Raw genomic sequence first — 138585 nt, forward strand, 5'->3', positions numbered from 1 at the left:
GTGTTCACTGCAGACCTTGCTCCGCTCCCCTCCTCTCTTTGTAACATTATCAGTAGTCTCCGCATGTGCCTCGCCGCTATATATGTGTGATGATGATTCAGCAAGATGATTCGTACACTTCGTAATACATTCCACCATCCTTTTGCAGCAGTAGGCGGAACCAAACCTATCCATAGTGTTGAGGAAAAACCATGGGGTTGGGCATGGGAGGCATGTGGGAAAAGCGGCAGCCTGTTACCATGCACTCTTGTCCAGAACCAAGCAGGATACAGACGCTAAGGAAACTGTATTGTGCGAAGACTCATCAGCTCCCATTTTGTGTTTTTCCATCTTTTCGCCTCGCTGTTCTGAAGCGAGTATGAAGTATCACGGTTGTGGCGGAGCTCCCCATGCAGCTGCCCCACCTACCGCCGGAGTCGCACCACTAGGACCCCATCTTTCTACCTTCCGGTGAGGTGATGAGCAATGGAGAGGTGACGATTGTGCCCCACCTAAAATTTTATTCGAGCTCCGCCACTGGCGATTGCACTTGAAGGATAAAAGAGTTATCTTTTTACACTGTCAAGGATGCAACGCTATCAAATGCGGCTTTGAGATGGCAATAATAATATTACGAATTTTACTTCACGGCAGAACCAATTCTCACAAACTTGACTACTTGAGTACAGTATAACAAATATATACAAGAAGTAAACACAGATAAACGGACGAAGGTGACGTGTCAATGGCTAGCAGTTCCTCAATCCTCATTCATAATAAAATTACGAATGCATAGAGCATTTGAAAAGAAGACATGGTATTGGCCAGGATAAACTTGTACTCCTTCAAGTACGTTCACCATTTCCTTGTGAGATTTTTATGCAGATGCCCCTTCCTTTCTCTTTCTGATCAAATTCTACAACACAACACAGAGGATACATCTCTAATTTTGAACCTGAATATTGTCCTGCTACGCGATAATAACTGCAGCGGTACCGAAAGTCTAGTAAGCATGCAGTGAATTGCCTTCAATGCAGTTTTCATTGGAACACTAGTGGTCTCACAAAGTACTGACGCAGTCAAATCTCAGTAACTTTATGTTAAGCTCAATACACATGACTGTACACCTCCCTGACCCTGAACATCACCTTTTTTCCTTTTTTTTTTCTATACCCAGAACCCAGTGGTCATGAATGAATGCTAAACCAACCCCTTGATACATGATACACACGTCTCACTAAATCGCTATATATAATAAGGTTGCGCGCGGGGGTTGTCCATACTGATATTAAACAGATAGCATAGGAGAAAGTCAGCGACGGAGCGGACGTGGCGCCGCGCTCACTCGCCACCCGGTATCCTGCTCGGGACCTGACTGCTTCCATAGCTGCTAGGTCTCCTACTCACGAACCTGCACGCTACGGTCACCATTTGATTGCCTGATCCGACAGTCGCTGCTTTTTCAAGTGACGTGGTACGATGACATTTCGGAGAATCGTCCGTCCCCGGACGTGCTTTCGTGTTATGAAATGAGATGAGATGCATACGTCGAGTGAGAGATTTGTTGTGTATGTTCAGATATTCTACATTTTGTCTTCTTCTTTCTTTATTTCTTTTCAAACGCTGGAGTAAGCTCTACTAATTTTACAACTTATTAAAGCGAATACCTTAATTTTGAAGAGATGTTCAAAAAATTGCTACTGCCTCAGTAGTGAGTAGTACTCAAAATCTAGATGCCGTCCAAGAATTTTGTTAACCATAACAAAAAAGGAAAAAAATCGATTTACTAGCTTAAAGTATAGCCAAAGTCTAAATAATCTCCATACACAAGTTAATCTTTAATTTAAACTTTACAGGGTGGTAGTGGACATTACAATGCATACTAAAAAAATGTTATAATTTTTAACTATTATTTTCATATAATTTTGAGCTCCAATGATTAATTTACTATATCCTAACTAATAAAAATTATGATAAAAAATTATGATATATTTTTTTCTAACACGTGCTATGATGTGTACTATCATATTGTATAGTTTCAACTGAAAACCCCACCAATGTTTGGAAAAATAAAAAAGACAAATTGTATAGTTTGGGGGTAAAATGAACCAGATGATAGTTTTAGGGGGTTATCTGGACTTTGGCTATAGTTGAGTTGAGTGAAGTAATTTAGATTTTTTCCTAACAAAAGATGTAGCATTACCAATAAATATTCCCATCAGTGTCAAATCCAAGCCTAAGGTTGCTAGCCCAAACGGCGACAGCAGCCGAACGGCACCCCGTAGGTCTCGAGTTCGAACCCTGATATTTCGCAAATGGGTAATAAAAACCCCTTGCTATGCTTGCCGCGAGGCATGGGCCTAAGTTCGGGGGGTTTTCTGCATGTTTCTTCCTCTTAATGAAAAACGGTGGGACTGTTCAACCCCCAACCCTTGGCCGCATTTTTTATCAGTGTCAAATCCAAATATCAGTTTGCATGTTAAGGTACGAGGTGCAAAGGTTTTTTTAAAAAAAATACTCATACTACCGAGTTATTAGTACGATCATAAATGCACCAGCAACTTTTCACGTACGTCTGCCTACTCATACGGGGTATATATTGGAGTTTTGGATTGAGCAACACGATCCGTCGTTGTAATATGTCTTGGTCTAGGGCAGGAAAAAAAAAGCTAGAAGGCTGACAATAATGAGAAAAATTGGATGATATTGGCACATCGACAAGTTGTGGGCCGCTAGGAATGGGAGGCTCCCGGGAAGATCACGAAACGTGCTCCCTATGTCTAGCTGGAAGCAGCCTCAGGCCATTGATTTGGCTTCGTCACGCCATGCCAATCCTAGCGCCCGCGACTGGCGAGAACATATGCCCAAGCGCGCTGATTTCGTCCTTAATTAACAAAGTTACCGCAAGCACCTCGCATACATGCAACTCTATCTCTATAAGCATCTCTTGCCCACCATTGAAAAAAATAGTGCTAGTTGAAATAAATTCAGAAAAATACGAGCACCGCGCCGAGTTGAGGATTCAAACCTAACCACAAGGAACCTTATTACCAGCTAAACTACGCAGTTCGCAGATATACTCATACTTCTGTCTTTTCTATATACTATTTCTAAAGTAAAGAATGGTTCCACGGTCCGTCAATTGGAATCCTAATAGGAACCTGAATAAATTAATCGGAATTTTAATGGGAACCCGAACAAAGCAATCAGAATCCCAATCGGAACCTAGATAATCAATATTTCGCGTAGGAGTGAAAGAGCATAAAATTGTAGTCTCATATAAATTTGGGTAAAATTTATATTACCCCTAGCAATGTACATGCACTATACTAGTAAAGAGTAAAAAGAACAAAACATGAGCTTTGGATAATACAGTTGTTGATGTGGCACAGTAAGAATCTGATGACACGTGGGGCAGACTGCAACCCCATGAGTGCAAATTGCAGTAACCACTGCTCCGTTGCAGTTGCATGTTAGTCTTCACTGCAGATGATCTTGCTCCGCTCCCCTCCTCTCTTTGTAACAGTACCAGTAGTCTCCGCATGTGCCTCGCCGCTATATGTGTGGTGATGATTCAGCAAGATGATTCGTACACTTCGTAATACATTCCACCATACTTTTGCAGCCGTACGTATAACGACCCAAATGTAATTATCATGTTAAGCATTGCATCATGAGCATCCTTGTTTAGCTTTGAGAAAAATTTTGTGCTAGATTTGACTGCATTTGAATCTAATTTTGAATTGTTGATACATTTGAAACTCATGCTTTGTGAAGCAATTTGCATTGTTATTATATAATTTATATTGGGAGCTATTTTTATAAAATACTATTATGAAAATCTAGAATTAAGGTGATTTTTCTCGGATTTTAGGAATCCATCTAAAAGACAAACAGTTCAGCCGAAAAACCCAAAAATAGCATTCCGGGAAGAATTTTCATTTCAAATCTACAATAGCTTTTCTACTAATTCCTAGTAAAATGGGTTGCTCTTGATTTCTAGTATCAACATAAAAATTGGCGTGATTTTTGAAAGCTTAGAAGATTAGTTTTGAAGATTGGAGCAAAGAGAGAAGTTCCTGTACAGAACGAGGATGTTAAGTGATTTTCTTCTTTGGACTGTTCGCTTCTCCTTCGCGGATGGTCCATGAGAACCACCTGTGTGTGTCGCCTCTGCATAGAAGTTGAGCCACGTACACCCAGACGCGTCCACGCTCCATCCTACCCCCACCCCACCCAGCGCCTCCTCCCTTTCCTGCTGCTCTCCTCACAACAGAACACTCCTCTCCTTTCCCTTGATGTCTTCCCTAACCAAGCCATGGAGGAAGAACTCATTTCTCCTCACCAAATCCACCACATCTTCACCGGAGTTCGATGGAGGACCAGCGAAGAATGACGCCGGTGAGCTCCTCCACCACCTAGGCCATCCCTTCATCGCCGGAGACCTAGGAGGAGGCCATCCCCAAACTTCTTCTTCATCTTCCCTAAGCCCACAAGGATGAACTCGACCCGATCTACACCGACGGCGCTCTACTCCAACAAGTGGCCCTTTGCTTGTGCTCCACACATCACCGGTGAGCTCCTCTCACTGTTCCCCTTTCTTCTTGTGCCATCATTCAAGCTCTCTATCCCATCCATGGCCTTTCAACACTTTTCACTATTGATGACCTAGATCTTCGTAGACTCCATGCATATCAAATCTACTAGCCAAAACAAGTTTCCCATGTCCTTAGGAACCCATAGGAACAAACCGCACTCGAAACCGTTGCCGGAGCCTCCACTGGCGACCTCGCCGGTGAGTCTCGGCCGACAAGCGAACGGTCAGCGACCTATGGTCGGACGGTCCGCGAGTCGTGGCCTCAAAGACCGAGCTTCTGCACGAAACATGTCCCCAGAATTTTGTAGGGCGGGCAGTCCGTGATTCACCTCCAAATGATCCGCAGTTCACTTTCAAATTCCACTCAGAACCGAGTCATTTCTGGAACTCATCTCGAGCTTGTACCGCGGACGGTCCGCCCCTCGAACCGGACGGTTCGCGGGTACTGTAGGAGCACAGTAGTAGACTTGTTTCTTTACGTGCATAATCATGCATCATCTTGCATAATTTATATAAAATTGAATATAGCTCCGATTGATGTGAAACAAATTTTGTTTGTTTTGTCTTGATATTCCCTACCTATTAAAAGTATGTTTGCACCCAAAATAATTATGTTATTTTCTTAGTTTATTTAATAAATGTTTATTATATTAATTACATAATTAATTCTCTGTTTGTCAAAAAATTATGAAACCAATTTTGCTAGCTTCCTTATGATGTATACTATCCATTACACATGTTGTTTTGTATGAATTGTTTGTAGATTAGTAAAGTTTAATCTATATTTGTTTAGACCTACTTAACTAGTAAATTGATAATAAATACATATGTGCTTCTAAAATTGTGAATCCAATTTTGTTTACTTTTCTCAACCTTTATCTACTGTCTAAAACCAATAGCACATCATAACTAGTTATATAATCATATAGTTTCTAATTTGTTAATTAAGAGCTTGCTACCTAGTTGAATGCATGCATGGTTAATTATTTTCTGATACTCCTAAAATCATGAAATGAATCTTGTTAGTTAGCTATGGTCATGATATGTTGTTGATAAATATTAGCTTTCATTAGATGTTTATAGAAGGATGTTAACGTATATATGCTTATTCTAAAACTAGTTTACTTGTAATAAAATACCTAGTGAATCTATTGTGCTCATGTGAGCTATCAACGTTCCTTTGTTAAACAAATATATATGATATGCTTGATGATTGTAAATTTCCATAATATAACTTACAATTGTGATGCTTTTCTTAACTAAGTATAACATGATTTGCTAGCTTTTCTTTTATATAATGATGATTGTATCTTAACTAAGATGTAATATTGCTAGACATCCTTTAATTCTTGAGTTATCTAAAATTGGGTATGCTAGTGTATCAACTTGAATGAGCATGCTCCAATTCTTTATGTTGATAACAATCAGGAACTAACTCACATGGTTGATGCTTGATGTTGTGATGAGTTACTTATTCTTAATTTATATGACAACTAATAATACCACAACTAGTTTCGATGGCATCCTTTTGTTACAACTTATGTTGTTGAGTGTGTGCAAACATGTTATTATTGTTTTGCATCTCCCTTTGTAATTTTGGTGTGCCTTATTTTAGTTGCTTGGTTTATGACCTTGAATCATGTTAGCCTTTACTTCTCATGAGTCATTGCATCTCATATGCATAAGCATTCATGGCATCTTTTCTAATTCATGCATTTATCTCCTTTCCTAGAGGACGACGTTCTGGAGTGTCGCGGTTGCGGAGTACCAAGGCAGGCAACTATGTATCTCAAACTCTACTTTTGAATCTTAATTTGCTATTATAAAGTATTGCTTGTGCATGGGCTTAACCCTATCTAGATCATTTTATATGTGTAGAATCTACTTGGCATGTTTTCCTTCTAGCTCTAGAATAACTTATACTAGGTAAAGTATGAATGCTTAGACTTCTCGAATTAACTTGCTTAGTCATGCTTAGCTTCGGTAGAAGTCGAGAGATGGCAAGGTTACCATCACTCGCGAGCTATAGGATGTTTGATTAATTTACATGGCTACTCGATGATGGATAAAAGTGGAGCAATTAAGAATGATGAATCGGACTTGAGTAAGAATGGTAGAGCCATGTTGGAAGTGGAATCCAAGTGGCTTAGACTTGCTTGAGTTGGTTAAGGACCGTCTCTTTGGTCGCCGGTCTCTTCAGCACTTTTCCGTACAAACCACATGCTTAATAATGGGACGGTAAGCCAAATAGCATGAGTCACACCTTGTCTTGATCGGATTCGGTGCGAGTTGTGATGGAGTGTGATCGGCGGATCCGGTGCACTTGTCCTTCCCGACCGTTCGCTCATAGCCGGTTGTGTTTGTGTGAAAGGTTGAGGCATGAATCAACACTTATCCTTGGCTGTGGGTATGGTTGTTGGTCTTGTTCTCGTGTGGAAAAAGTTGTACACCCCTGCAGGGTTATTAATCTATTGCAATAGCCGCGCTCTCGGTCATTGAGCATGCTCTCTGAGGTTCGCTCCAATGTAGAGTCTCATGATGGAGTTCATGGAAGATTGAGCTCATGGATATTTACTTAATCACTTTAATTATGCAATTGTATTGGTGCTTGATCTAGGAATAATAGATGTCATGTCTTTTTCTTATTAACTTGATAAATTATGCTTGCATTTTTATATATAAATGTTAGAAATTGACAAGCCTCTTGCATCCACCAAATGTATAGTATTGTGGATAAGCCCTGCAAGTACAAAATGTCCTTACGGTGTTGCCGTTAAGTTGTTTTGCAGGTTTTCTTTTAAGGAGTGATGGCCACATTCATTCTGCCGGAGCCGGCAATGTGGATGAATGGTGGAAGTTGCTCAAAATATATGCAAGTGGTGTCTGGGACAAGGACATCATTATTGCTACTTAATGCTTTCAAAATTTTCCGCTGTGTTTTAGCTCTGAAACTAAGGAAAAATATGATAGGATATCCACGTAGACCTAGGATACATCTTAGCTTGTAAAGAAAGTTTAATTGCTGAAAACACTTATGTATAGTTGCTCTTGTTGTAGTTAAATTCATGACTTTGTAAAATAATTAAGACTTGTAATCAAAACTTTAAATTTCTGCTCTCATATATTCTTGTGATGGTTGCTATGATGTGAACAAACGGTGTGCGAGTTGTTCCTGGGCGATGCTTGAGGCGCATAACAGGGACTACCGGGATTATTTCGCTTAAGCTGGGTTGATCAATGGATGATAACCCGGTTTAGTCGATATAATTTGGACGGTTCTTCACAGTACGGGGAACCAAACCTATCCATAGTGTTGAGGAAAAACCATGGGTTTGGAGATGGGAGGCATGTGGGAAAAGTGGCAGCCTGTCAGCATGCATTCTTGTCCAGAACCAAGCAGGATACAGACGCCAAGGAAACTGTATTGTGCGAAGATCTTCATCAGCTCCCATTTTGTGCTCGTCCATCTCTTTGCCTCGCTGTTCTGATTCGAGTATGAAGTGTCGCGGTTGCAATTGAAAGATAAAAGAGTCATCTTTTTACACTGTCAAGGAAGTAACTGTCAAGGATGCAGTGCTATCAAATGCGGCTTTGAGAGGGCAATAATATTCCGAAATTACTTCACGGCAGAACCAATTCTCACAAACTTGAGTGCAGTATAACAAATATATACAAGAAGTAAACACAGATAAATGGAACACAAAGGTGACGTGTCAATGGCTAGCAGTTCCTCAATCCTCATTCACAATAAAATTACGAATGCATAGAGCATTTGAAAAGAAGACATATGGTATTGGCCTGGATAAACTTGTACTCCTTCATGTACGTTCACCATTTCCTTGTGAGATTTTTATGCAGATGCCCCTTCCTTTCTCTTTCTGATCAAGTTCTACACACGCAACACATAGGATACTACTGGTGCAGAACTAGGGCCAACACACTAAAGTGCTCGAACGCGCAGCGAGCGATGGCACAACGCAGCGCCGATGCTCAGACCGGTCGGACCGGTCAGGTATACCGGTCAGATCGGTTGTCGCCGGGCAGGCCGGCGGCGAAACCAACGAACGTCGCCGGGGAAGGACCCATCGGGGCAGGCGCACGCAGGGTTGCTCTACGGTCGGCAGGCCACCTAGAACGCCCTCAACCAACGTAGAGACGAATGAGGAACAGCAAATAGTAGATGGGAAAAGCTAGGGCAAAGAAAAAAGATAAAAATATAAAAGTGTTGTACATTTTATCGATTGGATACCCTCAATCGGCTGTGGCCCTTTATATTTATAGAGTGGGGTGGACTAATCCCGCAAGAAATCCTATTACAAGATCTAAATCTATTAAAAACCCTAGTTGTATTCGGATTCCACTTGGACCGGTAAGACCGATCGGCTGCTGCCGGTTCAACTACAGCGTCTGACCGGTCAGACCACTAGGGCACACCGGTCAGACCGGTCGGTACTGTCTATTGCCAATTTTGGTCATCAACATATGCCCCCCTGTTCTTTGGCAAAGGTTGTGTGCCAAAGAACACTCTTCTGGACCAAAATTGTCTAAGGGCGATGAATACATCGGCCATTTTTTGTGCTAAGGGCGATAATAATTTATGGGACATATCTTGCTTCTTCTTCAAGCTGATGATCAAACAACTTGCTTAGGCCTCCATACCTGCTTCATGGTCGCTGACTTTGCCGGTACAACCTCCGCTTGCTATTCCATGGACTCCTTCTGGCGCATCCGTTGCAGCCTCTTCTTTTGGGTGTGAGACAAGCCTGAAGGACACCACCTCGGCTGTAGATACTTTAAATCTTGTTTTATGCTCTTTTTTTGACCAGATTATCGCTAATCGGTCTTTGTGAAGCAAAACTTGGATATATATATATAGGAGGATAATGAATATAATACGACTGCATGTGCATCCTACTATAATCCAAAGGCATATAATAAGGATACCAGCAATACCATGGAGCAATCGGTTCATTAAATGAATTGCCGTGGCTCGAACTCGATTGCTCTTGACACGATGATTGCTTTGTATCCTTAACTTTATCTGGCCGTCCCCTCTGCTTCTGGACGACTCCTTTCTTCTCATATTTGGCCAAGAATTCTTTAAAACTTGGCCTTTCTTTTTCTCTCTTGTTTCTGGAATTCTTCCCAGAATTCCCAGACCAGTTTCCTGACCGGTCAGACCGGTCTGAGCAGACCTGGCGTCTTTGTTCTTTTCTTACCCCCCGAGCGTTGAATTCTTCAATGAATCTTCAGGGACCTTCTTTGCTGGAGCTTTCTGGTGAGATTTTGAGAGCTCAGATCTCTCTTCACCAACAATTATATTTTTTCATTTTTCTGATTCGGCTTGATTTGGCCGAATTAACACTTTGGGATTATTCAATTCAAGCATATGTGTATGAGCAGGGAAAGGATTCTGACCCACCTTCATTTGTGGAACAATTATTCGACCTTCATTAACAGCCGATTGAATTTGTCTCCGAAGCACATTGCAATCATTAGTCGCATGAGAGAAAGTATTATGAAATTTGCAATAAGCTCGCCGCTTTAATTCTTCAAGCAGCGGTATGACATGCGACATCTTGATATATCCATTCTTATATAATTCATCAAATATTCTCTTACATTTGGATATATCAAAAGTAAATCTTTCTTGCCGATCTTTATGAATCGGCTTAAGAGAACCACAAACTCAAGGTTTATCGTTGGAGGGCCAAACAAATTCAGCGGTATAAACAACTTTATCTTCATCGTCCGAACAATTGGAATCACACCCAAGCACATAAACATGACGATTAGGTTTTTCATTGGACTTTTGAGAATCTCTAGCTTCTTTAGCTCGACTTTCATTAGCCGGAGCTTTTTGTAGGACTTGACTAACATATAGAAATTATTATTCCTCTAGCTTTGCTTTATGAAAATCAAGTAAACCAGCAAAAACGAGATCAGCCAAATCTTTATCAGAAATTGTCAAACTGTAGCATCGGTTTCTAGTATCTCTAAATCTTCTAATATACTCAAAAACACTTTCATGTATTTTTTGTTCAACCGATGAAAGATGTGACAATCTCAATTCAGTTTCACCAGCAAAGAAATAATCATGAAATTTCTGCTCTAAATCAGCAAAAGTGAAAACTGAATTGGGTGGCAATGAAATAAACCAAGTAAATGCAGCACCCGATAGAAATAAAGGAAATAACCTCAATTTGTAAATGTCATTAGTGCTAGCTTCACCACATTGTATAATAAATTGACCAATATGCTCCAATGTAGTTCTACTATCATCACCGGTGAATATAACAAATTCAGGAATTTTAAACCCTTGAGGATATGCAACATAATCGTAATTCTCAGGATATGGTCTTTGATAAGTTCGGTATTTGGCTTTAGCTTCTATACCAAAGGTTTGCCGAAATATCTTTAATACTACCTGATCCAACATCATCGGCATTAGATCGATTTGTGATCGGTGTATTATTAGGTTGAGCAAAGTTCAGCGGTGTAGAATGTCGCAACGAACTCGCTGCCCCATATGATACATTGGCATTAGGTGGTGCATTATAATTAATTCGGCTACACTGATTAGCCGAATTAATAGCATTATTAGTTGGAATAGCCGAACCACCCGTTGTCTTATCGGTATTAGACGTAGACACATCATTACCGACAGGCTTCATACCGAGATGCATCTCAATTCGGCTAAAATGATTATCAAACATATCATGCATATTTTGACCAACAAATTCTAACTTATTATTCACATGAGAAGAAACAGCATCATCTATATAGCATTAGCTATTTCAGAATTAAGGAAAGGCTGTTTGTTTTCATCGAAGTTTACCTCAAACTATGAAGCATCAAAGACAGCATCCGTCGTGACCTTCCCTTGACGGTCGATGGAGAAGTACGAGATGTACTGGTTCATGGCTTCTTCTTCCGGCCTCTGGATCTCCTTCTCCTTCTCTTCTCTGATCTTCTTTTGGATGCAATCAAGAACCTTCTGATGTTCAGCCGAAAATTGCTGAAGAGTCGGCCTCTTGATGTTGGCAGCATCAACTTCGCTAGGTTTAGGAATACCGGTCATGGCAGCCGATTTATTTTTCGTCCCCAGCGGAGTCGCCAAAAAGTATGTTGGCGCAGAACTAGGCCAAACACACTAAAGCGCTCGAACGCGCAGCGAGCGACGGCACAACGCAGCACCGATGCTCAGACCGGTCGGGTATACCGGTCAGACCGGTTGTCGCCGGGCAGGCCGGCGGCGAAAGGCGCACGCAAAGTTGTTCTAGGGTCGGCAGGCCACCTAGAACGCCCTCAACCGACGTAGAGACGAAGGAGGAACATCAAATAGTAGACGGGAAAAGTTAGGGCAAAGAAAAAAGATAAAAAGATAAAAGTGTTGTATATTTGATCGATTGGATACCCGCAATGACCGTGACCCTTTATATTTATAGGGTAGGGTGGACTTATCTCGCAAGAAATCCTATTACAAGATCTAAATCTATTAAAAACTCTAGTTGTACTCGGATTCCACTTGGACCGGTCAGACCGGTCGACCCTACCGGTCAAACCGGTCGGCTGCTGCCGTATCAACGTCTGACCAATCAGACCGCTAGGGCACACCGGTCAGGCTGGTCGGTACTACCTATTGCCAATTTTGATCGTCAACTGATACATCTCTAATTTTGAACCTGAATATTGTCCTGCTACGCGATAATAACTGCAGCTGTACCTAAAGTCTAGTAAGCATGCAGTGAATTGCCTTCAATGCAGTTTTCATTGGAACACCAGTAGTATCACAAATTACTGATGCAGTCAAATCTCAGTAACTTTACGTTAAGCTCAATCAAAACACATGACTGTACACCTCCCTGACCCTGAACATCACCTTTTTTTTCCTTTTTTTTTATACCCAGAACCCAGTGGTCATGAATGAACGCTAAACCAACCTCTTGATACAGATACACACGTCTCACTAAATCGCTATATATACTAAGGTTGCGCGCGCGGGTTGTCCATACTGATATTAAACAGATAGCAATGGAAAAGAAATAAATACATGATGGTATTAGAGAAACACATAGGTTTAGGCTTGGGAGGCAACAGGAGAAGATCACAGGGGAAGAAGAGACCACAACGCTGGACACAATGGGTGATCTGTGTTCTTCATCTCATAAGCTGCCGGTCAGATGTTTATGAACAATTGCTCTTCGTCTCTCTGGAGCAGCAGACACCACGTTCTGATCAAACCGGTGCTGCATGCTTTGCATCTCTCTATCCGAGTGCCCCATCATACATGTATTGATCTGTCAGTTCGAGCTGTCATGTGGTTGGGCCGTATTGGAGCGAGAGGTACTGAGGATGTTAAAGCAAACTAAAATGTTTTCTTATCAGCTAAGGAAGGTCATTAGAGCTATATATAAGAGCTGAGGTCAAATATTTTGACTTGTAGATCCAAATTGGAGCTGAAGTATCTCGTGGAAGCTTGAGTAAAGGAGGATCTTTGATTACAAACAATTTATATCTCTATCTCTATCTCTACTCTCTATCTCTACTACATATAATCCACCAAGAAAACTTTCCTAAGTACACCCACCAACTTGTTTACCACAGTCATTATCTCTGCTCACCTCTCCTAAGTACATCCACAAATGTACACCAAAAACTCTGCTAATCATTCAAATCAACAGCCCAGATTACTTCATAGATCTATAGATCTATTTTCTCTTACTCACTCACATCCAATGGACCATATTGCCTGGACCAAACTTCCTCAGTCATCCCTCCTCCCCTCCCACACGCGCGCCGAGCCACGAGCAGACGCCTCAACTCCTCGCGTCGAAGAAAAAAAAAGCGGACGGCGGCGGCGCGAGGACTCGAGGAGTCCAGGACCGGCGGCGGCGGCGGCGCAAGGATTCCAGGACCGGTGGCGGCGGCGCGAGGAATCGAGAACCGGTGGCGCCAGCGGACGACGACCGGCGGCGGCGGTCGCGGAGCGGCGAGGGATCCGCAAGGGCTCGACCGCCGGCGGCGCGAGCGGACGACGAACGCCGCCGGAGAGCGGACTCGGACAGGCTGCGGTCGCGAAAGCAGACCCGCCCTGCGCCGGCGGTCGGAGTGCCGCGCGCCTCCCATCCAGCGGCCTGCAGGCTCGGACGCCGCCGCTGGGAGACGCCGCCTGTGGGCTCGGCCGCCGCGTCCGGGACGCCTGCCGCCTGCGGGCTCCAGATCCTCCCTCTCCCTCGCCGGATTCAGGGAGGAGGAAGAACATGGCAATAAGTTTCTTTCCCGAGAGCTGAGGCGAAAAGTTGGCTCTGTTTCGGAAAGTGGGCAGGCTGAGGCTCCATGTAGATTGATTCCAAATCTTTTGAGTTTTTTTTAACTCTAGAATACTTTATAGCAAACATTGTAGCATATTATGATTTTCTTGAGAAGTAATTCATTCCTAATCACTATTTTGGTGTTGCGTGCAGATTAGAGAACTCTGGAGAGAACTATTAATTTTAGTGACGACGGATATAAGTCTACTGTTTCTACTTGTCTGCCCAGAAAATAATACTGATATAATCTTTCCATTGGCCGGTGAAACTGGAAGATAAGATCTTTGTAATCTCTATGTAGTGCTGTTTAATCTTTAGCTTTCAGAGTTTTACACACATATCTAACTGATCTTTGTAATCTCTATGTAGTGCTGTTTAATTTTTAGCTTTCAAAGTTTTACACACATATCTAACTTTAGTGGCTTACAAAGCACTATTTTTTTGTTGCCTTGTCTTTCACGTAGTGGAGCTCCTCCCCAACTGGGAGTTGTGATTTTGGGTCCATGTGATATTGGGTGCACCACTGGTGTGAGTATGAGCACCAGATCGAGTACCTTGGCGCCTTGATGTGGAGCTTGGTTCTGTGGCGCAGCGATAGGCTGGCACAATGGCTCAGATGTGGACTGCTTTGCGGCGCAGCGGTAGGCTGGCACAATAGCTCAGATGTGGACTGTTCTGCAGTGGCAGGCCGCAATGATGGTCACAACGCGGTGAGTTTGATGGTCAATAATCATTTGCTGATTTTTGCTGCATTGTGTTATCTTCAAGTTAATTGGAGTTCTATTCATAAAAAATTCCTTTTACTGAATTTCTGGAACTTGTCAGGTTAAAAAAACAGAGGGAGTAGTGGTTCAGAGTTCCATTTACATTGTTACTTCATTCTGCTTCAAAACTGTATCCCTGTATATTCATGACACTAACCTAGGCCGTGTTTGGTTACAAAGTTCAAAATTCCAAAAAAAAATTCTGGCACCTGCATGGAGACTTAAATCTAGACGAAATAAAAAACACATTGCGACTTCTGTCTGTAAATGGCGAGACGAATCTAATGAACCTAATTAGGTTGTAATTAGATGCTAAATTGCTACAGTAATGCTACAGTAAATAACCTCTAATGACGGATTACTTAGGCTCATTAGATTCGTCTCGCGATTTACAGACGAGTTCTGTAATTATTTTTGTGATTAATTTATGTTTAGTACTTCAAATGTAGAAAGATGTCTTTTAAAAAAAATTTACGGGAGGCAACCAAACACGGCCCTACATGTTGCTGACAATATAAACCAATGCACTCTTTGTTGCAGTTTGTCGATTAACAAGAGCAGTTTGTCGAGCAACTTACGCTTATTTGTGCTTAAAATAGATGACTTGGAATATGATGAAATAATTGATGAAACTGTGGCTGAGGATAAAAATATTGCCAACAAAGCTTATCAAATTTGTTCTTTAGTTTTCAAAAAAAATGTAGGTGAATTTTTTTTCCTATATTGTATTTAAGCTTTTTATGTACAGATGTTTAGAACAAGAGTATATGAACTGACGACTTGTCTTTCTCCCTTAGCGTTAGCACAGGCCACCTTACTAGTAAACATAAATTGAACGGTTCACCCACTTGTTTGGTTTCCAGCGTATGAGATGATAAGAGCTGGTGTCCCGGGGCGACAACCTGCCCCCGCGTCGCCCTCCTTGGGCGGCTCCGGTGGCGACGAACCCGTCGCCGCCAGGCCCTCCCCCACCGTCTCCCAAACCTGCCACCGCCTGAGCTCAATGCTGGAATTCCAGCGGAGGGCAAGGAAGGCGGCGGCAGGGAGTTTTTCTCCTCCCGGCTGTTGGTGAAGGTCGGAGCGCGTGCGGCAAGGGCGCTCGAGCTGGTGGCCGGAACTGAAGATCCAGCTTGACTGGGGGCGGATCCAGCTTGACTGGGGGCGGATCCGGCGTCCCCCTGCCCGGATCTACAACCCCCGCTCCTAGTTTTGGCAGCCGGACATGGAGCCGCTTGCTGCTGGTGCGGCCAGGGAGGCGTGAGGCACTTGGGTGGGGCCCGGCTCGGCGCCAGCGGTGGAAAGCCGCGCGGCGGAGGCGCCGCCCTTGCGGCCTGTGTGCGCGCGGGCTCGGCGAGGCGGCATGGGGCGCCAGTGCGGCGTTCTGAGGTGCAGGGCGGCACCCGGCGGCCGGTGCAGGCGGGCGCGGGCTCGTGGAGGCGGGAGCGGCGCGTGCTCGTGCGGCGACCAGCGTGAGCGCACGCAGGCCCGCGGAGGCGTGGGTGAGGCGGTGCTACCAGGCCCGCGGGGCGGCTGCGGCGCGTGCGGCGGGCTTGCTCAGGCTGCGGTTGCGGCTGGCCGTGGGCAGCGGTGTGCGGCAATGAGCTGCGGTGTGGCAGCTCGTGCGGCCGCGCAACCGAGGGCGGCGCGGCGTGGGAAGGTGCAAGTTGGCCGTGGCGCGTGGTGGCACGGTGGTGCCGCTGGCCCCGGGAAGACTTCCGTGGTTTGCCGGGATGTGGGCATGCAGCTAGGGACGGGATTCTCCTAGCGAAAGTCTCGTCGGCTTCCTGCTGGAAGTGATGACAACGGCGTCCGAGGGCGGCGTTCTCCCTGCTGGGGGCGTCATCTTGGAGCCCATCCCTTCTGCGCGGGTTTCTCCAGGTGAAAACCATGTCCATTTGTTGGACGAGCGATGGCGGCGCCATTGGCGTCGTTACCTTCTTGGAGGCGTCTGGAGACCCATCTCGACTAGACGGTGGAAGGCTTGCCGGTTGCTTGGCGGGGCGGCTCGGTGTAGGTGGTGAGCTTGAAGGGGGTTGCCGAGCTCATGCGGTGGCGGCTGGGGGTTGTCACTTGGATGTTGGTTTTGGCCGCTTGCAACGGGCTGCGACGGCTGGCGTTGCTTCGCAACTGTCAGTGTGGTGTGGGACTACGTCAGTGGGCGGCGCTTGCAGCACCAATATCAAGGGACTGCTTGGCTTGCAACGGACTGCGGCGGGTTGCTCAACCTTGTTCGACGACTCCGGTGTGGTACATCGTCGAAAGACTGCGCAAGCGACAACTTGGCTTGCTAGTGTGGTGGTGGCGGCTATTGCGTGGGTGGCGCAACGTGATGTGGTCGTCCGGCGGGCACGATTTGGCTGTTTGACGGGGATCTTGCAGCACGGGGCAATACTATTCATCATCTTGACGGTGATATAAGAAACGGATCTGCGACATTGAGTACTGTGGCGAATATGGCAAGGCCCCTGCATGCGGTGTCTTCTGCGTGGCGACAAGAGCGAGGAGGAGGTCCAACGGCGGGTGTGGCGAGGTCCCCGCGCGTTGTGTCATCGTTGTGGTGATGACGAGGCAGCCTGCGAGAGGTCCGGATTCGGTGGTTTCACTCTGTCAGATGTTGTATGGTGGAGCAGCGGTACTACAGCGACGGGTCCTGCATGGCGGTGGCCTGCTCAGTGTGGTGCGGTCTGTTTTTCTCGATTTCTTATTGATGTAGCATCGTGTTTCGACGGCGACTTCCTGGTTAGGAGAAGGTTGGTAGCCGCGGCAACTCGGCCTTTCGTGGCTCTGTAGCTTTGTGGAGTTACCCATGTTGATGTTTCAATCCAATCGGGAGAGTTGAGTTGTGGTGTTCCCCGCGTTGGCGTTCCATTCCAATCGGGTGACTTTTCTTTTTTTTTCATTTCTTTTGTTTTTTCTGCAATCTTGCATTTTTCTGCTATATCAATAGAAACTCGTACTATCTTGTGCGGTTCGTTCAGAAAAGCATACGAGATGATCAAAATTTGCTGGCTCGCCCTTGAACAAGAATGACACGAACTGCTTGTGATTATTGCAGTGCACATGTAGACATCATTCGTCCTTTTAGTATCAACGAGGTTTATGCGTATGCATGTTCGCACGTTCTAGATTTCTCCTTTCTCTTTTTTTTTCCTTTCTCAAAACGCTGGAACAACGAGCTCTGCTCTTGCCACTCGGAGAGAAGCTCTAATCTTGAAGTTATGTTTTATGTCTTGCTACTACCTGGATATAGCAAAATAATAGTTGAAATCCTATAATCATGCAGCAATAATTACCTTTCATGCGCATGTTGTTACTTTTTTTTAGAAACTTCAAATATAATAAAAAAAATATAGCATCAGACAAAAACGCTGCAAGTATCAAATTTATCCCAGAATCGTTATGCACGTTCAAGAAAACATTTAGAGTTAGACATATATATGGGTTGACAAAGTTTCAAAAAATTAAACCATGCACACCAGTCATTCTCTTCTATAACAGCACCTAACAACTTATAGGAACATAAATTTCACAACTAACATCTACATATTTCTCCCTACTTATACATGGTATTTAACAACACATCCATCATGTGTTTCTCCACATTCGGCAGTTCAGGTCAATACTAAGGTACTCATGATAACAATGACAAAAGGCTAATGTTGGGAATGGGAGGCTCCTAGGAAGGTCAGAGCTGAACGCACTTCTTCTCCGGCCGCCTTGTGCCAAAGGGGATGGGATGCTAATGGCGGACGCCCAAAAAAGATTCAAGCCAATTGGGTTAATCCTCCAGTCCAGGTCAATCCTCCAGCCGGTCGCTCGATGCCTTAATCGCTGCGCGGCCTTTGGGATTTGCTGATTTGGGGGCTGGGGATTCGATTTCGCGAGTTGGGAAAGGTGCCGAGTGGATGAGGCCTAGTGGATGATTGTCTGCACCTTCTGCTTCATTGGCGATGAGCTTGAGATGGCGGGGAAGATAAAAACAACTCTACTTTTTACCATGTGTGTCCCAAACACGAGGTTTTCTCAAAGCTGGAGTTAGCAAAGCAACGAAGTAAAACAGATTTTTCCACAAATCCTCTGAAAACTTGTATAAATAAAAACAAATCTATTTTTGAAGATCTAAACAACCACAATCAATCGCTTCTGAATGACAATGAGAACTGAATATAACTCATTTCCATAATACTCAAAGATTTCTTCTAACCCATCTTACTACACTGCACAACCAAACCTTACAAACTTGAGTACAACATCTAAATTAAACAGAGCTGCTCGACAATCTGGAAACGGACTTGGAAGTGTGAAATGGGGGGAAATGCAGACAAGAAACAAACCCCGATAAGGAGATGTCAATGGCTAACAGTTCCTCACTCACAAGAAGGTTACAGGTGCATAGAGCATTTGCAGAGAGAAGATGTATCATGAAGGACCAATGTTCTGGTAGCGACTCTATCCCATACACCACTCTGAACAACACGGTAACACCAAACTCACAAGCTGAGATAGCCCGTTCAAGAAAATTCATTATCTCAGGACCTCATGAATGATTCTTCACATGATGGTGCAACGACTCCTTTCTTCAGCCTGAGGCGCACCATTCTGCTGATACCTGCTTGGGTCTGAAGGGTTGTAGGTGAATTGGCTCGTGTCAAGACCGTACTGCATTAGGAACAAATACAATGTTCGTGAGAATTGACTAAGAATGGCACATATTGACCAATGATACTGAAAACGATCCAACAAGCGATGTACCTTCTCTCGCATCCTTTGGCTCCATGCATCGTTTCTGCTTGCACGTTGATCAAGTGTTGGGACAGGAACACCAGTGGCAGGAACATTTTGTGCATGAATCAATGGCTGCCGCATGGTCGGGCTTCGGCCAATTGCAATGATTTCGTCATCACTGTCATACTCAGCAGGTTTGTTCATAGCCCTGACAACCAGAGCTAACAGGAAAAGCACTGCCTGTTGCATATCAGTCAGCATCAGTTTAAGTTACTGTTTTAGTTACTGTGGCTACATACAACCCGTACTTGAAAAACTTAAAACAAAAAGAAAAGATAAGGAAAACACAACGGCAGTGTAAATAATCAGCTGATTACAACAAACACAACGGCAGAACAGATCAGCATTGGACAAACATCTAAGCATCTTAAATTCTTAACACAGAAAGAAATCCTACTTTATTACCAGATTGAGCAAAACGTATAGATTGGGATGATGAGAAATTGGAAAGGGAGGACAGGGTTTAGAGGTGGAAAGCATTTACATGAATATTAGGACGATAACCTATGGATTCAAAGTTAAAGAAACAAATACCTAGTGGCAGTGGAAGAAAAATAAAGGAAAGACGAGCATCTTTCAATTTACTTAAGATCAAAAGCTGCGGATAAGTCTCATCACCCACCTCAAAAACAACAACGCCGAGAGCAACCCATCTTGCAATCTCCCAGTTGTCCTTCAGAAAGCCATACATAACATCGAAGTTATGTGTCTTATCCTTTGGGATTACCTGTAAAAGAAGTTTATGGATAACTACAGCAACTCTAAGAAATGATAAAACAGTTACGTTGTATTAGTATAGTTCCCAAACTAATACCCAATCAAAATACTCACATCTTTCCAGCTATGGTCAAAGAAGATGAACGCGGCGGCTCCAGCCTCAGCAAGGATCAACAATAAGACCAAGAAAGCATACTTTTTTGAAGTCAAAGGAAGCAAGCATATTGAAGTATTGATTCCTATGACCCTATCAGTATAAATGGGCAAGTTACTGTTTTGGATGAAACATCACGGACTGCAGAACTAATTAAAAACTTAATACCTACTGCTACAACAGTTTTATAAGATTGGTGTTCAGAGTAGTACAGAAATATTTTTTGTTGGTTTAGCATGTTCAGTGACTAATAGCTCGTGCGGAATTTGACACTGAACATAATTCCAAGTACTTTACTTTTTAGCATCTTGTGCATAGCAAATGGCATCTTCTTCAGAAAGGAGAACAGAGCGATGTCTAAGAGGCACACTAAAGAGGATACGAAACACAAGCAGCAGGTGTTTCTTGTCCCTGCTCCGATGCAGCCAAACAGAGACACGAGGAAGACGACCGCACCAACACCGATGAACAAATAAATAAACCTGCAGGGAACAGAGACGATTCCATGTCAAACACACTCGTACTAGCAGTAAAAATAAACAAAGAACAAACCCATGGCTGCCAAGCTAGCTACAGAGTCAACAGAGGGTGCAAGGACTCTAATCCAGACAGAATTACCCCCTGCCTCTCGGGCTCGTCAATCTAAAGGCATGCAACATATACTTCATGAAACTGCAGTTTGTAACTGCGAATTTTGGCCATCATGGCTTGCAGTTTTTCACATTCGTGTCTCAGGCCATCCATGAAACAGAAAAATCAGAGTAACCCTTGTCCCATTTGCCGCCCCCTACTCAACAAACCTTAAAATTCGTCTCGATTGTAATTCCTAAATCATGATCACTAGGGTAGTCACAGGGACGAAAGGAAAGGAACCGTAACGTCAATTTATCAGACACATCAAAGACAGAAAAACAAAATTGGTTCATGCGCATGCAACCATCTTACCATGCTTTGGGCAGCTTGTCGAGGAAGCTGTCACCGAGCGCGACGGCCCCGAGCAACGGCCTGCCGAGGACGAGCACGTGCGCCGGCGACCCCCCGCCGCCGCCGCCCCCGGATATCTTCATCCACTCGACGAGCAGGTAGATCCCGTACCCGACCATGGCGAGGCCGGCGACGGTGAGGAAGAAGTTGAGCAGCCTCAGCAGGCACTCGAAGAATCCCCGGCACGCCGCCATCTCCCTTCCTCCTCCTCCCGGCCTCCCCCTTCCTCCGCCTCCGATCAACCAATCGATCTCCCAATACCAATCTATCTACCAGTCAAAAAAAACTCCGATTCTCAGGGGAGCTCCAACGAATCCCGCCAGAATCGCGCCGAATTTTCGCGCGGCTGGTGAGGAGGGTGAGGACAAGGAGGCGGAGGAGAGGGCGATTGATTACCCGGGGGTGCAGTTCTTCTTCTCCTTCTCCCGTTTGGCGTTTCTAATTCCTTTTCGCTTTTTTGCGCGTGGACAAAATTATTTCGGGTCGACTGGGGAAAAGCGGGCGGCGGAGGGGAGTGGCCATGGGACCCACCAAGTGGCGCGAGGGGGGCCGTCGGTGGCCGCGATCGACGGCTGGGATCGGTTGGGCCTGCAGCCAGTTGGCGTAGGAATTCCGGCTCGGATTTTATTTTATTTTTTATTTTTATAATCCTATCGGCGGCCGTGCTGACGCTGTACGCGGGGACGGGGTCGGGGTGCGCTGGCGGGTAGTGCCCGCCATTATCCCCGTGCTCAGCGGACATGCGCTGGCGGTCGGGGGCGACGGGAAAGGTCGGAACTGCCCCCCGGGGGTTTGTTCCGTTGAGCCAGTCGGTCAGCCTGTCTGCGTGGGCACCAGGGTCAGGATATGGCTAAACAAATTAGTGAGGATGTTGGCATGTGGCGGTTTTTTATTTTTTATATTTTTTATTTTCGTTTTTTACAAAAATATATTTTCGTTTTCGAAATTTACAGAAATATACCCCGCCCGGCCGCTCCGGGCGGCCGGGACCTGGTCGCCCCGCTGCGGGGCGGCAGAGGCTTTTCTGCAAAAATTTTCGCTGAGAATTTGTGCTGAAGCCCCTGGAGGACCGGTCGCCTGGCAGCGGAGCGGCCGGCCCCCCAGGCCGCCCGGCAGCGGGGCGACCGCCTCCCAGAGGCCGCCGGCCCTCGTTTGCTTCACCAAAAATTCAGAAAAAAATTCTCGATTTGTCGTAATATTATTCATATAATATATAATGGTCTAACAGCTCATTGGTACTGCAAAAGTGTGCTTGCATTGCAAGGTAGCATAAACAAATTTTGAGTACAAAATATGAAAACCAAGACGACAGGTCCATAATAACAATAGATAAACAAGTGGCAACAACTAACCACCCCTACCGTGCCGACCTCTCTTACGTTGTGCGTGTACGTGATCTGTAGGGTAGCTATGACGGTCAGGTGGCCTCACGTCTCTGGCAGGACGGCGTAACTGAGCCAGAGGTGTATGCAAGCTGGATCGTCGTCCTGGGCAGGCGTAGCAAACAACCGTGTAAAGTCACCGAAGGAGGCCTCGTCGTTGTCTTAAGACCACCCTACGGATCACAAAAAATATTTTTCTTAAGCAATGTTAAATAGGTGAATGCAATTCCGTACAAATGATTGTACGTACCCTGTGTTGGAGGTCGCCCCGCTGCCGGGCGGCCAGGGCCTGGCGCCCCGCTGCCGGGCTGCCTGCGGGGCCGGCCGCCCCGCTGTCGGCCGACCTGTCGTCCAGGGGCTTCAGCGTAAATTTTCCACGAAAATTTTTGCAGAAAAACCCCTGCCGCCCCGCAGCGGGGCGACCAGGTCCCGGCCGCCCGGCAGCGGGGCGGCCGGGTATATTCCTGTAAATTTTAAAAACGAAAATATATTTTTTTAAAAACAAAAATAAAAAATAAAAAAATAAAAAAACCGCTGGCATGTGTTGGGGGGCTGATTAGTGATTGGTTAGGATGGGCTTGGTTTGACGCGGACACGGCGACGGCTTGGTTTGGCTTGGAGCAGTTTTGTTTGGGCTCTGGCTGGAACTCGATCGGATAGATTGAAGAAGCTGGAACGAATCTGATACAGTTGCTCTTCTGAGTCGCAAAGATTTGTTTTTTCTCCTTTTTTTCTAAATAAAAAAATGGGATATCAGCTTGTTTCTGCAAAGAAAGAAAGAAAACAGACATGGCCACGAGGCCATGGCCCGCGCACGTACGCGAAGCATGAACTCTGCCTCTATGCATCGCTTGACTCACCAAAACTGTGATGAAAAAAAAACATAATGTCATGTTGGTATGTTGACAACCAGGAAGCGGAAGGTGCCCTTTGAAAACTACTGCTATATTTGATCACTGGATTTAACAACGCACACATGCACGCGAATCTACGGATCAGCTAGGATGGACAGTGTTCCTAGCTGTCTTATTCTACTTCACCGAGGATCTCGGGAAGCACAAGCTGTTCCACGTTATTATTCTCCCGAGCACGGACGCCGCTGCACTAGCTTGTTCCACATCCCCGGAGTGGGGAAAAAAAGAGTAAGCCCAATCTGCCGCGAGACTCGGGGCTAGCACGGCAAAACCATACAATACAATAGACGATCTCATACAGTGAGTCAGTGACACATCTTGAGATGATTTAACGAACAATGTGCATAATAGGTTGTCTAGTGTGTTATCATTTTTAAAACATAGTAATATCATATTGTGGAATCAAGGGAGTATGTATGGTGAGTAATATGACAACATCAACTCATAATGTGAGAAAACGCTTTCATACTCATTGGATCACGTATAACTTAATTATAGATTTATTTAGATTTATACTTATTAAATCTATATTTTATCAATAAATAAATTATACATGATCCAGTGTATGAAATTGTTACTACAGTTTAAACAAACAATAATTAGCCCATCATCAAAATTTCACCATAATTGGACCATAGAAGCTGCACTTATGAATTATTCCAATTACTTATAGAAAAATATAGATCTAAAGCTATAGCAAAAAATTTGTACTAAAACATACTAAATTAAATGTTCAATATACAAATCTACTCATGTGGATTCCAACAAATGAAATTTCTATTTTATAATTTTTTATATAATTTACTACAAATTTTTAAATATTCAGCAAAAATAAAGAAAAAGACAAACCATGCCATTGTAGCAAAATCAAGCTGCAAAACCACCTTGGGGGTGTTAATGTCTGGTTTTGCAAAGACGAGGGAGTTAGAAATCCGGTTTTGAAGTTTAGTGGGTGATGTGATCCACCATTGATACGTTGGGGGTTATATAGACTTTTTTCTATACCAAGATAGAACAGTATTATTGCTTATTTGGAAACTAGTGTTATTGTTTGTGTAATATAGTTTTATTGAGAACTAATATTAAAATGCCTATATATACGAGACTCAAAAAAAGATATAAGTAATCCAATTAAAATTCTTATGAGTTTTACCAAAATGCTAGATGATTTAACAAAAGTTGCCTAAATAGAGTCTGTCACGGCACCACGCGCCGCCATCACCGCGGCTCTGCCCCATTATTGTTGTTTCGCCTGCACGTCGCAGATGTCCGTCTGCCCGCTACCACTGCCCACCTGCCCGCAGCAACGACCAGCCCACATGACACACACCGCTACAGCTCAACTTAGCGCTGCTATAGCCCCTCGGGTTGTACGCCGTTGCCACATACCCACATGCCGCAATGGAATGTGTGTGTAGAGGGGAGCGCACGAAAAGGGAGGGGCGACCGAGTGGGGGAAGGGCGGCACGGGAGGTGGTGAGGGGGCGAGGGAGGGCGAACAGCCCCACGCCGAGCTGCTTTACCCACTTTGCGCAGCCAGCCCCACGCTCCTCCGCTGCGTCTGCTTCGCGTCGAGCCGTGTTGCTCTGCCCGCGCAAGGAAGGCAGCCACAAGGGCTGGGGAAGAGGGGAGGCGAAGGACGGGATAGGAGGGTAGGAGGGAGGGAAATCGGTGCAGGAGAGGAGGGAAGGGGAGTGGAGGAGAGAAGGAGGGCACGTGATTGAGAGGAAGAGGAATGGGAGATAAGAAGAGAGAATGAATTAAGCGATTTCTCGTGTGCGTTGTCACTTTTTTTAATACTTTTTTCTATAAAATTTGTTCAAAGTTGGATAAGATTCACGGAAGGAATATCATGCAAACCCGCAACTCTATCTACCATGCATCACAGTACAAGCTCGTTCTTTAGTGTGTGTGTGTGTACACACACACACTATACTTATATTTCAAGAAGAACATGCCCACCAGGCACCATAAAGTTTACTTAAATGTGAAATCGTCGACAGACACCGACGGCAAACTGCGCATCTCATGATTGAAGCACACGACACGTACATGCACGAGTACACAAACAAGAAAGGCCATGCGGACCATTATTCAGCTCGGCTTTTACTTCACCTCGTTACCAAGTACTACTACTAATAGCTTGGTATTATTAGTTCTTAATATTCTACTGTATTCATCTATGCCACAACTGTGAACATTATTATGTATATAATTCCTTGAGAAAAGCAGTGCTGATTCTGTTCACCATGTTGCATGCAAATGCCGTCCGGGCTGCCAATAAGACTCAAGGCGTTGCAGTCGTCGCAGTTGGAGGTATGCACCGGCGCCCGTAGGTACATGGCCGGGTGTACGGTTGGCCTGGACCCGCAGAAGGCGTGCTGCCTGGATTCAGCGGGTCGTAGCCTACATGCCCCCCTGCTAAGGCTCTCCCTGCGCAACACACCAAACCTCACCCGCGATTAAATTGTTTGCGGCAAATTAATTAGAAGGAGAATAGGAGATTATGAAACAATATTGGGTTGCACATGGAGCCGTGCTGTGACTGTTGTGACCTAGTTCAGTACCTGCCTCTGCAGGGACGGCGTGCATGGCCGAGACGACGAGCAAGGCCGCCAGGAGCACCGTGCAAAGGGGAAAAGCCTTCTGCTGCTGCTGCTGCTTCGCCATCGAGATCGGGATCTCTTCTCGATCTCCAGCTGATGAATGATGGTGCGCTAGGAGCGGGATCGATGCACAAGCGCTGGGCTCTGTGGGCATTATATAGAGGCACAGGCACAAGCACTGGCGTGGACCCAAGTCAACGGGTCATGTGCTTCCACCTTTCTTCTCAACTACTGTGACTAATTTTCCTGGCCAATAATGTCATATTCTTGTCGCTCCATCCTGGCGGCTTGACTAACTACAGTGCAATCCACTACGTACACTCATAAGTCACCGTAGAATCGTAAACGATGGAAGATGGCCAAGATATGCAAACTGGACTGAGTTTGATTGCGAAAATGGCTGATTATGAAGTCCACAATGAAGTCATCCCCAGCGTGCAATGGAGCTGACCTGGGCGGCATTCTCAGCTGGCTTCGCCCCTGTGTCTAATTAATAGAGCTCTCCTTAACGCCAATAAAATGAATAAGATGCAGCAACGGGTGCTAGCATCGCTGCCAGGGACTGCACCGTATCTCCACTGCCAGGACCAGGATCCTCTGCTCTGCGTTGGGGTACCGAACCGAAGGAACGCCAAAAGTACCACACAACCTAATGATCGGGAGCGCACCCCTTCGGCGGAGAATCGGCCTGTAATTTTGGCACCGAAAAAACTCGACCTGCGAGGCATGCCACCCCCGAGCATTAATGCAAGAAGAAAATCTCACATAGATCGAGTAAATGAACCTCTTCTCCACATTTACACATGGGTACCGTAACCCGTGTGAGAGCGGATCGGAGTTAGTCGGGACTTATTTCTATATATTTTGGTGTGTAAGCAAGTGAGAGAATTTCTTTAGCCTTAGATAGAAATTCGCTCCCACTGGTAGAACCTCAGTAGACCTCTTCTTCTCCACTGAGGTCTACTAACCAATCCGGCTAGGCACCCATTCGTGAATTTCGGCACCGTGGATTGGGTCAGTATTGAAGAAAATGTTTATTGATCGAATTCCAATTTTAATTTTTGAAATTTGTTTAGGCATATGTGGAGATGATGTAACAGTCATAGCCTTTCCTACCCACACTTCCATGCGTTTTCAAAAAAAAAAAAAGAATCGACCACGCAAAGTCTAGGGCAGCTAAAAGCTCATTAGCTCAGACTCCCTTCGGCATACATTAGCATAGTTTTTATATTGTGTTTCTCACCTCATACGGGCTTGTGAGCCTCATATGACAATGATAGATCCATGGAGAACGTTGTAATACCAAAAATTGCTGCACATAAAAATTAAAATATTCTGGTCCAATAAAGGATGTACCAAACCAAGAAAAACTCCCAAGAGCCAACGGGAGCCCAAGACATATGATGGGAAATATCTTATTTTGCACCACCAAATGCTTTAGTTGCTAACAGTTTCATTTTCTCTTCGGACAAAATAAACATTATCATTGACACCTTGTTGTAGTTTACCCTTAATAAACATATTCATGTTCTATACAGGTTTGCAATAACACCTTTAGGCACGTCAATTCTCTTTATCTGCCAAAGTTATTAGCAATCCAATCATCCGCATGTTGGACAAGAACAGCAGTGGTGACATGTAGAGGCTGGGATCACCTCAATATTTTCTATTTATTAGCATCTACATGTCATGGTAAAAATTAAAGCACAGGTTACACGAATTGTTACAATTGCAATCTAGGATTGTTTCTATACAACCCCCTGTTGGTCCCTCTCCGTTACATGTAACCGAATAACAACATTTTGTAGCATAGCAGCTTTTGCCAGAATTCCCCTGGCAACAATTACATGGTCCACAAAGTTTCCTAGTGTTAGCCAAAGAAACCCGTGGATCGAGTGTCTTCATGGATCGGACAGGGATGTGTTCCATGACATCAACATTCTCACTTGCACCTGTTTGTCGCAAATACTTTATATGTAAATTTTTTTGTATGAAATCAGGTGGTAATTGACACTTGATACATCTCTCTGTGTGTATAACTCTATATGTTTACACCATGGTAATTCAAATTTGTGCATATGCTTGTGAAATAACTTTATGGAAAACATATATCACTTTTACTTTACTCGTTGACATGCATGTATTATAATGAACATTTTCCTATGATATGTATATATGAAAAACTTGATTTTTTTACAACATAGTAAAATATTTTTCCTTCTCTTGACATATGAATATTTATTTCCTGCTATTGAGATGATAATACAAACCTTGGATGAAGAGGCCAGTATAGAGAAGAAGGATCACACTACTGAGGAACAGCTTAGTAGCTTTCACCATGGATGTGTTGCTGATGAATGAAATAGGTTGCTTTTGAGTATTATGTGATGTATTGTAATGGTTAGAAAAATGTACTAGGTGGACGCAATATATACTTGATGGTAGTGCATGAACTCCAGGGAAATATACGTTCTTTACACACGTATAGTACATCAGTTGAATGGAGGAATCCATAAATCCATACTAGCTCCCTACATTGACAAATCTATACTCTCCGGCCAGATAGAGTTACTGGCCGGCCAGTGGGACATAAAGTCATTAGGACCTCTCGTCAAATCAAAACGACTATAGTGCGCGCGTACGTGGATCATATATATCGATCTCGAGTAGATCTCGACAGGCTTGATGCAGCTCAGCTCGCTCAAAAGTAGAGTAGCTCGAGTAGAACCTACGATGCGCTAGCTCCTCGCCACTAGTTGCTAATCATCAACTGAGGACATGAAAGGAATAATGGAGTGTCATCTCTCCTAGCTAGCCACTAGTTGCTTTGCATGAGATCCCAGGTTGAGTGTCATCTCTCCTAGCTAGCCACTAGTTGCTTTGCATGAGATCCCAGGCGAATATATATGGGAGGGCGGTGCTAGTTCCACTACTACAATTGGGCCTTTTGTCCCGGTTTTGGAACCGGGACTAGGCTTCCGAGACAAAAGCCCAGAGGTTTTAGTCCCGGATGGTAGAACCGGGATTAAATATCCCTGACGCCTGATGCTAAAAAATTTTTTGCGCCCTGCGGAATTCGATCTCACGACCTCTAGCCTCACGCACAATTATCTTGCCAACCCACCTATGCAACACATGTGACTCAGTATAGGATGTCTTACTTTTGAACTATCACGTGGAGGGGCCGTTAGTCTGAGTTGGTAACACCGACCGGGACCAAAGGGTCACACCAACCCGGACCGGGTTGGTGGCACCACCCGGGACTAAAGGGTTGGGCTCTTTAGTCCCGGTTGGAGCCACCCATCGGGACTAAAGATGGACTTTTAGTCCCGGTTGGAGCCACCAACCGGGACTAAAGACTCGAATTTTTTAGAACCTCTTGAAAAGACGTTCAAGGGGTTCTCAAATCAAACAAAAAAGGAAAAAACCTTCATTTTATGAAGGTTTTATGTTATGTAATCATTTAGATAGTAATGTAAATGAACCATAACTATGTAAACCTATTCCTAACAGACTGATACCAAAATAGCAGATCCAAATTATAATAAATCCTATCGAAGCTACAAGTGCAGAATTTGTACCTTTCCAATTTGGATTTGTTCTACTATGTAAATATATTGCAAATATGATCCAGGTAATAAATGCCCAAGTTTCCTTAGGATCCCAATTCCAATAGGATCCCCATGCTTCATTAGCCCATACTGCTCCACAAAGAATACCTATGGTTAAAAGAGTAAACCCTAGACTAATGACACGATAACTCCAAGAATCCAAACGCTCGGTTAATTGATATTTGTAATAATTTGGAAATGCGGGAAAAGAGGTTTTTTTTAAAGCACTTCTTTTTGCATACAAATATTCAATCTCACTAAAGAAAAATGTTTTAATTTTTTTCTTTTTAAAATTTAAAAAGAAATCAAAATTCTTTCGAAATCTAATGATTAAAAGAGCGGCGGATAATAAGGATCCGCACAAAAGAGTTGCATAGCTTAGTAACATCATACTGGCATGCATCATTAACCACTGAGATTGTAGAGTAGGTACTATTATTGTGGATTGATGCATTTCAGTTAAAAGACCCGACGTGGCAAAGCCTTGCGTTAAAATAGTACTTGGTGTAGTTATTGTGCTTAAATCATTTTTCAAGTTTTGTATCTTAGGAATAGTATGAAGAATATACAGAGCCCATGAAAAGAAGATCAATGACTCATATAAATTACTTAATGGAAAATGTCCCGAAGAAACCCAACGAGAAACTAAAAATCCTGTTATAGAGAAAAAAGTCGTTATCATTCCTTTTTCTGACGAATCACGTAATCCCCTATGTTCACGAACTAATAAGGTTATCAAATGAATCGTAATCACAATTGAAATGGTTGAGAAAGAGATATGAGTTAGTATATGTTCTAAAGTTGCAAATAGCATAAGGATAAGGTCCCATTTACAAAATTGGAAATTTCGAATTGAATCCATTTTCTAATCTATTGTATTTTTTTTCGAGAATGCCGCCACTCGGACTCAAACCGATATGCTTGAGCACTGCTTCCTAAGAGCCACCAACCGGGACTAAAGATGGATTTTTAGTCCGGGTTGGTGGCTCCAACCGGGACTAAAAAGTCCTTTCGTCCCCAACCGGGACTAAAGGGCTCTTTAGTCCCGGGTCCAATATTTGCTGGGATAAATGTAAAGGATCAAAGCCTCTTTCTGTAGTAGTGTTCGTTCGCATCTAGCTGATGGTGGTTGGGGGGAAATTCTGCTAGACAACTAGGTTAGGGTCGTCAGGCCAGTATAGTTGCAAGCTGCAACGTCCTCTCAGCCAAATGTAGAGAGAGAGAGAGAGAGAGAGACGTACGTTGGATTGGATACACAAGAATTATTAAACAAAACCATCTGAAGAATTGAACACCCTTTGTTTATGATTAGTTTATTTGTGTGAAGTAGATGCATGCATGGTTGGATTGGATAACTTAGTAGATTCTGTCATTCTTACCTTCCTTGCCTTGAACGTAAGTTGAAATGCCTTAGCTTGCTCCAGGCGGCTCTCAAGCTGCTTCAGCTTTTAAGTGACAAGTTTTCCACCGAATCGCCAACCACAAGTGCCTGCTTCACATGACACATGGGAGACAAAACAATCAAAACATGTACAGGCAGTGCTTCCTTTCAGTCACTCAATTACTACATTCCTCTCAACAATACAATAGCTAAGGAAGCAATTTAATGCACAAGGCTGTCTCTGTTAGTGTTCTGTAGCATTTGAATCTGGTTGCACAGTTTCGCTTCTTGCTTAAGATAAAACAAAGAGTCAGGGGAAACGATCGGATGGATCACATAAAAGGCCAAATGAGTAATGGGAATATTCAGTTCCAGAGAGTAACAAGAGGGGTCTGACAACTATTTTGTTCAGGTGTATGACTGTTTCCCTTTAATTGGAAACTTCCTAGTCAATGTAGTAATATAGATTTGACAATGTCTTGAGCTTGCATTAGAATAATAAAATATAATTTAACGATGACTATAGGAACTATCATGCATTATGACCTAGTACTAATAGCAAAGTTAGTTTAGGAAAAATCTTATTCAAGAACTCTCAGTTTATACTACGTTTTGTTGCATTGACTTCAGTGTATGTAAAATAAACACCATATTTATTTAACTGTAAGAATGGCTATAACCGTGCGTGAATTAATTAGCATTATTACCTGCGTGTTGAGCTCTAAGAGTGGGGCCCAGATGATGCCTTCTTGCACCTTTTTATGCCTTGTTTGGCTTTTTTAAGTAGCTGTCACATCAAATATTCGGGTGTCAATTCAAATATTCGGATGCAAACTTAATATAAAACTAATTGCATAAGTTGCAATTAGGACTCTAGACGAATCTATTAAGTATAATTAATACATAATTAGTGAATGGTTAATGTAGCAACTAATGGTCAAATTATAGACTAGTTAAGCTTAATAGATTTGTCTCATGATTAAGTCACGACTTATGAAAATTAGTTTTCTAATAATTCTATGTTTAGTACTTGTAATTAGTGTTTAAACATGCGATGTGACGGGACTTATGGTATTTTTTGCCGAGTGTTTTTCTCCATGCACCTGGTAAATGGCATGTTTGCCGAGTGCTCGATATTTTGCACTCGGCAACTATGGGGTTTCCGGTAGTGAAACAAGGCCTTAATTGTAGCCTTCACACTGCAACCCCTATCAGCAGAACCAAGCAAGGCATGGAGATGGAATCAGTACTGAAGTGACAGCCTTGTGTCATTCTTGCACTGATAAATAACAAGGTGTATAATAATGCACTTGTGCTACTGCTTGTGCTGTTGAATAATAACTTGACAAATTTAAAGCACATGAAAGGAATGGAGTGCCGTGCATTTGTTGTTGATTGACACTTCGCATGAGAGGAACAAACACGGCGAATATGGGAGGACGGTGCAATCTCTGAGCCATTTCAAGTTTGCAGCTGATGAGGTGAGCTGTACGTTCCGAAGATGCATCATGTGTATACTGTTGGGACTTGGGGAGGGGAATCGAGCAAAGGGAGCTACTTTAGTGTCAGGTCAGTGCGGACGTTGCAAACGTCTCAGCCAGAGAGAGAGAGAGAGAGAGAGAGAGAGACCTGCTGGAGATAGGAAAAAGCATGGAAATGCATTTGACTGGACAGAAGATGTGTGCAGAAACTTTGCATACATTATCCTGTCCGAGCAATAAACATCTAGCACTTTAACTTGCAAACGCATTTTTGTCAATCTGATTGAATGTATGATGAAATGGATGGTCACCACAGAAAATGAATCTTTTTAAATTTTTAAATTTCTAATTAATTATTAACTTATGAATATGCACAATGCATGAAGTTCAGATCAGGAAATGGAGGGACACATTCTTGACAGTCAATTCTGATTGATGTGTGCATACTTGTCAAATCAAATCCCTTGTGCATACGAAAAAAGACATAACAGGAAAGAAAAAATTACCAATGATATATAACGTGGGGGAAAGGATAAATCGTTGCACATTTTGATCTTCTATGGATGGTAGCTCAAAAGAAGTAACAGCGCGTGCTAGTCAAGTTTATTATCTTAAACAGATCAAACATCCACTCAATTAATTAAGCATGCTCCATAAAAAGACTAATAAATTCATCATTCGTCTAGCTTGTTGCCAACTTGCCATGGTAATTTGACGGATACGTGCAAATATAATCAAGACTAAACTTTATACTAATCAATTCATCATTCGCCTAAAGTTAAGCAAATTTACGAAGATCTCGCTATGAAATACATTAATTTATTGCTCAAAGAAAATACTTTAATTTGTGGTTTAATAGACCTCACAAGTGCCACGGCACCCACACCACCAATGAATGAATCAAATAAATTGGATTATATTTTCCCTGGTAACTCATCAGCAGTAGCCATGTATATGAAGCAACAGCAAGTCGATCACTTGAGCATGACATGACATGCTAGCTAAAAGAATCAAGTATCCACACCAGGCTACCAAGATGCAAGCTCAACAGATCTATCGATGCACAGCCACGCACCTGGAGTACTCGTGGAGGCGGCCCCTGCTGGAGAAGACGATGAGCTCCACCTCGGTGTCGCAGAGGACGGATAGCTCATAAGCCTTCTTGAGGAGCCCGTTGCGACGCTTGCAGAAGGTGACCTAAGTGGTTTAATACAAAGGGGAGATAAAGAGCCTTCTTGAGGGGAGGGGAGGGAAGGGATATCAGAGCACTCGATCGGCAGGAGAGATAAAGAGGAGGGAGTGGTAGTTGCTTGCAGCTCGTTGATGCCTTGGTTTGATGGAAGGAAAGCGATCGAGCGACAATAATGCGCACAGAAGTGGATGATGGATCCGGGGAAGGCTTGTGGCGCGGGATCAGGTGATGCTCTCCCGAACTTGGAATCGACACCGACAGTTCATTCCATCCCATTTCCATACCAACCCCCCCCCCCCCTCTCTCTCTCTCTCTAACATCCCGTAATTTTTTACGGAATATTATAATTCCAAAAACATGAATTTTCAAAACTTTTTGTGTGATTGTGATAATATCTAGAATAACGCAAGGTTGGCTTCTCTTTCTCTCAAAATTCCTAGTAATTAAAACCTAATTACTAATAAGGACCTTAATGCTAGTGTGGATTATTTGGACTATTTGGATTTCTTGTTCTACCTTGTTTCAAATCTATTTGACGAATCTTTGTTTGAATTGGAATTTAATTTGAATAAGGCTGTTCAAATTAAAACCAAATACTAACCTCTAACAAGCCTAAAGCCAGCCCAAACCCTTAACCTAACCTAGGCCAAACCCCCTTACACAGCCCAGCTAACCTACCCAGCCCAACCACCCGTAACCACCCCAACCCAGTGATGAGCACCCGAGGGCGAATCCCGATCTTTCGGTGAGGGATGAACTGGATAACTCGATTTGGGGGAAAAGAGGAAACGTTGGCGATCCGACTTCAGCGTCCAAAGGTACTTGCAAGCAAATCGAAGAACTCGCAAGAACAAGTGGGTAGCTAGGTAGGTTAGCCCAGCTAACCTACCCAACCCGACCACCCGTAACCACCCCAACCCAGCCTACACCGCAACGGCCCAGCTCGTGCCCCTGCCTGCTTGACCAGCGTTCACCTCACGCGCGGCCCACAAGCCGCTCTGGCCCGACCCGCGTTGCCCAGCACCAGCCCACACCGCCACCTCACCTTTCCCTCACCCGTTGTCGCTGACAGCCCTGCCCCATTTGACGGCCCCTACCCTGTTCTTCTTCCCTCGCATGCCTCCGCCTGCCCGTCGCGTCCTGCGCTGGCCCCTACCTGCCCTGTTGTCGGCCACGACACCTACGCACACGCTCCCGCTCCGCACCCTCGCCCATGTGTTCCAACTCGGACGCCAAAATCCACCGGCCCTCGGCCGTGCCTCCAACTCTAGTGCTGCGCCTATAAAGCCCCATTCGGCCGCCCCTCGAAATCCTAGACCTCTTCTCGAGGTTTTCCCCTTTCCGCCGCCGCTGCCGAGTAGCAGAGCAGGAGAAGCGCCACGAGGAGAAGGAGCACAGCCACCGTCGGAGCTTCGTTGACCCGGCGCCCCAATCGACTCGACCGTCGTTGTTGCGTGGCACTACACAGCCCCGAGCCTCCCCTCCTTCGTCCTCAAACCGAGCCGGTAGGATCCCTCGCCGTCGTCCTCCCCGTTGTTGTGTGCGCCTGCAAGATCCTGTCGTCGTGTCGCCGTTCTCCCCACAGCCCGCAGTACCTACCCTTGTGCCGTCATGCCGAGCATGCTTGGCACGGCCACGTCGCGGACCTGGAAAAGCCAGGAACCCGCGCGTGCGCGCATTACCCCAGCTCCGGCAAGCCAAGGCGACACCTTCGCTCGCCTCGGCTGCCCTGCGCCGCTTGCCTCTGGTGCTGCTTTGCAGCAGTGAACCAGATCGCCGTGGGCACGCCATGGCCACGCCCGGCAAGCATCCCGCGGGCACCGGCCAAGGGCTGTACCTTTGGCCTCGCCTTTGCACAACCTGAGTTGAACCGAACCGAGCCCTTTTGCCCCGCCGCTGTGCTACCCGGCCGTCGCCGCTGCTGTTTTGCCCTCACCGTGCCCATCACCAACCTACCACAGGCGCGTCGTGGCCTCGCCACCGCCACGCTTGGCACGCACGCGGCCACAGCGTCACGCCGCAACGCGGCCAGCCCTTTAGGGCCTTCCATCGAACGCTCTATGAGCGTTCCACCCGAGGGGGACACACGCAGACGGACCGCACTCGCTTGGCCACACCTGTGTTGACCCGCACCGGATCTCGCCATGGTTACATCGGACCCTACAGCTGCCAACACGCGGGGCCCATGAGCAAGAGAGAGGAAGAAGCGCCGCCAAGCGGGCTCGATCCGTCAGCAAGGGAAAGGAAAGAGAAGAAAAGAAGAGAAGAGGTGGGCTGAAACCCAGGTTGCCGTCAGACCAAGCCGGACTTGTTAGCTGAAACGAAGCCCAGCCGATGTTGGGCTGCCCGATCCAACCCAATTCCACTTCGAGCCCATAGCCGAACCGCCCATTTTCTTTCTTCCTGGAAACTCGACAGCTGGGTCACACCTGTCAGTGACGCACAGTGGCTGACAGTGGGCCCCATAACCCGTGGACCCATTGACTGTTGACTGGTCAACGTTGACCGGTCAACGCTAATGTCAGCATTGGTCATGCTGACATTAGCAAGACCCGACCCCCTGGATGACGTCATTGCTGATGTCATAATATCGTCAGCATGCCACGTGGCACGCCCAGAGGCTGCCATGTGTCGCTAACTGTTATTTTCTTTCCAAAAAACATTTATTTAATTTCAAAAAATGATTTAAACTTCAAAAAATCATAATAATTAACCGAAGCTCTGAAAATTATGAAACCAGTTTCATAATTCTTCTAAAATCATGATCTACCCGTTAGAGTAATTTTTCTTGTGAGTTGGGTCTTATTTGAGCAGTTTTGTGCATTTATACACTTTGTCCCCTATATTTATACGTAATTACGAATAGGACGTGCTGCCGAGGAGTCGACCGACGACCAAGACTACCAGGAGACCTAGGAGTACTACGAGGAGCCACTAGGTTCATGCCTACCTATTGGACATTGTTTGCTAGATATGCTATCATTTATTACTGTTAATGTGACATGAACCAGCATGGCCTATTTATTTATTGTATTTCTTGCACTCTTATGTTACCTTGATTGATTATTGAATGCATTGGCTACCATGAGTTGTGAATGTGTATGAGTGGAAAATTCACGATTGATAGTCTTGGCGTGAGTGGAGATCCACCATATGAGGAGCCGGTGATTAGGGTTTTATAGCGGGGTATGTTTGTTTTGGACCAAAACGTTCATGATATGTTCTAAGCCTTAGCTGTCACATCTCCAATACTCACTCTCTTGCAGGCACCGATTTGTTATTCACATCAGATAAGGTCAATACGGCCTCCCTCGACGAGGCCCTTGATGGACTTGTACCGAAGAACATACAAGTCGTCTACAACCAAGTCCACAAACTCCTCTCCACTGCATGGAAATAAACATCACCGGTAAGCAAAGTGTGTAAAAGTGCGAAGCCAGAATTAAAGTGTGCCTGGACACTTACATGTCATCTAGTTGGAAGGCTCCTACATCGCTCTTAGTCTTGCAGAAGACAAAGGTGTTGAGCTGAGGCTCTGGCACTGAACAAGGCAATTGAAAACCACATCACATGGTACGTGATGGTCTATCACATGTACATGCCTAAAAGCACATTTGTTCCACATCCTAAGTGATAAAAAAAATTCAAAAACCTTTGCTTTTTTCAGAAATAGAAAATATGCTTTCTTTGCTCTTGAACCTTGCCAAAAAGTGAAGCAAAAAGCTTGTTCTAGAAAAGGTTAAGCTATGTTCCTGCTGTTAGCTATGCCAATATTGACCAGCATCAGAAGCTATGCCGTAGTTATTTGTGATTCCAGTTAGGTAATTTCCCTTTTTGTGAAGAAAGATGAAGTTAATTATTGACCGAATGTTTTTTTCCTCAGAAATAATTCTTAATTAAATGCACATCAGTTCATTAGAGGTCAATTAGGTTTGCAACAAGCCAACAAATTTACACATTAAATTTCTTGAGCATGAATCTTGGATGCATTCAGGACATACAAGAACCTAGCTATCATGCAAAAAGAGATGTACTATGAAATTTGTGCCTGGTTGAGTTTTGCCACTCTATGGAATGTACATTATACTAATGCAGATTATCATTTTGTGGCAGCATCACACATTTTCAGTCCATTTCTTTCCATTCAATAACTAACATTTGAAGATTACAATGCATCCCAATGTGATAAATCCAATGCAAATGTTTTCCTATGCAATGGTCTACACTCTACAGACTCAAGTATCACTTATGGTCTTATGTATCAACGGAAGAGGTTAGTAAGCATGCTGAGAAAAGTAAATTTCGACCTGATTTGGGGTGAGACATTCCAAAAATAATTTTTTCAAGTTTCATGGCAACTTAGTGGGAGCATATTCAGGGAAGTCTCAAGATGCAATAGGTAATCAGAACCATCACATCAGTGAAAGAGGCACTCTTAAAATAGAGATGATTTGATAACTAAATTTTGATATTTAGGAGCTCAACTTTTGCATATAACTAATGAGATCGCATACCAACTTTTAACATCCAGCAGCCTATGCAAATATGCAATGACTGAAGCTGCAAGCAGCAAAGCAGTACAGCACCACGATATGGAATTCCATAATTTGGAAGGTCAAGTGAAGGATCTATACCCACATCTTCAGTGCTCGACTACGACTGCCTGGTAACCGAGTCATAACCATATGGCAGTTTTGACAGCACAGACTGCTCCAAATGCTTCTCCATGATCTCCGCACAACTTGTGCCAGATGAAACACAAGAAGTTGGTTCCCATCAGAACCAACTAGTTTGACAAGCTGACACAAATAATTGTGGCAAATGCCAGTCCCAGTCAGAATATACCTCTTGGCAAACTGGCACTCCTGTGGTGACAGACGGCTGAGGAGGTCATCAAATCTGGAGATGTGCATCATGTACTTCTCAATCTGTAGCCAGCAATGGAATCAGATTGGCAACAATTCAGTAATTACAATTGGCCTGTTTCAGTGAACAGAGATTAGGTTCTGATGCAACCAACCTTCTGCAGGCGGAGACGGAGGTAGGAGCGCAGAAGGAAGAGCGTGCGATCAAGGTCCATCTGATAGAGAGAGACCACCAGGTCATTGACACCGCTGTCAGCAAAGTCATCCAGTGTCTCCTCCTAGCAGCATCACAAGAGTGAATCCGCAATTCCGCATCACACCCCGAGAATGAATCAAGTATTTGAGTGCGGCAAAGAAATCTAGATAGGTGGGGTTGGCGACGACGAGAAGGGAAGGGAAGGGCATACAAGGAGCTGGATCTGCTCATGGACGCGGGAGACAAGGGGTGAGTCGAAGCGGAGGATTTCTGGCGCAGCCTCCTCGTTACGCCACGCCCGCTTGAGCAGCTCAATGTCCGTGGTCGCTGCCTCGGCCGCAGACGCCGCAGTCTCATCTTCGTCCCAAGAAGACATCATCCCCCTTCTCTCCCTCTCTCTACCGGCTCGGGTGGGAAGCTGACAGCTCAGCAGCTTGAGGCGTGGCGCTGTCGGTTCTCAGAACCTGTTTCTCAGGCTTCAGCTCCCGACTCCTCACTGGTGGAAGTGATTCTATCAGAGAAATAGTTTGGCAAGCTGTCCGATTCCTGATTCCCGACATATGAACAAAATCGGCGATATCATGAACATACATCACACTATTTCCCAGTACTTGTACAAAATTGGCGATATCATGAACATACACCACACTACTTCCCAGTCCTTGTGCAAATATTTACAAAGACAGAGCAATGTGTGGAACAATATTTGAAAAACTGTTGCAGAATTTTCACATTTCAGAGTAATAGAAAGGGCAACTATCAGGTCGTGCAGCTCCAATCGATCATACCAATCATTTTTACAAGAAATATACTTGCACACATGGAGATGTGAGGGAGCTCGGCCTCACCTTCACGGCCTAGAGGGGTCCGGCGCGTTCGGGCGGCGGCCTGGCGGTGGCCCGGCTGGAGGATCTCGGCGCTCCGTCAGAGGCCGAAAGGATGGCCTCCGTCCGGCGGCGGCATGGAGGAGAGCCGCGGTGGGGCGGTGGCGGAGGGACGCTGCCGGATCTGGGACGGAGGGGCGGTCGGCGGCGGCGGCGGCCCCAAACCCTAAACGGCCATCGGCGAGAGGGGTGCGCGGACGGCGTGCGGAGGCGTCGCGTCGGGGGACCGAGTGCGGTGCGGGCAGCAGGCGCGGCTTTTGGCGGGAATTTGGGGGTGGCGCTCGCGGGAACTGGCGATAAACTCCGACGACCGAATTCGCCGGCGGCCGGACCATTGTTGGTCCAAACGCCGATGACAAGGGCCCGCCACGGGGCGGGCTTCTGCTTGATGACGTAGGTTTGTCCTGGAAGGCCGGCGGGCCCGAGATCTCGAGGACGTACCGCCGGTAAAAAGGCGGATGTGGGCAGGCCGAAAGGAATATCGAGTCGGAGCGGAGCCAAACGGTGTGTTTAGTCGGTGAAAACGGTGTACATTTCAGTTTAAAAAAAGTATTGTAGTATATTTTATTATTATTTAACAAATAATGTTTAATCATAAATTAATTAGGCTTAAAAAATTTATCTCGTAATAATCAGTTAGATTATGTAATTAGTTATTTTTTTAACTATATTTAATGTTCCATGTATATGTCCGAAGATTTGTTGTGATAGGTACTGTAGAATTTTTTTTGAAAACTAAACAGGACGAGTAGTTTTGATATTTGCAGCCACCCCATATCTTTCGGAACAGCAAACATGTATTTTTCACATAGAGTTCACAACGAGGCTGGAATCTGAGAAACTGCACGGCACGATTCATCTTATTTGTAGTAGCAACGTGTTAGACGGCCACTACGGATGTCCTGAAACACTTATATAGCATATAACTTGCCTTATTTCGAGGCTTACCATCCAACGGACAGCGCCGACATCACGGTACACACACAGCCGCCATGTATATACCTTAGCCTTTTTATTTATTTTGATTTTGATTTTGATTTTGATTCATCACCTGCGCTGCGCCGGAAACTATATTCGTCTAAGAAGCAGAAGCAGGGGTACTGATCATGGCGCTTCGCCAGGAGGTGATTTACACGCGTAGACTGTGGTGCACCCGTGGCCAGAGTATGGCTGGCCTCGAGGCCCGGACGGCGTGCGGCTGGGGTTCAGGAGGGCGTGGTTATATATCGTTTCACGTGATAATTCGGCAAATCATCATCTCAAGAGATGTACGGTAGATGCGGTTGTTATGGGCTGTATTTAGGCTCATTGCTGAGATGAACTCCTTCCGCAAATAGACGCGCGCTCCAAATGGCAAAAGATTATGTGCATGCAACGACGTGATGTTCCCACATGCATGCAAATTTGAAATTTAAAAAGCAATAAATATTAAACCGAGCATTCAAATTAAATTTCGATTGCACCACTGTGTTTTTTTGACAAGATCTTCGAAAGCAGACCACACTTGTCTATATTTGCGCAACTTTTTTTAGAAAAATGTTTTTTAATACTAAATAATTAGTTTCGGCGACTAAGAACAAATAATTTAACAACACAAACAAATAATTAGTTCTACGAACAAAAAATAAAAAATAGCGAACAAATAATAATGTACAACGAACAAAATATTGAATATCACGAACATTTGATTGTTTAGGGTAAATAATAGAAAAGGCATCACGAACAAAAGAATCAACATCGCCGAACAATCTAATCTACAAAGGGAACAAATAATTTGACGTCGCGAGCAAGTTAGTTACAGGCAGCCAAATAATTTTACATAAAGAACAACATATGTATTTGGCATATAAATTATTTTTACACACAAATGGAATATGAATATGAACCGAATAAGTAGTATATAACTAAATTATTTTACAAATCAACTAATGAGTCTAAAATAATAAATTAGTATACATTAAACATGAGACAATTTTAAATATGGAAAAATGGATAGAAATAAAAGAAAAACTAACTCAATAAATACAAAATATCGGTAAAAGGAAACACCCAATATTAATATATTGATATAACTCAGCACACTTAAACCACTAAATGTTAAAAAATAATAAATATGAATTATAAAAATATAAACAAATAATACAAATACTATATAGTGAAAGTAGAAATTATGAGAATAAAGAATTAGAAACCAAATGAAAAGCAAAGAGAAATTATCATTAAAGAATTAGAATCAAGAAAGAAAAATATAAGTAGGGAGAAAAAAATGGGAAAATAAAAAGAGAGGAAGCACTCCAGTGCTAGCGTGGCATCACTGGCTCACTGCTAGTGGGCAAGCACTGCTAGTGGGCAAGCACGTACAACCGTATCGGTGAAAGCAACAGGTACATACTCCAAACATATGTGTTGTCAAGAGTATATAGAGAAAAAGTAAACTTCAAATATTAATACATGCATAAAGAAAAACATGCTGCAACACATATGAGTTGGCAGAATATACAGAGAGAGAAAATGATGAGAAGGGACCGTGCAAGCATGAAGCAAAGTATATTTCAAATATAAAAGTTGTCAGAATATATGGGGAGAGAGAAAGCTAAGGAATGGTCATGCATGCATACAGAACATGGTTGGTGTGAGAAATATATGGAGAGAGAAAAAGAAGAGAAAAATATAGACGCATGCATACATGCAGGAATATCACATGGGTTAGCATGTGAGAAATATATCACATGGTGTGCCGAGTCTTTCCTCTCAATCAAATCAATATTCTTATCTGCAGTGCTAGGCTCAAGACTATAATTAATGTCATAGCAGGGATTTAAGAGCCAGCGGACCAATAAATTGAACTGACATCTTATTGGGCCGCGAGAATCAATGTTAACATTAGGTCCAAGCCATGCCGTCAGCTTGCCTAGAATCCTTGAGGTGATGGATTGAGAATTTGTAGCCCGAGCGATATATAGCTGTGCCAGGTTCAGGGCTCCGTAGCTCACCTGCGCAAAGCGCTCTCCCTGTGCCGCACAACCCACGCAAAACACACACGGGGTCAGTTACAAAACTTTTGCGGCTAGTTTGTGGCAGGAGGAAGCGTGAGGTGCCTACCTGCGTCGACGTGAACAGCGTTCATGGTGGAGACGACGAGGAGCGCCACCCCCAGGAGGAACACAGTGCAGCGCGGCGTCCGCATCTCCTTTATATAGAGAGGCTCAGAGGGGAGACAGCCTGCTCTTCGCCAAGGCGTGGACCTCGAGTCCACCGCGAAGGCGCTTCACGCTGCTGCCGTCGCCCTCATGCCTCACCGGTCGATCCTGGGGGGCGTGACTAGCCGCGGACTCGCAGCAGCAGCATCTACCACCGTCTAGTGGCCTACTGCATGATCAGCGATTCAGCACAGGCAGATCTAGCTAACTGGAAGTGACCAAGATGTGTCATCAGCTCAACAGGAATTCAGTCTTTGTAACACCTTATATAGCTGAATCAGGAAAACCACTGCAAATGGATTCTTTTTTTTATCGAATACGCAGGAGAGCTGCGTATCTTTGTATTAAGAAGAAGAATAGAGTTTTATAGGAATATTGCAAATGGATTCTCAAAATGATCTCATTATCATCAGACAGCGTGCAGAAACAGCGCGAAAATCTTTCCGTACACATCTGTAAAAACGAATCTCCGTACAATGCAGCACGTAAGTATTGCTGTTTACCTACAAATCGCCAATGTTTCCGTTAATGCTCTGGTACTATATATGCACAGCAAAAAAAAAAAGGATGCCCAAATCCTGATTGTCTATGGGGCAAATCGCGAGGTCTGGGTCTTTTGTAACACTGTACTATGGAGTAAGGAGTATGAACAAAATCTATTCATTAACAAAACAGCATCCATCACATGGAAAGATGCCAAGTCATCAAGTATCACCATGGTTCTGCATCTATGAACTGTTCTCTTCTTCGCCGCCAACCCAATACTCTTTCACTGAAATTAAAATCTTCTCAAGAACGTGAGGGCCATCTTCATGATCGAGCAACTTGGACTTCCACCGCATTCCTGACACCGTGCTTCTAACCTTGTTCAGTACATCAACACTGTCCCGCAGTATGACTGCACCCTCTGGGCGTAAAATCCTATCCATCTCCAGAAGAATGTCTTCCACATCACACCTGCCGATTTTGACACACACACACACTTAGCAGATTGACACGATTTGCCTTTGTATTACCATGATGGAAGAAAGAACAGAGAACACCTACTTGTTCTGATATAAACTGAAGATGCCATAGCCATGTATCAGATCGTATGTCCTAGGGTATGTAGAGAAGGCTTCGCACCTGCCAACAATGCAACATCACGGAAAACGCAGGATCAGTTTCCACAAAACACACATAGCATCTCATTTGACAGTAAATGCCAGAACAGAAAGCATCAAAAACTCACCAATCATGGTATATGCCAATCAGACCTCGCTCATATATGATACCGAGAGTGTTATTCTCTGATATAGTGGGCACAACGTTCATCACCCAGGACATGGGAGAATCAAGTGCTGCCGCAAAACTTCCAAGGCCTGCATTCATGTCCATAATATTCCTGTACCTTGAAGAACCTATCAGCTTGTTCACCCGCTTGTAAGTATTGACATGCTTCTTCCACAACTTATTATCCTCCTCATAGTCTTCTTCTGCAACACCTGGGGCATGGCCCTCCAGAATTCTGGGAGGGATGGCAGATAGTCTCTCTGGAAACTTCTTTAACTGTGCTGACTCTCCGGGAGGTGTTATACAAGATTCCATGTTCTTATACCTAAAATAATAAACCAAACATAAAATGAAATCAGAAACCAATGTAATCAAAGTATAGAAAACTGAAAAGCAACACGTGTTGCTTCCACTATGAAGAGCATACTTTCATGTATCACTACCCATCTCAAATTACCCTACAAAAGCCAATCAATTCTTAACCCTATACTTTTTTGCTGTGTTGAAACAGAAACTGTTATCTCTACACAACGAAATCAGCACCATCCTCCTCGGGCTCACATCACGCCACGTCACCCGCAAAAAACTTGGTCGTCGGATTGTGCGATGAACGGCTCAGATCGGTGGAAGGTCCAACGATTTTGCAAAAAAGCCATCGACTTTCACCGGAATCCCACCCGCCGTCCCTCCCTCCTCTCAAGCTCCTTCCCCATCTTTTCAATGCGCGTCTCCCCAGCCAGAGGTGGCGCGACGCGGCGGGGCAGCCTCCGGTGACGACAGCGGTGGCAGCGGCCTCCCCGACCTCCCGTGGCGTGCGAACCCCGCCTCCACGGCGAGAGACGGCGCGCGGGGCCCTCCCTGACGTCCGCGGCCGGAGACGACTCATCGCCGGAGAAACCACGCTGGGCTCAACCTCCGGCGGGGCGGGCAGCAGGATTGGCCACGCCCCGAGCCGGCGGAACGACTTGGAAACCTCCCACAGCGGTGGCTCGGCGGCCACAGACCAGCTGCCCCGAGCGCCGCCGGCCCGTCCGTCCCCCCGCAGCTCCCCCTGCTCCGGCGCCTCCATGGAGCCCCGCCATGGCTTTGCGAAGTCCCTCCCTTTGCCTGCCATGCGGAAGAGAAGGACGAAAAGCAACTACATAGAAAATGGTAACCAGCTCCGTAGACGCTGAGCAATAAGTTTAGTGGGTCCCATGCACGTGGCATATACTGGTTAGTGTACCTAGACCAACCTGCCAGCACGATGGACGTCCTGCTAGCACGTGTGACTTTATTTTTTCTTTTTCATTAAAGTGATTTTGTTTCAATCGTTCCACCATGGATACACAAAAATAACATTTCTATGTGTATTTAAAAAGTTATAGAGATTTTTTCTTTTCACAAATTTTGTGAACTCCATGCTTCCACAAAATAGTTAAATTTGAGGTTTCAAGTGACATACATCAAAAAAGAAAATAGAGCTTTGCAGTTTCACTGTTAATATAGACAGATCGTCTAATCTATGTGAAAATACTACTTGAGAAAAATACTTTCTTCAATCTTCATACTTGTCTGTCTCTTATCATTTCTACTACATATCGTCACCAGACTCATCACATCAACTATGATGAAGTAAAGACCCAAAACCACCAAAGTACACTGGCCATCGTCGGTAGGCGCGGCAACGCCGCGCATTGATTCTAGTGTGTACGAATTTTGCTACAAGGATTTTGTATCTGTATATGATTATGTCCTAGTCAAGTTCAAATGGCAATAAGTTGCGATATATGCAAATAGAGCTTAAAATAGCGTAAAAGATTTTGTATAAACAGAGGGCATACCAGACATCATCTGCATCTTGAACTTTGCACATCTTGCTAGCATGACCATTCATTTGATGACATGAATGTGAATTTACTTTTTTCTGCCAAATAGCAATATCCTCCTCCTCATAAATTTTATCCCAGCAAAGCATTTCAGCAATGTTTTCAATTCTACGCTGACCTTCCTCAGCATCTTGTTTAGACTTTTTCCAAGTTTGGTAGTATTTATTCCAATTGATGGGAGGTCCAGAAAGTATCCAATAACCCCCAGGCCTCAGAACCCTGTCTACTTCCATCATATACATCCCGCCTGCACAAAGGAAAATAATACAGCTCATTAGTCATTAGATAGATAAACAAAAAGGTTGGCGCAAGTATCGCAGTCTTATGACTACGAATATTTGATACTACTCACCATTTGACTCCCATGGGATCAAGCAGCGTGAGCAATGGGCCATATCAAAAGATCTAGATGGGTATGGGAGCTTTATAGTTCCAAGTACTCCAATTACTGCAGGAACACCTCGCTCCAAAGCAAACTGAACTTGAGCTTCATGTGAGTCTCGGGGTGCAAATGACATGGTTAATATATTTCGATCCATTAGGTAAGCTCCAAAGCTTGCAACCTGTACGTAGTCAGAAATATTACTCCCAGCTATGCAGGGGATCAAGACATTAAGGTAAATTTATGTGAAGATGCAGAGAAGTCTAACTAATAACATATAATTGCATTGGAACTATGAAGTACATTAGCAAAATGCTAGCACATCATTAAGGGAGTAAATGATAGAAAAATCTGATTAGAGTTAGAGAGCATACCCCACATCCAGTATCAAGTGCAGTTCTGATTGTACCATCAGCAAGTGGGATTATCGATGCAAGTTCGTCAAGGTAAGCACTTGCTCCATTGGGAAACATTGTCCCTCCTCCTGGAAATTTGAACACATCTCCCTGAAATTGGATCCAGTTCTGAACAGCTTTCTCGACTGTCAGACTTTTATATGGAGCATTCGCATATGGAACATAGTCACGGCTCTTGGGCCAAGGGAAAGGGGTGACATAGCCTTTTGGTGCTGGGATTAGACAGTGCAGCTTCTCATTCTCTGAAGGGCAATGCCTTTCTCTGTATGTCATATTTTCTCTAGGAAAGGCCATTGCTCGGCTCTGGTCTTGACAAGGAGTATAGTCACTGTATCGGATGTGGCATGGCTCAATCACTTTATTGGTCATGATCAATGGATTTGCACCACTTATGCTATGATGGGTCTCAAAGTGCAAATTTGGCAAGATTGTACAGTCGGTTTCTTGGTTAACCCTCAAGGCTATACTATCACCCCTTCCTGTCCCACTTTTCTGCCAAGCACCTAATATGTAAAAGAAGCAGCACAAACCCATCACAATTACTATTGTCATCGTGCTCCGCGTTCTACTATCGCATGGATTCATTCTTGAGCCCCTCATGAATCTGCATCAACAGAAAAAAACATTAGGTACCACTTTAAATGAATTGTAATTGAACTACTTGTGGTATAAAATGACTTTATGAACGAGATACTCAGATCAAACAAATGAGACGTCAAAAACACAAGTGACAGATGAATAAAATGGAAGTTAACTCGATCTGAAGTTTTTAGGTGAGGCATGATCCCCATGAATCTGCTCTTGTTCCGACAGATCGTGGCCAGTAATAAATTAGTGAATTGGGCCTGTTAGTGCCAAAATAAAATATCAACAGGGGACAACTTGAGCACCTCATAAATCTGATGTTGTAAGAGGAAAATCATTATGCACTCACTTCAAATGAAGCAGGCATTTGTGGTACACAATGTTCCATGAACGAGATACTAATGTCTAGTAAAATAGATTCCAAAAGGACAATCGACAGACAGTTGAAACTAAACATGAAGTATGGATCTGGATCTTATGAGAGGTGTCATCTCTTTAACTTCACTCTTGTTCCAACAGAATGGTTCTGACAATAAATTAGTGAATCATCTTACCATACTATCAAATGCATGTTACAAGATAACGACATGAGATACCAAGTCCCATATATGCTCAAACTCTGAGAGAGAAGCTTCCTGGATAAAGATAAATGATAATCTACCCAGCAAGGCCAGCACACTAGTCCTGAGCACCATGTTTGGCGCTCTCCCATGTGCATCAACACCAATCTGTGACTACGCCTAGATATTTCAGATCCCTAACCGATTTGTTTATCCCTGGAGCTAGCAGTCCAGTCCATCCCGGAGCTTTTCATAGAGCACGAAGCCACGATGATACATGGAATTCAAATCAGGGGTAAAGAAGGACAAACTCCCGATGATTGCTTGGCAGGTGATCGATCCCAACGCAACCCCGATTGGAACGGCAAACAACACAGCAGTAGCAGTAGCCCCTCAGCGACTCCGCTAGGCTATACCATTACCAACCACACGCACCGCACGACGCGCTCCTCGGCGTCGTGACCTCGTGATTCCGTGATTCCACGGCGGCGGATCAAAGCAACAACAGAACCCAAAACAAGGCGAATCGCAGAAACAACGGCCGAGCTAGCTGGAACCCCCACAGCCGAGAGGCAACCGAAACGAACAGGGCCGAATTCAAACGGAAGCGGCGCGGGAGGAGGAAGCAAACCTCTCTCTATGCAGGGGGAGGCGGGGGGCTGGTTGAGCGGAGCGGGGACAGCTTCAAGCTCGCCGTGGCGGCGGGGGACAGCTTGGGGCTCGCCTCGGCGGCGGCGGGGACGGCAGCTTCGAGCTCGCCGCCGCTGCGGCGGGCGGAGAGAGCCCGAGGGGGTTGGGCTGGGGGATTTGGTGGGGTTGGTCGCGGCCGGCGCTGCGGATTTGACTTTCTATTGTCCCGCGCTGCTGCGGCGTCGTAGAGCGAGTCGTCGTGTGGTGGTGCCGGTGCGGCTACTGCTCTCCCCTCCGAGACAGAAGGGAAGGGGGGAAACGAAAAGGGGAAGGGAGGGCGAGAGGCGGACGAGGAGGCGGCGAGCCGGTCGCTCTTGGCGCGTGCCCTGTGGCGGTTGCGGTTTGTAGCTTCGGCCCGTCGGCCGGCCGCGCCGGCCGGCTTGGAACCGGTCGGTTGCAAACTGGAGAGTGGAGACGTGTCTTCCAGGTCAGTTGCCCAGGCGCCTCTGCCTCGCGGTGTCCTACGGCGGCACACGGAACATTCAGGGAAGCCACAGCGGCACACGGCCGTCAGCACGCCACCATGTCGCCAGATCTCCATCTGGCGTTGGTTTCGTGTCCGGGATTCAAAATGCAGGTCTCTGCTGAACCTTGCTTTGCACTTTGGGAGGCCACGTTTAGACACGGTCGGGCCGGGCGGCAGGGACCAGGGTTCAACTAACCAGTGGGTGCCAAACCGATCCAAATTCAAAATTTAAATTTAAATTCAAAAAAATGAAAAAAATTCAAAAGATTTCTAAAAATACTTCAAGGTGCGACGAATCTAATGGTGTTAAATTTTCTCAAAAATTCGTTCATTTAGTATAGTTTGCGGGGATTTAAAGTTAAACAAAAAAACGTGCATGCAAAAGTATACAAATACAATGTAAAAGTAGTACAAAAGATGGTTGGAGGGTTCGTTTAGACTAAAATATGTTATACAAATATTTATTTAGTATGCTTTGCGGGCATTTGAATTAAAAAAAATTGAATTTGACCGGTTACTAGTCAAACCGGCCGGAAAACCGGTCTAACCGGCCGGTATACCGGTACGAACCGGTTGAACTGCGCTATTTGAATTCAAATTTGAATTCCACCTGGGAGACCGGGCCGACGCCTTTTGATCATTGGCTATGCTAGTAGAGACCATACATAGTTGACACATTAAGATACCAATCAATCTGAGGATGAGGATATCTTGCTGGATGCTAATAATTGTGAATAAGTTTGGTTCTGAGCTTCCACTTGGTATTTCTTGGTGAATAAAGAATTAGGCATATAGAGGAACCTTGAAAGCACAAACTTCATCAGTTATTATCTCCTCTACACTAATATAAGTTTTTCATGGTGCATTCGTGAGAAGCCAACAGACAATTGATACACAAAGGCTCATTCAGAGAATACTTATTTGGTTCTTTTCCATATGTTCAGATTTCAGAAGGCCCTGACCATATACTTGTTTCAATGTAGCAGTAGTGGGAGGGCACAGCAAAATAGCCGCCTAAAACCATCTCAGGGTTCAAATTGACCTATTTTTTTTAAAAAAAAATCTGGGGATTATTTCCTATCATGACAGTCAACCTCTATTGCTTTCTTGTTTCTATCAGCCATATCATGACTGTGTTTTACAAGCATGCTAAATCCCAGAAATTGTTGAATCATTAGTGTTGCATCTTTTTGCCCAAGAATGAGCCTGACTGTGTGCAAGGTGGCATCATGCACTGAATGTTAGTCAATATAATGGGCTGGTCTGCTTTTACCGTTATATACTGGGGGACATGTTGCTTGTGGCCCTGATCAACCCGGCAGATTAAAAGGATTTTACAGCATTCATTCGTCACAAAAGATTACAGTGCTTTCAGTGCTCGTCTTGCAGTGCTTCTTCCATTCAACATCTTTAAATATATTTACCGTTATATACAAAGGATTGTTGTTTGATCACTGCAAACCAAAGTTCAGTCTTTACACCTTTGCTTACAATCAATGCAGTTACTCAATCAGGTCTAGCTATCAAAATGCTTCTGTCTCAATTAGGTTCCTTTGCTTTTGATAGCTCGGTTTGTTCTGCAGAAGCTCTTCTTTGCTGTGAGGCATCTAGTGCAAGCTCTTTCTTTGCTATTGAATGTAGATCAAATGTTGTTTATCAGTTAAACACACATTTTAGAAATGCAGTCAGCACTTGTACTGAACATATTGCTTGCAGGATCACCCATTTAATTGAGTGGTGCATGTAGATTACTTGTATTAACTGCCCATTTCTCTAGTATGTACAATTACTTGATACCTTGTAGGTTTTGTGAATGCAAACAGAACACTATACTTGAAAATTTATGCATGTACACTGTAATATTAACTTTAGGTGTTCTCTTTGCCTTTTCAGGCATGCACTGGTGTCTTTGGCTTTCAGTTTTCGGTTGGAGCGTGGGGATTATGTAGAAGTATGGATTGATAGATGGATGAATCTGTAGGGACTTGAGTAGTGTGCGTATGTGCCTTGTAGTTACAGCTGCAATGGTGGCATGTGATAAATCTGTCAATGGATTATAGATGCGTGCAGTTGTATTGAATCAGCTGCTGATCTGTTGTGCTGAACCAGCTGCTGAGTTGACATTTTTTTTTGTGCATGTTGGTTGATGGATGTTTTAGCTCGGAGTGTTATCTGCCTGTTAGCAAAATAGAAGAGTTGTTGTGAGTTGATCTGTTGCTCTGAGTTGTTTTCTTTTGTTTCAGCTCAGGGCACTAGCTTAGTTCCATTCCATGCTGCACAACCGAAGACCTGCACTGGTTTTGATCCTGGCCTGGAATGACTGATGACCAGGAATGAGTGACACAGGTGGAATAACTCAAACCGGGCCTGGAATCAAAACAGGCCCGGAATAAAAAAAAACCTTGCCGAACGAGGCCTACCCGGTACATAGACACAGATGTTAAATATCGCGTCATATATTGAAGAAAGAAAAAGAAAAAAGATCATGAGGGTCAACTTGGTATGCTACTCCCTCAATCACAAAATATAGCTACCTAAAGAATTAGTTAAGTTAAATATTTTTATCTTTAACTAACAATACCTTTAAAAATAATTAGCTTTAAAAAATGGTTACATGTTAAAACATAGTTGATTTTATTATTAATCAGAATCAATTAATATCATGTTTATGTTGTCAATCTTTATATTTTTTTACTATTCGTAATCTCTACTATTTTAAGTAAGCAATGATTCTACGGTCCGTCAATCAGAACCCTAATTACAACCTGAATAAATTAATGGAACCTGGACAGTCAATACCTTACACGGTCACAGTACATCAAATTGTTCATTGATACGAGTGAGATTTCTATGAGTAAAGAACATCTCAAATTGGGTAGGGAGGGTAGCCCGGCTGGCTCGAAAAAGGAGGGCCGGAGTTTGAATCCCGGGCGGCGCACCTCGCTGGGAGTGAGGACGTTGTCGGCCAGGCATATCGTAGAGAGAATCTAGCTTCCTAATTAAGATTCCAACAAACTTGGAGAATAACCCAGCCTCTAGCCTCAGAAAGAACATCTCAAACTTTAGCCATATTCGATTTTTTATCTGGGAGTAGTGTAAAAGGCGGCGGAGCCTCATGTTTTGGGCGTCTTTTTCTTTTTTATATTTAAAAAAAAATAAAAAATTCAAAAATATATGTCCGTTTTGAAAATTTTCGAAAATACCCTCCTGTCGCCCCTTGGCCGGGCGACAGGACCCTAATGTATTTTTTTTTTTGAATTTGCAAAGAGGTCCCTGGCCGGGGGGAGGGGGCCTGTCGCCCCCCCAGGCGACAGGGGCTTGTCGCCCCTCCAACGGGCGACAGGGCCCCCCACGGGCGACGGGGGTCTCCCACCCTATATAAGCCCTGGCATCCATTCCCTTCTCATTTGAGCCCAAAAATTACACCAAAAATTCAGAAAAAAAGAGAGGGGTGAGGAGAAAAAAAGCGACGAAACTCTGCTGGGCACGGCTATCTCATTACAAATAAACATCAGAGATACAAACATCGGATATATCTAACCACCCCTAGGGCGTCGGACCCTCTTAGCCCTCTGCTGGGCACGGACATGGCCCTCGGAGTAGGTGTGACGATCCGGAGACCTCACCTGTTGCTCAGGACGCAAAAGGGGCTGTGGTGTCTGCTGCTAAGAGATCCCAAGTGGCGCTCCTCCTAGCTGTGAATAGCCCAAGACATCGGGGTCACCGTGCGCGTCAGGTGAGTCTGGAGTCAAGCTGTCGAGTTCGTCTAAGGTGAAGCCCTCGTTATCTGGAACGAACGTACTCGAAACAAACCCTGCGTACCATATAACCGTAAACCAACATATATTGCGTGGTAAATTAGTGAGTGTATTGAGAGAGTGTTTTGTACCAGGTCGAAAGGAGGAAGAAGAAGGTCCGTCGCCCGCATCGGGGTAGAATCTTACGCATAAAATACGAATGTTAGCGTACGCTCGTGTCTTTCGTCATGACATGTAGAAACCGAAATACGAAACATAAACTAACCTGTGTAGGCCGGTATCTGTGGAACAGTTAGAAACACATGAATTATCTTATGAATATTAATATATATAAGCAAAAATGATCAAGAGACTCACCGCGCCAGCTAGTGCCTCCACGTGGTGCCGGGCATAGCCATCCTGAGGCCTCGCCTGGTGTGGTTGCGGGTGAGTGTCAACATAAACCAGACGAGCCCGAGTCCGGGGTAAGTACCAGGTGAGGTAAGCACTAAAGGAGCTGTCTGTGTGTGGTCCTGTTGGATGGACCAAGTGCTCGTCTGCATGTTCCCATTGGTCCACCCACGGTTGCATCTTGGTGAGCCAATCATCAGAGCACGGCAAGCCACTCCTTGACAACCTACAAAAGTGGACCACGAAGAATCGTTAGATTCGACACAAATATATGAGCCAAGTTCATTCATAATTACCTGTGGTGCTGGCGACTGACACGCTCCAACGCGGTGGGCACCGGAAACTCCTGGCGCTGCCCAAACTGTCTCCTGACTCTCCAGTGGCAATATGCCTCAACCGCGATGTCGTAAACTAGGACGGCTGTAGTAAACCACAGGCTCGCATTCGCGGAGCAGTGCGAAGACAGGCCTGCTGGTGCACGGGTAGCCACAGCCTCAGGGCTGTAAGGCTCCCAGACCACGTCCTCGGGCGTCAGCATGTCGAGCTCCGAAACAAACTCAGGGTATGCGCGTCTAACCTGCGCATGCGCCCAGGACCTCTGCAGTCCGAATAAGTAAAATTAAAAGTGCGCTAATGCATCATGTAACAATGAATAACAAAATTAGATTTGTTGCGAACATACCTGACGCCAGATCCAGAGAGTTCCCATAGTGGGCCTGTCGTCCTCCTCGTCGCCGTACATGGCCTCGTGGTAAGTCTCGTGGCTGACGATGGGCCGACCAACGGCTAGCCTCTCGTACGACCAAAATTGTAGCTGTAGTGGGCACCCCGATAGGATAGCGTTCCCATGTGTCTTCATGCAGCCGTCGCAGAGTCCACGATAAGTGGCTGCAAGTACCGCCTCACCCCAATTGTAGGCCGGTACGTCCTCGTCCCCATCCGCAATCTCCCGTGCATACGGAAGGAGAATCCTATCGACCGAGTTGCCATGAGTGTTGTTGAACATGATGTAACCAAACAACCAAAGTAGGTACACCTCCAGCGATCTGGTCACACTGTACTCGTCGGCATCCGCAGCCAACAGGGCAGGCTGCATAAACAATTAAGATTAATGGTTTCAACTGACAATACAACATGTGAATCATAACAATTAAACTTAAATATGCAATGAATACGTACTGTAAACTGTAGGAACCATGTCTTCGAAGGACCTGCTGCTCGCGGGTGCGGGTCGATCGGACCTGCTTCTTTCACGCGGTCAACCAGGGCAAAACGGGCCTCTGGTCATCCTTCCACGAGGCCGCCACCACACGCGGACCTACAGCCTCCCCGACGATAGGGAGGCCGAGGAGGTAGGCCACGTCCTGCAGCGTAGGAGTCATCTCCCCACACGGGAGGTGGAATGTGTGTGTCTCCGGCCTCCATCTGTCAACGAGCGCCGTCAGGAGGGATCGGTCGAGCTGAATAGGCCCACCCTCGACAAGACGGCCCAGAGTCAGTAGACCGGACTCACGTAACCTGCAATAAACAAAATTGTCGAAACAAAGGAATACTGACGAATACATAAGTGATAAACAATAATATTTTATTACATACCTGTCAACCCAATCGTGGTGTATAGAGATCGCCTCCCCGGGTGGACGAGGACGTAGCACCTCTAGGGCTCGGTGCTCAACTGCTGCAAAGTAAGACATGTGGCTCGAGTCGATAACTGGGTCCAGCAAGGAGTCCATCTCCATACCTGCATTCAAAAATATATGAGAACACATAGGTACATATATGTTCCATACAAACTGGACGCGTAATATTTATACATTACAGATAGGTTCGATACAAACTCCACGCACGATTACTACATATTACAGATAGGTTCGATACAAACTCCACACATGATATTTATACATTACAGATATGTTTCATACAAACTGGACGCACGATTACTACATATTACATATATATTCGATACAAACTCCACGCACGATTAGTATATAGGTACAAACTGCACACTGGTGGATCATGACACCGAGTGCCTTCCACGAGCAATTCTCGTCGATGGTCGTCTGAACGTAGGAGGTGCTCCATCTCTGGGATTTCCGAAAGAACCGACGTCAGCAGCATCGTGAAGTGCATTTTGAGGACACTTCTTGTAGTTGTGACCCAATGCTTCACATTGCTGCAATGCTTTTGTGCCTTGCTTGCTTCGGACTCGTCCATACCATTCCGAATACGACGTGTCTGACGGCGGCCTTTGTCTTTCTTAGTGGCTGGATCAAGAATGAACATCTTATTCTCATTATCCTGAATGAAAGGTCCCACGATTCCAATCCCGTATACCTCATGTCCCCAGGTGGATACAACTGCTTTCTTGCTGAAGTAAGGTGAAACAAATACTCCTTGCTGCAATCCAGACTCTGCACATGCCGCAATGAGATGCGAGCATGGCAAATGCAATAACTTAAGCTTCATGCAGGAGCAGAAGGCTTTGCCATCTACTGTAATCAAACTCTCATGTACCACCCTATCTCTACGGATACCACGACCAGTTCTATCCTTGCATAGAACCTCAAATCTATGCTCCATTGTACCTGTCGATATGACGAGGTGCAGTTTGACCTTTTCAATCTTCTGTTGCATATATTATGTCACTATTGTGCAAAACTGAATTTGGGGGTTGCTGATGTTTATGCTTGCAGCCGTGTAACGCTCTCTGAAATACTTCATGCACCCATACATGATGAACTCAACAATTCCCACAAGAGGAAATGCACGACAAGAACGTATAACCATATTGAAACACTCTGCATGGTTCGTTGTCTGAATAACATACCGTATTCCGTTGGTATCATAAAGGAATGATCATTTCTCCTTAGGTGCACCTCGAATCCAGTGTGAAAATGGCTTCTCAATTGAATCCCTAGCCTCCACAGCCTGACTCGTACTTGCTCCTGATGCCCTTACCTTCACTAGCTCTGCAGTCAACTAATCAAGCATCTGTCATAATGCATTGAATTTTCTCTGTTGATTTTGGGTGCGCAACCCCTTAAACATGTTCTTAAGATCCTTGTTCTTAAAGTGGTCATAGAAGTTTGCACCCATATTGTAGCAAAAATGGTCTCTCATGCCATATTTCAATATAATGTTTTGGCGATTGATGACACACACAACACTTGGACTAATATGATTGTTAAGATGATCATTCTCAGGCTTTTAGGTTCAAGTGATGATAAAGAGAAGATAGGCGTAACTAGGCCCGAAGGGCCGCCCCTACGAGGGTTCCAAGGGACAAGAATTGAAGAGACCGTGAAGAAACTCAAGTCAAAAAGATCAAGACGCAGACAATTTGCTATCACCGGTTAAACCGATGATGAGCAAATTGCACTCATCGGTGTAATGAACTTGGCATCGGATGAACCGACGATGCCTGAAGACAACTCGTCGGTGCAATTACTTGAAGTAAAGACAGACTCAGAGACACCGGTTAAACCGACGATAAAGAAAAAGTGAGCGTCGGTGCAGTTGTACAGAGACTCCATTTTTCGGGGGGTTTCTGAGCTTGCACTCACCGGTTGAACCGACGTTAGTTTTTGAGAGTGTCGGTCGATTGATCAAGTAGCCGTTGGAGCAGTAACGGCTAGTTGCTGGAAAAATACACTCACCGGTTAATCCGGTGATGACAAAAACTAGAGCGTCGGTTTAACCGGCGTTAAGAGTTTTCGTCAGCCTTTTTCCCAACGGCTAGTTTGGAGGGTTGGGCTATATATATGCCACCCCACGGCTCATTTGAGAGTGTTGAAGACCAAGGAAGTATACAAGAGCCAAAGATCATCTCCAACCACCATAGTGCTTCATCGTACATCATATAGGCTTAAGCACACTTGTGAGAGTGCTTAGTGCTTGATTAGGCTTAGTTCTTGAGAGAACTAGCTTGAGAGAAAGCCTTGCTGCGGCAAGCAACTTGTGATCCGTCGTGTGACCCTCCGACTTGGTGTGGAGTGGCAACGACACTTTGTGCGGGGGAAGAGGTGACCCCCTCCTTGGTGGAGAAGCTCCGTAGTGGATTTTCGGCCGGGTGACCGAGAGAGACGGTGGCGGTGCACGAGACTTAGTGTCTTAGGGGCACTTGCCTTTGCTTGCCGGCATCGCCTTGGTGGCGTAGTGCAAGACGGTGATCGGAAGAGCCTGGGTGCCCCGTGGACGTAGGCGTTTGTGCCGAACCACGTTACATGACTGTGTCTACTCGGGAGTTTGCATCCCTCTTGCACTTACCTCTTTACTTACCGTATTACGTTTCCGCATTTACTCTATCTTGCGTATCTTTACTTTTCTAGTTGGTTTGATTAGGATTGGCTAGGTTGCAAGTCTTTTAGGGGTAAGTAGAGAGTAGCATAGATAAACCTTAGTCATAACTAGCATGTATAGGACGTGTTAGGTTTATCTTATGCAAGTAGTTTACGCCCTAGGTTAAAAAGCGATTAGCGACCCTATTCACCCCCTCCCCCTCTAGGGTCGGACACCCCGGTGATCCTTACACATATGCCTAATGCACCACCTGTTTTGAACATCGGGCAACAATGGAGGCGTTGTCGCAGTTCCACGTTGCAATTTCAGTATTGATTGCAGCATACCTGCATGCATATCACTAATAAGGCACACATCTGGACGTGCAGCAACAATATGAACCTTCACTCGTTCAAGGAACCGATACCAACTGTCTAAGTTCTCATTCTCAACAAATGCAAATGCGAGCGGAACTATTTGGTTGTTGCAATCTACCCCGATTGCGGTGAGTATCTGACCTTTATACCTTCCAGTCAGAAATGTGCCATCAATGCAGATCACCGGAAGACAACACTGAAATGCCCTAATACAGGCACCTAGGCAAAAGAAGTCTCGTTGCAGAATGCTTTACCCCTAGTCACGGCTGGTACGAGATATGTGTCATAAAAGCTTCTAGGATTTCTAGCAGCAACCTGGGATAACATACGAGGTAGGTTATCATATGATGCCTCGTATGTGCCGAACCGCATCTCGAACACCCTTTGTTTAGCCCGCCATGCCTTCAAATAACTAATGGTGTACTGGTAAGTCTGCTCAATGTGTCGAACAATTATTTTTGGCTCATAATTTAGGTTGTCCATAACCAACTCATATATTTGCTTTGCAACGAAGTCGCATGATATATTGCGATGCGAGGGAAGAACTTCTGACAGCAAACAAGTATGCTCTGTCACAATGGAACATTTCCAGTTCGACTTCCATATTCTCTTGAATGCATGTACTCGCCATGGACATCCATTATTCACACACTTCACCTCATATTCTTTACTGCCGGACTTTACGACTCTAAATTCTCGTTTCAATGATATTGCCCATAGTCTCACAGCATCTTTTACGGCTTCAATGTTTGGATATGTTGCACCTTGCACTACCTCATTCCCTCTGTACTCCCACTCCTGATTTCGTACGTCTTTCTGCGACATGATTGCCAAAACCATGCTCCTTCCACTCTGTTGGCAATGAGTACTGCTCGTCATCAGATGAGCCCTCATATTCTTCCATCTCTATTTCGGTTTGGTCTTCTGCCTCCATCTCATCCACAATGCTATGTATCATCTCTCCCTCATCAGCAAGACCCTGTGGTCCGATATTTTGGTTCTCTATCTCTTCTAACTCATCTTGCTCAACATAGTTGGTCTCTCTTCGAATACTCGGAGTTGCTTGATCTGCACCATGTTGGATTTCATTTTGTGTCTTCTCCCAGATTTGAACAAAAATTGCCAGAGGCCACCCACGCTCTAGAGCTGCTTGCATGTACTTCTGCCAGTCATCCGTAAAAACTAAGTATGCATTTCAACTATAACATATAAATATTCATAACTACGTGATGACACTCAAATTCTATACTGCATATGCGAAATTCTATTCTAAATCGTAATTAATTTATAAACACGTCTCTAATAGTACTGCAATTATAATAATAAACGCGTAGTACTAATTTTCTAAACTAATTTACTACTACGTAACTAAAGTATCATTAAACTCCTATTTAAATGGTTCTACTATAGCACTAATTAAATTAAATTACTCTACAATACCAATGGAAAAATACATAAGCTAAATATACTAACCTGCAGATCACAAGTGCACAATCCGGCAGGGCTTCGCCGCTTCCCTTCTCCTCACCGCTCTCTTTTTTTCTGGATTTTTGGTGGAATTTTTGGGCTCAAATGAGGAGGGAATGGGGGTAGAATGCTTATATAGGGGGTAAGACCCGGTCGCCCGCGAGGGGGGACAGGCCCCTGTCGCGCCTGTGGATGGCCCCCCGGTCACCCGAGGTCGCCCCCTTTTGCCCGTGGGGGGGGGGGCGACAAGCCCCCTTCACCTGCGCGCCCCCGGCCAGGGATCTTGTTGCAAATTTAAAGAAAATATATTACATTTAGGGTCTGTCGTCCTCATAGGGCGACTGGTGTATATTTTTAAAATTTTTCAAAACGGACATATATTTTTAAAATTTTGATTTTTTTTAATATAAAAAAGAAAAAATTCCCACGTTTTGGTCTCTATTCGGCTGGGGGGTTGGGCCCATCAGCCCAACTCATGGACAGTTTCGTGGTCACTGTGTTGAAATTACTCAAAAAATTATATGGACTAATAATATATGTGACTAATATTAAGAAAATGAAATGACTCTTTCATTGTTAAAATTCTATATCTGACTAATATACGAAAAATTTTGAGGTTTAGTTTGCAGTTTTCGTGTTAGTTCTTTTTGTTTTTATTTAAAGCAATGGTAAAGCATAGAATAATCATCGCAAAAGAAATTTCTTACGTGTTAAATGCAAAAGATGAAAGGGGTTTTGACGAATTTTCCCAAGAAGAGGATTGAGAGAGCGAGGCTCTACATGGCCCACCTGTCAGCCTCGAGTCATAAGAAGAGCCTCGCGACTCCAACCAAAACCCCAGCCCTCACCTCCTCTTCCCCCAGCGCCGCCGCCACGCCCCCGCCGCCACACAGCGCGAGCACCCCCGCCTTCTCTCTCGTTCTCCCAGAGGGTTTCAGGCGTCGTATGTAGGAGAAGATGGCGCTGGCAATCTCCATGGAAGGAATCGAGGCGCGTGCGCGGGAGCTTGGGGTGGACCTCTCCGCCGTCGATCTGGACTCCATCACCCTCCCGGCCGGCGAGGACTTCGGCATCCTCAGGTAGACGCTGCGCGCCGCCTCACGGTGTATCCCAATCCGCCACGCGACGCCACGCCACGCCCATCGCTCGTAGTATTGTGGTGGCCTTGGTTGCCCTAATTTTGCTCCACCTAGATGCGAACGTCTGCGGTGGGATTTTTTAGATTTCGTGCAGTACGAGTGTTTTTCCGTAGGTTCCGGTGGCAGTTAGTGCGCAGAGCAGATTTGAGCGATTTTATCTCGTCGTGATTGATATGCTTCTGCTGCTGTTGAACTGGTACCCGTATGTTGCGTTGCTGCTACGAAATATGCTTTTAGATTTATGTGTTTTGTGGTTTTATGCTGTTCAGCACCCAGATGATTATATATGTACCTGAGTCTGGCTAATGCTAAAGAATCTGCCGAACTGTGTAGTATTAATTTGATGCGCGCAGCTGCAAACATTTGTGCATTTTTGTGTTGATTTTCCTCTTTGAAAACGGTGCTAATTTTCTTGTATGCTACTTATTTTGTGTATTATAAGCATAGTACACGAAATCATAGGCTAGCTACAATAGATTATAATCAGGTGAGATATCTATCAGGACTGATAGTGTCTTCTTTTGCTACACGGCGAGAAAGTAAATCTGTAGCATTACGAGATATGCAAAATGGTTTTTAGTTACTGGTCCTTGCTTTTCTGAGTTACAATACTTCTTAATTTGTTTTCGGTGTTGCTGATTGCTTATAATTTGCAGTGATGATGAGGAGATACTTCGAGATGAGGACCCCCCTGAACTTGAAATGGGTTTATCTAACATTATCGTAGTGGACAATCTGCCGGTTGTTCCTCCAGAAAAATTTGAGAAGCTTGAGAATGTCATTAGGAAGATATACAGCCAAATTGGAGTGATAAAAGAAAATGGTCTATGGATGCCGGTAAACCCAGAGACAAAGAAAACGTATGGCTACTGTTTCATTGAGTATAATACCCCTCAGGTAGTTTACTTCTTGTTAGTCACATTTCTCTTCCTTATCTGCTCAGTTGACTTTTTCTTTTGAACATTTTCACACTCCTTGCATCTGGGATGTGGTCCATACGATTTTGCAACTGTGTATTCTTAAAAAATTGTTTTGATAATTTGAACCATGTTACTTTTCCTCCATTGTTTTTGTTTCAGCCCCCTCTTTTACCCTTGAGTTGATAGAAACAGGAAAAAAAATCTTCTTCATTTAAAGAAATTAGGTTGATCGTATTTATCTTTGTTTGACATACTGCCAGGAAGCTGAGCTTGCAAGGGAAAAAACCAATGGGTACAAGCTCGACAAGTCTCATATCTTTGCAGTTAACATGCTTGATGACTTTGAGAAATACATGAAGGTTCCTGACACATGGACGCCTGCAGAAATAAAGCCATACACTCCTGGAGTAAGTTTCTATTGCTTCTCGACTCCCTTGGAAACCTACTTTTTAGTGCTAACATTTTTTTAGGCAGCTACATTTATGTCAGGCAACATTGATATCTTCATTTTGCATCGCAGGAAAATCTTCTGAAATGGCTAACTGATGAAAAGGCCCGAGATCAATTTGTCATCCGTGCTGGTACATTGACAGAAGTTTACTGGAATGATGCTAGAAAGCTGGCACCTGAACTTGTGTTTCAAAAGCAGGTATGCATTTACTTCTCGTAGTTGATTAAAATTTAATTGGATGGTCTTCTACTTCCATTTATAAGAAATCCATGTTGATACTTATCCTGTTACTTTTTTTTCCCAGTACTGGACAGACAGTTTCATTCAGTGGTCCCCTCTTGGAACATACTTGGCAACGGTTCATAGGCAGGGGTCACAGGTGTGGGGCGGTGAAAATGGCTTCGAGCGGTTGATGCGTTTTGCTCATCCGATGGTACTGGTTTTACCACACTAAATTCTACCCAATATTTGATGTTCTAGCTGACAGTGGCTTTGTACCAGGTCAAACTGATTGACTTTTCTCCTGGTGAGAGATATTTGGTCACATACAGCAGCCACGAGCCCAGCAATCCTAGAGACACACATGTAAGAGTTTGTCACAGATAAATCTCTGCCCATAGCTTTCCTTTCCTTTTTCCCCAAAGAAAAATCTTTTCCTTTCTGACTAACATTCTTAATATTGTAGAGGGTTATCCTAAATATCTTTGATGTAAGGACTGGAAAAGTTATGCGAGACTTCAAGGGAAGTGCTGATGAATTTACCACTGGCGGGAATGTTGGTGTTTCTGGTGTTTCGTGGCCCATTTTCAGGTGAAGACACAGTTTAGCATTTGTGAAATGATGCTTAAATCTTTTGTTAAGTTGTCCTAGTTGGATGCTTACTATATTTTTTATGTGTTCAAAGGTGGGGTGGTGGAAAGGATGATAAGTATTTCGCAAGGCTTGGGAAGAACGTAATATCGGTCTATGAAACAGATACATTCTCCCTTCTCGACAAGAAGTCATTGAAGGTAGAAAATGTAGTGGACTTCAGCTGGTCCCCCACTGATCCAATCATATCCTTGTTTGTGCCTGAAATGGGTGGTGGCAACCAGCCAGCAAGGGTGAGCAGAAATTTCTGTACCAAACCTCATATAAGATGTTTTTCATTATTTATTTGTGAAGGCTAAAATCTGTCTTTCTTTTGGCAGGTGAGCCTTGTGCAAATTCCAGGCAAAGAGGAACTGCGGCAGAAAAACCTTTTCAGTGTCAGCGACTGCAAGATGTATTGGCAGAATAATGGAGAATATTTTGCTGTCCAGGTTGATAGATACACAAAAACAAAGAAGAGCACCTACACTGGGTTTGAGTTGTTTAGAATTAAGGAGAGAGACATCCCAATTGAGGTCCTTGAACTCGAGAACAAGAATGACAAGATCATTGCATTTGCCTGGGAACCTAAAGGCCATCGCTTCGCAATCGTTCATGGTGATGGCCCTAGGCCTGATGTTAGTTTTTACACCATGCGAACAGCAAATAACACTAGCCGTGTGTCGAAGCTCACCACTCTCAAGGCCAAGCAAGCTAATGCGCTGTATTGGTCTCCTGCTGGCCGCTTCATTGTTCTTGCTGGCCTGAAGGGATTCAATGGACAGCTGGAATTCTACAATGTTGATGAGCTTGAAACGATGGCAACAGGAGAGCATTTTATGGCAACAGACATAATGTGGGATCCTACTGGAAGGTGAGCTAATAACCGGGTTTAGAAATTTGCTTATTCTTCCTTTGACACTGGTATTTGATATTCTAAATATCATGTCGAAATTCGAAACAGTATAGTCCCTTTTTTACACCTACAGATCACATGCATGTTAAATGGAGAAGTCATGATTTTTGTCAATTCTAAGTTCCATGCACCTTAGGATTGTATTCATTAAATTCTATTTCTAATTATGATCAAGCATTCAGTTGCTATACTGTATTTTGGGTTGACCCTGATGACTTAAATGAACTGAAATGGTTTTGCAATTCTTTTTGTTCAGATATCTTGCAACTGCTGTTACCTCAGTCCATGAAATGGAGAATGGATTTCAAATATGGTCCTTCAATGGCAAGCACCTTTACAAGGTGTCAAAGGATCACTTCTATCAGGTAAATGTCCAATAACTTTCTCTGTTTGGACATATTTCCATAATGTTTGATTGCCCTCAATTATAATGTTTGTATTATACATGGACTGAATGATACAGTTTATTTGGCGGCCAAGACCACCATCACTTTTATCTCCTGAGAAAGAAGAGGAGATAGCAAAGAACCTTAAGAAGTACAGCAAGAAATACGAACAAGAAGACCAGGATGCGTTCAACCAGCTGAGCGAGCAGGAGCGCAAGAGGCGGACACAGCTCCAGGAAGAATGGGACTCGTGGGTTGCCAAGTGGAAGCAGATGCATGAGGAGGAGCGTGCATATAGGAGGGAGCTCAGGGACGGGGAGGCCAGCGATGAGGAGGAAGAGTACGAGGCCAAGGAGGTTGAGGTGGAGGAAGTGGTGGATGTCACTGAAGAAGTTCTCGCATTTGACCTCCTGGATCAGGAGTGAAAGGCTTATGATATAATCTGTTGAGTTGCTTTTAGTTTACCATCGTGTCGAAGTTCATCACCGGCGCATTGCATAATAGGCTCAGTGATCAAGCTCACAGTTTGCTGATCGTTTTACTTGTCTGTACACTTGCTGCTTGAATTTACGGACCATGTATTCAGATATCAAATTTTGCTGCTGGATTACTAATCTTTGTCTGGCTTTGCCACAGCTATGGTCTCAATGATTGATCTTTCGTTGACAAAACCTAAATTACATGAGAAACAAATGATGGTTGCATTTCAAAATGCAGAAATGTCCTAGCCTAGCTTGAGAAAGAACACTCGCTGCAATAGTAGACGTTTTAGTTGGATTGGCGCTTCTCCCAATCGGTCCCGCTTTCCCGCCCACGGCTCACGGCGATGCAGCCAGCTGATGCGACGGAGACACGGGAGTGGCCGCCGCCATCAACACTGGTTGCGAAGTGGCGCATCCAGGCAAACGGTGATCCGCCTCGTCAGAGCCTGAAGCGACGACGCGGCCCCCGGCTCCCTCCTGCTCACTGTCACTGATGCCTCCCGGCGCCGCGGCCAGCGAACTACGTTGCCGTTCACTGTTGGAGTACATATTCCTTTTCTTATGGAGATCATCCAGCGGTAAAATTCAGAAACCAGCAAACCACCCGTTCTCGCTTGTCAGTTGTCACCAGATGTCAACGTGCGCAGAGGCGCTCGACGCCGTGTCCTAAGAACTCAAATCGAAACCAGTCCATTCGATTTAGGGAACGGACTGGTCCAGTTGCAACCAACATTCAACTTAGCCTGTAGATTCAACTGATTATTTTGATCAACAACATTAACATGCTGGGCAAAACTAGCATCGTGCTGACCGTATAGTGTCGTCCCTGAGTTTCTTTACTGTTCCCATACATACATGCTTAACAAAATGGTTACTTGTACTCGATGCACAAGAAGCTATCGATACGCTCCCCCAGAACCTAAAAGTAGAAACACATGAAAATTATCCCATAACGCACAACACCAACCGATGTATTCCGAAGGAGCACATAATGTACAAGACAAATACTGGAACAACATCTACAAACAGCCCAGAAACGTGCTGCCTGTGTCTAAGCCTTGCTGCTTCTTCCGCCGCCTGATTTACGGTGAGCCAAAATGGCCTCACTTCTCCTCGTACTCTACATCAATCACATCAGGTTCTGCTCTTCGTGAACTTGCAGCACCACCAGAGGAGCTGTTATTTGGCTGCCATACAATGTTTTGGCAGTTCATGCACCGGATAACCTGGTTGCGGTAGCCCACAAACCGCCTTTTGCATGCTGGGCATGTTCCCTGCAAATGAAACCTGATACATCAGTAACTAGGAATAGCCAGTATGTTCGATGCATATCGACTTCTAGTTGACTACAACAAAAGGATATGAAGATTGAAGACTGAAGAGTAGCCACGTGGCAAATGCGTGAGCGTGACCATAGATGATGAGATGGTCACTTCAACCATAAAAGAAAGACCACACAACAAGCCCAAACTAAGAGTGAGCTGTGATCATCGAGATTATCAAACTCTATGCAACACATCAAATGGCTAATCATACTAAACAATTCACATTCAACTTCAACAGCTTACTTAATGCCAGCGAAGCCAGGAACCCGATTCAAATATCAATACATCCAGAGATACGACAAAACTCTTGCTCAATTAGTTGTCAGTAGGAAGTTTAGCATGCAAAGTGCAAACAAAAATGCAAGATGATTGGAGAATGATTTTCAAGACTTTTTCAGAAGCATGTAAACATGATCACGCACACAACATTCTGCCCTGGGTCCGTGACTCCAAGTAGGCAAGTAAAAAATGCACAATAATTCAATAATAGATTAAATTTAGAAAGAAAAGTGATTTGTTACCTCAATCGCAACCCTGTTAGCAAAGGTTCCAAGGAGAAGAGGGCCAGCGAAAGGCAGCACAAATGTACCAAAAATGAAAATTCTGAATAACCACCCTGACAGTGCCAACCATAGAAAAAACAGTGTCTGCATAGAAGAGAAAGTTAAAACACATCAGATAAAATGAAATGGATCCACTATATTTGCAGCAGAATCATCTAATATAGAACCATACAACAACAACAACATAGCCTTTTTTCCCAAGCAAGTTGGGGTAGGCTAGAGATGAAACCCAAAAGAAATAAGTTCAAAGTTCAGGCACATCTAATATAGAACCATGAAACACAATAATATGTTCTCGAAACAAAACTGAACTATCACAAGTAAACAGCGCGGTGCAAGTATAAGTTAGTTCAAGTAGTATTTAACTTTATGCACCAGAGTTTTACGTGGTTTCTTTTCCTAGGCAGCTCAAGGTTAAATCTGTGTTAAGGAAAAAAAATGCAGAGTTTTTTTTAATCAATCATACCCCTCTTTTATAGTTTTATTATTATTATTCTTTTCCCACAAACAGACCACAAAAAAGAAGTATCCATCACAACAGATTCCCTGGTGCCACACTGAAACTCGTAGATTCCTCAGGTATTTATTATTATGTTGCAATTACTTAGGCCCCTAAATATACAGAAGAAATTTAGGGCTCCTAAATATGGATACCAGTAACCCTCAATCAGACTAGTGTCACTGCTAGGCTGTAACATCATCATTCATCATTGCTTGCAAACATAACACAGTAGCAAAATTCGTAAACAAATTAAAACCTACAATTGAGACAGCGAAGGAATAGGTTTATGCATCATCAAATGGGGGACATGAATGAGCTAGTAAATAGTAGCACATCATCAAAATGACACGAGAATCTAAAATATTATCTCTATGATCAATTATTAAGAACCCAAATTTGAGCTATGCTCACAAGCTAATCCGAATGAATTCGAGCTATCAGTCAACTCACAGCTAAAGCTCTCCCGATGGGAGTTGCCATGAAGTCATTGAGCTCCCTCCGATACTGCACATCAGAAACCAAATTAGCCACGGATTAGAGCGCGACGAAGTAATAACACAGCTCGAGATGGCTAGGGGGCCGCAGAGAATCCGGACCCTGGGCCAATTGCGGGAGAAGTCCACGGAGAAGGAGCGCCACCGCCGGCCGATGCCGAGCTCGGCGTCGATCTCCACGGCGCGCGCGCGGGCGGCGCGGGAGGCCTCCGCGAGCCGCCGGGAGATGGAGAACCTCCCTTCCAGGCGCTGCGCGGCCTGCCGCGCCTCGAAGGCGAGCCGCTCGGCGCCCGCGTTGGCGCCCCGCCACGCGCGCCGCACGAAGCCGTCGAAGTCCGCGCGGCCGAACGCGCGCGGGGAGACCACGGTCGCGGCCCGGCGCGGGATCCGCCGGCGGGAGAGGGGCCGGGCAGCAGGAGCGGCGGGCCCAGCCGCCCGTGGTGGGGCTGCTGGTGGGGGTGGAAGCCACCGCGCGAGCGTCGCCATGCCGGCGCGAGCGAGTGCGAGAGGGGGCGAAGGAAAGTCGCGAGATTTTCGTGCGGATGGGGTTGCTCGGTTCGTGGGCTGTGTGGGGCCCACTTGTTGGGCCTACTCTTCTCGTGCTCTCTAGTCGGTGGGTTGGGACTTGGGCCTCATATTTTGGGCTCCTCGTGTAGCCCAAAATTTAGCCTAACCGAACCGTTTTCTCTGAGGCCCTGGTTTGAGTGTGCTAGGAAGTAGTACAAACTTTGACCAATAATTACAGGTACTAAATAAAATCAGTTTACAAAATTAACTCTACAATCCCGCGCTACATCGCGAGATGAATCTAATGAGGTCTTTGACAGCAGATTAGAGGTTAGTTACTGTAGTATTACTGTAGCTAATCATCGATTAATTACCGTCATTAGATTCGTCGCGAAGAATTACGTCCCTCCGTGAAAAAATTTTGCAAATAAACTTTGTTTACTAATATAAGTTTTTTTTAGCGCAAGTAGCGCAAGGCTAACCAAATAGGGCCCGAGCGTGTGTGTTTTGTTTTTTTGCAAGATTTTGAAAGGACCTAAAATCTTGCACGAAAGCAATTCTCAGTAGGCTGGTGGAAGAAGCGGAGTTGCTAATGATGTTTATATTCTAGAATAGCTTAGCTTTGACGAGAAGTTTATCTTTGTGCCGAACAGATCATGCACGTGAAGTTTTAGCCCACACAGAAACTGCACGGAAGCATGATCATTTTGACTTTTTGCAGATAGTGAGGGGGGATGTACCCATGCCGGCTGCCGTGGTGCCTTCTGCCATCTCGGGAAGTGGATTCACTACGGTGGCAGTTGCAGCGGCGAGACCCCTCCGCTGCCACTTGTCCCAGCCTCAGGTCGGGGGCAGGGAGGAGGAGGACAAGCCGCCGACGCCTTCCCGCGGTCTCGGACTCTCCGTCTCTCGGTCACTCGCCCCGTTTCCCGTCACCCGTCAGATGTGGCCGCGCGCCCCCTGCTGAGCCACTCGTCGCTGAACAGGGGGGGATCGGGAAGAAGGAAGCGACTCGTCAGCGGGAAAGGCAGCTCCGGCGAATCCGCATCCGCATCATCGCATCGCATGCTGTCTCTGCGTGCGCCTGCGCCTATTCTTTTTCTTCTTCGCCGCCGCCGCCTCCTCTCTATATCAGCGCCCTCTCCGGGCAGAATCGGCATCGGCAGCAGCAACAGCATCAGCATCAGGTTCAGCTTCAGCTTCAGCACAGGAGAGGTGAAGCGCGGCCGCATTTCCAGCGCGGCTGCTCCGGCGGACATGGCGACCGACAGGTGAGCCGCCGGGACACCTGGATCTGGTTTTCACCCCTAGCCTCTCCTCGTCGCTACCTCTCTCGCTGAATCGCGGGATGATGAATTGCTGATGGCCATCTGTTTTCGCCCTCTGCCTCAACTCTGGAGCGGCAGCGCCCTGAGGAAGCTGGCGCCGCTGGAAGCCATCCTGTTCGACATCGACGGCACCCTCTGCGACTCCGACCCCATCCACTTCTCCGCCTTCCGCGAGCTCCTGCAGCAGGTACATGCCGCGGCACGCCGGCTTTTGTGGCTCTGCACGACTGCACCGTATCTCTATCGATTCACTGCCACCCCTGAACTGTTCGCGCTATGGCTCGGCTGACTGTGTCTGATTCTGAATGTCTGATCCCGGTTTCAACGACGGTGGCTGGCTGATTCTGAATTCTGAATTCGTTCTATGGCTCAGCTGTCTGTGTCTGGCTGCAGATTGGTTTCAACGACGGTGTCCCCATCACCGAGGAGTTCTACAGCGCCAACATCAGCGGCGGGCACAACGACGACCTCGCCCGGTCTCTGTTCCCGGACATGGATCACCAGAAGGCTATCCAGTTCATGGATGACAAGGAGGCGTTCTTCAGAAAGTAGGCCACTCGTCTTATTACCCCAGAGCTGCTACTCTGTCTGATATCTTGTTCCCGTTTTTTTTTTTTTGAAAGAGACCTAATATCTTCTTCCATAGCATAGCAAGATTTAAGTATTCATCTTCAACTGTGGTCACATTATGGAGAATTGTTTATAGAAATCCTGCACTGAAAATTAAGCTAATTCTGGTGGTTGGGCAAATCAAGCGCTTTGTGGAATTGTTTGCAGGTTTAATTTTAGGGAAAAATCTGTTTTTCAACCCTGAACTATCACGATAGTCCGATTTTGGCCCTTGAACTACGAAACCGGACATCCTGCACTGAAAATTAAGCTAATTCTGGTGGTTGGGCAAATCAAGCGCTTTGGAATTCTAATTTTTAGTTTTTTTAAATCTCATATGAATCTTTTCTCAGGATTTTAGTTTGCTGGTTTAGTTGTCCCAGAAATAATCTGGGTTTCTAACTCTGAACCCATAGTACTGCATGACACTGTCATACATCTCTGAATGTTCCTAGGCTTTAGCATACAAACTCAAGTAAAATCTCTCGTATTTGTTTCGGTACAATCCTGACACTCGGTTCTGAGTACTAAAAGGCGTCAATGTTGCTGTTTTTTTACTGCAGAAGCCTCAAAAATAGACTTTTCAACCGTGAACAGAACTCCATCTTGTGCTTCTTGGATGCTTGTTGAATGCTAATCTGAAACTGAAATACCAATCAGGCTAGCACCAGGACAGTTGAAGGCCGTGGATGGGCTGCACGACCTCTGCAGATGGATCGAAGGCCGCAACCTGAAGCGTGCGGCGGTGACGAATGCTCCAAGGGCGAACGCCGAGCTGATGCTGTCGCTGCTGGGGCTCACCGACTTCTTCCCGGTGCTCGTCATCGGAAGCGAGTGCGACCGGGCCAAGCCGTTCCCTGACCCTTACCTCAAGGCCCTCGAGCTCATCGGCGCATCGCCTGACCACACCTTCGTATTTGAAGTACGCAATTCTTTTGGTTTCAGAAAATAGTCTTTCAATATTTTTTTCGATCATCACCAGACTCGCCAGTTAAATACTAGTTGATATTTGGTTGGTTTTTATTTGCTTGGTTTTGTCAAGGACTCTGCATCAGGGATCCGAGCTGGTGTGGCTGCCGGCATGCCTGTGGTTGGCCTGACGACTAGGAACCCTGGGAAGGCTCTCAGCGATGCAGGAGCGAGCTTACTGATCAACGATTTTCAGGACCCGAAGCTGCTGTCTGTGCTGGAAGAGCTCAAACCCGTGACGGAAAATGGGCAAGTCTGATCGGTGAAGGGTGATCGCAATCATAATAAGAATGTCATGCTGAAAAAATAAACTGCACTGCAGAATAACTCTGAATCCTGGGCTGGAACCTGGAAGTGAGCATGGATCTGTGCAGAAGCTGGTACCTGCTGCAGTGGCTCCTTGCATTCAACTAGCATTGCGGCGAAGCTCCTGGTCCTCCATGATATCAGCTTATGCCGCCAACCATTTTTTTTATAACGCATTGATTTAAATAAAGGTTTTATGCCAGTCATTGCATTTGAGGGAAACTTCATGTGCCAACACTAACGCCCTATTTAATTTGGTGCGTGAAATAGTTTCTTCAGATAAGTGTCCTGACTCCTGATGCTCTTGTTCCTTTTTATGCTTGTTTCAGTTCACATCTTGCTAAATTTTTTCTAGCAAAAAAGAGACGCAGATATTGGTGCAGTTTTTTTTTTATTTGTGGATGACAGCGAGATAAATTTTGAATCTGTCCTGGAATCCTGCACATTAGACTGAACACGAACAAAAGTCCGCCTCCTAACAATCCAGAGTTGATCAGATGTCTATAATGTTCTTTTTGGTGTGTGTGTGTGTGTGTGTGTGTGTGTGTGTGTAAGTACCCAACCCGTCATGCACTCATGCACGTCTGTGTGTTCCTATGCGATGATTTTGTGGCTATAAGTTCAGGATTCTAAGACTTCGGTAGCATATTCCATCTTCGTGCTGAACTCGTGGCAGCAGGCAGTATCAGACCTTGCCCTGGGCGCTCTAGAACTGTGAGAAACCGGATGAGATTAGTGTTGGCGGCTATTTGAACCGGAAGGCAGATCTTCGCAGACAGGGGAAATCCTTTCCTTTTCTTGTAACGCCAGAGCAATTGAACTTGAGGCTGTCCTGGAACACTTGAGACTGAAGAACAAGACTGCCCCAGAACGTTCACTTGTTCGCGTCGTCAACTGTCACTCGTATTCAATTGCTTGTTACGGCGACGTACTCGTTGCATACGGCAGCTGCGCAGTCTGATTCGATGCAGGTGCTCGTGGCCTCGTGCCCAGCCCAAATCGGCTAATCCTATGCAGCTCTTCATCGATACTAGTGCTAGTTGCCTACCCTGCTGTTCAGGCTTCGAAAGCATACCCATCATCATGCTGAATCCCTTGAGGCACCGCACCCAGCATCAGTCAAAACTCAAAACCATCTTGGATGCTCACGCTCTGCTGCTCGGTGGAAATGCGAGCGCCAAATGGGATCGGTGTCGGAAACGGAGCCGGAAGCTATGGAGCGCAAGAAGAACACCCCGCTTTGTTTTGGGAAAACCTTGGAAGAAGCTTCTTTTGCTGAAAGATTTTGAGTTGAGCCCCTGAACCAAACTGAAACGGACCCAAGCCCTCGCTCCCTTTCCTGCTGCTTGCCCATTTCTTCCCTCTCCAGAACTGAGATTCTGCTACAGATGTACCCGTTCGTGTTCATACCCCGAACCATCGTGACGGCAAAACACCTCTGGAAAAACACTCACTCTGGTAGTCTGCTGGGAAAAAAAAAAGTAGGTTCTGAATGGTTGGCCGTGAGGTTAAGTTGGTCGACCACGGTGTTGATCCAGGTGATATAAACTGGGGAATAGTAGCGGACAACACACCGGTCAGTGAGTCATGGCCGTGTGGGCCGGGCCCCCGTTTGTTTCTGAATCTCTCTGAAACGGCTACACGATTTCGTGCCCTGAAACCCGCGATTACGCAACGATTAGAAATTAATACAGGTTTCGATATTAGCACAAGCGAAGCTGCCTGCTTTGCTTGGTCACTCCGTCCACTCCGTCCCAGCATCAGAGGAGATTCTCCGAGGGCGAGGGCATCCTCATCTGAACATCTGATCTGCTCGAAACGGAGAAGCCAGGAGGAAGGTCAGTGTCCATTCGTCCCCTTCGATTTCACACGTCGCCTTCTCGTTTCTTTCCTGATCCCTGTGCCCGCAAATTAAGAACTGAGCAACTAGAACGGGCAGATGATCCCCTGCTGATCTCTAAGAGGCGCGTCGATTAGGGCGCGCAGGAGCATGTGATTTCGCCCTGATCGCTGGATCACGAGTCGCTGATCCAATGAGCTCCCTGAACGTCAGTGCTGCAGTCTTTAGGAAACGATTCGCCTCCCTCGGTTTGGGTACTCTTTCAGGTTACAACTGATGGTACCAGGCCACAACTGGTCATACGGCAGATAGGTAGGAAGCTTCGAACTTAACAAGATCGCCACTGGCGATAGATGTCCTGCCACATTGACAGTTCGTTTTTCTTTTCTTTTCGCCACTTGGATGAATCAATCATGGAATATCCTTAATCCTTATCCCTGTAGTGCAGTGGAGGTCACTAGTTAATTGCTTTCCGGGAAAGCTATCGTTATGGCGTTCTCTTCACCTTTTGGCTGCACACTCATTTACAATCACTGCTAATCCACTCTCCATTCGGCATCATGATCATTACCCCTGCATTGTAAATTTCTCTGCATCAATTTACTGTTAGAACTTGTGGGCCGATTCCCGCGTAGCCCAACACGCTTCCCATTTACTTATTATTTTTCTCAGACACGCGAACGGCGTCACGTATTCTGTATACTCATTTGCTATAAGTGGTAATCATAAACCATTCCCAATTGCCGTTAGCAAGATATCCATCTCCTTGATCTATCCGCATTAGTTTAATCAGTTCTAGTTGGTTAGTTTTGGCAAGGTACATTCCAAAACAAGCAATGTGCTTGGGTTCATTATAGCCGTTTACTAGTCTGCTTGGGCAGCACGAGTTCTCAAAGGGGGAAATTGTAGCCTGAAAGAGAAATCAAAGCGATAAGCGTTTGGAGTATAATACACATCGAAGAGAGATTTTGTGGGGATGCTAATTATAATACTGAATCCTTCTGACTCCCCGTGCATTGTGAATGCCGCATGCTTCTGCTTTTTTGGGTATGTTCTCCCAATATAAAGACTTGGAGCCATGCAGGTGTCACAAGATCAGTGCATCCAGGGCTTCCTACTAAGGTAAGCTCTAGCTCCTCCCCTCCCCTCTCCTCTAGTCCTCTCTGGAGTGCTTATCTTCAGGGTACCTTCATCAGCCTGCTACTGTACTCTCTTTGTCCTTATTTGCTCCTCCACTTTGTTTGTCTTTTTTGTTTCCTTGTAAAATTATTAGTCTAGTACCCAAGATAGTATCGTTAAATCGTTTGAACAATATACGTTTTGTATTTATTATAGGCTTGAAAAGTTTCAGTGATCAGTGACGCATAAATGAAGCTACTGGAGGCAGTTCCTTTTAGCTTCCTCCAGTCCATTTTAACATGGGAAAGCAGACTCTTCTCACATAAAACAAACTTCTGAAATCATACTGTGTCTACAGAAAATTAGGCAATGCCTTTTTGATTCAATAATTGCCATTGTTGTCTACTCGTTGTTTTCTAGTAGATTGTCCAGAGTAACGAATGCGAATCACGAAACAGTGAAGAGTTTATATGCAGGCAGGATTTTGATATCACATTTGGTGGACGATAAGAACCTCTCCCCCCTCCAAATATCAACTATAAATAGACGGTGGCAGGGTGATCTTTTCTCATCACTAGCTACTTGCTCACTGATCCGGTTCTGTTTTATCGCTCAGCGCATCCGCACCCTGATTTGAGCAGTAGTCCTGATGGAGCATTTCAGGAGAGGGGTGGAGTTTGGGATGGCCTCCTTCCAGAGATGTCATCCACTGTCATGTCAAATGGTTGGTGATCATGCAAAACCTTTGCTTTACGATTCTCAGTTATATAATAGAATCCGACCATAGATGTCCTCTAAGGCTACTATAACCTGACTAGTTTAATGTTTTCAGCACTGTTTACGTCTTTGGAGTAACTGTATCTTTGTGACAAATTCAGAGAAAGACTAAACTATTGTTCGGATCAGTTCCTAGTGCCTGCATATATATGTTTTGCATCATGCTGCTGCATCTCTCTTTTTTAGCTTTGTTTTGGTACCCTTTCAAATAGCCGTCGCTGAATGTTCAAACAGGCAGAGAACGCACCATTCGATGCTCAAAAGGCGGCTATCCGCTGTAAAGAGAAGTCATGGCGTTCTAAGTGCCACCACCCCGAAGAGATGCCGGTCATCCCTGAGCAGGCCATGGAGTACCTCTCTCGTACATGGAGCCCCTCCTCCTCGGATCTCTTCCAAATACTCTCCCCCAGTGTATGTTTATGTACATGGACCACAGCTTCAGTTTCTTTTCAGTTTCCGCCAACAGATTGTCGACATCTGCTCACAAGTGACTCCATTGTTTTACAATCCACATACATGCAAAGTAATGCTTGCACAAGCTCAGAACACAGTACTACACTTCATGTTTTCTATACTCCCTCTCTTTTTATTTACATGTCGTATTAAGTTTGTTCTAAGTCAAACTTGACAATCTTTGATCAAACTTATAGAAAGAAATAATAAAATTTCCATTACCAAATTTGTTTCATTGAATCCACCGTGAATATGTTGATAGTGCATATATTGGAGTATAGTTGTTGCTATATTTTTCTATAAACTTGGTCAAAATTAGTCAAGTATGACTTAGGACAAATCTAATACGACATGTAAATAAAAACGGAGGGAGTAGGTGTATCGACATCTTCCATAGAAAAGTACCCCTTTCCACCCCACTTTCTCATTGCAAAGATGTTCTGATTACCATGCAACTGTATCTTTTGTGGTAATCAAGAGCCTAGGATCGTCACCGGAGGACTCTGAGCGAGATGAAGCAGGAGGAGACAGAGGCCAAGACGAAGAGAAGCATCTTGACACGGTTCATTCCGACGGAGGAACAAGCCAATTGTTCAATCAGACTTGGGTAAGCCAGCCATTTAGGTCACGCCTCAGCAATTAACTTCAGGAACTTTGTCTCATTGTGACTGAACACTTACTTCTTTGTCTGACAGAGAGTTGTAGCCAGTGGCAAGCCTAGCTCCAGACAGCGCCGGCACAAGCTAGTCCAGCCTGCCTGGGTAAGCAAGGACAGAGCACAAGCTAATCCCCAAATTGTGAGGATTCGTATGGAACCCAATTTTCCGCATCCGAAACTGATCGACATGTATAGCTCAGAGTAGCAGATCGACTGAAATAGCATATGCAGCTCATTGTAACTTGCAACTGCAGTAACAGAATAGTCTAGCACAGTTAGTTTCTTGTCGGAATTGGTATAGTCCAGCACAGTTAGTTTCTTGTCGGAATTGGTACAGTGATTGCCTTGTTTGGTTCCCCTGGCTCTAAAATAATTTGCAGCTCAACGTTGGGAATATGAAGGCGATGCTGCGAGGGTTCCTGCTGGACAGCGTGATGCCGGCTACCGGAAGCCGGCGGAGGAGGCGGAGGGACGAGCTCCGGCTGCACTCGGCGCAGGCGCACGCGGCCGTGTCGGTGGCGCAGCTCGCCGCGGCGGTGGCAGGCGTCGTGTCGGTGTGCGACCTGAGGCCGGCCCCGGCCGCGACGGCCAGCGCCGGCGGCGACAGGAGGCTGGGCACGGTGCTCGCGTCCGCGGCGGCGCTGGTGGCCACCGTGTGCGCGGAGGCCGCGGAGAGTGCCGGCGCCGGCCGCGGCCGCGTCACGTCCGCCGTGAGGACCGGCCTCGAGAGCCGCTCCTCCGCGGAGCTCCTCACCCTCACGGCCACCGCCGCCACAAGTACTAGTTGCAGACCACTGCTCTGCTAGAACAAAACAACAAGAATTTAACATGAATCTTCAGAGCTCATTGGTGCTAATTAGTCGCACGTCGTTCTTGTCTTGATGCTTCCGCCAGGTCTGAGGGGAGCTGCAGCGCTGAAGCAGAGGGTGGCCGACCTCAGGGGGATCAGCAGCAGCAGCAACGCCATGGCCATGGGCATCAGCGCTGGCATCCAGAAGGGCACCACCCTCAGAGTCTGCCTGCCTTGCGGTGAGAGACCTGCAGAGCCCATCGTTGCGCCGTGCAGCTCGACACTGCAACTGATGATCGCTTTGCTTGCATACATGCAGGGAGGGTGCGGGTGAGGACGGTGTCCGTCTTCCCTCAGCGCGGCGGCGGCGGGGTGGCGCTGAGGCTGGGGAAGAAGCGCCTCCACGGCGCGTTCGCCACCTACAAGGACTGTAAGTAACAGCTCCATTATCCTGCGTGCACGCACAGTCACAACGCTATTCCTCCGCTGCGTCTTAGTCGTCGTCGTCGTCGCGCGCGCGCCCTGTTTGTCGACTCGCCGGCCGGGGAAGACGACGATGCGCCCGGCCGTACCGCGGCGGCACTGCACCGCAGCACCTGAGCCGTTTGGCCGGTTCCCCCGGCCGACACGCTTGTCTCTAATAACGACCCAATGATCAATCAGGCTCAGGGGCATGCCGACCCTGCCGGAGTGCCGGTCCAGTCTCATCGCATTGTACTGCTGCTTGTACCTTCGTACTGACGTCGCTGCCGCGATTTGGAACCAAGCTGCTTGGCTGCACGCTGTGTGGAGATCGTCTTTTTTTTTTCTTTTATTCAAACGTGACCAGGCACGTATTTCATTAAGGATGCGTTGATCATGTAAAAATATGAAGAAAATTCACTGTAGCAATTTTCGACTAAAGATTAGAAGCACTAAACATGATTTAATTATAAAACAAATTACACGGACGAAAGGGAAATCGCGAGATAAATCTATTAAACCTAATTAATCCATTATTAGATGTTGTTTACTGCAGCACAGTATTGTCTAATCATGATCTAATTAGGTTTAAAAGATTCGTCTCGCATTTACACCCGGAGATTATAGAATGTGTTTTGTCAGTTATTTATATTTAATACTTCTAATTAATGGTCAAACATTTGAAGTTACTATGGCGTTGAAGAAATTTTTTGAATCTAAACATACCCTACATCGTCTTGATCAATCAGCTGACCGATCTGCCGGCGGCGGTGGTGATGATTTTTCAGATGTGGTATCGGCGGTCAGGGAGGGCAGCGGCAAGGCGGTGGTGGAAGGGCGGCCGGCGTTTCCGGTGGCGCTGGTCACGGAGGAGGAGGAGGGGGCGACGGTGCAGCTGCTGTTCGAGCACCAGACGCACTGCAAGGTCTGGAAGGCCGCCATCGAGGGGATGCTGGCCGAGCAGAAGCTCAAGCGCGGCAGCAACTGATGAACTGACCGGGCGGGGACTGTTTGTGTTTCCAGCACGCATCTGTACTTGCTCTTGCTACTACAATTCTACTTGATCGAGTAGATTTTTTTGGAGAGGAGAGTTGTTGTTCTTTCTCTATGTGTAGCCATGCGTGCCTTGCGTCTTGTATCTCTGTGTATAATGTATGGGAGTGAATCCAAGTTCATAAAAGGGTGAAGAATCTGCTGTAGAATTGAAGAGGATGACTATCTACTGTTGGCTGTTATGGCTAACATTTACTCGAGATCGTATCAACTATCAATCACTTCATCTCGGACAAAAAGATCATGTCGTCTGCAGAAAGAGAAACTTTTTTTTTAAAAGGAGTAAGAGAAACTTAGCAAATACTAGGATTGCAAACATTCATTTTTACGAGCAAAGCACCAGGAATATTTGAACACACAACGACGATGGGAGTAGGAAAAAGAAAAGTATATATTGGGCCAGAGATCTATTAAAAGGCCTTCGTTGAGGCCCAGTTTTGCGTTACTGTCATTGATGATAACGGAATCAAAAGCAGTGTGTTTCCTTTAGGCCCAATTTGGCCTACTTGTCAGCTGAGGGTGGCCCACCGTCCTCTAACAAAAGGTTTGAAATCCGAGTGAGGAATTTTGAAAGACATTCGAATCGGCCGTTCTGTCTCTGTCCATCCCCTATGCAAAGCCCACACCGTCCTTATCCGCCCGCCGTCCCACGTCTTAACTTCCCATTCCGAAACTATCCTTGCGACTTCTAGCGCCGCAAGGCCTCCAAAAACACAACTCGTTTAAACGCAGCCGTAAGCAGCAATCAGGTAAGGGGCCCTGTTTAATTCCTAAATTTTTTTCTAAAATACCCGTCACATTAATTTTTTTGTCGCATGCATGAAACATTAAATAGAGTTAAAAAAAATAATTAATTATGCAATTTAACTAATTAATATGAGATGAATTTTTTAAGCCTAATTAGTTTAAAAAAACTTGACCTGCGGGGGTAAGACCGCCCCCATGAAATTGTTTGAGAAGTAGAATGACCTTCTCACAGCAGGCCAAGAAAACTCCCGAACCCCTGCCCCACCCGTACACGTGGGTCCGTCGCCTTGTGAGTTAGGCCGGGCTCCACAGTGCTTTGGACATGAGACAGGCGAGGGGATTTTTTTACCCGCATGCGGAAATTCGTCCCAACCAGGGATCGAACCCACAACCTGCGGGGTGTCGCCGGACTGCCGTGACCAACTGGTCCGACCAGAAATCGAACCCACAATCTAATTAGTTTATAATTAGACATTATTTTTACGAACTAAACACAAAATATGCTACAGTATTAAAATCCAAATTTTTTCAGGAACTAAACACAGCCTACGAATGTACAACGGGCGTCCTCGAGCCGTCTGTGAGCCGACACTTTTGCAAAAAGACCCTCGCTGCAGCTTGGAGACGGCCGTTCCGTCGTCTCGCGAGGCGACGGCGAGGGCTCGTGCTCCCAGACCAAACTGCCGATGGGGAAACCCGTTGTACATCTCGTCTCCATCAAGCAACGGTTTCTATGGATCTGGTGTGGTGGCTGGTTCTTGGCACGGAGAATCGAAGATGCCAACAAATCGAGAGGAACGTGATGCTTGCCTGGCTGTGACCCTCTCCAGCTCTCCCTCCGGCGCCGAGCACCTCGCCGGTTTCTTCGACGGCTGCGACAAGCTCCTCCACGGCAGGCAACGAGATGGTGCAGCCAAGGGGAGGCGCTGAGAGGAGGCCCCGGCGAGCGGCACATCAGGAGGATCCAGCTGGCGGGAATGTGGCGACCATCGTCACCCTGCTGGCAGCGGCACAGCAACAGAAGAGCGCAGCGTAGGAGAGAATGAAGAACTCAACGATGAGCGGATGAGCTAGCCTCCATGTTGTGTGCCGAGTCAACGATGAGCGGATGAGAATGAGAGGTCGAGGTGAGAGATCGAGAGGCTCACTGGAGGATGACGCAAGTTACAGACCGAGAAGAGATAAGGTTGAGCTGCAGAATGTTGTGGGCTCGTGGGTGGGGTTGTAGTTTTCTTTTTATGTGTTATTTTTAATTTTTTTATGTTCATCTTGTTTTGATTGATCTCAATTATTTCAAAAAACAACAAAAGTGCATATAAAGATCTCATTTAGACTAGATCATGGATACAAATATTCATTAAATAATTTAAAGATAACCGAATAGACAATTCATTGTACAAATTGGTTTTTATTGTCTCCGTGCCTACAATGTATTTGCAGACGGCAGCTGTCTGCACCATTGTATATGCCCTAATACGCGAGAATGTTTGGATTCGTGACTGTACATTAATTAAAAGTATTAAATATAAACTAATTAAGAAACTAATTGCATAAATGAAGGCTAATTCACGATACGAATCTATTAAATCTAATTAGTCCATAATTTGATCATGTTGTGCTACAATAAAATATACTAATGATGAATTAATTAGACTTAGTATATTTGCTTCACGAATTAGCCTCCATTTACGGAAGACAAAATAAGTAAAATGGTCCCTGAACTCTTGGCAGCCCTGCGCGGATAGGAAGAACTCCCTCCTATGTGTAGCCCGTGACTGTTGGAAATCGCTTTGAAGGACCAAATTAGCCGATGCAAATATTCAGGGACTAACTTGATCCTTGGCCAAGAGCTCAGGGGCCATTTTATTTATTTTTTCTTTGTGTAATTGATTTTGCAATTATTCTATTTAATACTTCTAATTAGTGTCTAAACATCCGACATGACGAAACTTTAGTCAGCCAGATCCTACCCCATATCCTGAGCATCAATATAAAATACTACTAGTACCAAAAATCACCACGATAGAATATTAGGGGCACGCAACAAAAATCCAAAATAAATTTAGAAAATGTAATACTAAAATCATTAGTTAAAAGATGTTATAACTTTATAGCTTTTATTGATTATTCCATACTACATTAAGCCAGTTTGGAAGATGCAAAAAAGCGAAAAAAGTGTTGAAACTTCAGCATATCAATAGAATATAAATTGTACAAGCCCATGTTTACAGCTTCCTTTTAGGGAAATACGCTGCATGTGGCTCGAAATCCTGTTTCATCATATAGTATCGACAAAAGAAAAATTCTTATAACTTTTTTGGAGCAGAAAATCTCTTTAAATTATACTACTGCAACGACTTTTTTTTTAACAAACTGCTACTCCTACAGTCCAATACTTTCGGTGGACCATAGCGAGTTCCCGCCCGAGGACTCAAAAGAACAGGGGGCAAAATCGGAAGAGAAATCGAAAAAAGGGTGGCAGTTACCAGTTTACCACCAGCCTATCTCCTGGCACACCTCAGAGACAGAGGAGCGCTCTCCCCCCCTCCTCCATCCTTCCGCTTCCTTCTAGAACCTTCCGCGCCCCTCCGTCGCAGCACAGCGCTTCCTCCTCCGCCTTCCACCCCGAGATGGCGACCATGGAGAACGTGATCGTGCTCGTCAACCGCATCCAGCGCGCCTGCACCGTCCTCGGCGACCACGGCGGCGGGGACGGCGCCGCCTCCCTCCCCACCCTGTGGGAAGCGCTCCCGTCCGTCGCCGTCGTCGGTGGCCAGGTCTGCCTCTTCCTATCACCTCTGGGCTCTAGGCTCTAGGCGATTGCGTACCAGGTTTTTGTTCCGCCGCTTAATTACGAGGACGCTTGATTTCGCGGTGACGTACAGAGTTCGGGGAAATCATCGGTGCTGGAGAGCATCGTGGGGCGAGACTTCCTGCCCCGAGGATCAGGTAGGCACTGAATTCTAGGTTCATCACTGAATTTTTTTTTAGTTTCTGTTGCTGGATTGTTTTATGGTTTTGTGTTTTGGGCGAAAGGGATCGTGACGCGGAGGCCGCTGGTGCTGCAGCTTCACAAGACGCAGGATGGGGCGCAAGAGTACGCTGAGTTCCTGCACCTGCCCAAACGCCGGTTCACTGATTTCTGTGAGCACCCTTTGTCGTCTTCAGTGATATGCAGTTATTGGGGGGTTATTCTGGGCCACTAGATTGCTACTATAATAGAATGCATGTTTGCCCATTTTTTACTGGCATTAGCTGCGCCGTTTCGAGGAACAGTGAAATGATTGTCCGTTTTTTTTCCAGCCTGCAGAAGCTGTTCCTGTGCGTAGTACCTTCCGATTCACCTAAGTTCTGTCTGTCATGTGCGCAGTTGAATTGCTTACTGATTAAGTTCTCATCTAATTTCTACCCCAATAGGATAACGCTTGATGCCTTGATTGTGTTACTCAATGTGTTCCCTACTTGCTGTCTTGCATTTGCCATTGCCACCATCTATAGGGGTTTTGATGGATTGAAATGTTTTTTATTTAACAGCAGTAGAAATGGCATGGTCAACTTTCTGTTCCCCAGATATTATGTGCTTTTGATCAGACTTTACAACATGTATCCAAGAGTAGCATAGAACAAGAAGTTAACTACTACAAAACTTTTAATCCGAATCACCTTCACCTTGGTTAAACCCAATTACCCAACAAGAGTCAAGAATGAAGAGGGTAAAATAGCAGCATACACAACATTATTGGATTTGTCATTAGTGATCTCAAAATAGATCTTATATTTTTTTTTCAGCACATGGAAATGATTGAAGGTGAACATATATACTTATAACAAATGCCAACAATGATTTTTTCCTGCAGCTCTTGTGCGGAAGGAAATTGAAGATGAAACTGACAGGTTGACAGGAAAGACAAAGCAGATATCTCCTGTTCCAATTCACCTCAGCATATATTCTCCACATGGTATTTAGGCCCTGCGCACAACCTACCGATGTTTCCCTTCTTTTAAATTTATTATTCACAGGGAATACTGCTGTTACTTTTAATTGATATTAATCCAGATGTCAGTTCCGTGCTATGCTTATGGCACCATACCATTTCTGTTCAACAAAAGTAGCGTTGCATTTTTTATATTTCCTTTTATTTTCACAGCCATGTTTTGATAATTGATATTAGGGGGTGAAAATGGGTGATCCTTAGGTGCACCTCCAACCCTCTGTAGTTCAATATTTTGTACTACCTTTTCAAAATGGGATCCTATTTTGGAGAAGTAGTACAAAATTTTGAACTAAAGAGGGTTGGAGGTGCACCTAAGGGTCACCCATTTGCACCCCTAATTGATATTGATTTTGATGCTAGTAGACGCTTCTTGTTGACCACTAGTTTATAGGACAGTTGATCTTTGAACAAAAAACATCTTTGTAGCTCCTGAATCTTTGTAACAAATATTTACTCAGTTCAGTTGATTATTGCAGTGGTCAACTTGACATTGATTGATCTGCCGGGTCTAACAAAAGTTGCTATAGGTATGTAAATGCCTATATTGGTTTTGCTCATGTTTCTAAGTTCAGGTAACTTTTGTCCAGAATGTTTCATTGACCATGTTGTCTTTTCAGAGGGGCAGCCTGAAAGCATTGTCCAGGATATAGAAAATATGGTGTGCTCATATGTTGACAAGGTATGGTTGATGCAGACATCTATAGAAGTAACTATGACTTTGACATATTGTGCATGATGTAAATGAGCCAATACTTACAGCATTGGTGACAACACCTAGGTCCTAGGTTCATCTTTACAATAATGTTCAAATGCTTCTGCTTTAACACCTAAGTTCTACGGTTTTCAATTAATTAGATATATAGTCTCTATATCTTAGTAGCACTTAGTGCTGATAGGGCTACAAAGAACAGATTTAAAAGCACGTCTGTTTACCTTGTATTTAGTTGATAATAGTCAGCAAGTGCCTCTATGGCTCTATCTATTCAAGAACATCTAATTATAGCACTTGAGCTCACAGGCAAATATTTAGGGAATACTTTATATTTTTCATCTCCTTCGATTTTTCCCTTCAAATCCTCTAGTTTTAAACAAAAAACCTCTAGCATTACGTACACTAAGTTACAGAAACAAGGTGTCCAAATTGACTTTTACTTTATGTGGTTTTATTTCTGTAATTTCTACTGCAGCCGAATTGTATTATACTGGCTATATCTCCTGCCAACCAAGATATAGCAACATCGGATGCCATCAAGCTTGCTCGGGATGTTGATCCAACTGGTATGAATCAAGATTTTGCACTTATTTTTCCCTGATATATTATTGCCGTTAGCTGTTCATACCTGCTTCAATTTTGAGGTTGAATACTTCTTTTTGGTATATGCCTAGTAAAATAGTTTACTCATTTTCTTCAAACTTCTCTGCACCTGTGATTGCATGCACCTTTTCTTGGAGAGACCACATTTGCATTTCAGTGTGTTGGGTAGAACCTGAAGTGCATTTGTGCTGAGCATTTCCCTAGGGGACTTTTGTGCCTTACTAACTGATTTTAGACTTCCCTTCCTCCTAACAGTTTCTAAGTGAACATTATCTGGCTCCCTACCATTTGTACAATAGAAAAAATGGGAGAGCTTACTGCCCCATTTTCTGTATAATTGTTGTCTTCTTTTCTATAAATCCAGAACTTTCAGTGTTCTGTTCGAGCCACCTGAAAGTTTGTTTTTAAATAAATATGGCATGCTTGGTAAGAAACATAAAAATCGAAAATATCATTAGAATAAGAGAATGGCAAATCGAATTTCAGCTACCAGATGAGCTTTGGATGATGTGATGCATATCAGTGTAGAATGATAAGTTGGGACTTTGGTAGATGGGGTAGGACATCAGAGTAGAGAAGAATAATTCAGGAGTCCCTTTGGAATGTCATTGACCTTGTGGTTGATCTCACTATGGCAGCCATCAGCCTTGTTGATTCGGCCAGTGGTATTTTCAATTAAGTCTATTTTTTATTGACATGTTCCCCGTACTGACACAATTCCATTTCTATTCACCTATTCCTTACCTGAGGGATCATCTTAAATTTATTCAGGTGAAAGGACATTTGGTGTGTTGACTAAGCTTGATTTGATGGACAAGGGAACAAATGCACTTGATGTATGTGTTTATTGGTCTTTTTGTTATCTGTGGATTTTGGAGGAAATTGAAAACTTTATTGCCTTTGGACTCTATAACCATCAGTGTTTCTTTCTTCTCATTTAGGTTCTTGAAGGAAGAGCTTACAGACTGCAGCATCCCTGGGTTGGAATTGTTAACCGTTCGCAAGCAGATATTAACAGGAATGTTGACATGATTATTGCTAGGAGAAAAGAGCAAGAGTTCTTTGCTTCTAGCCCTGACTATTCACATCTAGCCAGCAGGATGGGTTCAGAATATCTTGCTAAACTTCTTTCACAGGTTCAATACATTCTTCTATTGTTTCTATTCCTATTGTTTGTGAGCTAAAAATGATGGATTGATGCAGTGCTGTATCCAACTTTCAGCAATTAGAGGCTGTGATCAGAGCACGCATTCCAAGCATAACATATTTGATAAACAAATCAATTGATGAGCTTGAATCTGAGATGGATCACCTTGGTAGACCTATTGCCTCTGATGCTGGGGTAATCTTACTGAACGTTTGAGCAGATTGCATCAAAATCGATTGAGAAAAATGAACACCATGTCTTTGCTTTTGCAGGCTCAATTGTACCTCATCTTGGAGCTTTGCCGTGCATTTGACAAAATATTTAAGGAACATCTTGACGGAGGGTAATTGCCCATGTCATTTCTACACCATACTTTGTGACTGTCTGGAAATCTGAGATGTGAATGTAAAAATTGCAGACGACCTGGTGGTGATCGAATTTATGGGGTTTTTGATAATCAACTCCCTTCTGCTCTGCGGAAGCTTCCATTTGACCGTCACCTCTCTGTGCAAAATGTTAAGCGGATTGTATCACAAGCAGACGGTTATCAGCCTCATTTAATTGCTCCTGAGCAAGGGTACCGTCGACTGATTGAATCTGCTCTCAATTATTTTAGAGGACCAGCTGAAGCTTCTGTAGATGCTGTAAGAACTTTTTTTCCTGTGCTGATTGCATTAGTACTTTCTTTCATCAACTGAAGAGTCGCTTACCATCGGTGCAGGTACATTTTGTTTCGAAAGAGTTGGTGAGGATATCCATTGGGGAGACTCAGGTTGGTCCTTTGTTTCTTTGAAACCAAAGTATCAGTTACACCATTTCCCCACTGTACTTTAGCTACAAAAGTTACTGCATCTTTAGGAATTGAAAAGATTTCCAACTCTTCAAGCGGAGCTTGCTGCTGCATGCTATGAGGCCCTTGAGAGATTCCGTGAAGATGGCAGGAAAACTACTCTACGGTTGGTTGATATGGAGTCAGCATATTTGACGGTGGAGTTCTTCCGCAAGCTCCCACAGGAAATTGAAAAGACTGGAACTGGAAATCCTAGAGCTGCAAACCCTCCCCCTCCTTCAGATGATCGTTACACTGATGCACACTTCAGGAGGATTGCTTCTAATGTGTCCTCATACATTGGCATGGTATCTGAAACGCTGAAGAATACTATCCCCAAGTCTGTTGTTCACTGTCAAGTCCGTGAAGCCAAGCGGTCCATGCTTAACCATTTCTACAGTCAAGTGGGCAGGAAAGATGTGAGTAACCTTCTTTGTTTTTCTTACTTTGTTCACTGCTCATCTTGTCAAACATTCTGATGATAAATTTTGTTTTTTTTTCAGGCTAAGCAGCTTGCAGTACTCCTTGATGAGGATCCAGCCCTCATGGAGCGCAGGCTGCAATGCTTCAAAAGGCTTGAACTGTACAAGTCTGCACGTGATGAGATTGATGCCGTGGCATGGACACGATGAAAGGTAACATTTGGCATGCTCCTTAGTCACCTTCCTAATTATTAGATGTGTTGTGATACGACAAATGCAGAATTAACTGCCAGCTATTCTGCACTTTTGTTGTGAAATCTTAGTAGACTGATAACTTGTATATTAGCCTGTTAATATCAGTTGGGTGCTTGTGTCATATCTATGTCTCAGCTCTCAACCATGCTTAGGAAGTTAGAATACAGATCTAATAGTCTTTGGTAACCCATGTGCAGACTTGTATGCACGAATGGGAATGAAGTCTGTCTGTGATACCTTGATTCTGTAGGATGCATATGTTGATTCTTAACCCCCTAGTCTTTCCATTCAGTGGTAGGTGTAGACTGTAGACCGCAGAATTTGGACTTTCAGATAACTGCACTTTGGTGCGGTTTCAATATTGTTTAATGCAACTCGCCGCCAGTCAAACATTAGATAACAAATCCGCATTGTTGGCTGCGAGCACTACCATGCAACTGAATCAGGGTCAGTCCACCGAAACTGGAACATATACTAGTAAAGGAGTTCCATTCGAGCCGTCCGATAAACAAATTTGCACTTGCGTCTGAACATCCTTGGCCTGCTCGACCTGCAAGACCCGTATGCCGTCTATTTGTTAGTATTGCTGACATCTTCCACTTCCGGGATGCATGACGCGTGAGGAGCAGAACCATCCGAAACAGGGGTCAGGTCAGTCAGCTCCCGCGCAAGCCTAGTAGATTTCTCGATGGTTCCCCGCCTCGTCCCTTTCTGCAAATTCGACTATTTCACCTGCATTCTTTCAGTTTCAGCAGCATACAAATCAGTTGCGTGTTCTTTCTGGTCAGTTTGTGCAGCTCCCTTGACCTGACCTGAATTTCCCGCCTGTTGGTGTTGGCGATGGATCCACGCTTTCTAGACGGCGTTTTTTCGTGCATATGCAGATCAACTGAACAGGTCATCCGGAACAGAAACGCAGAATGCGTGACGTGTCGTCCGGATTTTGACAAGTTCACGCACCTTGGGCTGACCGGAAATAGTCATGCCCGCTAAGAACATCAAGCTGTGAGCCATACACGTCGTCATATGCTAGAATTTCCAGTCGAGTTTTCGCCTTGCTAGTCAGAAGAAATGTGCTCCTCCCCTCTCGATTAACCCTTGAGCGTTACTGATCAGCTCCTCCATGTAGCTAGGGTTGTAGTTAGGCTTTTGGCCCATCATCATCAAGAGCAGGTCGCCATGGCTGTCCGCATTTTGTACAGGTACCCAATCAACCGGCATCGCTGCCGATCCGTAGTACCCGTGCGTCGCAATAGCAGCACAAGTTTTTTTCCCCCGACCAATATTGATTGACGTCAGCAACAAGAACTAATTGCTTAGTGTATGCTATCCGTCTGTCACGGTCGTGATGGTAATGCCTGAACAAAATCCAATGCCGCACCTTGGACTTTATCAGAACCGTAAATAAGAACAGCAGGTGCAGGCCGGTAGGTTTCTTATCCTTTCTCCTTGTCTTCCTTTTGTTTAAGGTGTGAATCGCAGGCCCGTAGTTGCTGTCCATTACTCCTCAGCAATGCTGTAACATGGATGATGCTCATGCCGCCGTGGTCGCTAGGATCGGAGTAGGTAGGATACACAATGGCAGCAGCGCCTGTTATTATTCCCGTGCAGTGCAGGCCTTCCACTCTCGGCTGCGTCTGCTGTCTATCTTGTGCCGCCGCCGCACTTGCCCTGCCCGGACGTGGCCACGTGGGTGGGCGACGAGAGCCCACCCCCGCTCGCGACCGCGCCTTAAACTAGGGTGATTGGTTGCACATGTCGTCCCGCGGCGCTCCTGCCCGCCACATGCCGGGCACGGGCGGCGCGCCCACGCACGCTCCTCCCCACCCCGACGGCTCCCGATCGCGGCATGATTGCGAGTTGCGACGATGCCCCCGATGGGCAGCAAGCAATGATGTGGCATATGAATATGACCCTCCGATCCTGCCCCCGGCCGCCGCGGGCGTCGTTGCTCGCATGTCGTGTGCGCAGGGTGATGCGTCTGTCGGCGCCCCCCGGTCATCTGCCGCCGGCTGCCGCTGCTCCTCGATCGGAATACTGTTGGAATGCTCCTCCGCGCCGTGCCGCCGTCAGCTCATGTTGTTGTCTTGCCTACCGTCAAGCCGGGACAAGTGGTGGTGGTGTTCCTGCAGACACGCAGACCTTGAGGCAGTATAGTATAGTATTGTAGGAAGCTTCTGTGTGCCACGTCCGTCGGCCCAGCTCCCTCGATCACTTGGCACTATTCATGGAGTCCCTGGTGCTGTATAAGTAGTGTGTATGGTATCTGTACTCGTATTCTCCTACTACATGTCTATATCCATCCATCCCATGGAGATTGGATAAAATGCGCAGCGGAAAATCACTGATAAAATGGCATCTGCTCTCCACTTCTCCAGCTGCCCAGCAAACCTTCTGTACCGGCAGTGTGTTTAATGGCGTGTACGGGCGTTTTGTGTACCATATTTTTGACGTTTGACTCGAGCCCGATCGACCTAGGACTCTAAGGCTGTGGTTAGTTTCCCAACTCCTCTAAACTTTCCATCACATCGAAATATTAAATATAGTAAATGACTCATACATGAAGTACTAAATGTAGGTAAATAAAAAAACTAATTGCATAGTTTTGATGTACGTTGCGAGACGAATCTTTTGAGTCTAGTTAGTCTATGGTAAGATAATATTTACCACATACAAACAAAAAGTGCTACAATACTTTTCGTATCTTTTTGCAACTAAACACAGAAACATAGAAGCATAGCAGAGGTGAGGATGCCACCACTCTATCGCTGCATCTGTAGTCCGCGGAGGACATGAATTCGACCCCAAAACAAACCCGACCGTCCTGCCATTGCCACGGGACAGCGAGAGGCGAGGAGAGGAGATGTGATTAAAATAAAAGAGACTGTTGCTCCGTTGTCCTTGGTTCCTCCACGCATTGAATCTGTCCTTCGGCGACAACGGGGGCAATAAATTAAATCCCGTCCATATGCACGTCCTGGAAGGCGCAATAACTCCGTTTTGAAGGCTTTCCCGTTTAGCCAATGTTCGAATTGGCACGCACTTCACTCGCGCATCAAGATTTCGTTCTGGACGTGCTAGTAATGTTCAGTTCTCAAAAAATTTCCTACAGTAATCATTACGTCAAATCTTTGGACATATGCATAGAACATCAAATGCAGTTAAAAAAATAACTCATTACACAGTTTAACTATAAACGATGAGTCAAATCTTTTAAATCTAATTAGATATTAATTATTAAATAACAACAAAAGTGCTACAGTAACAAAACTCAAAAAATTTCACCAACTAAACAGGTCCAGAACATATTAAGCATATCAAGCATGAGCTGAAATTATTGTAGATAGCTTTCAACACGTGCTATTTTCTTTCTAAAATCACTCAATGTTAATTGATTTGACTATTTTGTTTTTTGCGTGCAACTCATGAGAAATAAGCACCACATGGACCTGAGTACCTGATATTTAAAAATCCTCCTCACTAGATATATGGTCTCTAAATAGCAAAAAAAATGGGCCTACATAAGATGATAAGACCACGTAAAAATACTTGAGCCCAGACTTTTCCGAGTAGAAGACTTGAAAAAAAAAAGACGAAAATAAAAATGTAACAGGACTATCCTGCGCCGGGCCCCACCGCAGCACACCGTTTCCGAGTGGCACACGCCCCCCGCGTCCTCCCCCTCCCCTCCGAATAAATCCCAGCCATTACGGCGCCATTGCCCAGCCCAACCACTCTCCTCGCCCCAGCGGAGCAGCGCAGAGCGGCAAACGGGAAAGCCAAGAAAATCCAAGCTGCACAGCGCGGTACAACGCTGGTATACAAAGCCGACCACGCCAAAATCTAAGCCCAACCAACCGGCCAACCAACCGCGCCGCTCCTGTCTTCCTTCCGGTGCGCAGTGCCGGGCACCTCGCGATCTGCCTGCCTGCTCCTCCTCGGCGCGCGGCTGCGATCGGCCGGCCCCGCGTGATGAGCGCGGGGAGATGAGGTGCAAGCTCCACCCCTACGCCAACGCCGTGGGCGTCTGCGCGCCCTGCCTCCGGGACCGCCTCCTCGCGCTCGCCGCCGAGCGCGCGCAGGCCGCCGAGGCCAGCGGCGGCTGCGGGAGCAGCAGCTGCGGCAGCTCGCCCCCGCCCCCGCACCCGCCCGCGCGGCGGCGGCGCCACGCCGCGGAAGCGGGGTTCCCGCGCTCCGTCTCGCCGGACGCCGCGCGCCGGCGCTCCGACGTCTGCGCGTACGCGACCTCCTCCTCGTCCTTGTCGCAGCAGCAGCAGCCCAGCCTGCTGTTCTTCCGAACGCCGCAGGTCGGCCCCGCCGCGGCCGCCTTCCGCGCCGACGAGCCCGCGGAGGAGGGCGGCGGCAGGAAGAAGGCCGCGCCGAGGCGGTCCTTCCTGTCGGCGATCTTCGGCGGCGGCAGACGGCACCACGGCCGGGAAGAGCCGGCCAAGAAGGAGCCTCCCCGGCGGTCCACCTCGTGGCTCTCCGCGATCATCCGCCGCAAGCGGAGGCCGGTCGACCTCTCCGCCGCGGCGTCCTTCCCCGCGCCGCCGGCGCAGGCGGACGAGGAGCCCGAGTCCCCCGGCGGCAGCAGCAGCAGCAGCTGGTGGTTCCCGTCGCCGTCGCCCGCCAGGCAGCCGCACCGTCGCCGGCACGGCGCCAGCGGGGACGGGATCTCGGGGTTCGCGGTGTTCCTGAGCCCGCTGGTCCGGCCCAGCTCCGCCGGCGGCCGGCGCCGGTGCCAGCCGCCGGACCCGTCCGCCCTGGGGGACAGCCACCGGCGCCACGCGTCCGCCGGGGCCGCCGCGTCGTTCGGCCGCAACGCCTCCCGGAAGCTCACCGACATGGGCAGGTTCCGATGACGCCCCGCGCGGGGCTCCCTCCTCGCCGGCCGGTCGAATTCCTTTTTTCTTTTCCTTTGTGCTTTCTTTGATCCTCTCTTCTCCTACCTCGACATTTTGTTAATCTCGAAGATGGTATGATGATGTATGCTAGCGCTGCCTGCTAGGCGGCATGAGAGCGAAACCGAATTGGAAAAAGAAAAGAAGAAAATCTCATTCAAATGGTAACTTGGGAGGATTTGGTTTGGATTGTAGCTAAGCTTGTCTGTACCATCACATTAGCTCATGGCATCGGATCGGATTAGCTTGCGCGGTTTTAAAAATATCTCGTGCGAGCTTTGAAATCTGTTCGGGAGGAAGGCGTCAATCGCGGCGACTTGGAAGGTATCACCACCGTTCACCTCTGACCTCCGACCCGCGACTTCAATTTTGTCCGCTGCTGCTGTGTGCTGCGCTGGTGCAGAGTTGTTAAGCCGCTGAGCTCGGCGCCGCGCCTGCTCGCGCATTCACTCGCCGGGGGTGCGCGGGGTGGTTGTCAGTTGCGACGCCGGCCTGGCCTCTGTTGGATTGGAGATCCTTCGTCTCCCGTCAGCAGCGTACTTCTGCTCCGCCTTCAATGGTTTTCAGACAGTTTGTTCTTATGGAAAAAAAAATTGGTTCTTCAGACAGTCCGATATGGCCCGGATTTGGAACACTAGCACCTGCTGCTGTAGCTGCAGCCTGCAGCAGCATGTGTGGGTGTACTATGCGTGCACTGTGCTGGATGGCCGATGCAAAACGTGCTGCAAGCAAAGATGGCGGCGATACTTCAATCCGTACTGCGCGGTGCTTTTGTTGGGGGTGGGCTTGAATAAACTGAATTAAAACAGTATTTCACGTAACAAAGAAATAAATTAGGGTGGCATGCCGGCCATCGTAACTCATTATGATCTAGTAATAATCACATGATACAGAATATACTATTGGATATCCACATCTCTGGACCTCTAACAATGCTCCTGTCGGATGCAGGGTAGGTGCCTTACTAACGAAGAGCGTCACGTCAAGGGCCACCTCTGATGATCCGATCAGCTAACGAATTACCACCTCCCGGCGTGTCGCGACAAGGCCTAACTCGTTTAGCTAGAGCGCGCGCGCGTTCACGGCGAGTCGGCGGCACAGCGCAAGACACGTCTCGAGCCGCGTCGGTCCGGTCGTCGCCTGCTGCCCCTGACGATAGTGCGTGCAGACGATCGGTTTCAGACAGCTACGGTCGCCCACGAAATGACATGGTTGACCCTCGGCAGGAACCAACTATTGGCAGGTCCGCAAGGTAACGCGTTGTGACGAAGTATCGAGTCAAAATTGATCCAACTATTTCAGCCTAGCTCGGTTGGTTGTGGCCGCGTTCAAGGCTTCGAGCGCGCGCGGGTGCTCCTGTGAAAGTGATCGTGTGCTCTACCCTAAGAGTGGGAGGGGGTGAATTAGACACTCTAAAAACTTAGACCTATGGCTCCAACTAGTTTGCACAAAACTTAAACTAAAACATGCTATCTAGATGTGCAACTAGATTGTTCTAGTGTGAAACCCCTATCCCAAAAGAGTTTAGCAACCTATAGCATTTCTTATCAAGAAACTACTCTATGAAAGTAAAAACATACAAATTGCTAGTATGAAATGCGGAAGCTTAAAGAGCGGGATAGGAGATAGCAAACTCTTGATGCGGGGTATTTATCCCGTGGTTCGGTTAGTCACAAAGGCACACCTACATCCACGTTGTTGTAGCACTCACTAAGAGTATTGCTACTCGGCCACCAAGTCTCTTCCGTGAACACAATCACAGTCACCTTGCCCCCGGGTTCCACTAAGGAGCTTCTCCACAAAGGATGGGGTCTGCACGTCCCCCGCACAAAGATGTCGTCGCCGCTCCACACCAAGTCGGAGGGTCGATGACGTTGCCAGCGAGCTTCACGCTCCAGGGTGCCGGCGCACCAAGCTCTTGTTTTGGTTCACTAATGAACCACAGCACAAAGGCTCGAAGCCTTGCAATCTCACTCACTAAGAGCTAATCCTTTAAACAACACTATCAAAGTGTGCTAAGGGCTAAGAATATGATCTTGATGCTTTTGTATGGCTTGGAGATGTTCTTGGGTGTGTGTGGGATGTCTAGCAACTCCAGCAATCTTCAAATGGCCGGGGTGAGGCGTATATATAGGCTACCAAGTCTTGTAGCCGTTGCTCCAACGGTCAGCAGAAAATCTGCGTATCACCGGATGAACCGATGCCTCTGCCTGGGGTAGCGTCGGTTCATCCGGTCACTCACAGACCCGAAATAGCCGTTGAACTCCTGATAGCTGACACAGTGACCACCGGTTCAACCGATGCTTAGCCGTCGGTTCATCCGGTCACTCACAGCACTCTACTCTTCTGCTGACGTCATTACACCGATGGTATGCACCGATGCTTCACCGGTTCAACCGGTGCTGAAGAATCTTCTCCTGGGCTCTTACATCGTATCTGGAACATAGACGCCCAATGCACCGATGCCCCCTTTTGACCCGTCGGTTCATCCGGTGCCCATAAGCTGACTTGGCTTTGATTCCCTTCTGCCATGGCGTCGGTTCTTCCGACAACCATCGGATGCACCGATGCTTCATGCGTCGGTTCTTCCGGTGCTTCAGACCGAAGAGCTTTCAGGGCGCTGCCCTGAGACCCGCGAGGGGCGGCTTCCTCTCGACCCCCGTCCGCTAACCGGGTAGCGGAACCCCCGTAGGGGCGGCCCTTCGGGCCTTGCTACGCCTATCTTTTCTTTCTCTTTGTCATCACTTGAACCTAAAAGCCTGAGAATGGTCATCTTAACAATCATATTAGTTCAAGTGTTGTGTTGTCATTCGATCATCAAAATCACTCGAAAATGGCATAAATGGTGCCATGTTCCTTACATCCTGACCGTTTTTTTCTTTTAAAAAGAAAACTATCTCCGCTCTTAACCACGTGCCGGCATTTATTTTTCCCGTTCATTTAATTCATCATTTTTCTGTAAATATTTATACAGATAAATTAAGTAAATAAATCTCTAAGTCAATTTTTTTAGATTACACAGTACAACTCAGATACTCACAACGCACGCATACTCACACCCCCTATGAACACACGTACGCAAACTCTACCCCTATGAGCATATTCGAAGACCGAGCCGGCAAATCGAGAACCCATGACCTCAGGTGCTGCCGAGGCTCCTGTAACCACTAGGCTACAAGCCCTTTCGCAATCTCTAAGTCAAACTTAATTGAGTGAGTATAAAAATTTGAGGAAAAAGAATCCGAACATCGAATCGAATCGTTGTTCACTGGACAGTGATCTGACGAGCAAATATCCCGTATCCATGTACTCCTAGGATTGATTCGATCAGCTTATCATTCAAGCGTGAAGCGTCACGTCCAACTCGCGCAAAGACAGAGAGAGATTCCGATGCTCGGCCGCCGCGGCAAATCTGGCGATGCGCACCTGCACGAGGTGAGGTCGAGGCGCGCGTGGCGCATCGAAAGGCAGCGAGAGCGGCTGCGCGCTCGATGCCGTTGCCCGTTGCTGCGGGAGCAGCAGCGATGAGCCGAGGAGGCCTCTGGCTCTGATCGCTCGTGGCGTAGGGATAGGGTAACATTTAGCAGCGCAGCGCCATGGGAATGCGAGCGAGACCGAGACCGGGGGGGGGGGGGGGGGGGGTCATGACGCGCAGGCGCCGCCCATCAGCGGAAGGGCCGGCCCAGCCGCCAGGGAAAAAAAAGGAGGGGGGCTTGGGCACCTGAGCAACAGCGAACTCGCGCGCCTGCCCGCCCCGGCGGCGTCTCCGTCGGATCGGCCGGTCAGTGCTTCAGGGCACAGCATCAGATTCCAAGCCTGCAAAATGTTGGGTGCCAATCGATTCTTTCCTCTCTACGGATGACACGGGGAGGACCTCGCCAATTTTTTTTCTTTTGTTCAGTTACGATCAGGCCACACGGCACTAAGAACACCTGGGACGACCCGACTCGAGCTCGTTGCATGCACGGCATGGTGGTAGCGGCAAACACCAGGTTAGCAGCGCACCACCGGGTCAATTCAAACTGCCCCGGCCGCTCCGGCGAGCGCAGTCGTCGCCGCTCCCGTCGCTTTTCTCCGTCTTACTTTCTTTGTTTCTCCGGCTGCAGGATCGTCCAGGCCGAAAAGCTTCGTCTTCGACGTCGGCGAAAGCAACCGCGCCTGCGCACACAGAGATTAGAGAGAGAGACAGCCCATGTAATGTAAACAAGATTTTAGAGCGGCACCGGCGCCAGACTTTCTGCAAAGTTTCTGGGCACGGAGGCACACATGACATAACAGCCCGTCGAGCACGCGGGGCGTTGATGGCGGTCGAAGCCGCCGTAGGTCCAGTAAAAGAGACGTACAATGGGTTGGAGCTGCAGTCCTGGACCTGCCTCGTCAGCTTGCCTTGCACATAATCGACAGCAGCCGCGACTAGATCTGTAGTGTAAATAAACTAGGAAGCAAATTTAGCAGGACTACTCGTGTTGCAGTTGGAATTCCGTCCGCCAGTCGAGCTTGTGCTTTGTTGAACAGGAAATCTTGCCCTCACTGCATCAGCACCGCCCTTCCCATCTTGCTGTTCCCCAGCAATTCGGCATCTGAAAACATTTCATACAAATGCTTCTCATTGGTGAAATGCAAGATTGCTAAGAAATTCCAAAACCATGTAAATGTCTTTTGTACCATGCATGTGCCCATGGAAAAAAAAAACTAAAAAGAGAGAGAGAGAGAGAAAGGAATGTGAAATGCCCTACATTTTGCTCCAATATTAGTGCTGTACGGTACATGCCAACTGTGCAGTGTGCAGTGTGCAGTGGGGCAGCAGCCAAGAAGCTCAGCTTTTAGGCGTTGAAAGAAACTTCGATACAGCAGAATGAAGCATGTTTGTGAACAACGGGTAGTGGTTGGTGCTCGATGGCATGTTGGAACAAGAATAAATAAAGCTGGGCGGGGCAGCTCCGCCATCCAACGTCTACTTGCTCCCCTCTACCAACCGTGAAAAATATGAAGCCAAAATATTATAGCCAATGAGTGGGAGCGTCTTGTCAAAGGGAATATTAGTGGTAGATTGCCGTCTTTCCACATAAGTAACCACCCTTCCTCCTCACGCGAAAGTGCCAGGCAAAAAGCCTGATTTCCTAGCTAGCTGGTGCTGGTCAGATACCAAACTTGCAGGGGAGCAATCTATCAGTTGCAGCCTGAGACTCTGAGAGTGATGGCACTAGATCAAGCAATCAGATGGCCCAACTGTTGAAAGCTCTATTAAAAATCGTAGTATAGATAGTCAAGGTGATACAGAACCTTGATGTTGGCACTTAAACCCCATTGTTAGGTTGCAAATGTGATTCCAGCTAATCTATAGAGAACCAATCTGTGGGGCCTACCTCTATTTGTCTAAACTCATAAATCTTCTAGAAATTGTAAAATACTAAGGACATAAACTTTTGCATGTTTTTAATACCCAGGGGCAGATGCTATACTGCATGTACTGTCCGTTGAAAGAATTTGTTAAACATGATCAGCACACCATGTGTTATATCAGGAAACTTCAGATGGTGATCTATAAGAGGTTTTTAGGAAGTGAATTAAAACAGTCACAAAAAAAGGTACGGCATTGGACCTCTCTAAAGACTGTGGATCAGAAGTGCCTCACATCAGTCTATAGGGGGAAACAATATCATGGCAACTGTTGAGAGCTTTCATGTCGACCACCATATCTATTGGCACAACGAAAACGAGTAAAGTGAAGACAATTGTCATACCTCAATGTGCTCCATGGGACACAAGTTTTGCGTCAAAATCCATACTGCCATTTAGATCTGAAAGTGGATGTTGGCACCAATGTTATGCAGATTGATACAGTATAAGATAGCATGGAACAATAGAACCCAGAATAAACTGCAAACAGTAACAGGAACTCAGGAAGCACAAACTACAGCATGCGGGCACCAGTCTCATGTAGCGTATAAACAGATGAAGACAAAAAAGAGAACTGTTAAACTATAAATTTTTTGATGATCCAGAAGGATTTTTGAACACTGCAGATTGGTATAAACTTGGAGCTCTGATATCTATGTTGGCCACCAAATATACATTATTAGAATAATACCACGAGACACTTTTACACACAACCAAGACAGATAATAAAACCCTGAAGATGAGTACAGTAGAACTCCAAGGATTTATGCAAATTCACCAAAGGAACAGAACATTATTTTGTCCTTTGCAGTCACTGGAACAACTGTAGAAAATGACAGATGTGATCCGCATATATCACTGTACCAAATAAACATTAACTAACATCTGATAATGTGATACAAGTTCTTCACTGTTAAACTCTGCAAGCCAGTTTGTCCCAGTTACAATATTACACCAGTATCATCATGCAATGATGCAATCCTCAAGACTGCTCTTGAGAGAGTATACATTGCAAAGTCAAATTTAGCATTATCTGTACAATGTACTGTGTGCTTGCTCCTCTTGAGTTCTTTTGCTCTTCCTAGCAACTTTTCAGAATGCAGTAGAAACAATGGTCAGTTCATTGCTGATTGCAAGATATACTAACAATAGCACAAACTTTTCCCTGAAAACTGATGTCATTTTTATTTGCGAAAACTGATCAGAATTATGGCAAAAGCAGAAGGAACAGAACTGCAAGATTATGCAAGAAATGATTACTCTAAAATCTGCAGTTTCAACCGGCACAAGCAGAGGGAATTCTTCTTAGCGAGACATAACAGCAACAAGCCATCATGTGCATGGAAAGTAATTGATGAAAAAGAATAAGAAGTTTAGGACAAAGAATATACACTGCATTAATTATGAATTAACGAAGCTGATATATGTTCCTTGAGGCTATTCTGGAAGTACTAGAAAAATAGAATATTGTGCATACCAACAAATTTTGTTGGTCATAAAGCATGTTCAGCAAGTTTAGAACAAAGAATATACACTGCAATAATTATGACTGAATGAAGCTGATATATGTTCCTTGCGGCTATTCTGGAAGTACTAGATTAGAAAAATGGCATATTACACATACTAACAAATTTGTTGGTCATAAAACATGTTCAGCAAATTGAAATATGGTTGCCAACATGTATATGCTTGGAACAGTAGTATTTACCGAACCATTCAGCAAACAGTAGACTTTAGTAAATAAAATGAATAGTTAAACTACAAATAGCTACTGTTGACTAAACCATTTCAGCTAAACACAAACAAGTGATAAAAATGCTGAACAACTAAATGCAGTCCAAGTAGATATGAGCAATCAGGGGTTCTGAACACATCTTAAGGCTCATAAAGATACGAACATCAAGCTTCTTTTCCTCTTCATCACAAGGTCTGTTTCTGATAAAAGATTACACAGTCAACAATTTGCACAAGCAGGACATTTGGATGGAATGTGTACACAGTGATCTTTTTTCTATGTAACTTTTAAAATGCATAAATAGGCTTGGTAAAATCTTACAAAACATCAGGACTGACATAAGAGCACCTAGCTCTGCATGTGGCACATGATTTGACACCAAAATGTAATCTCCAATAGTTTCATGAATGTTATGCTGGGTCCAAGCTCATGTTTGAGCACCCTAGACAGAATTCACCATGGCCATCAGCAAGTCAGCATTAAGGAATGTACTTGACTGATGCAGCTGCACAATTATTGTCTCTTGAGCAGGAAGCAGCCATCTGCCTAGGCCACTGTGAACCCGGTCAGCAAAGACCAAAGAGATCATCAATTTACTTGGCCGAGGCAGCTGTCATCTCCTTGAGCGTTAAGCAGTGAGGCATTTGGTTTTGTGTAATTCAATGTTACCAACCAACCATCCAGTCAAATGTTTCTTGGGAAGTTTACAGAGATCACCAATACTCATGACATCTCAGCAAACTTTGGAGGACCCTGACAGCCCTCATTTCCTAGTTCTTTTTCACCCAATTCATCAGCATCTGAACAAAGGTCTTCCGTGGATCCATGGGCATCTCTATCTTTTGAAGAAGGAAGTAACACTGCATTTTTCTTGTAGCCCCATACAAGCATTGAAATATAATCTTGTGGTGTTATAAGCCCCTCCTCTCTAATGCAAGCTCGCTGCTCCTCCATCATTTGTTGATCTGTGAGCTTTATATACTCCAGCAAAATCTTCTCATGGTCTGGCCGCCATCCACTAGGTAACAGCGTATAATCAGGATCAGGAACCATCGACATCCTTGTATACTGAAGACCATCAATTGAGTCCACAAGGCCCATTCTCAGAAGATTGTGATACTCTGGTGACTGTCCTTTCTTATCCTTCAATGGCCGACTAAGGTTCCTTGATGCAATCTTATAGACCTTTGCCCTTGACCGCAGCTTGTACTTTGCAGCATATAACTTTGCCAAAGAACCCCTTATAATATAAGAGCAGAAGTTAACCACCTTCTTGCGGTTATCAGCGTAGCGATACCACTCTGCCATTGTCAATAAAAGCTTATTCATCTGAGAATTTGTATGAGCTTGAGTGGCATGGAACATACGGAAGCATGGTTGTGGGTCTGGTTCCCGGTCTCCTTTCAAAAACTCAAGCTTTCGGAACTGTTTGATGCACTGCTTCAAACTAGCTGTCACCGATAGCAGTGTACCAACCCCCTTCTCACTTATGATCTTGCCACCTGTGGCTGTGTAACGCAGTGTTGGGTACACAACTCGACGGCACAGCACATGATCAAGGAACATGATCCCTTTAGTGATGTGGTCAATAGGGAGGCTTTCATTATCAAGTTTGATCCGGAACCGCTGATCACAAAATTCAACAAGCTGCTTCCGGAGCACCGCCGCATCGGCTCTTGGCCCCCTCACACCAATCAAGAAATGCCCGCCATATCGAATGTAGTCCACCTTCCTTGTCTTGTCAGGCCCACTCGTGGGAACAAACTCCGGCCATGATGTATTACCTTGCTCAATACCATCATCCCCTCCCACAACATCGGACTTGGATGGCTTGTAAAACTCCTTAATCTTCTCTTCCATCCACTTATCAAGCTCATCCAGGCACACATTGGCAAGCAATGGGCTCAGCACCCCACAATGTCCCCAATCAGGCTGCATCTGTGCCTCCTCTGGTGCAAACCCGAAGAATGTCTGCAACCAGTAAGGGTCAGGCTTCGGCTCCCCCTCTGGCAGCACCTTCTTCTTCTGGTACTTTCGCTTTGTCTTCTTCTTCTTTACCCCGGCATCTTCACTTGCAGTCACCACAGGGGTGAGTAGCGCCGAGCGGATCAAATCCACCACCTTCTTATCACGCACATCACGGATAAGTGCACCGACCACAAGTGCAGGATCAGGCGAGTGCAGGAGCGGGGAGAGGTCGCCCTTGATATACCAGAGGTATGGTGCGAAGCTGCGGCGGATGGTGCGGATCGCAGCATGCGGGGATCGACCGGGGCGGAAGGCAAAGGACTTTGGCGAGAACCTGGCTTCGTAGACGGGCTCGAGCAGGAGCAGGAGCAGCTCCTGCACGACGCGGTCCTGGAAAGGCGGCGGGCCGGGGGTTGTGAGGAGGGCGCGGAGCTTACGCTTGGAGAGGGTGGCGGGGTCGGGCGCGTTGGCGGCGCGCGGGGACTGGAGGAAGGGGGTGAGGCGGTTGCCGAAGCGGAATCGGGCGTCGAGGACGGCGTTGCGGAGCGAGAGGAGGGAGGCGAGCGTGGAGGCCGGGACGGAGGAGCGCGGCAGGTAGGAGCCGGTCTCGTCGGCGTACGCCTTCTGGTAGGCGAGCACCCACAGCTCGAGGCGCGAGAGGAAGGGGGTGAGTGACTGGGGCGGCGCGGGGGTGGACGCGGGAGAGGCGGAGGAGGCGGCGGCGGCGCGGAAGGAGGAGACCCAGAGTGAGGCGGTGATTGCCACCGGGTCGTCGCGGAGGAGCTGCGTCGGGTCCAAGGGGTTGCCGCTCCCGCCACCGACGGCCCCGACGACGCTGCGGCTCGTGGAGGCGGTGGGGTCGGCGACAAACTGGTGCCGCCGCGGGGGAGCGGGTGGGTGGGGGTGGGGGTGGGGAGAGGCGATGGAGGAGAAACCCCGGAGGCGGAGGAGGGAGGTGAGAAGCGCGCGGCGAGGCGGCGGCGGCATCGGAGGAGGCTAAAACCCTCTCGGTGGCCCGTCGCCGGCGGCGCCGTGGGGTTTTGGTTTGATGGGGGTGGGGAAGTGCCCAAGGGGGTGGCGTGTGCACGGCGACGGCGGCGGAGCGGCCGGGAGGATGCCGCGGGCCAGTGGGGAGAGAGCAGGAGTTGGGCTTTGATTGTTTTTTTTAGATTAATTTGGGCTTTGATGGGTAGCGGTCTAATGGGCTTTGGCCCTCCAAAATGACATGGGCGAGTGTACGTTAGAGCCAGTGAGGCGGTGAGAGTGAGCCATATATGCAGTGCTGATATGAGATATGATCCTCCTCAAACAGATATGACCCCCCTCAAAAAAAAAGAGATATGATCCTCTCGGCTTCAAACAGAGGGATTAAAAAGGAAAGTAAAAGAAACTTTAGATAGGTGAATCATCAGCTTACGTACATGTATTGGAGCAAGAGCAACTAAGAAAACCTCCAATTTTGACTTTTGAGGCACCAGATAGCTGATGTTACTGTTTGGTTTTGTTTTGTTTTCTGAAGCAACTACGCTAAATCTCACTAGTATGACAACATAACCTCTCTTTGTACGAAGGCTACCGATTTACAAGTTGTACAGGGTAACAACAGCAACAGGGAACAGTCAACAGATGCTATGGGCTATGATCTTTGGATGACAGATGCTATGGGCTATATGATATTTGGATGACGATGAATATGGATGCATTAAGCCCCTGACCCTCTTTTCATCGCTCAAAGCATCCAGAATCACGTTCCTGGATCATCTGCGGATGGCGGTTGGGAGCCGATCAACCCTGCGTTTGAATCGAGTTGGAATGAGAACAGCCGGAACAGTGCCTTCGATTCAGAGTTTAGAATGCTTTACCTGCCCAATTGGGATAATTCAGGTTCCTGCAGCAGCAAATCTTGCAGGTTCTCAGCCGAAGCAGCACTGTGTCCAGTGGAAAAGAGTAAGATTCTCTCTTTTTTAAAAAAAACTAAAAGAGTAAGATTCAGTAACTTCACTGCAAATAGAATCTAGAGGGCGGGAAAACATGTCAATCTGAACACACCTGGAATCAAGAGAGAGTAGTCTATGGTGAATTGAGTTGTCAGAGCCAATGTAGGTGACAACCAGGCTTCCAGCATCTGGATGTGGCCAGCTTCTGGTGGTAGGAAATCTGAGAACAAATGTCCCTGGCTCCTTCAACAGTTCCTTGGAACTTCTTAGTGCATTCTCCGCTTCCTGTATTGTAATAAATCCCTCTATCCATTTAGGTGATGTGCAATCCCACAGCTTTTTAATTTTGTCTCTTGACAGTGAAGCAGCCACTGGGTATAACCAGTACCATAGCCGATCAAATTCGTCTCTTCCAATATCCTCGCCGCAACCAGCAATTCCCCTCAAGACCTCGAGGTCCTGAAGCAGTAAACGGTAGGAAATTAAACATTTATTTCTTGCACTAATTACAAAAGTAGAGAGTTGAGGTACAGAGGCCATGTATAGAAGTTAAGTTTTACCTGCTCTGACAAACCCCTACTCACAGAATGGGCAATGTCCATAAATTTTGTTATGATCCCAGGAATGGAAGATGACCAAAGAGCACGTTCATTGTTCTTTGGGATCATGCTCCAGGTATCGGCACCCTCTCTGAGCAATCGCTTAGACATCAATATTTGGTTTCTGGACAGGCAGGAGAAAACAAAAATTAATTTGAACAACACAAGAGGAAACATTTAACAAAAATATAGGGCCCAAGAATTTAGTTACCTGTGGTGGGAGCATCCACTGTACAATGAGATCTGATCTGCAAGTTTTACCAGGTCTTCTTTGTTAAAAGTAGGAGCTGCACCTCTAAGAAACTTTGACCGGTCATATGTGCTATCTAGACAGTATCTGAAAACCACAGCATCTGAAAAGGTTTCAACATCATCTGCATCTGACCCACTCCAAGAACTTCCTGAATCAAAGCTGTCAAAGTTGGATGTTGAAGTGTCTGTCCCCATGGCATTCTGTGCTTCTTTGCTTACCACCATCTTTCTGGCCTGCTTATTCTGTAAACCGATAATAATAATAATCAAAACAAGAAATCACAAACTAGCACAACTGGGAAAGTACTTCAATCTAGCTTATCCATTACCTGTGATAGTATTTTGTTTGTCTCTACTACCTTCGCCATTCCATCACCTTCTATCTTGGGAAATTTGGGTGTATGGAAATGCACTACTGAACTTTGGCCATGAGAATGTAAGCGACCATTTACTCTGTCAGCATTAACTAAACCTTGGAGCAAGTCAGTTTCATCTGCCGTTGCAGAACTCACCCGCTTTCCAGAACCCAATGGGCGGATGGTGCGGTTTCGAGATATGCAGCGAATTGTTTTGGAATATGCCTCCAGAAAAGGATATCTCCGCATGTGAAGTGTAGAGAATTGAATACGGAAGAGCTTATTGTCGCATTTGGAGGAGAGCTGGAACAATCAGACACAATGTCATGGACAAAAATCAAGTGACTAATAATATCATAAATTAAATAAAAATTGCATGGATACACATGTGCTTTAGATAGCGATCTATCAGCTCAATTTCTTTGGATATGAGCATAACTTGTAGATTGTGGATGCTGTCACGGGTATGTGCAACTACTGGGCTGCAGCTATTGTACGGACATTTAATTTTCTTTAACAATCAGATTTGATATTTGACCCAAAAAAAACGACCACGTGGGGAGACTCCCCCCAGGCTTTGTTCTAAGAAGGTGCAATGCTATGAACCCGGGTCAGGACGGGAGTTCAACGCTCTAACCGGTCTGCCGCGAGAAGCTTGGCAGATTTGAGATGTGAGATTCAAAAGGGTTTCCACGGCACCCCAAACTGAACTTTACATGAGTAGTTAATATGTAGTGTTAGTGTGCCATACTAACATATCAGTCCTTTTAAGCTCTGTCGCCTGCCACCAACTTTGTCTACCTGCTCATCACTAATGGTCCAACAGCTGCACCTGCGCTGTAATGATCTAAACCGTTTCAATGATCACACATATAGAACTAGGTTGGGTGGTTTTATTTTATTTCTGTAAACTTAGCACCCCTTGCCGACTATATTGGATCTTTTGAGGCCACTGGAGAGAAAAAAAGAGCAATGGAGAGGGGAGGACCTCATTTGGAATTAGGTAATATTTATCGACTACAGAGAGGAATGGGATCCATATTGTGGCTCCCAGCCTGGTTTCACAAACGGTTTGGGTGTCCATTTAATACAGACATGAAACACGGGAAACAGATAACTGCCATAGAGCAGTTGGTAGAGACTCCAAGTGAGAGCCCACCCACCCAGGCTCGAACCCGGCTGCTTGCAAATTTTAGGAAGGGGCAAATCCTCCTTTGATACTTCAAAAAGAAACAATAGAAGCAATTCACCTACATGGTATAAAAGGTATAGGCATTTATTTGCATGCAAGAGTCATTCCGTAGTTATTTCTAGCAATTGCAGTCTCATCCTAAATAGCCAGTTTATAAAGTGCAGATATTGTTTTTCAAAATGCAAAAGAAATCAATGCAGATATATATAAAAAGCATGAGAGACACCAACCGACAATCATAATATACTAAAATCTTCTTTACAACTTCACATCCACCCAGATGACCCCCAAAAGGAAAGCTATGAAAGTCACTTATTCAACAACCTAAAACTGGGCCAAAAATCTAATAGGAAAAAAAGATCATTCCAAAGATGCCTTCAAAATGCCTTCGTGCAGAAGAAGGCATTATTGACACATGCCATAAGCAATTACAATGGTCTGTTTTGCATGTACAGGCCACCATAGAAAAAAACATACCAGTTTCAGCCTCTACTAGGCTATCGCACTGTTGAAGTAAACCATTCAAAACTCTGCTTCCAACAGCGAGACAGGAAAGACAAATAATCGTATGCTCCATCCGGTGGCAGCCAGACAATCAAATGTAACTCCTTTTTTTGTTCAACACAAACCGAAGTCAGCTGTATATATGTACTAAAGAAATTTTACATCTGGATAAACCCACCTGTGATATTTTGAGTTTAAAAAGTGCACGTCCATGAATAATTGGTAGAGGCCTGCTTATAGCTGGGTATTCAAGTCCTTCACAAGTAATAAGTAAGGGAGGCTCTGAATCATCCCTTGATTTTTCAACTACCATTCCATTGTCAGCATAGACAAGCGAAGCAACAACCTAGAATACGTATAAATTCATAAGAATGCTAAATAACCAGATAAAGCAGTTGGCCCAATAGATTAAAATTATTAAGCAAACGAAGAACCTCTTTATCCTTCACAGGTTCACCAAAGGCATTGATTAATACTACTTCCAATATGAAGTTTCTCCTGCAAGATGCCTGCATCAATAGATATGTCCATAATTGGGGAAAATTGTGTTATTAATTTTTATTTAATATGTAAATTCGTTATATGGAAACAAATATTTTTCAGTATTTTTCTCCAACTCAAGTATGATTTCTCAAGTAGCTTTTTACATGGCATATTTTACTGAAACGCTGAATTTTCTTCATTTGGGTAAAAATAATTAAAACCAACAGAGAACAAGCAGTTCCCATCAGGAAACAGCATGATGAGCATCATCCTTACCTTCCCGCCCACAATGTTCCAAATGCCATCATCACACTCTTCAATTCCATCAGAGGATGAGTAGTCAATAGATAACTTAAATGGTGGGTTCTGCAATTCAATGAGAATATCACAAAATCAGCACCTTCACAGGCAAAATATTGTCCGTGCTATTAGCTTAGATGAATCACCTTTGCATATTGTTCTTGTATAGTTCCTAGTACAGATGACACCTCAATATGATACATATAGCCTTCGAGCTTGCTGTCGTTTCCGACTAAGCTAATTTTGTTTGCATCCTCCTGATGGTCTGGCTCATCAGATAGGGAACAAAGATGAATCTCAGCAGTTAGGTCGCCATTGACGTGAAGACGTATGACATTGTCAGTAACCTGGCACATGTAGATACAAAGCGATGTTAAATAAAACCACCATTCTGAAAAGGCCGAGGAAAATTAACATTTGGACACAGCAGGAAACAAAGCTCTTGACACATGCTGCATGTAACAATGTTTCAATAATGCAGGTACACACAAGAACCAAAAGCGAGAGGAAATATCGACTATGTTGTCATGCATATTTTCATCTGGGGATACAAATGCAAAGGTATTAATTAGATAAGGGGCAGAGTCTATGGTTGTTAGATCATACCTCACACCCAATGTGGAACCATTTCTCAAGAGGACATTCACTTGTAGATGATAGATTGGTCGTGTCGGTCCATGGATAGGAACTAGCAGTACCAGGAGCTTCTTTGTGTAGCCTCATCAATGGGAAGAGCAGCAGTTTATTTCCTTCACCTAAAGCAAGAAATGGTAACTTATTGTCGTCTCCCGTGGTGACCTGCACAATCAAGAAATCCAACCAATTTAGCACCTATTCTGATACTGAAGTTCACAAGAAAACCCAGGGATACTCTTCACTTTTCTCGACGACAAAATTTCCCCTGAAACACGAAATTTCCTCAAACTAACAGTCTAACACATAGGAGTACTGCAAAAGTACAGTAGAGGTTCCTGACCGAGATTTTGCTACGCGGTGCGCTGCAGAAAGGACAGCCCAGCTCCAACATTAACCGAGTGATTTTAAGGATACAAAACACTCGACACAAAAAAACAGACCGCAAAAGCAGCACGCAATTCCTCCCTCCATGTAGCCATCGGAAAATAAAACAATTCCTGCAGAAGCCATCGCCAGGAAATCCCCCGAACCCCGTGGAGAGAGAGAAGAATCCACCCAACCTGGTGGAGGATCACCGAGGACGGCCTCGCGGAGCTGGACAGGTAGAGCCAGAAGCAGACGGCGAAGCCTCCTCCCCCGCCGCCTCGGGCCGTTCCCGGGTCCAGCTCGACGCGCACGTCGCGGAGGTCGCGGTAGCCGCCGTCGCTCCCGCCGCATTCCGATCCCGGCGCCGCCATCGCGCCCGGGGGTCGCGGGCGAGGGTTTGGCTGTCCCCTTTCGGCGCGTCGGCTCGGGCGATGAACTGAAGGATGGTCCGTTAACGGTTTGTTCTCCGGGGATGACTGTTGGGGTCGGGGGGAGTGGGTGTGGAGAGGAAGAAATCTGGAGCCGCTGATTTGCGGTTGGGCTGCTCCTGTCCGTCGGATCGGACGAAATAGAAATGCCTTGGGGTTTTGTTTTTTGACACAGAAGAAATGCTCATTTGCCCTTAGTCCCAAAGCTGAAATGGGACCGTGGAAAGTAGCTTAAGTACAGTTATTTTTTAAATAAAAGCCAAAGTAGAGTAGGAGTATGAATGAATTTAGTAATCTGATAAATAAATAAATAGAACCTAATCTCACACGTGCAATGTATATAGTTTTTTGGGGAAAATTGTGACGCCCTAGGTGTTTAAAAGTCAATCAAAATATAAAGGAAACAATTAGTTGAATTAAAGAGAGCAAACAAGTATGAAATGGCAACAAAAGATAAAGAAAATTCAAATTCAAAATATTGTATTCACAATGTGAGGGCAAATTAAGAATGATCCAACTATATTTCATGTACAACTCACCTCACCAAAATAGTGTACACCAAAATTTGGTACATTTAGTCACATGTGCTTAATTGGAAGTGGGCCCAAAATCAACTCAATTAAATAATTTAAATCAATCCTTTTTAGGAGCTTTTGAACCTTTTAAAAATAACTCAAAAACCATTGCTCAAATGAAAAAGTGGTTAAAACGAAAGTTGTAGATCTCAAAAACTGAGTAAGTTTGGTATTCAAAAGTTTTTCATTTGAGGCCAAGAAGAGGTATAAAAGTGGAGTTTACAGAGCTGAATCTTGAACTTCAACTTATTTACGGAATCGCCACTGATCCTATCTCTCTCCTCTCTCCATTGCAACCGTACGCCGTTCGCGCCGGTGCGCCGCGCCAGGGCGGTTTCGGCCATGTGGCCCCGCCGCGCCCCTAGTTTTGCCACTCCCCACCTCCCTGGCACCTCCATGCGCGGACGCGTGCCCCCGCCAGCGCAGTTCGCCGCCACGACACCCCCACTTCGCTCCACCAGCGCCGCTGGCGACCGGCCACCACTACAAAAATCTGTTGATCTATGACGATTGAATTTTATCACAGATCACTGAAAACCCGTCATAAAACAATATCTATGACGATCTCAAATAACGTCATGTATTGAGCGTCATAAATCACACATCGTGACGTTCCTTAAATTTTCGTCATAGATTGCTTGATCCATGATGTTTTAAAACCGTCATGAAATGTTACCGGGCCCCCGAAGCCCAACCCAAGCCCGTTTTCTATGATGAAAATTAACGTCATGAACAATATAATTTTCGTCACAGATTCAATTGCCATGTCACACAATGATGACATAGAGAATGACGTGGCTACTGACATGGCGATGACATGTAAATTTACGTGGTCGATAATATGGCTGCTGACATGGAATGGCTGCCACATGAATGATGATATACCAGCAAGCTAGTTGGTCAGTTTGCATTGGGCCCATTTGCATATAGTCAGCCCATTAAAATACAGCCTATTTTTCTAATTAATCAATTATCATTTTAGCACAAATCAAGATATAAACCAGCTCATATATATAGATAAATTCTGATCCAACATCTCATCACATACATACAACATCAAAGTTTTTTGATCCAGCAAGAAATAAGTTTAAGTCTAGTTAATCTAGCACAAAATCTGACAATACTGCCAAAAAGTAGCTTCAAGCGAACCCATGTTTCAAGCACGAGCTCAAATTTTGCATCCTTCTCAGCTTTTAATTGCATACCTGCACATGATATAGCACACATAGTGAGTACAACTGATGCATTACTTTTCTCAACAAAGAACCAATCTTAATTAATAGAAAAGCATTTTGGATTCCACTTTCTAATGACGGTGAACATAATATTTGTTGATATAAAACTAGAAAAGATAACATTGTAATAGAAACTAGAGCAGATATTGTACTTGAAAAGATGGAGCTGCATACATAACAAGGCACTCCCCAAGTTATAGATTGAGATATAGTAATTACATGGGTTCTGTACATCGTACATGGAGCCATAGTTGAAAATAAATGTGATTTGAACTTGAAAAATTAATGTCAACGCATAGCAACTTTTGAGAATTACAGGGAATAAAAAAAATTGGCTGCTCAAAAGAAAGATGGTAGTTAATGCTTTCCAACAAACTTAGCAATCTGCAGAGATAACTAACAATCCACAGTAATAAAAACTACGGAGTAACTAGCAAAGGGAACAGTACTGCAGAACTGTGAACTGTGGGCTCTACTAATCCTTCACAAGTAGAGGCATGATCCAACATTCATGAATGTCAAGTGTTCTGTGCAAGTATTTTTTTCAGGAATAGAAAGGACAAAGGAGCAACAAATAGCAAAATATGCAGGTGAGGAGAAAGATTCATCAGCAATTACCTAACCTAAAGCCTAAAAGGCGTTGCTTCCCTTTGTCGAGCAGCAACAGACCCAGAACAGCACTTCCCTCCTCCAAAACAAAAACCTATCGTTAGCTACATGAAGCAAAATCTGATAATAAGAACGAGAAGAAAAGGGCACGGTGACCTACAGTAGCCTGGGAGGCCGACCGCGAGATACACAACATGCAGTACTAAATACAGTTAGAAAAAATTACCCCTAAACAATCAGTACTAAGTACAGTGTGCTAAAGAAGGAACATATAGCTTTTGTATTGCAGGATCAGACCTCCTGCTAATCAATTGGGTATGGTTTGCTAATTGCTGGAGAAGTTAAAGGCCGTGTTTGGTTGTGGCGTGAAAACATTTTGATGAGAGAGAAACGATGTTTTGACCACTAATTAGGGATATTAAATAAAGTCTAATTACAAAATTACCTCCACAACTATGGTACTGTAGCAGTTATTTTAGCTAATGAGGCCTTTGACCGCACGATTAGAGGATGATTGGGTGCGGTTACTGTAGCATCACTGTAGCCAATCATGATGAACCTTGGCTCATTAGATTCGTCTCGAAAATTTACACTCATTCCTAAAAAGGTTTTGCAAATAGACTTCATTTAGTACTGCATGCGGGCATTTGTCTTTTAGTGAAATTGTGATGTGATGTTTAACCAAACATGGCCTGCTGAAATAACAAATATGCTTTCATACCTTTGTTTTGGGGTACCAGGGTAGACAAAGAAAACTAGCTTCATTACTGAATTTACATTAGCATCCTGGCATGGTATAAAAAATATGCACAGATAAATGGCAGACTTCAAAATATGAAGGAAACAATAGGCAACGGGAATTGAACTGACCAAGAGATCACTCTCAAATGCTATAACCATGCTATAACCAGTAAACAAACAATAATCAAATATATGCCATGAAAAAAATGTGATCGGTTTCAAGCATGCCATCAAGTCAATCTCACAAGAGCTACTTTTTGTTAACTAGCACTTAATAATCAAATATCTGCAGAGAGCACAATGAATAAGTTAACTAGCACTTAATACTAGCAGATCCATCTCACGGGTATCCTTTCTACCAGCACTCAACAACTAGCCTTGGTGGTAGGACGTCTCTGGAGTGAGCACACACCAGCATCCTACAGGCACTTAAATGCAGGACGTCTATGTACCAAGGGAGTCAAAATACTTGTTATCTATTGCTTGGTCGGTCAAATCAGAAAGGAATGCATCAGAAATAACAAACAACAGTAAGAAATAATTGAGCCACCGTCAGATGCTCCCATGCCCCTGAGCATTGCAGCCAGCGGTGGGGGGAACTATTATTGTTCTGGAAACTGAGGCAATCGCCTCTCCTGTATGCGGAGATAGAGACAGCGCGTGTAGAAATCCTCGAGGCCCAAGCATATCGGCGCGTAACCCTGCGACGAGATCAGCAGTAAGACCGTCCACAGTGGAGGGAGCAAACGAAGGAGCAAATACACTGTTTGACACTGTAGATGTACTGTTTGGCACTGTAGACAGAGAGGGCGTGGGAAACGAGGAGGGAGCAAATTTGCTCTTGCTCCCTCCGCTGTGGTCAGCCTAAGGCACGGCCGCCGCGAGACGGAGCAGCGAGCGAGACGAATCCGAAGCTGCCGCCCACCGGCGCGGAGGCCGGGGCAGCGCCACACCCGTGCGCCACACCCAAGCGCGCACGGCAAGGCACCGGCGGCCATGGCCGCGCAGCACGCGAGGTCCGCGCGCGCACGCCGTGATCTAGCACTAGCGGCGCCCACGCCAGCCGCGCCGCATAGGGGAGCAGCGTGGCGGCCAGGCGCGCATGCAGCCCGCCCTCCGCCAACACCATCGCCGCCAGCGCCGCCTTCAAGATTCAGATTCAGATCCAGATCCAGATCGAGAGAGAGGTGGATGGCACTAGAGAGGGGGAGAGCGGAGCGCCCGGCGGCAGGCGGGGTAGGGACGCCGGACGAGGCTCCGCTGCAGTTGGCCGCCGTGCAATTGAGTCACTGCGTGTGGGGCCTGCACGAGTGGGGCCCACGTGGCAGTGACCCAACTGCAGGGGAGGTAACTGCAGCGGATCCGGTTCCAGGGACGCCGGGAGGGGATAGGGTTGAGAGGGAGTTAGGGTTTGAATGGGGATGCAGCAGGTTATATAGCCTGCTATCACGAGCACAACCATCAGATCGGCAATGGACGGTTGGAGATGAATGGGCCATTTGGGCCCAAACGTTTCTTCATTCTTTCTCTGCTTATTCAAACTTTGAAGTTTCATACAACTTAAGTTATATATTTCTCATATACACCTCAGATTTGGACACAACCTTAATTTTATGTTCTTGTTAACATTTGTAGATTTATATGGCCACTTTTTGTGCAAAAAACTTTTTTTTCTATTTTTTAACTGACTAATTAATACACCCTTGTGAAGTAACTTGTAAAATAATTAATTTATATACACCTAATTATATTTTTATATGTAATATACAACATCTAAGTTTCCATGTAGAAGTTTCAAGAATTTTTGAATAGATTTAGTATTTTGTACCATTTAAATGAATTTCTGCATGCTTATTGAAAATAAATTACTATTTGAACTACAAGTATCTCAAATAATATCTAAAAAATCCTCGAAAATATATTTTAAGTGTACCCATTCTATTATAGCTCCTATCCCAAAAATGGATGAACGTTTTAAATATTTGTTAGAGATAATTCAAACTTCTACTTGCAACCTTAATATAAAATAATGATAATAATATCTACAATGTCTCCAAAAATTCTGGAAACTATCATAGAGTCGTTATATGGATGTTTAAGCTTGAAATAAAAGTTTCAATAGATTTTGCAAAAATTAGGGTATACATTCTTTACACAATGGATGGATCTCTCACATTATTTCATATCACTCAACTCAAATTTTGAAGTTTATACACCATAAAATCTATTCTTCTTCACATATATCTCAAATTTGGATAAAATCTTACCTTAACCATCCTATTAACATTTGTTGATTTACATTGCCACTTGTGCAAAAGAAGGGTTGCAAATCTGCGCCTCATTGTAGAACCATGTTACAAAATATTATTAGTTATAGTTTCCGGACACCAACATAAATCAAGGTCTGGGTTCGAAGCCACAATTCTATCTCCGTGTGTCATTTTAATTTTTGGAATTAAAACTTGAGATACTATATAAATATATAAGCTAATGTCAAGCTTCAACTAAGCTGTTGCTGTGTCGTAGTGGCAGGGCCCTCGATTCTAAATATCATGACCCAGGTTCGATTCCCATCTGCTGTTCCTGCGGCCATTTAAGATGGGCTAGAATGATTTTTTTTCAGGATAAAAATAACGAGCGATTTTCTTATGCCACAGAAATTTTAATTTTAAAAATAAAAAACCTAGATTTAATCTTGTACAAAATATTATGTTGCAAATTGGATGCATATGTGAACTCGGTATCTTATGGTGATTCGTGGGCTCATGTTAACTATATCGCATTTTTTTATCATCATTGTGGTTTGAGCGTGATATTAAATCCGTGACGATTTCTATTTTCATTCGTGGGCTCGCAAGTGGGCCCCACTCAAGCAGACCACGTGTGCGCTGACTAGGCTGCCACGTAAGCATCAAATAAGAGAAGAAAAAACTTGAATTAAAAATGAAAATGTCAAAACATATAGTTAAGATAGCTATGACGATTTTTATGACATTAATGTTAAAACGTCATATTTTGTGGGCTAAATTATGACTAATTCAATAAAACATCATATTTTGTGGGCTCAATTATGACGAATTCAATAAAACGTCATAAGTTCTAGGGCTAGGGTCCATACCTTCAAATTCGTCATAGATTATGTGCAATTGTGACGCTCCATTAAAATGTCATAGAATTTTGGTCATAGATCACCACATTTCTTGTAGTGCACCCGGTTCCGCCTTCCCCAGTGCGCCATTGCCTCTCAGGCGAAGCAAACGAGGCCCCCATTCCACTCTTCCTCACCCCTGAGCCTATAAAAGCCCAGGCTGAGCTCCTCACGTGCGGAAAATCGCCGTCGCCCCGTCCAGTTTTCCGGCGAGCTCGAGCTCACCGTTGCTAGCCCCCTCCGCCCGCGCATTGCTCAAATGAACCACCCCACGACCTTCCTCGACCCCCATTGAAGCTTCCAGACTCGGCTGCTCATCCCCATCGCTGCCGGAGCGCCACTGCCGCAGTCAGACCCGCCGCTGGCCGCCCCTCTCCGCCGACCCGCCTCCTCCGTCCACCTCCCGGCGAGCTACGACCACCCTTAGGTGCGCAAGGACCCCCTCTCCATTTACCCCAACTTTTCCCATGGCTCCAGAGCCGGACCTCACCGGGAAACGCTGCGCCCTCCCTCCTCTGTTTCCCCAATGTCCGTCCAGGGACCTACAGTTAAAAGTTTCAGGGGTCCAAATGAAAAGTTGTAAATGAACTCAAAACAGCAAACTTCAAAAATGCCTAGAAAATCATATAAAAATCAGAAAAATGCAAACTAAAATATTTTGGAATCCTAGCAACAAGATATACAAAGTTTGTTACATGAACATCTTCAGAATCTGTCTACATTTTAATCTAGTAAAAAGATAAGATTAAATGGGCTATGTTGGTTCTAGGAGTTATACTTAGTAACTTTATGTGATTTTTGGCTAGATGATGTATTGCAATTCTACTAGTAACTGGTAAAAATTTGATTACATTTTGACATCAATAACTAAGTCAAAGTTCCAAGATTTCTAGATCTACTAGTATTGCTCATGTATTAATGCTGGTAGAAATAATAAGGTTCTGTGTATGAAACTTTTTCCTTGTGTTCATGTCACTAAAATATTACTTTTGCACAAGTTTGAGAAATTTTAGATCTGTTTAACTATATATTTGTTTTAATGCTTGTTAAGTAGTCTTTAATTATGATAAATAGTTTACTTGTTTAAAAAATCTGAAATTTTTTTGGAACTTCTTCCTGGTCATATATTCATGTATGCAAAATTTAATATGCATAAACACTTTATAACTGTCTGTGCTAATTAGTTTTACTATATGTGGTTTAATTTTATCAAATTTATTACTTCTGTTTTAAGATTATAAAAATTCTGAAATATTTACAGGATGTTTAGGACGATGGTTAGACTTCTCTATAAAAATTTTAGCTTCATAACTGTTGTAGTTTGATCTGTGGAAATTCATCTTCCTTAAAACATGATCTGTTTTGAGTATTTTTCATGGATTCATGCCTTATTTTTTTTAGTTGAAATTTTTACTGCAAGTTGCTTATTAGATGTACTACCTTGTATAAATTTTGTAGCTACATAAACTATTCCTATCTTACGAGTTGAAATAGTCAAATTACTTCATGTATTTTTTAGCATTAAAAAAACCGCCACCTAGTTCATTTTATGAAGAAAAGTTAAGAATAGAACTACTCTTTAAATGATTGCCCAGTAAATAAAGTTAACAAAGATCACCACAACAAACCATTTTTTGTTGGACTATAACTTTATAGTGAAGGAAAGAAATGTGTTTGTATCATGTTGTAATAAAATTTATTGTTGCATTCATATAGAAACTGCCAATCTCGCTGATAGTACCTACGAGTTGGTGCCAACGCACGAGGTCGACACCGCTGATGCACAAGTGAATGCGCTTGAACTAATCCAAGACCCGAACCAAAGTTCGAAAGAGTCCAAAGCTACTAGTGCCCAGGAAGGCAAGCCCCGGTGTATCTAAATGCCCATTATTTTTAATATATGCAATCTATGTTGTACTATTATTTATTTGTGCATTTATGTTCAGGCGTTGGTTAAAACCTTAGATGCATGATCCTAGGTTCCTATGATTTATTACCTGGTTACATCGACTAGAGGCTCTGCTAACTAGGACCGGTAAAAGTCGAGTAGTTTCCTGCTACTCGAGATTATAGGATCTGACTGTTTTACTACATACTGCAAATATAAGGTTTATGGACGGGATCATGGGACCCCGTCGTAGAGAGAAAAATGAATAAGGTTGCAGTGTGTGTTAGCTTTGTTAAGCATTTGAACGTACTAACCACATGCCGAGGAATATGGTAATCGGTAAGCTAAAGTACCTAATTGGACCCACGAGTGGACTTTACCCTCACCCTCTTTGAACATTGCACATCGTTCTCATGCGCGCAACATGCGGTTGCGGAGTAGCCGTACTCTGCAGTCGAGGGGGGTGGCCCTGATCCACGGACGGGAAAGAAAGGGGAGATGTTGTGTGGGTGACTTCGTTTCCCATACGTGTGGGTTAGGTTTGCCTTGCAAGGTTAAGAAACTCGATTCGAATCGTTCCGCCACTCACGGACAATGAGAGTGCTTAACATTTTTGCCACATAGAGTAACAAGTGGAAGATGATGATGAATATTGATGGATGATTAATTGTTTCTAACATGGATGACTAGAGATAGATGCTCATTTAGAATGGTTAATTGAACTAGAATCATGAAAGCTAAAATCGGAAAGTAAGGATCTACTACTAGTTGCTTTTTGGCAAAACAAACCCCTCCAGCCAAAAATCCTTGCATGTCTAGTTAAGTGGACTAAGTTATATCCGTTGACGGGTAAGTCTTGCTGAGTATTAGTATACTCAGCTTTGCTTGTGGCTTTGTTTTCAGGTGAGAGCTTTGAGGATATGATTGTTGTTTTGACTTACCCTTGTACTCTACCTCCGGGTTGGTCTGTGGAGTGGGAGGGATCCTCAGCTGGTGCTGACGCTTCTCCTTCCGAGTGATGTCTCGTATGGGCATTATCGACATGTCATGTTATCATTAGTTACCGCGCTTTTACCTTCCGCTGAATAAATGAACTCTGATGGACTGTTGTAGATAAGACTTCTGTAGTACTACTGTCTTTACTTTCAGAACTGGTCTGTAATAATTTTAAATTCCGCTGCAAGACTCTGTGATGTATGAAATGCGTGTTGTTGTACTCTTTGGACTCACCTTCGTGTGAGGTTTGCTTATTCGATCCTGGTTTTTTGTGGCTTTAATCGAGATTTTACTCGAGGAACCGCCCAGGTACGTGCGAGTTGGATCAGAGTTGCCTTTGCAACGATGGTTAGCGCAATAATCCAATTTATTTTGTGTGGTTCCGCCACAAAAATATTCTGTTGAAGTTTATTGGATGGATTTGAGATTGAAGACAGAGAGGAATAGGGACAATGAAGAACAAACGAATGGGGAAATTCTGGATCGATCCTCTCTCGATCCTTCTCTGGTCATATCTATTTGGGATTGAAATTTTACACTTTAGTCCCTATGAAATATCTATTTTACAAATAGACACCGACACTCCCCCTCAAGATGGGGCAAAGACATCATACAGACCCATCTTGCTACAAAATGCAGAAAATATTTTTATAGGCAATCCTTTAGTCAATACATCAGCTACCTGACTAGCTGATTTTACATAGGGTAGACAAATTAGTCCCCCATCCAACTTCTCTTTAATAAAGTGGCGATCGATCTCAATATGCTTCGTTCTATCATGATGAACTGGATTGTTGGCTATATCAATAGCCACTTTGTTGTCGCAGTATAACATCAAGGGCCCATTTTTAAACAATCTCAGTTCAGTTAGAAGAATACGTAACCACAACAACTCACACACACCATGAGCCATAGCATGAAACTCTGCCTCGGCAGTAGACCGTGCTACAACACTTTGCTTTTTACTTCTCCAAGCAATAAGATTACCTCCGGCGAAAGTACAATACCCAGAAGTTGATCGTCTATCATCCAAAGAACCTACCCAGTCTGCATCAGTATAGCATTCAACCTGTATGCTTCCTTGTTTAGTGTAGAAAAGACCCTTCCCTGGGCTGCTCTTAAGATATCTCAAGATGCGATAGACGGCATTCATATGAGATGATCTGGGATCATGCATAAATTGACTCACCACACTTACTGCAAATGCAATATCAGGTCGAGTATGAGAGATATATATAAGTCTTCCAACCAATCTTTGATAACATTCTTTATCCACTGGAGTACCAACGTCTTTACTTAAGCGATGATTCTGCTCAATAGGTGTGGCTGCGGGACGACATCCAAGCATTGCAGTCTCCTTTAGTAGATCTAAAATATATTTTCGTTGGGATAGAAACATCCCCTTTGGTCCACGTGAGATTTCAATTCCAAGAAAATATTTCAACTGCCCCAAATCTTTTACTTCAAACTCTTGAGCAAGATATTTCTTCAAATCAACAATCTCAGTGATATCATCCCCAGTGATCACAATATCATCCACATACACTATTAGAATTGCTACCTTACCAGTTGCATGTGTTAAAGAATAGTGTATGATCAGCATTGCTCTGGATATAGCCTCTTTTGAGCATTGATTGTCTAAAGCGGTCAAACCAAGCTCTAGGGGATTGCTTCAACCCATATAAAGATCGATGTAATCGAAGTACTTCCCCATTTGTTTGACTTGTTTCAAAGCCGGGTGGTATATGCATATATACTTCTTCATGAAGGTCACCATGAAGGAAAGCATTTTTAACATCCATTTGATATATATCCCAATCCAAGTTGACAACACAAGATATAAGTGTGCTTACTAAATTCATCTTAGCAACAGGTGCAAAAGTCTCATCATAGTCGATCCCGTAAGTTTGGGTGTATCCTTTTGCCACAAGACGGGCTTTATACCTCTCAACCTTTCCTTCAGGTGTATGTTTAATGGTGAAAATCCACTTACATCCAACAGGTTGCTTACCTTGCGGTAGATCCACCAGCTCCCAAGTTCTATTCTTCTCCAAAGCTCTCATCTCTTCTAGCATTGCCTCCTTCCATTTAGGATCTTCTTTGGCTAATTTTCAGTTAGTGGGTATAGATACAGAATCAAGAGATGCAACAAAACTCTGGAAGGATGGGTTACAAAACTCATAGGAGATAAAATTAGAAATGTCATGTTTGTAATCTTTAAGGTATGCTGGAATATTAGAAGATCTAGTGGGCTTCCTTACAGCTATAGGTTGATCATTTTCAGGAGTGGGCTGAGTAGACAATTGATTATCTCCTTGCTCTAGAGTACTACATGGAGAATTAGGACTAAGAGAGTGTGAGTTGGTACCTGGGTCCTCGTGCATAAGAGACTCATTATCTCGAGAAGGCAGATCACTCTGTATATTTCCATGACAAGGACTATTACCCCCACTCTTACTATTATTATTAATTTCCTCCCCCTGACTGTGAACCAAATTATCTCCAAAGGAACCAACTGAAGGAGGAACAAGAATAGAGCCCATGTGACTACCTCTACTGTCACTCTCCCCCTCTTGTTGTCCTTCAGGTGGAAAAAGAGTGATTCCAGTGTCATTGGTCGTCTCATAATAAGGTTCATATTCACAAAATGTTACATCCATACTTACAAAGAAACGATGTTCCGATGGACACCAACAACGATAACCCTTTTGAGTAGGGGAGTATCCAACAAAAACACATTTAACAGCACGAGGGTCAAGTTTTCTAACATCATTTCTGTAGTCATGAACAAAGCAAACACATCCAAAGACTTTTGGAGCAACAATAAAGTCATTCGAATTCAAAAGTAACTCAGTAGGAGATTTATTATCAAGAACTCGAAGAGGCATACGATTAATTAAATAAGTAGCAGTCTTTACTGCCTCTCCCCAATGAAAGTTAGGAACATTCATTGTGAACATAAGGGAACGAGCAACCTCAAGTAAATGCCTATTTTTTCTTTCGGCAACACCGTTTTGCTCTGGAGTGTTAACACAGGTTGTTTGATGTTCAATACCATTAGAAACAAGGAAATGTTCAAACTCCTGGTTAATATACTTTGTACCATTGTCTGAGCGTAACACCTTAATAGTGTTGCCAAACTTATTTTTAATGAGGGCATACAAATTTTTAAAGACAACAATAACATCACTTTTGTGCTTCAACAGATAAAGCCAAGTATACCTACTAAACCCATCAATGAAAGTCACAAACCATCTGTGCCCAGAAATAGATTATATCTCACATGGTCCCCAAACATCAGAATGAATCACATCAAATGGTCTATTACTTCTTAAACCCAAACTAGAATAGGGAACTCTTGTATGTTTAGCAAGTTCACATGCATCACATACAAAAGATTCCTTAGGACATGCATTAAAAAGTGTAGGATAACTACAAGACAGAAGCAAAAGAGGGGTGTCCAAGCCTGCGGTGGAGTAATAATAATTCTTGACATGGAGACATTTTGGATGCAAAAGCAACTTCATCACTTCATCAAGATAATAGAGTCCATTATGCACGGTCCTAGTCCCAAGAATTCTCCCTGTTCCTAGCTCCTGAAAAGCACAATGAGAAGGATCAAACCAACCTCTACAATTGAGAGATTTGGTGATAGGGTTAATTGATAATAGATTAATAGAAAAAACAGGAACGTGTAAAACTGGTGATAAGGATAGGGTTTTGGTGCACCGGATAGATCCACACCCTGTTATAGGAACCATGGATCCATCTGCTACATGTACAGGAGTATAAGAAGTGAAAAGATTGGATGCTCCTGTCATGTGGTTAGTAGCTCCAGAATCAATAATCCAAGATTTATGTGCATAGGCTTGAATAGGTTTTATACCTTGGGAAGTGGCATGATAACTTGAATTAGTAGAAGAACCTTGAGTAGAAGATGTGCCTTCAGAGAGTTTGAGCTTGGAGTTGTATTTGTCAAGAGCTTGATTATCTACCACCGGAAGCTCCTTTTCAAATGCAGTATGATGGGCTTGATTCCAGTTAGCACCTCGAACTCCCCCTAGCTGAGATTTCTCCCCTTTTTTCCACCCAGGTGGGAAACCATGTAGCTTAAAACACTTCTCTATAGCATGTCCCTTATCACCACAATGATCACAAGTTATCTTACTAGCTGGAAAACCATGCAGTTTAAAGCATCTCTCTATATTGTGCCCCTTATCACCACAATGATCACAAATCACCTTATTTCTTTCTTGATCCCCTCGGAAGACAGATGTGCGACTCTTCTTTGCATATAAGGAAGCACTAGCATCAACTGCTTTAGATTCATCCACTTTGGGATGTGCCAATCTGGTTTCCTCTTCTACAATGCTAGAAATTATCTCATCAAGTGTAGGCCATTCGGACTTAGAGAAGATGAGCTGCTGACGGACATCAAATTCTTGGTTCAACCCATCAAGAAAAAGTTTGCTCATCAATGACTGGAACCATGTATAATGAATGGCCATATCCTTTTGATCAATAGGCTCAAACGGATGATAATAATGTAAATCTCTATATAATCTTTTCAATTCATCAGAATACTCAGTCACTGATTTTGTACCTTGTTTCAAATGCAACAACTCAAGCATAATACGAGTAGCATGCATCTTGTTTGATTTGCCTGCAAATTGATTTTGTAGAGCATCCCACACTTCTACTACAGTAGCCATTGTTTCAACTTGTTCTCTAACTATATGTTCCATACTACCCAATAGCCACACAAGCACTCTATCATTTATCTGTTTAGTCTGGGCATCCATTTCACCCTTAGCTTCACCTTCATCAGGGACTAATAACCTCTTGTATCCATGAGAGCTCAAAATTAATCTAGCATGTTGGGCCCAACTTAAATAGTTTTCTTGTCCCTGTAACTTTATGGGATTCGGCTCAAGAGCATATTTGGCAACCTCTAAAACTACCTTAGGCTGCTCCATTATTTTGCTAAGAATTTCACATAATTTTCCAATGCTAGAATCAGCCTTATTTTCTCCACTAATCCCAGTCATAGTTGTGTATTACTCAAGTCACAAGATCTCTGGATGCAAGAGACTTACCAGACCAAGTCGCTTCAATTTCATAAATAGGCAGCACTACGAGCTAGCCAAATCAGTAGCAAAATCATATACATGCAGCCCCAAGTTGATTGGCTCTTGGATGCACCCACACAAACAAGTGCAGAGAATAAATCCAATAACCGAGGGGAAATCCACACAGCACTAATGCAGCATGGGCAGCAGGCAAACGAGCAGACCCACAACGTGAAGACAAGTGACGGGCGGTGCAGTGCAGAACTGCGAGCACCAAATGGATATGCAATGGCCCAAGGTAGAAGATAGTTGGCGCGTGGCTTGCTGCTCTGCGACGGGCAGAGGATAGGGAGCCACGATACGGGGCGACGACATGTGGATGGATCAGCTGCCGGAGACGCCGACAAGTAGAGCTTCGATGCCCCAGCAAATTGCAGCTTGCAGTGCCGCAGAAGACAACGGAATCGACGGAAACAGAATGAACCCACAAGATTAACCCGCTCTTGATACCATGTTGAAGTTTATTGGATGGATTTGTGATGGATTTGAGATTGAAGACAGAGAGGAACAGGGACAATGAAGAACAAACGAATGGGAAAATTCTTGATCGATCCTCTCTCAATCCTTCTCTGGTCATATCTATTTGGGATTGAAATTTTACACTTTAGTCCCTATGAAACATCTATTTTACAAATAGACACCAATATATTCCTCACTTTTTTGTACTTCCATGCCATTCTCTCTCGTGCGGTCGTGCTGTGCATGCTAGAGCCGTAGAGTGTTACCTTGATATTTCAGCTTTCTAAATTATTGATTGATATCACGAACCAAGTATTTCAGCTTTCTACATTATTGATATCACGGTGTAGATTTCCTCTCTAAACTATTCATACAAATATAAAATCCTAGTTTTAGTAAGAGAAATATTTCACCTATAATTCTTGTTTTGTATTATGTTGTAACTGATGGTGCTTGTTTTGGTGTTTTTATATGTTCCAAAGTTGCATGTCATATTATCATGTCCGTCTAGAATACTCAGCATGAGGAAACACACACAGATCAACCTACAAATGGTTTGGGCCAGAGTGGTTTTAATGGATTGGATTTGCTCTGGGCTTGGTTTGGTTGATTGTAAATGGGCTTCTCATATTAATTGGTTTGGTTTGAGTTGGATGCTAAAACGAATAGTTTGGTCTGATTTGGATTGGGCCTCAACGATTTGGTTCTAAATGGGTCGAGCCCATGAATTGGGAATGGTTACACAGCCAGGGAAAACCAAAGGAACCCTATCCTTGCGACCCTGCCCCGGACGGCGCGTCACCCACCCTCGGCCGCCATGACACCAGGGGGTCGCGGGTCCTCGCCGGCGCCACGTCTCCACCGGCCACCGTCGTCGTCGCCAAGCCTCGCCGGCCCGCCGCCGCCACGCCTCGGCGCCTCCGCCGCCACAACCGGAGGCGCTCCCGCCACAACCGGTATGTACGAGCTCTTCTTCCGAATCTTGTTCGGCAAGGGTTGTTGACGCGCGTCCGTACATGACGATGCCGGTCCGTAGTCAGCCGTTGTTGACAGCTACATGATGATGGAGTTTGATCGCGTTCCTGTACTGGCATCTTGCTTGCACCCCTCTCGTTGGTTGGGTAGGAAGCATGTGATGCTCATTAGCTTCCTGCGTGGATATTGCTGGGCGAGTGCTGATTCGTCCTCCATCAATTTTTGAGGGTCTTGCTAGTTCGTAGATCCTTGGATAAGATGCAAGTACACAAAAATATGCATTTAACTCAACTAGTTGTTTTATGTTGCGTCTGTCAAAACTATCATACTTTATTTGGGTACTAGAGGATATTTTGTAAATGGCCTCCCATGTGCAGATTTATTGTGAGCTACCTCAAAAATGTCTGCAAGCACATCCTACACAATTGATAGCTCTGGAACTGATGATGAGCATGATTCATCTCAACCACGTGTTAGGAGATCAAAGGTATGGCAATTCTTTGAGCAAGATTTGGTGATGGTAGATGACGTTTGGAAGGCAGTCTGCAAGTATTGTGGGCTGAGACTTGGGGCTCAATCGACACTAGTAGACTTAGAAGTCATATTGCTACAACTTGCCCGGCTATTGGGGATGCTGATAGAAATAGTTTTTTAGACACCATAAAGAAAAAAATCTTCAGATACCTTTGTGTTTGACCCCGTCTTAATTCGTGAGCGCATGGTTCAGTTTGTCATACATGCTGAAATCGAATTCAATAAATTTGAAGACCCATACTTTGAGCCATGGATGGAAACTCTACAAACAACAATGAAATGTGTAGGGCGCCAAACCGTTCGTAATGATTGCCTCAAGATGTATGACTAATAGAAGAGGCTATGCTTTAGAAGAGGCTATTGTAAGCAGCCTAACCGAGTGGGGTTTAAGGGAGAAAATACTTACTTTAACCTTAGATTATGCAGGCAACAATACCAAGGCATGTGAACTAATAGTACAGCATCACAAGCATGAGTTGTTATGTGAGGGAGCACATCTACATGTTAGATGTTTTGCACATATTTTGAATATTCTAGTTCAAGATGGAATGGAACTTATTCATGCTGCAATAGAGAAGATTCGTGAGTTGTTGAAGAGCGTAGAATCTTCGCCGTCATGAATTCAGAATTTCAACTCAATTGCAACTAATAAGGGCCTTAAAGCAAAACGTGGCATTTATCTGGATATACCAAACAGATGGAATTCTACATTTAGAATGGTACGAGAAGCATTAGATTACAAGTCTGTACTTAGTACTTATGCTGAACAATATATTGAAGTTGCACCAAATGAAGAAGAGTGGTCAAAAGCCGAAGAGATATGTGTATTTCTCAAGGCTTTTGAAGAAGCCACAAATCTTGTATCGGCTGACCGAAAACCAACTTCGCACAAATTCTTACCATTAGTGCTTTCTATTCGATATGCTTTGAATGATCCAGCATGGCAAAATAATAAAGTTTTGGTAGATTTGGCTGCTGCAATGAAGGTTAAATTTGCGAAATATTGGGAGCCTAAACCAGTGCCTAATGAGTCTAGCCTCAGGAGAAGGAAAGAGTACGATTTTAACATTGTAATTTTCATTGCCACTATCTTAGATCCAAGAAGAAAATTTGATTATGTGGAATTCTTTTATGAGAAAGTATGCAGCAGTTTCGATCAAGCTGATAAATGTACGAAATCAGCACAAGATTGGCTGAAGAAGTACTTCAATGAGTATGAACGACTTGCAAGGAGTGATGGCTCAGCATTTGTGTGAAGTTCAAGTGGAAGCACCTGTACTATTGGTTCACCTGTGCTTGGGAAAAGGATACTAGAAGAAGAATTTGCTGATTTCAAATCTCGTCGTCGAGTTGTTCGTAGGCCAAAATCTGAGATTGACACATATTTGGAAGAGGATCCTGCCGAGGATAGTAAAAGATTTGATGTGTTGGGTTGGTGGAAGGCTCGTGCTGATCAGTTTCCTATCTTATCAACGATGGCTAGGGACTTTCTTGCTATCCCACTCAACAATGTATCATCTGAATCGGCTTTTAGTTGTGGCAATAGGATTCTTGGGGAACACAAGAGGCTCGCTAACGCCACAGATGTTGGAGGCTTTAGTTAGTGCGAAAGATTGGCTCACTATAGTCCAAGATAAAGATAAGGATAAGGACGATGAAGGTATCCACTGTTTCTTTTACCTTCAATGATAACCAAATTCTTATTTGAAATCTGCATAGATGAGAATTTGTTGTTCTAAGGCAAGTTCCTCTCTTTTTTGGATGCAGGGATCTTAAGTGAAGTTGTTGGGGTTGGTGCAGGGCAAAATGTGCCACAGGTGGAATGAGCTGGACCGGTGGGGGCTTAACCGATGGAATTAGATATGTTATAACTATGACTCCATTTGCATCTCCCTGGAACAGGGTATATGTTCTGTCTTTCTGTCTCTCATGGCATGGCATCTAGTAACTTGTGTTTTCTTCACTAATATTATACAGTTAGCTTGCATCCTTGACTTAATGATTTCACTTACATTTTTACTGATTTTGTTAGAATCCACAAAGGTTTTGCACAAGCCGTTGGTGCTTTTGCAATTGTGATCCTAGAAATATACGCTTTCATTTTTTTTCCTTAACAAATTATCCTGATTCTCTATTAATATAGGGAATTAACCGAGGGAGAGTGGAGCAAATAAAGTTTCGCTTTAAGGAAGATACTCCCAGTGGTAAACCCAAATAGTGTACGAGGGCAGGCTCCTAACAACCCCTTCACAGTTCATCTCTTCAAAATTCAAAAGTGTTGTTGCTCCAGAAACAGACTTGAGAATTAAGCTATCTTAACATTCATGTTCATGTAGTACTTGTTAAGAAAATTCAACAGCTCTGTTGTTTTCACTTGTTCGGTTTGATGCATTCTACTATTTGGACTATGAGACATGAGTATGTATACTCAGATTACTGTAGTCGGTTTCAGAGTTGCATTATCTGCATAAAGTCTTAATCTAAGTCATGTATTTAACTAATATAATCTGAGTAATGTGCGTATGTGGGCTACAGCCTTGTGTTATCCGCCAGTTGCGTTACCTGCATGGTGGAGACACCATGGATCCACACCATGGATCCTCAATGGGTTGAAACCATAATCATGGGGTGGATTGGTAAGTGTATAGGATAATGTAATATAATCGTGTGGGTGGATTGATTTTTGTAACCGATGGATTGGATTGAGGTGAGTTTATTCTTTTACGATACTAGTATGGATCGGTGTGGATACAAATTGAATTTCGGCCCACTAGCAACAGATAAATGCTCGGAAGGATCGACCAAATTAAAAGACCGGAGCGACATCAAAACGTACGCCCATTTTTGTCAAAAAGAACAATCACGTACGAGGTAGTAGTGCGGTACACCCATGGAAAATGTTTCCCACGAATAAAAAACAACAAACAAAATATTTGGAGATGCGGGGTATCGATCCCCGTACCTCTCGCATGCTAAGCGAGCGCTCTACCATCTGAGCTACATCCCCTTTGTGTTGAATTTTAAATACAATTATTACATATTTGGTGATTAAGTTTACGGCGCCTTACTTTCTAGCGATGGAGGCCCAGATGTGACCCGAACTGATCATGACGGCCCTATTAAGTCATTTTACGCCGACGCAGGCCCATTGAACATTGTTTGTTGGTCGACTAGCGAGGCCCACGCACCTCCTGACCCCGTGACCCGTGTCCACACCATCACGACAGACACAGTACCTGATCTGAAGGCGTGGACCGACAGTGCTTTGCGTGCCGCAGGATCCACCGACTAATCCTAAACATGCTTATCAGCTTAAGATTAAACTAACTATCTGCATGGATAGTGTCAGAAAAAAAACTATCTGCATGGGTACATGTAATGAATCTGCAGGTTATGTGTTCAATTCAGCCTCAGCCAGGCGAGACCGCCAGAGGATCCAGATGCCCAGCAATGTTCCAGGCCTAGGATGGCAACGGGCGGGGTTTGGGTCGGATATCTGCATTTCGAGTCTAGCGGACTCGGGTTCAGGGGTGATTTCGTACCTGTAGTTTTCGGGCTCGGGCTCCTGAAACCTATCAATTTCAATTTGATTTTTCATCCGTGGATACTGGATACCCAGTATTTAACCATTTCAAATAAAAATTCATATTTTATAGTATGCTAATAATAACTATGTTTATTTAAACTATTAAATTTATTTTAAGTTGACTTAGAAAATTATTTACTATTTATTGCCTCTTTTTTTATACATGTGAATGTGTTATATACCCTATATATGTTTATAGGAAGTTGTTAAACAGTATGCCTAAATACATAGCAAAATTTATGTATCTAAATTTGTCAAAACGATCTATAATTTGGAAAGGATGGAGTATAAAAATCTATCATTGCAAATAAAAATTATGATTACAAAATAAACGCAAGTCACAATAACCATATCAATATAAATATCAAAATCGAATTAGCGGTTCAATGAGGTACGACAAACTCTAACAAAAACACTAGTTCCTTCATCCCTTGTTCCTTGATTCCTTTTTTTCTTTTGATCGACTATGGCTATCATTTCATTTGGTTGCCAACTTGCCATGTGCACCAAGCCAAACATAAATAAACAGCTCAGACTTGTCCTTCTACTGTCATACTGGTTGGCGAATCATTACAAGTAGAGTCAGTTGGATCCATGCCACTACAATTTCACGAAGTTGGATTTCATGTTGAAATTCATGCCATTGAGTGGCATGATTTTCAATGTGAAACCCAATTTCACAGAGTTGTGGTGTCATGAATCGAATTTTCCCTTACAAGAGTGCCCACGGACACTTCTTTTTTTGTTTTAGGAAGAAAAATCAGCCGCGGTATAAAACGCAGCCCCTACCCGACTAGTAACAACCTGCCCTGTCCTGGGGTGGGCGAGACGCCTCAACGCAAGACGAGACACGAGAGGCGAGGAGGCACCGAAAAGCAACCAACTATTTCGCGGTTTCGCCTCACCGGCCGCGCCGCCCACCGTCGCCTCGACTCGTTCGGATGGGGTCCTCCCTCCTCTCTGACGAATCCCCAAGCAAGGTAATTTCTCCCCAAGTCCCCCATCATCTTTCCTGCTCTCTCCTCTTCCCCATCCCGCCATCCTTCCAGCCACTCCGAAGATCTAGAATCTTCTTCTGCCTCTGCCCCTATCTCTCGCTCTCCATGCGTGAATGAACAGAGAGGAAAGAGAGAGACAGAGATGCATGCATCGAAGCTGGTAGTCGTTTAATTTCCGTCCGTCCCGCTGATCTTCCTCCCACCTTTCTTGACCACGGAACCTTTGCAGCTAAAAGGCGCCGAAGATTGTTAGGCTACTTGTTAATTAATAATTGGTATCGAGATTAAACTAAAGTGATTGGTAACCATCAGTATCAAGATGTCAAAGCCCGGCACCTTTTCACGGGGTTGATACCTTCATTATAGTTTATTCAGTAGCAGCCTAATCTGCAGATGCCACTTGTTTCCCCCTTCCCCACCGGCGTTGTCACTGTTCCAGACATGGACACATTTACTTCCTTTCCCCCTTTTACTTTTGATTCAACTAATTGGCTGTTTCTAGTCTTAGTTTATGTTTGTTCTTTCTCACTCGTACAGGTTTTTTATCTGCTTGTGCCATATGTGTCCCGGGAAAAGTTTCCCGTAGCTTTGAGGAACCCTGAACGGTTCCCATTTTTCTTTCTCTTTCTTTCGTAAATGTTCCATTTTGGCGGCTGGAGAGAACAACAGTATTATTTCTGCTTGTGCCATATGTGTCCCGGGAAAAGTTCCCTGTAGCCATCAGGAACCCTGAATGGTTCCCAGTTTTCTTTCTTTCTTTCTTTCTTTCTTTCATAAATGTTCCATTTTGGTGGCTGGAGAGAACAGTACTATTATTTCTGCTTGTGCCATATGCCCGGGAAAAGTTTCCCGTAGCTTTCAGAAACCATGAACGGCCCCTATTTTTTTTCGTTCTTTCTTTCATAAATGCTCCATTTTGATGGCTGGAGTACTATTATTTTTAGAATTATTCAGTTTTAATATGTGGAGGAGATCAGGAGAGTAGTGATGTATTGTAGGAGAGTAGTGATGTATTGTACACAATTGATGTTGACTGGAGGGAAAAAAATGTTATCTGTAAATTTTAAACACAACTTTCCAGTCTCCTCAGCCTTGTATTGAGCTGAGCTGTGATGTGATTTGTACAGATACAGACTACAAAACATACCAAATCTTATCTATTTGTCCTACTCATTGTTTGGTTCCATGCTTCCTGATTTTATATGCAATTTTTGTATGGAGAGAAGAAAAGAAATTTATTATTCATGGAGTCATACTTACTGTTGTAAGAAATAAGACTTGCTGACCTTTTTTTGATGGGTTGTTATCAGGCCTTTTAGCTGAAGAAACAATCCTGCAACAGAATGGAGAGCTCCTCAGCTAGGAACAATGGTTCTGTGGAGAATAACTTGGGTTATACAAGAAGTGCATCCATGGATTCAGCAGGTCCTCCTTTAGCTGCTAGGTCCGGCTCAATGTTAAGTAGGAGAAGTAGCAGACAGGCCTCGAGGGGATCCATCAGCCTCTCCCGTGAGATGGGGGACTCCATACTGAATTCAATGAGGCATTCTCTTCAGTCAGCAGATCAATTGCTCGGGGATGTCGATAGCTCTATTCTGGCTCAGCTCATCGAAAGTGGCAGAGCTTTACCACCCGAAGGTGATGTTGATGAGGATACAGCTAATACCTCAGAGCATCATAAGGTTGGACCTCTTCCAGATGATGTGGAGGTGCAAAACAATGGCAAAAGTGTGGTGGCACCTATATCTTTAGTAGAAACAAAAGTTTCTATTTCTAACACTCCAGCAGATTCATGTACCAAGGTAAAGATAATAGTTGGGTCGAGCAGTTGCTTATCATTCTCAAACAAATGACTGCTCTGTTGATGCAATGTTTAAAGGTTGTATTTCTTTTGCTAGAAGAGCTGACATGAAAGTGCCTTGGTTTTCCTGTAGGTTGAACCATACAAGCTTTCTCTGAGGCTCGACTATGCTGCTTACATGATCCATTTAGCTGTCTTTGGATTTCTGGGGGTAATTTCCTAAGATCTTTCATGAGGTTTCATGCTATTACTTGTGGAGGACTTGAACCAATGATGTTCAGTGAAATTTACTTTGAGATTTGTTATCTCAACCTGTTCCAACTTAGTTGTCTGCCAGCACCAAGTGTTGATGTGTGGTTGCTTAGATTGAAGGATCTGGCAAGAATTCTATTACAGGATGACTATCCATAATGCATTATTCTCAATTCCCTTGGAGTAATTATGCTTTTGATAACTGATCAGGTATTCACAAGGTATGGACTCCAAAAGCTGTTTGGCCCAGACTGCTTGGCACTCACCTCAGACCAAAGCCCGCTATACCCTGATCTTCCATCTAATATGGTATGTCCTATCCTTGTAGTGCTGAAGTTGCACACTACATCGAGTCAAGGAATTCTTGTAGACAGAGAGAAACCACAGGAGATTTGATCTGTATATACTAACTCTTGTTGATTGCTAAATTGCATGGGCCAGCTTGGATCTTTTCTGATGGGCTGGTTTGGGATCATCTTCAAGGCTGATATAAGGAACATATCTGATCATCTTATCATTGGAATCACTACTGGCTACATGGGAAGCCTTACCACTTTCAGTGGGTGGAACCAAAAAATGGTTGGCTTGTCTTCCAAAGGCCACTGGGTATATGCTATAGCAGGCATAGTACTAGGTATCTCATCATCTTTTTTTTTATGATAAAGTGCAAAATTCATAAACTAGATGTTATCTAACCAAAAACCAGGAGAAAAATCATCCTTCTGATGGTTAACAACACTGATTCAGGAATGTTCATTGTCAATGAGTCCATCACGGTTGGTGCGGAGACGGGTGAGCGCCTACGGAGTTTGATCCTGAAATACATCAAGGGGAGGTGTTCAATAGGTCACAAATATGACTGGGAGCACTGGAGGGTAGATACCAGGACTAAGCAGTCTGTGCTTCTGTCAGTGATGATGATTGTGATGTCCTTCTTATGGGTTCTGAGCATTGCATTAGCTGTAGTAAAGGTGCGTAGTCTTTCTGATGGTGCTGTACTCTGGATGGGCTGCTCGGTAGCGCCTCCAGGTGTTTGGCTACGCTGGTACCTGGCAAGGCTGAATGGTCAGGGAATTGGCAAGCACCAATCCTTCAAATGGCTGCCCATTGGGACCCTTGCAGCCAATGTTCTTGCTGCAGGTATCATGGCAGCGCTTGCTGTAACATCCAAAGCGGTATGGCCAAACAATTTTTCCGCTGAAGTTTACACCATGGTAAAAAAGTGTGTACATCTGATCCGTTTGATTTTTCTTCCAGGTACATACAAATCGATCGACAACTATTCTTAGTGGCATACAGCTTGGCTTCCTTGGTTGCTTGAGCACAGTGTCTACTTTTGCTGCTGAAGTTTACACCATGAGAAGAAGTGGGCAGATCGCAAGGGCTTTTGTTTATGCTGCATCCACCTTCCTGCTCTCTTTTGTGCTGGGAACTCTAATATACTCTCTGCCAGTTTGGAAAAAGCATTACAGATGACTTTTGGCAACTTCAGGATCCAACATAGTAGCTGCTGGCTCAAATACGTAATGAAACTTTTCAGAACATATAAGATTGTGTGTCAATGTACTTAGGAGAATCTGAAAACCTAAATGAAAGTACAAGGCGCGAAGCCAAGAGCTTGAAGGCTCATGGCTACGGGAGAGAAACTGGATCAATTATGCAATTTTGCTGCACAAATGTGACTCAGAACCACAATACATACCTGGATAGGAAAAAAACTCCAGCTTTACCTGTAGAACTCGTGTAGTGGCCTGGAACATTTTTTGACTTGGAGAATCGAGCATATGTATGTTCAAAGTGTCATCTTGTATTTGTGAACCAAATTGTATCACAAATGTGTGGTATCTGGTACAATGTATGATGCATCCATTAGTGTGGGATTAACTTCAATTGTGTTCTCATGCTGTCTCATGTAAATGCATTACATTTGTACATGTCTTTTTGTAGGTAAAGACCAATTAGCCTAATTAATTTTTGACCAGAAAATAATTATTTTTATGGTGCCAACTGCCAAGTACTCTTGCGCAAGAAATGTTATATACTGAATGAAAATATATGTTGTTTTTGTGATGTTGAGGGATGTTGCCACTTGACCATAAAGATAGATAGGATTTGTTTGCAGCTCCAAGAAATTTATGAGCTGCTCATCCCTAGCTTCAGAAAATCCTGGAGCTGGATCTGTGGGCATATTCAAGGTATTCAGTTAAGCAATTTAGTTATTATTTTTAATTAACTACATACATAAACCATATTATTTTATCTTACAAACTCCAATCCTGTATCGACGCTACAAAAGATTCCAAAATGCACATGTAGTTATCTCATAAGGGTATAAAAAAATAATTGTTTTGGCACTTTTTTGAGCTTCCTTTTCCTGTGATACGTCAGCATGCTGCTGGAAAAATATTTGGTGACCAACAATCTGAATGCTGTCCAAACTACTGAGCAACTGACACGCCAAATTACAGGACACTATTTACAATATATCATCTGTAATCTGCCCAAGAAAAGAACAACAGAGGTTAGCTTTGTCACAATTTTTTTGGGCCATTAGCTTTCTCACATTTTCTTCACTTATTCAAACAAAAGATTTATGCAATTGGCCCAGACCAATCATATGATAGTTTGCAATCAAAGTGATAATTTGTTTCATGTACCACAACAAAAGAACTATATTTCTTGCTGTAATGCGAGAAATTGAGAATCTGTACATACAGCTGTAACATGTATATGAAATCATTAAATAAAATATTGAGATGCACATGCACGCATCATCCTTAAGAATATTAGTTGAAAGATGGCACGAATTTCCTGTTTCCTGTATCCGTTGGCATGTGATGTGAGAGCAGCTTGAGAAAACTTGCAAATCTTCTTTCAAAAAAGAAAAGTTGCACCCCTGGGCCCCAGCCCCAACTGGCAGCAAAACAGCAGAACACTGTTCACTCGGCAATATTCCTTGAAAATGTTCACAGTGATCTATTCTTTTGTGCGGTTGTGCCAAGCACATCATAATGCGATGTCCACTTACCCTTTGGCCGTGTTTAGATGTTTTGCAAAAAAAATTTGTGATGGAATCTTGCTAATTTGAAGTACTAAATGAAGTCTATTTACAAAACTTTTTGCACAAATGGGTTGTAAAAAGCGAGACGAATCTAATGATGCTAATTAATCCATAATTAATTAATAATTAGCGGATGGTTACTGTAGCATCACTGTTGTAAATCATGGATTAAATAGGCTCATTAGATTTGTCTCGCGATTTACAGCCCATCTATGCAAAAAAATTTATAAATAGACTTTATTTAGTACTTCATGCATGTGTCGAAATATTCGATGTGATGTTTTTTTTTGCGTTTACGGGGTTTATGGGGTGGGAACTAAACAGGGCCTTTGCCATTCCTTTCAGTTTTGGATGCAACTACAGTCATGGACTCCTGCAGGGACGCAGCTGTCTTATCTCTGCTTTATTGAAATGGGTGTCTCCTGTGCAACAAAAAAGCAGCTTTACCATGCCAAAAGCCCTTGTAAGCATGATCATCTTTCAACCTTACCAAACTAAGGCAACCATCCGTTTACTCTGGATGATCCAATTTGCCCAGTTGCTTCTCTACCTTATTCAACAATTCTCTGTTCCCATGTATGGTGCAACTCCTAACCAAAATCTCCCAAAATCTTTCGTTAAAACTAAACGGTGAGCTTTTGATCCATTCAACTACTTTATCATCGGGTGATGCGTGGCTAACCAAATCCACCATACACAAACAATGGTCTTGTCCTGGCACAATCCTGTATCTCTCATTCATCAAATCAAAGAATTTCATCCCCTCTTCAACTAGGCTGCAATGGCAGCAAGCTGTCAAAACCAGGAAGAATGTATTAGCATCAGGCTTCAGTCTCTCATGAATCATCTGAACAAAGAATCCAATCGCATCCTGTGCATGCCCATGATGGCATAGAGCAGACAACATGCCATTCCACAACATAGCACTCTTCCTCTCCCTACCTGTTAGTCCACCAAGCACCTGTATGGCACCATCCAAATAGCCACATTTTGAATACATGTCAATGAGTGAGCTAATGATCATTACACTTCGATCAAAGCCACTTCTTAGCAACATTCCATGGATCTGCTGCCCAAGTTTCAGTGAATGCATAGGCATAGCTGCACATGCACTCAGACAACTAGCAAAGGTGAATTGATCTGGCTGCAAACCTTCCCTCATCAAGTGTTGGAACATATTCAGTGCTTCCACAGGCTTCCCGTGGCAAACATATCCCTTGACGAGGGCATTCCATGAAAATACATTCTTCTCTGGCATCTGATTAAATAGCTCACGAGCAGTAGCCAATTGGCCATCTTCAGCACAGGCACAAACTATTGTTGTCCACATACGCAAATCTTTGGTAGGCCTTTCGTCAAACAGATTCCTAGCATCATCAGTGCAACCGCATTTGCTGTACACATCAAGAAGAGAGCTGGCAATGCTGACATCAGATAGGAACCCGAGAACCGCCAAATGGCCATGGAATTGCGTGGCAAGCTCGCTGTCCATGAGCTCGGCACAGGCCCCAAGGAGCGCGATGAAGGTGCGATGGCTGTACCCAAGGGAAGGGTACGTGTTCCGGAGATTGGAGTACAGCTCCACGGCTGCACGCGCTTCACAGCCGCGCCCGAGCGCAAGCATAACAGCATTGTAGGAGACGAGCTCCCGGTGTGGCATGTTGGCAAAGACCTCGGCAGCGGGCGCCGCGAGCCCCAGGCGCGCGTACCCCGCGAGCATGGCGTTGTAGGAGTGGAGGCTGGGGCGGGGCATTTTGGCGAACAGCCGGCGGGCGTCGGCGGGGCGGCCGAGGAGGAAGTGCAGCGACAGGAGGCGGTCAGCCAGCTGAGTGGAGCAGGGGACAAGGCGCTTGAGGCCCGCGAGGCGGACGTAGAGGAGGAGGCGTCCAGCCAGGGAGGGGAAGGACGGCGCGGCTGGGCGGAGCAGGAGGAGGCCCGCGAGGGAGGAGAGGAGCGGGAACGGCGCGCGCAGGCCGGCGCGGGCGAGGGTGGGCAGGAGGGAGACGGCGGCGGGGGCGTTGCCGCCCGAGATGCAGTGGTGGAGCGCGCCGAGGAGGCCGGAGTACTGCCGTGGCGAGGCCGGAGGCGGCGGCCGGCCTGGGGCGGGCATGGGGAGGGGTCGCGGCCTCCCGAAGCCAGCTGAGCTCGGTCGGGACGGGCGCACGGCGGCGGCCAGGGCGCTCGTGCTGCAGATGGCCGCTGGCTGGATGCCGCGAACGTGGGCCGTCCAATTCAAAAACGGACGGCTGCGATGGACCATAGTGCGCTACTGTGACGATGAGAGGAAGGAAGATCTGACGAAGAGGCGCTGTTGAGGAACGGCATCTTAGATGTCATATTACGTATCACTTCGCACTCTAATCTTGCTGATCCCATGATGTTTTGATCGATTTGTAATCTCTATGGTAGCCATGGCGTTGATTTCTCTGTTCGTTGTATTGGTCGTCTTGTTAGGTTTGCTAGGTGGAGTGGGTTTTTTCTTGCTGCTTTGGGTTGGTTGCCACTAGCTTAACTCAATTACTCTGTCCTATTTATTTCTTCATAAAGAAAAAACTCTGTCCTATTGAAGGTTCTTTTGTAGTTACGCCGTAGTAATTCATTTTATTTTAAAGAAATACGTGCGATCGTGAAAAAGAGGCCGCAGCTTGCTTGCTCTTGTAATCTGTGGGCCTGTCGGGCACCTCCTACGCCGAGGTCTCAGTTTGCTATTTGTGTCGCAATTTTGCAATGTATCTGAATCCTGAATCCATACCGTTTCTATCATGTCGGCAAAAGTGCCAATCAACCTTGCCCCAAAATTCACCCTGGCTTGTGCGGCCGTGCCGCAAATCATCGCCTAGCCATACCACTTTTCAAATGACAGCAAGTCATCTACATGCATAAAGTCTGAGGCAGCAGTGCTAGGCCATAATAGGTTCAAAGCTAATGACTGTCTGCTTGAGTAATTGAGTTAAATTCTCCTTCTGAGTCTCAGGTATGATAAACTTCATGGAAAAACTGAAAGTGCCTTTTGCTATAATTTACAGAGGTGCGCACTGCGAACATTCCCAATGCACAAGAAAACAATGTATGGTAAATGAGGGAATGAGAAAGAAGATAAGTTAAAACAATGCTGTCCTTGGTCAGTGCCCGTATGCAAATTTCAGGCAACTATTTCACATGTGTTTGTACGTGCAGCAGAGGTCCACCTGACAATCACTGTATTTTGCTGAAATCCTTATATGTGACACAATACCAAGAGACATAATAGGCCATCTGCAATATGCTAAACTACATTGTAGATTGGTTTTCCTATGCTTCAGAACTAAACCGATGGCAGCTCCAGTTCTCCAACCACTGTTGCTAGTGGAAACAAAGACAGATTCCAGATGTTCAATCACTGTTGCTGATGGAAATAAAGACATGGCTTGGTCGCACTACCTCAACAATCAGGATCGTCGGACATGAAATTTCAGATTAAATCAGGCTTATCTGAGTGGGCAGCTAGATTTACATAGGGCCGAAGGCTTCAGTAGTTCAAATACGAGCTGGCTAACAAATTTCGTCTGCAAATATAATGTCGAATATGGATTGAACTGCAAAATGAGGAAAGCAGAATGTCAGTCAGCTGTGTATTTGGACACTTATAATTGCCATAACTGAAACTAACCGGATAATCTATTCTATTTATTCATTACTCGCCTTCATCTTTTGGTATGTTTGGCTGGTCTACTAAGAGTTGGCGGAGTGCAGCAATGTCACTGGAACTGCAAATGAATGAACACCACCATTGCTCTTAGTTAATAGAGTACCAATGGATTATTTTTGAATTGCAAGCCTTCTAGATGCTAAATTAAGAAAGAAAGTATCACTATTTTTTACAAGAAACTCAAGAGAGAATGAACTCCAGAGAGAACAAATCAGAGTTGAATAGGGTAAGCTGAATCCATTGAACTTGCCTGCTCTTCCATGTCAACAAGGAGATAACTGATGATTTTAGTGCAAACCTGTTCAAATGGCAATCAGGATAAGTTCATAGGAACACAGGCAGGAAAAGGGGGAGGGGGATCTACTGTGGAAAACTATGCGAGTAGCGGCAGGACATATGTCTATGACATCCTAAACATAAGATTACAGCGAGAGAATATAAAAATCATGTCTCAATTTGTGGATTGGCAAACTAAAATTAAGTTGGAAATAGCTGGTACTGAATGTACAAATCAGCATGAACTGAACTTCTTAGTCATAGTTAGCTATGCTTGGATTGGGTCATAACGAATCAGGTCCAGAAAAATGATCTTAACAAAACAAAACTCCGATGAACCAGCAACCAGCATACTTATCGTAAGAGCAAATGCAAGCTACTCATGGTTAATATGGGCACTTGCAGAAGGGGCCTATAAAGAATTCCTTTCTTACTCATCCTGGTGCATCTCGCA

The 138585-nt window shown here is 44.7% G+C and overlaps 14 protein-coding genes, 2 long non-coding RNA genes and 1 other non-coding gene across 36 annotated transcripts in view; 7 read left to right on the forward strand and 10 right to left on the reverse strand.

Moving 5' to 3' along the window:
• The first annotated feature begins 13009 nt into the window (after positions 1–13009).
• On the forward strand, positions 13010–14332 carry LOC120651602. The gene is made up of 2 exons (XR_005666254.1): positions 13010–13917; positions 14044–14332. It is a non-coding gene; the product is annotated as an uncharacterized LOC120651602 (long non-coding RNA).
• Positions 14333–18795: 4463 nt separating this feature from the next.
• Positions 18796–21841, reverse strand: LOC120651603 (tobamovirus multiplication protein 2A-like). 2 transcript variants are annotated; one of them, XM_039929152.1, is made up of 7 exons: positions 21691–21841; positions 21256–21559; positions 20693–20792; positions 20271–20351; positions 20062–20166; positions 19407–19619; positions 18796–19313 (listed from the first exon to the last, which is right to left on the reverse strand). In XM_039929152.1, exons 2-7 carry the CDS (start codon positions 21486–21488, stop codon positions 19206–19208), a joined length of 840 nt encoding a protein of 279 aa, XP_039785086.1. In that variant the 5' UTR covers positions 21489–21559; positions 21691–21841; the 3' UTR covers positions 18796–19205. The 2 variants fall into 2 exon arrangements, with proteins under 2 accessions (XP_039785086.1, XP_039785087.1); XM_039929153.1 differs by having other exon boundaries at positions 21256–21563; positions 21691–21832.
• Positions 21842–25531: 3690 nt separating this feature from the next.
• Positions 25532–40244, reverse strand: LOC120651604 (cytochrome c biogenesis protein CcsA). Of its 17 annotated transcripts, XR_005666256.1 has the most exons (10): positions 39771–40244; positions 39134–39468; positions 38882–39004; positions 37327–38789; positions 37118–37247; positions 31896–31975; positions 31187–31296; positions 28467–28546; positions 26158–28148; positions 25532–26023 (listed from the first exon to the last, which is right to left on the reverse strand). XR_005666256.1 is itself a non-coding variant. In XM_039929157.1 (7 exons), exon 6 carries the CDS (start codon positions 30667–30669, stop codon positions 29656–29658), a length of 1014 nt encoding a protein of 337 aa, XP_039785091.1. In that variant the 5' UTR covers positions 30670–31296; positions 31896–31975; positions 33745–37247; positions 37327–37402; positions 38707–38789; positions 38882–38913; the 3' UTR covers positions 27707–28148; positions 28467–29655. The 17 variants fall into 17 exon arrangements, 16 of the variants coding, with proteins under 16 accessions (XP_039785091.1, XP_039785089.1, XP_039785090.1 ...); XM_039929157.1 differs by lacking the exons at positions 25532–26023; positions 39134–39468; positions 39771–40244 and having other exon boundaries at positions 27707–28148; positions 28467–31296; positions 33745–37247; ... (1 more) ...; positions 38707–38789; positions 38882–38913; XM_039929155.1 differs by lacking the exons at positions 25532–26023; positions 38882–39004; positions 39134–39468; positions 39771–40244 and having other exon boundaries at positions 27707–28148; positions 28467–31296; positions 33745–37247; positions 37327–37402; positions 38500–38700.
• A 3181-nt stretch (positions 40245–43425) lies between these two features.
• Positions 43426–48952, reverse strand: LOC120651606 (probable methyltransferase PMT2). Its single transcript, XM_039929171.1, has 7 exons — positions 48721–48952; positions 46903–47548; positions 46499–46709; positions 46102–46393; positions 44238–44603; positions 44054–44131; positions 43426–43963 (listed from the first exon to the last, which is right to left on the reverse strand). The coding sequence occupies exons 2-7, from the start codon at positions 47542–47544 to the stop codon at positions 43735–43737; spliced, it is 1818 nt and encodes a 605-aa protein (XP_039785105.1). The 5' UTR covers positions 47545–47548; positions 48721–48952; the 3' UTR covers positions 43426–43734.
• An 11375-nt stretch (positions 48953–60327) lies between these two features.
• Positions 60328–64812, forward strand: LOC120651607 (eukaryotic translation initiation factor 3 subunit B-like). Its single transcript, XM_039929172.1, has 11 exons — positions 60328–60594; positions 61311–61551; positions 61835–61981; positions 62095–62223; positions 62330–62458; positions 62527–62610; positions 62711–62835; positions 62930–63128; positions 63216–63748; positions 64047–64155; positions 64254–64812. The coding sequence occupies exons 1-11, from the start codon at positions 60473–60475 to the stop codon at positions 64599–64601; spliced, it is 2166 nt and encodes a 721-aa protein (XP_039785106.1). The 5' UTR covers positions 60328–60472; the 3' UTR covers positions 64602–64812.
• Positions 64813–65404: 592 nt separating this feature from the next.
• LOC120651608 lies at positions 65405–68087 on the reverse strand. The gene is made up of 4 exons (XM_039929173.1): positions 67645–68087; positions 67499–67552; positions 66505–66630; positions 65405–65932 (listed from the first exon to the last, which is right to left on the reverse strand). Exons 1-4 carry the CDS (start codon positions 68026–68028, stop codon positions 65762–65764), a joined length of 735 nt encoding a protein of 244 aa, XP_039785107.1. The 5' UTR covers positions 68029–68087; the 3' UTR covers positions 65405–65761.
• Positions 68088–68838: 751 nt separating this feature from the next.
• On the forward strand, positions 68839–71565 carry LOC120651609 (haloacid dehalogenase-like hydrolase domain-containing protein Sgpp). 2 transcript variants are annotated; one of them, XM_039929175.1, is made up of 5 exons: positions 68839–69320; positions 69456–69564; positions 69771–69925; positions 70647–70908; positions 71029–71565. In XM_039929175.1, exons 1-5 carry the CDS (start codon positions 69115–69117, stop codon positions 71212–71214), a joined length of 918 nt encoding a protein of 305 aa, XP_039785109.1. In that variant the 5' UTR covers positions 68839–69114; the 3' UTR covers positions 71215–71565. The 2 variants fall into 2 exon arrangements, with proteins under 2 accessions (XP_039785109.1, XP_039785108.1); XM_039929174.1 differs by having other exon boundaries at positions 68917–69320; positions 69450–69564.
• Positions 71566–74727: 3162 nt separating this feature from the next.
• Positions 74728–78567, forward strand: LOC120651610 (VAN3-binding protein-like). Its single transcript, XM_039929176.1, has 8 exons — positions 74728–74944; positions 75232–75408; positions 75929–76057; positions 76146–76211; positions 76489–76885; positions 77003–77137; positions 77218–77328; positions 78149–78567. The coding sequence occupies exons 1-8, from the start codon at positions 74870–74872 to the stop codon at positions 78346–78348; spliced, it is 1290 nt and encodes a 429-aa protein (XP_039785110.1). The 5' UTR covers positions 74728–74869; the 3' UTR covers positions 78349–78567.
• Positions 78568–81671: 3104 nt separating this feature from the next.
• On the forward strand, positions 81672–87394 carry LOC120651611 (dynamin-related protein 1E-like). Its single transcript, XM_039929178.1, has 15 exons — positions 81672–81937; positions 82046–82109; positions 82197–82304; positions 83018–83119; positions 83632–83682; positions 83773–83834; positions 84343–84433; positions 85242–85306; positions 85412–85606; positions 85693–85812; positions 85890–85960; positions 86036–86261; positions 86339–86389; positions 86476–86865; positions 86950–87394. The coding sequence occupies exons 1-15, from the start codon at positions 81791–81793 to the stop codon at positions 87076–87078; spliced, it is 1872 nt and encodes a 623-aa protein (XP_039785112.1). The 5' UTR covers positions 81672–81790; the 3' UTR covers positions 87079–87394.
• Positions 87395–90714: 3320 nt separating this feature from the next.
• Positions 90715–92223, forward strand: LOC120651612. The gene has a single exon (XM_039929179.1). It carries the CDS (start codon positions 91110–91112, stop codon positions 91983–91985), a length of 876 nt encoding a protein of 291 aa, XP_039785113.1. The 5' UTR covers positions 90715–91109; the 3' UTR covers positions 91986–92223.
• A 7061-nt stretch (positions 92224–99284) lies between these two features.
• LOC120651613 (nuclear intron maturase 2, mitochondrial-like) lies at positions 99285–102217 on the reverse strand. Its single transcript, XM_039929180.1, has one exon. The coding sequence runs from the start codon at positions 102112–102114 to the stop codon at positions 99883–99885; it is 2232 nt and encodes a 743-aa protein (XP_039785114.1). The 5' UTR covers positions 102115–102217; the 3' UTR covers positions 99285–99882.
• Positions 102218–102495: 278 nt separating this feature from the next.
• On the reverse strand, positions 102496–108193 carry LOC120651614 (SH2 domain-containing protein B-like). Its single transcript, XM_039929181.1, has 12 exons — positions 107947–108193; positions 107357–107548; positions 106897–107097; positions 106727–106816; positions 106402–106476; positions 106146–106313; positions 104245–104574; positions 103875–104158; positions 103625–103787; positions 103177–103523; positions 102990–103055; positions 102496–102918 (listed from the first exon to the last, which is right to left on the reverse strand). The coding sequence occupies exons 1-12, from the start codon at positions 108121–108123 to the stop codon at positions 102885–102887; spliced, it is 2127 nt and encodes a 708-aa protein (XP_039785115.1). The 5' UTR covers positions 108124–108193; the 3' UTR covers positions 102496–102884.
• A 1552-nt stretch (positions 108194–109745) lies between these two features.
• LOC120651615 lies at positions 109746–111034 on the reverse strand. The gene is made up of 2 exons (XR_005666258.1): positions 110609–111034; positions 109746–109960 (listed from the first exon to the last, which is right to left on the reverse strand). It is a non-coding gene; the product is annotated as an uncharacterized LOC120651615 (long non-coding RNA).
• A 16369-nt stretch (positions 111035–127403) lies between these two features.
• TRNAA-AGC lies at positions 127404–127476 on the reverse strand. Its single transcript has one exon. It is a non-coding gene; the product is annotated as a tRNA-Ala (tRNA).
• Positions 127477–128856: 1380 nt separating this feature from the next.
• LOC120651616 (fluoride export protein 1-like) lies at positions 128857–133092 on the forward strand. Its single transcript, XM_039929182.1, has 7 exons — positions 128857–129035; positions 130364–130855; positions 130988–131065; positions 131317–131415; positions 131548–131740; positions 131854–132281; positions 132364–133092. Exons 2-7 carry the CDS (start codon positions 130397–130399, stop codon positions 132580–132582), a joined length of 1476 nt encoding a protein of 491 aa, XP_039785116.1. The 5' UTR covers positions 128857–129035; positions 130364–130396; the 3' UTR covers positions 132583–133092.
• Positions 133093–134678: 1586 nt separating this feature from the next.
• Positions 134679–136277, reverse strand: LOC120648031 (pentatricopeptide repeat-containing protein At2g21090-like). Its single transcript, XM_039924814.1, has one exon. It carries the CDS (start codon positions 136275–136277, stop codon positions 134679–134681), a length of 1599 nt encoding a protein of 532 aa, XP_039780748.1.
• Positions 136278–137112: 835 nt separating this feature from the next.
• The window catches only part of LOC120651617 (uncharacterized protein At5g43822-like), a 2983-nt gene continuing 1510 nt past the window's right edge, over positions 137113–138585 (reverse strand). The window contains exons 4-7 of one of the 2 annotated variants that reach the window (XM_039929184.1): positions 138566–138585; positions 138106–138153; positions 137817–137913; positions 137113–137742 (exon numbers count right to left, since the gene is read on the reverse strand). The exon at positions 138566–138585 is cut by the window's right edge and continues 157 nt beyond it. In XM_039929184.1, the coding sequence (XP_039785118.1) occupies positions 137841–137913; positions 138106–138153; positions 138566–138585 (141 nt within the window). In that variant the 3' untranslated portion in view covers positions 137113–137742; positions 137817–137840. The remainder of the gene's footprint in view (positions 137743–137816; positions 137914–138105; positions 138154–138565) is intronic. The other variant, XM_039929183.1, reaches the window with a different exon arrangement.

This window comes from Panicum virgatum, chromosome 9K (genome assembly GCF_016808335.1).
Source record: "Panicum virgatum strain AP13 chromosome 9K, P.virgatum_v5, whole genome shotgun sequence".
Classification (NCBI taxonomy): domain Eukaryota; kingdom Viridiplantae; phylum Streptophyta; class Magnoliopsida; order Poales; family Poaceae; genus Panicum; species Panicum virgatum.

Bases quoted from the DNA above. Each gene is read 5' to 3' on its own strand.
- LOC120651603 (XM_039929152.1), bottom strand. From the start codon at position 21,488: ATGGCGGCGTGCCGGGGATTCTTCGAGTGCCTGCTGAGGCTGCTCAAC. The intron at 20,352-20,692 runs GTATCCTCTTTA...ACTTCAAAAAAG, and splicing joins ACACCTGCTGCTTGTGTTTC to TATGCTTTCTTGGTCTTATT. The intron at 19,314-19,406 runs GTACATCGCTTG...TTCCTAATGCAG, and splicing joins GCCAAAGGATGCGAGAGAAG to TACGGTCTTGACACGAGCCA.
- LOC120651604 (XM_039929167.1), bottom strand. From the start codon at position 30,669: ATGGATTCAATTCGAAATTTCCAATTTTGTAAATGGGACCTTATCCTT.
- LOC120651606 (XM_039929171.1), bottom strand. From the start codon at position 47,544: ATGAGGGGCTCAAGAATGAATCCATGCGATAGTAGAACGCGGAGCACG. The intron at 44,132-44,237 runs GTGAGTTTTTGA...CATTGTTGGCAG, and splicing joins ATTGGCATATACCATGATTG to GTGCGAAGCCTTCTCTACAT. The intron at 43,964-44,053 runs GTAGGTGTTCTC...CAAAATCGGCAG, and splicing joins TTCAGTTTATATCAGAACAA to GTGTGATGTGGAAGACATTC.
- LOC120651607 (XM_039929172.1), top strand. From the start codon at position 60,473: ATGGCGCTGGCAATCTCCATGGAAGGAATCGAGGCGCGTGCGCGGGAG. The intron at 63,129-63,215 runs GTGAGCAGAAAT...TTCTTTTGGCAG, and splicing joins GTGGCAACCAGCCAGCAAGG to GTGAGCCTTGTGCAAATTCC. The intron at 63,749-64,046 runs GTGAGCTAATAA...CTTTTTGTTCAG, and splicing joins ATGTGGGATCCTACTGGAAG to ATATCTTGCAACTGCTGTTA.
- LOC120651608 (XM_039929173.1), bottom strand. From the start codon at position 68,028: ATGGCGACGCTCGCGCGGTGGCTTCCACCCCCACCAGCAGCCCCACCA. The intron at 67,553-67,644 runs GTCCGGATTCTC...TCTGATGTGCAG, and splicing joins TCTCCCGCAATTGGCCCAGG to TATCGGAGGGAGCTCAATGA. The intron at 66,631-67,498 runs GTGAGTTGACTG...TCTTCTATGCAG, and splicing joins CCATCGGGAGAGCTTTAGCT to ACACTGTTTTTTCTATGGTT.
- LOC120651609 (XM_039929174.1), top strand. From the start codon at position 69,115: ATGCTGTCTCTGCGTGCGCCTGCGCCTATTCTTTTTCTTCTTCGCCGC. The intron at 69,321-69,449 runs GTGAGCCGCCGG...TCAACTCTGGAG, and splicing joins GCGGACATGGCGACCGACAG to CGGCAGCGCCCTGAGGAAGC. The intron at 69,926-70,646 runs GTAGGCCACTCG...AATACCAATCAG, and splicing joins AAGGAGGCGTTCTTCAGAAA to GCTAGCACCAGGACAGTTGA.
- LOC120651610 (XM_039929176.1), top strand. From the start codon at position 74,870: ATGGAGCATTTCAGGAGAGGGGTGGAGTTTGGGATGGCCTCCTTCCAG. The intron at 76,886-77,002 runs GTACTAGTTGCA...TGCTTCCGCCAG, and splicing joins CACGGCCACCGCCGCCACAA to GTCTGAGGGGAGCTGCAGCG. The intron at 77,138-77,217 runs GTGAGAGACCTG...GCATACATGCAG, and splicing joins CAGAGTCTGCCTGCCTTGCG to GGAGGGTGCGGGTGAGGACG.
- LOC120651611 (XM_039929178.1), top strand. From the start codon at position 81,791: ATGGCGACCATGGAGAACGTGATCGTGCTCGTCAACCGCATCCAGCGC. The intron at 85,307-85,411 runs GTATGTGTTTAT...CTTCTCATTTAG, and splicing joins AGGGAACAAATGCACTTGAT to GTTCTTGAAGGAAGAGCTTA. The intron at 85,813-85,889 runs GTAATCTTACTG...TTGCTTTTGCAG, and splicing joins CTATTGCCTCTGATGCTGGG to GCTCAATTGTACCTCATCTT.
- LOC120651612 (XM_039929179.1), top strand. From the start codon at position 91,110: ATGAGGTGCAAGCTCCACCCCTACGCCAACGCCGTGGGCGTCTGCGCG.
- LOC120651613 (XM_039929180.1), bottom strand. From the start codon at position 102,114: ATGCCGCCGCCGCCTCGCCGCGCGCTTCTCACCTCCCTCCTCCGCCTC.
- LOC120651614 (XM_039929181.1), bottom strand. From the start codon at position 108,123: ATGGCGGCGCCGGGATCGGAATGCGGCGGGAGCGACGGCGGCTACCGC. The intron at 104,575-106,145 runs GTGGGTTTATCC...TGATTGTTCCAG, and splicing joins TTAAACTCAAAATATCACAG to CTCTCCTCCAAATGCGACAA. The intron at 104,159-104,244 runs GTAATGGATAAG...ATCGGTTTACAG, and splicing joins CAAACAAAATACTATCACAG to AATAAGCAGGCCAGAAAGAT.
- LOC120651616 (XM_039929182.1), top strand. From the start codon at position 130,397: ATGGAGAGCTCCTCAGCTAGGAACAATGGTTCTGTGGAGAATAACTTG. The intron at 131,066-131,316 runs GTAATTTCCTAA...ATAACTGATCAG, and splicing joins CTGTCTTTGGATTTCTGGGG to GTATTCACAAGGTATGGACT. The intron at 132,282-132,363 runs GTATGGCCAAAC...TTTTTCTTCCAG, and splicing joins TTGCTGTAACATCCAAAGCG to GTACATACAAATCGATCGAC.
- LOC120648031 (XM_039924814.1), bottom strand. From the start codon at position 136,277: ATGCCCGCCCCAGGCCGGCCGCCGCCTCCGGCCTCGCCACGGCAGTAC.